The 121,896-nt window shown below is 44.6% G+C and overlaps 6 protein-coding genes across 22 annotated transcripts; 4 read left to right on the top strand and 2 right to left on the bottom strand.

Annotated features, from left to right (window-relative positions):
• Window positions 1-2,025: 2,025 nt before the first annotated feature.
• Window positions 2,026-25,968, top strand: ZDHHC5 (zinc finger DHHC-type palmitoyltransferase 5). The gene is made up of 12 exons (XM_027045019.2): window positions 2,026-2,322; window positions 5,615-6,831; window positions 14,574-14,695; window positions 18,091-18,248; window positions 19,259-19,431; window positions 19,587-19,689; window positions 20,290-20,381; window positions 20,822-20,954; window positions 21,564-21,687; window positions 22,138-22,250; window positions 22,934-23,793; window positions 24,623-25,968. Exons 2-12 carry the CDS (start codon window positions 6,728-6,730, stop codon window positions 24,786-24,788), a joined length of 2,148 nt encoding a protein of 715 aa, XP_026900820.1. The 5' UTR covers window positions 2,026-2,322; window positions 5,615-6,727; the 3' UTR covers window positions 24,789-25,968.
• Window positions 25,969-26,816: 848 nt separating this feature from the next.
• On the bottom strand, window positions 26,817-34,414 carry MED19 (mediator complex subunit 19). The gene is made up of 5 exons (XM_015077458.3): window positions 34,127-34,414; window positions 28,456-28,712; window positions 28,193-28,289; window positions 27,784-27,878; window positions 26,817-27,595 (listed from the first exon to the last, which is right to left on the bottom strand). The coding sequence occupies exons 1-5, from the start codon at window positions 34,392-34,394 to the stop codon at window positions 27,527-27,529; spliced, it is 786 nt and encodes a 261-aa protein (XP_014932944.1). The 5' UTR covers window positions 34,395-34,414; the 3' UTR covers window positions 26,817-27,526.
• Window positions 34,415-34,729: 315 nt separating this feature from the next.
• TMX2 (thioredoxin related transmembrane protein 2) lies at window positions 34,730-45,063 on the top strand. Of its 2 annotated transcripts, XM_015077464.3 has the most exons (8): window positions 34,733-34,977; window positions 41,904-41,964; window positions 42,208-42,321; window positions 42,585-42,661; window positions 42,882-42,988; window positions 43,412-43,477; window positions 43,570-43,699; window positions 44,200-45,063. In XM_015077464.3, exons 1-8 carry the CDS (start codon window positions 34,789-34,791, stop codon window positions 44,344-44,346), a joined length of 891 nt encoding a protein of 296 aa, XP_014932950.1. In that variant the 5' UTR covers window positions 34,733-34,788; the 3' UTR covers window positions 44,347-45,063. The 2 variants fall into 2 exon arrangements, with proteins under 2 accessions (XP_026900821.1, XP_014932950.1); XM_027045020.2 differs by lacking the exon at window positions 44,200-45,063 and having other exon boundaries at window positions 34,730-34,977; window positions 43,412-43,466; window positions 43,570-43,662.
• Window positions 45,064-45,338: 275 nt separating this feature from the next.
• On the top strand, window positions 45,339-47,086 carry SELENOH (selenoprotein H). The gene is made up of 4 exons (XM_027045021.2): window positions 45,339-45,893; window positions 45,975-46,120; window positions 46,242-46,372; window positions 46,910-47,086. Exons 1-3 carry the CDS (start codon window positions 45,484-45,486, stop codon window positions 46,340-46,342), a joined length of 657 nt encoding a protein of 218 aa, XP_026900822.2. The 5' UTR covers window positions 45,339-45,483; the 3' UTR covers window positions 46,343-46,372; window positions 46,910-47,086.
• Window positions 47,087-47,256: 170 nt separating this feature from the next.
• BTBD18 (BTB domain containing 18) lies at window positions 47,257-55,995 on the bottom strand. 2 transcript variants are annotated; one of them, XM_053203148.1, is made up of 4 exons: window positions 54,486-55,995; window positions 53,943-54,313; window positions 52,951-53,111; window positions 47,257-49,904 (listed from the first exon to the last, which is right to left on the bottom strand). In XM_053203148.1, the coding sequence occupies exons 3-4, from the start codon at window positions 53,072-53,074 to the stop codon at window positions 47,839-47,841; spliced, it is 2,190 nt and encodes a 729-aa protein (XP_053059123.1). In that variant the 5' UTR covers window positions 53,075-53,111; window positions 53,943-54,313; window positions 54,486-55,995; the 3' UTR covers window positions 47,257-47,838. The 2 variants fall into 2 exon arrangements, with proteins under 2 accessions (XP_053059123.1, XP_026900818.1); XM_027045017.2 differs by having other exon boundaries at window positions 54,237-54,313.
• On the top strand, window positions 55,856-107,747 carry CTNND1 (catenin delta 1). Of its 15 annotated transcripts, XM_027045011.2 has the most exons (22): window positions 60,946-61,146; window positions 61,704-61,772; window positions 83,707-83,825; window positions 85,066-85,357; window positions 87,563-87,634; window positions 88,605-88,757; window positions 89,421-89,956; window positions 93,288-93,751; window positions 94,853-95,036; window positions 95,969-96,086; window positions 96,549-96,702; window positions 97,099-97,116; window positions 97,560-97,628; window positions 98,457-98,584; window positions 98,687-98,837; window positions 99,323-99,515; window positions 99,860-99,974; window positions 100,522-100,609; window positions 103,854-103,916; window positions 104,724-104,827; window positions 105,241-105,312; window positions 105,599-107,747. In XM_027045011.2, the coding sequence occupies exons 4-22, from the start codon at window positions 85,163-85,165 to the stop codon at window positions 105,608-105,610; spliced, it is 2,889 nt and encodes a 962-aa protein (XP_026900812.1). In that variant the 5' UTR covers window positions 60,946-61,146; window positions 61,704-61,772; window positions 83,707-83,825; window positions 85,066-85,162; the 3' UTR covers window positions 105,611-107,747. The 15 variants fall into 15 exon arrangements, with proteins under 15 accessions (XP_053059118.1, XP_053059119.1, XP_026900814.1 ...); XM_053203143.1 differs by lacking the exons at window positions 60,946-61,146; window positions 61,704-61,772 and adding an exon at window positions 55,856-55,876; XM_027045013.2 differs by lacking the exon at window positions 61,704-61,772 and having other exon boundaries at window positions 60,945-61,146; window positions 105,602-107,747.
• Window positions 107,748-121,896: the final 14,149 nt, after the last annotated feature.

Here is a 121,896-nt window from a genome sequence, read left to right as displayed (position 1 = left end):
ATGGAATCTCATCTAAATCTTGGGATAATGATTATGCCACCATTATTGCTCCTCCGGCTAAGAGGCTGGCATCTAGTAGTCAAGTGTCCTAGGGGAGTTTTAGCTGTGTGGTTGGTTGGTGGAAGATGAAATTTTTATTTTCATTTGGTAGTGTCTGTAGCTAAAAGACAAGACAACTGACAGGTTATTAGACTGTTGAAAGTAGGAAAAGAAAGACGCCCGATTTGTGAATTTGGGGAAATGAAGTCTTAAAATCAAAAATATGCAGTCGAAAAGTGAAATATGATTTCCTAAAGAAACAAATTAACCTGATTTACAGATAGAAAAGCCTCTATAAATAAAAGAAATACTGTGTCTCCAATAATACCTTAGCTTTGCCTTTTATATGGTCTAAAATGTTATCAAGATTTCATTTTTTATCAAAAAAGGGGGGGGGGGGCTTTCATTTTCTAGTACACACTGCCAGTAAAAGAATTCTATAGTGTGTTGCAGTAAATGGACTGAAATCCTGAATTGGGATGAATTGGGGCGCCTGGGTGGCTCAGTCCGCTAAGCATCTGACCTCTGCTCAGGTCATGATCTCCGGGCTCATGAGTTCCAGCCCTGCATGGGGCTCTGTTCTGACAGCTCAGAGCCTGGAGCCTGCTTCAGATTTTGTGTCTCCCTCTCTCTCTGCCCCTTCCCCGCTCGTACTCTGTCTCTCTCCCCTTCAAAAATAAATGAACGTTAATTTTTTTGTTTTAAAGAATGAACTAGAACCTGATTATATACGCCATGTCAGAGGAGCTAGACTAGATCCCAGAAAACCTTTGTCCTTTGTCTTGCTGCCTAGTACTAAAGTATCAGACCACAGTTAAACCAGAAACATTTGACACCAAACCCGAGGACACACCGCAGGATTTAGAATCACACTTTACAGGTGAAGAACCTTGATTTCAGAGAAGTGGCTGCTGGAACACTTTGGTTATGTAATAGCCAGAGCTGCTTTCAAAAGAGAAATGGCCTTGAGCTAAATGAGGAGAGAACAACACCTGGCCTTCCTCTTGGGTTCACAGCTGTGTAGGGCTAATTAGGGCAAAGTGTGGCACTGTGATCCTCGCGGTCGGCCAGCAGCTCGCCAGGGCTGACAGCCGTCCTCCAGCCTGCATTCCCGGACTGGGCAAAGTTAGGGAAGCGGGCGCCCATCCCCTGTGCCGCAGTGAGAAACTAAGGAAATGAAGCCCAGAGCCCTCTGGCACTCAGGGGGGCTGCCACCGTCTCACAAGGCGCTCGCTCCCTGCGCCTCCTGCCACCGTCGGCACCACGGACGCTGCAAGACGCGCCCCTCTCCTTCCTCTTCCTCCGGGGCCTCGGGCAGGAGCTTCGCCCCACACGACTCTTCTAGTCCAGGAGCCCCCACCGTGCGCGAGCCCCATCCAGACCATTCCATTATCCCGGGATTCTGCTGGCACTAGGGAGCTCGCTCGACCGAGGACTCCTCCGTTAAGATTGCTTTAAATAAAGTTTTCGCCATCCAAAAAAAAAAAAAAAAAATGGAGGTGGTTGGCTGGGTGGGAGCTATTTCGTCTCCAAGGGGTTAGCCAATGCACGAAGGGGCTGAAAGGCGAGAACCGCGGGGCCGACTGGCGATTGGTTACACAGGAAGCCTGTCTGGGTCGTACCACACTTCCTTGGAGGGGTTCTAGAGAATGAGAGAGGCTAGGTCCTTGCTTTTGAGTATTTCCAGCACACACATGTAATTATTTTTACTTCCAAGGATTTCTTCCTGGATACTGTGGGGCTAGCCTATGGGAAGCAGGAAAAAGACTTTCCCGGACATTTCCCCATTTCCGACTCCGCAGTACGCCAATCCTTCTCTCCCAGTCGTCTGCGGAACCCGACGGCCCTGCGCGCGCGCGCTCGTTCTCTCGCGTGTGTACGGCGCCGTGCTCCTGCAGCCAATCAGGCCGCGAGGTCGCCGCGGTCGCCGGGTTCGCGCGCACGCCCTGGAGCGGAGTGGGGGTGGGGGCTATGGGTGAATGGGAGAGTGAGCGGGGGCGGGCGCGGCGGCGCGAGCCGCATGAATGAGAAAAACGTGCCCCGCGCGAGACGTCGCGCGCGCCCGGGACGGGGAGCCAATGGGAACGCTGGGAGGGCTCGAGACCCGGCACTGAGGGCAACGGCCGCGCGCCGGCTCGAAGAGGAGCGTCGCCGAGCGGGAGCGCGCGTAGCAGGGCGGGCGTGGAGCGTGCGGGGGCCGCGCGCGGCCTCTCAGAGGCCGGACGGCACTGCCGGGAGGCGGCGGCGACAACGACGGCGGCGGTGACGGGAACCGCGCCGGGGGTGAGTACCGGGGACACCGGCCCCTGCGGAACCGGAAGTGCCGGGCCAGGGAGGTGGGAGGGGAGAGTGACCTCTAGGGAAGGGGGACCGAGAAAGGGGGGAGGTGGTTTGAGGCCCCATTCCTGCTCCGGGCCGGGTCATCCAACTGCAGCGGGACCCGTGGGCCCCGGAAACGGACGACGAGTAGAGGCCGGGGATCCGCGGCCGCCGGGGCTCTGGACGGGTTAGTGCCCGGCCGCCCGGTCCTGGCCCGGGACCCTGGTCCCTGCGCGCCTGGCGCCCGGCCGCCGCCCCTTCCGCCCCCGGTCCTGCGCCCCCGGGCTCTGCCGTCTCCCGCAGCCTCGGTGGGCCCTGCGGCCGCGGATTCCGTCTTCTCGGTCTCAGCCAGCTCTGCCCCGTATGGTGATTCTCCGTCTCCAGCTCCAGGGTGGCGACTGGGTGCTGTTCCCCTTTTGCCTCCCTGCATTTCAGGTCCCTTGCCCTCCTCTGCTGATACTTATTTTGGCTCAAGCCTCATCCTGTTACCTGTTCTCTCGCATCCGTCCGCTTTCTCCCCCTACCCCCACCAGCTGGGTGCTCCGTGCTTTTAGTACTTTGTACTTTTTGCTAGTGGAGCTCGAATGTGTTGGCCAATATTTTACCTATAGGTCTCTCTTTGTGGGACAAAGGGGTGGAAAGTGTTTTACCCACTTGGCCAAATGAAAACACTTTAACGAGAAGTAAGAAAGTGATTTAAAAGTTATGGAAGGAGGTGTAGGATCAGATATGTGTTATATTCTGGTCCTTTTATTTGCGTTGGATTTTTCACTTCCTGGTTAGTACCATTTTGTCTAGGTTGATCTTATATTAGCATCCCTGTCCTTTTGTCCCAGTATCTCTCTGTACTCCATCAAATCTCTTCAGAATGCTCATAATCACCCATTTTTAAAAATCCGCCTGATGCTTACAGGAATTGTATTGCCATACATACGTACCTCCTATGTAGTAACACCAGTATTAAACTTAATGCTTGACTCCAGCCAATATCTTGACATGTGGATTATTCCATGATACCTTGGTTGCTTTGTGTTCAGATTTACTATATTGCCCTGTTAGCATTACTTTATTTCGACAAATAATACTTGTGTTATGGTAATACTGCCCATACCCATTCGCCCCCTTTAAGGAGGTACCGACTTGTGTTAAGCCTTTATAGCGAGCCCTCTGTAGTTTGTTTTACATATACATATTTCCATTCGGTAGATTACTCTGTGTCTGCATGTGTCATACACATTCTTGTACACCTTTCTCATGCTGGTGTGGATCCAGACTGCTGGCTGTGATGAACCACGCTCACCTTGCAGTCTCATCCCTACTGCCCGTAGCACATTCTTCTGTTAAGACTTGGTGTGTGTTTATTATGCCGAGTAAATTGTTCAGTTTTTGTCTTCTCCCTTTTCACATATGTGCCCTAAAGATTTCAGATGCTGATCTCTTTTGTTTCCCGTCACAGTTACTCCCCAAATTGCATGGCCTTTTATGACCCTGTGACCCTGTATTGCTGTGGCAATATGAGCCCATGTGACTTTTTTCTTGTCAGAAAATACAATCTGAAATAACGTAAGGTGTCTAAATGCTATTACTTCGGGTAAAATTTAAGCAATGCAGCTTTCTGCCTTCTGTACATCTTTGGGCTTTTGAGGGGTAAGTTTAATAGTACTACCCACAAACCAAGAATTTGCTTCTCAGTGTTTACAAAGTTACTCAGGCCTAAATTGAGACGGTTGGGCTTTCAGTCCTATAGAAACTCAGTGCTAAATAATCATAAAATCAAGAGCTAGAGGGGATTTATCTTTTTTAGGCCTTAAACAATTTCTTATAGTCTCTAAGTGTTCACTGTATTCTAATATTGCTGTTTGGCCCTGTAAAACTCTGTTTTTTTAAGGAAAGAGGCAGTGAATCTTGAAGGAAGGTGCCTTTGCCTTCCATACCACAGGTAAGAGAGGAAGCGGTAAATTCCAGGGCACATTTGTATCTTGCTGTCTGAATCTTCTGACATTTGAATCTCTGCCTTTGGTATTAAGGGAAATAGCAGACTGCTTCGGTCAAATAAACTTTTATTTTTTACCTATTTATTTATTTAGTTAGTTAGTTAGTTATTTTAAAGTAGGCTCCACACAGGGCTTGAACTCACTACCTTGAGATAAAGACCTGGGCTAAGATCACGAGTCAGATGCCTAACCAACTAAGCCATCCAGGCACTCCTGAACTTTTATTTTTAAATTCTAACTTAAGTAAAATTTTTGGTCTTCAGATTCCAAAATGTAGTCACTGGGCAAGTAGTGTAGTGGATGAGAAAGTGGTAGAAAGGCTTTGGTTTGGCAAAGGGGCATGTGAACTCTGGTTCTTAACCTGACTGTTCAAGCGATTAAGTAGAATGGCCTCAGGCATTCTCTAGCCTTCAATTTTATGGAGTGGGGTAAGGGACTGTGTCACCAGATAATGTGAGTTAAGTGCTTTGAGATCACTAGATGAAAAGCATCCTATAAAATCCAAAGTGCTGGTGTTATTTGGGTACTACCGTCAACAGAAATAATTGTTACTCTTAATCATATGGGGAATGTGGGGCACAGTTGAACTTCTGATAGGCCAGTGTAGGAATAAGGTGTTGAATTGGCAAGAACAGGACCAGCCCCTATGGTTGACTCGGAGTCTCATAGAGAGTGGCTCACCTCTCAGTTCAAGGACATTTCTCACCCAGGTCCTTTCATGGGTTATTCCAGCAGACCAAAAACTCAGCATCTGCCTCTTCAGGGTTATAACTAAAAAGCATAGAGAGATAAGAGACAGAGACCTACACAGAAAGGAAATGAGACATACTGTCCTAATTTTGAGGTTACTTTCTTCTTTTTTCATTGTTGCAATAAATACTCTCTTTTTCCAAAGAGAAGTCTCTTTTCTAGGACTGCCCTTCACCGCGGTGCCCTTGTATGTTTTTAGATTTTGATATTCTTGATATTTGTTACTGCCCGTTGGTGTCAGGTGAGACGCACCCCTTATAAGAGCTAGTTCTTTGATGACCTTAGGCCAGTGAAGCCATGTTCTTCTTTCCAATATGAACAGCACTGAGAAGAAGTAAAGATTGTGAATCCGTTGTTCTCTCAATTCAGAGTCCTTTCCCACCTGCACATAAGTGAAATCTATGCCATAAAAGGCACTTTTTAAACAGAGTAGCCTGTGGGGTTTAGTCATGATGTTTTCAAGAAATTCCCTGAAAGAATTTATCTGATAAAGGTATTTTTTTTTCCCCCAGGTGAATCACTGTAACCCAGTTGAATTCTGCATCTAGAAAGCCCAAGACTGAAGAAGAAAGATCAGAGACATTGACTAACCTGGAAACAGGGACTTCTTTGGAACTTTGGTTTCATCATCCACAGTACCCTTTTAAAACTATCGTTGAGTGGCATTGATTTCTTCATCTTTTTTGCTTGTTGGGAAGAACATGGCTTCAGGGATTTTACGTTTCTCCTTAGTTTTGCATGAACTTGATAGGAAACGGAGCCCTTAGGGGGCTTGGGAATGACAAGAAGAGATTGAAGACCGACAAGCTCGCTTGCATGCGCGTTCTCTCTCTCTCTCTCTGTTTTCCCTCCCCCTTCGAAGAAAAGGATTTGCAACTCAACCTTGTAACAGCTGCTGCCAAGCTTTAGCCATCAAGAGAAAATAAATAAAATTAAACCACCATTGCTGGACTACAGACCCTGAAGTCAAGGTGTGGGAGTGGTGGCATTGAGGAAACTGCCTAAAAGGGACGAGGACCGTAGTGAAAACCGCTTCTCCTCAGAACTGGAAGGGGCCTCAGGTTCCCTTTTGGATTAAAATAGAAACACAGGGCGCATCTCTCTGAGGGGCACCTCACATCTTGTGGAGTGTGGTAGTCCTGGAGGTGCTATAGTGTCTCCTCAGAAGACTTTTGCCTTGCCCGAGGTGTTCTGCCCTGCCTGACAGTCTCCCCTTCTTGCCCTTGGAAGACTTGCTCCATCCATGAGCTGTTCCTCGATCTGTCTGGTGGCCCATGTTCTCCACCCGCAACCATTTGCATGTGTACAGCCTGCTGTTTGTCCCCTCTTTGTAGACTGTACGAGTTGTGTTTCTTAATCTCTCCTTCTGCCTTGTTCTGGGGAGGTGGTTATTCATCATTTCGAATCACCTTTCCCCCTCCCATGTGCTTTCCTTCATTTGAGATCTTTTGACCTTTGGTTTTATTTGGGAGGGGGAAGGGTGATACTTTCACAATTTCGGTTTCCCCTGGTTTCCTTCTGTGCTCTCGTTGTCCGCTGCTTCCCTCATCCCATTTTCTTGTCTGTTCTGCCGCTGTGTGGGCCTGGGCTATGCGGCAGGGCAGACCTCCCATCAGAGCTCCAACATGCCCGCAGAGTCTGGAAAGAGATTCAAGCCCAGCAAGTATGTTCCAGTCTCCGCAGCCGCCATCTTCTTAGTGGGAGCTACGACCCTCTTCTTTGCCTTTACGTGAGTTCTCCCCCAGTGGTGGTATCTGGGGGGGGCATTCCGTGGGAGGTGGGGGGGGGGGTGCGGTTTCTCTGGAGTTTTGCCAGTTACTTGCTAGGCCTGGGTGGCTTGGTGTCCAATAGAGGTGAAAACAAACCTCAGAGACCTGGGGAGACGAGTGCGAAAAAGCCTGTCCTGTCAGCCTTGCTATGTATGAATTGTACTCTTCTGAATCCCCTACCTTTCATTGCTTCCCTTCCTTTGGAATCACAGATGTCTTTGTGTTTTCCTATCCAGCTCCATCACGAGATGATCGTGAACTAGGAAGGAAGTAGGAGGAAACCACCAGAGAGGCTTGAAGCAGCTCAGGCAATCAGTTCTGTGAGAGAAAGAACCAGACTAGATGAGAGGTTTTTCACAGAGTAATGGCTTTTCCCCGGGCTCTCTGGAGCTGAGCATACTGGAGAATTGCAGGATTGATTTAGAAGATATACCAATGAGACAGCTGGGCTTTTTGTGTTACTCAGATGGTTTTCTCTGTACTCTTAAGAGCCGACGCCTGGAGAAGTGAAGGCCACTGGGAAAGGGCAGGCTTTATTTAGGAAGAGCCCTGGCGGGCTGCCTTCACATCCCTCCCTGCTGAGGGGATGGCAGTAATTCTTGCATTCCCTGGTCCTATTAGGAAGAGCCGTTGGCATCGAAAGGTTTCCTGCTTAGGGTATTCAGACTTTGTTCATCTGCCGGTCGCTGGAGGAGACTGATTGATCTTCCCTCATCCTGTATTTTAGCTGTTACCCACCTGGCCAGCCTCTTTGCTGTTACCTGTTTATAAATTAACGTGTACCCGGCTTCCGAGCCTTAAACTGTTGAGTCACTGAGTTAGTGTTCTAGCTGTAGCTCTTGGAACAATCAGAGCATGCTAGATTTTCTGGGGAGTTCACTTTGCCGAGATTGAGGCTCAGACCTAATTGTGAGGTGTTGTTGAGAGCAGTGTGAGGTTGCTGGCAAGAGGAAGGAGATGGTTCGACGGGATAGGGAATAAAAGCAGTTTCGACTCATTAAATGAAAAATGAAGCAGGAATTGCTGGCGGTGGGGGGAGAGGGGAGCAGTTACTATTATGCGGAGAAACCTAGAACTGTTATTAAATTCGAGGAGGGGAGGAAGACCACCCCCCACCTCCTGCCCCAAGTTGAGCTTCAGATGCCAAAAGGAATTCTAAAAGATTTGTGTTGCTTGGCTAGTAGAGTCAGTAAAGCAATGATGTTTTTCTGTTGAGTCTTAAACAGGGAAAAAAAATGAATCTCTTATCTGAGGTATGAGCATCTTCCAACTTTCACCTGTTCCTCTGGAGGCTGGAGGATTCTTTGGCCCTCAGCTCTCCAGCCTGAGCATGCCTGTTGAGTCCCTCAAGGATCTAAAGCAGCCCTACTCTTCTCTGGCTTTACCTCTCATAGTTTGTCTCTCTTGCTTAAATTCAACATGTTCAGTATTGTCCTTTTTTATTTTATTTTATTTTTTTTTTAAGTTTATTCCTTTTGAGAGAGAGAATGTGTGTGAGCCAGGGAGGGGCAGAAAGAGAGGGAGAAAAATTCCCAAGCAGGCTCCATGCTGTCAGCACAGAGCCCGATGCGGGGCTTGATCTCCTGAGCAGCATCTCCTGACCAGGAGTCAGATGCTGAACCGACTGAGCCACCCAGGCACCCCCAGTGTTCTGTCCTTCGTGCATTGATTATCGAGAAGGAGGTGTGAGTCTTCAGTTAGACTTGTTTTGGTTTCTGCTATTACGGCCAGCAAGTAGAATCAGCATTTTTTTTTTTAAGATTTTAAAATTTTGACATAATCTCTACATCCAACATGGGGCTGGAACTCAGAACCTTAAGATCAAGAGTCTCCTGCTCTGCTGACTGAGCCAGCCGGGCTCCCCTTGAATCAGCATTTTAACCAAGGGATGTGTATATCCTTGTGGCAGTTGCGGTGCTGTGTCAGGAGGGATAGATTATAAAACCAGGTTGACACCTTTAGGCCTGCTTAATTCGGGAGGGTCTGTTTTCCTTCAAAAGGCACAGCCTTGGGGCAGCTAAGAAATTGAAGGGACTCACAGAGCGGTTTCTTTCTTCTAACCCACCTATTCCTGAGATAGGGCAGGCAGAAGCCCCATTCTTATTTTGTTAATCTGGAGCCATTAAAGTGCTTGGCTGGTTCTACCAGTTTCGCCACAAAGAGTTGTCCTGACATAGGCATTTTCTCAACTGATAGTTGAAGCTATTTAACCTACTTTCTCATTCCTTGGTGCCTGGAAGTAGGGGCCCTCCTAATTCCATGGTGTCTCAGCCCCAGGAAAAAGAATTTTGGACAGTATGGACTTTGGAATGACTGCCTCCAATCCAGAGTTCGAAGAAGAGCCTTGTCCTAGCTGGAGTCTCCCTTGGCAGTTTCCTCAGGACCAGTTTCTGGGCTTGTTTCTTCCCCATGGAGACAAACACCCTATTTCTCTTTATCACCTACCTCTTGGTACCTGTGAAATTATCATCTTTTCCTTTTCATCTGACCGTAGCGGTTCCTCTGTAGGTGTAGGTCTGGGCTGAGCTGCTGCTGTTCTCAAAAACTGTTCCCCCGTGGCTTCTATCTCTTTTAAGGTTCAATTCTTTGGAGAACCTCCCTGTTTGAAACTATTTACAACCTAAAAAAGAATTTCTGGTTTCAGATAGACCAGAGGAAGACTCGTTTTTGTTTTTAAAATTTTTATTTTTAAGTAGTCTCTACACCTAACGTGGGGCTTGAGCTCACAACCGCGAGATCAGGAGTCAAGCGCTCCTCCAACTGAGCCAACCAGGCGTCCCAGGGAAAGGCTCTCTTTGAACCAGCTCCTATTTGGGACCCTAAATCTGTAACTGCTCTGTCCTCCTCCTGTTCTCTTCACTAGCCTGTAACTGTCTGTTCTTACATCAGTCTGAGTCCCAAGAGAGGATGACTTTGGGGCCTAGAGAACCTGAAGTGGGAGGGAGAGTCCCTCTCAGTCGGCTGACATAATTAGTGCAGGCATGTAGCCTTAGGAACTCATTAGGAACAATTTACCCTCCGTCTTTCTCTGTCAGGTAGGGAAAGCTGTGAGCAGAAATTATTGGCTGGGCTTGGTCATCAAAGGGTGACCTTGTGCCCTGGAAAAGCTTGAGTAGAACAGTTGAGGCCTTCCCTTCAGAACTCTAACCCTTCCTTCCCATTCGCTCAGTTTGCCCTGTACCAAAACTGAGCGGGAGAGTTATTGAGGATTCTGTTGTCATTCTTTTCCTCTTTTGCTGTCTGGGAAGGAGAGTGTCTGATGAAGGAACCCTCTTCCTCCCAGTTAGGTCCTAAATGCTGTGTTTAAGGTAATGGGTCTGGATCCTCATCTATCTTAGTTTAAGTCCCCTTTCGTGATTTGCAAGGGTGGGGGGCAGTGCCAGGTAAGAGGAATCAGCACTGTTTTGGGGGTCAGGAGACTAATTTTGGTAAAGTCTGTTCACTGTTGTGGAGCTATTCTTTGTGTAATGAAGAAGTTGACCTTGAGGAGTTTATTTAAGCACCATGACCCTTTATCCAGTGAGATCTTCCGTGGAAGCCCAGTGCATAAGACACGAGAGGGGGGCTGCTCTGCTTCAAGTGAGGCTGGTGTGGAGAGGCCCAGCCGGTTGGTGTCTCCTCTTTGCCTCTTTCGGGGATCCCTGAGTCTTTCTTAGGACTCCTGGCAATAAGGTTTGAAATAAACCACTGAATTGCCTCTCCTAAAATCTCCTTGAGCTGTGAGTTAAGTCAGCTAGTGTCTCTTTGTGTGTCTACTTCTCAAGGTGGAGGGAGGGCGTAGGGGTAAGATCTCTGCTGCAGGGGGTCCTCTGCGGGAAGGAAAAAAAGTCAGGGTTGTCCGGAAATCCATGATGGTCTTTCCGGTGTGTCCCATCCATGAGAGTGCTTTCTGCTGTTCAGCTCCTGCCTCTAGCCCCTCCCAACTCTTTTACCCACGGCGTTGGGTAACCTCAGTGCCTCTCCCTCTGGTCCTTTTTTTCTTGACTGCAGAGGTGCTAGCACCTGATTTGAGTGGGAGTAGCCTCGTGATTTAGGGCATTAATTGAGCAGTGGATGTTCCTTTTACTTCCCACGTTGTTTTCACATCCAGGAATAAGTGCCCAAGTCCTACATCTTGCTCTCGGCTGCTTGAAAGTGTGCGTAAAGACACCGCAAATCATGTGTTTTAAGAGAAACTTACCTACCTAGAAGGGGAGAAATTGTTTTCTCCTGGAATCTTGAGGATCCCCAGCGGCGGGAAGTGGAATATTCGTTCCAGCCTTGCCTCATCAACAAGGAGCAGTAGCCATAGACTATGTGCCAGGCATCGGTGGAATGCATAGACCTATGCATACTTCAGGAGCTTAGCGCCTCTGTTTTAAGTGTTCTTGAATTTCTAGTACCTCACAGAGGGGAAGTGGAATTAAGGATGAAGGTGGGGCTGGAATGATAATTGATGATGAGGGTGTTTGTTAATCATGTGGGTTTTTTTTTGGTGTGGGGGGATGCCTTCTATCCAGTGAATGCTCAATATTAAGACAGCTGGTTTAGAAAAGAATTCCAGGATCTTTTCAGATATGTCTCCTTCATTCTCATATCTATTATGTAGCTGAAGTAACACGATTGGAGTTCGCAGATTACCTAAGGCTACATAGCAAAGCATTGATTGAGATGGGATTAGCAGCCAAAGCTCCTTGACTCCTACTTTTTTCTTACCAGCAGCTTAACCATTTTTTATAACAGGGAAGTGTTAGAGAGGGCTTGGAAACAGATTTTCAGAAGTGTGGGGTTTTTTGTTTTTTGTTTTTAATTTTATTTATTTTTTAAAGTAATCTCCATGCTCAGTGCGGGACTCGAACTCACGACCCTGAGATCAAGAGTCGCATGCTTTTCCATCTGAGCCAGCCAGGTGCCCTGGGGAGTGTAGGTAATGAAACCCACTCTCCCTGAAAACAGGAGTACTGAATGGGTGGGCAGAAGAACCTGTTCTTCCTGCGTTGGTATAGGTCTGGGAGTCTCATCAGTGAGTCAGCCAGCCTTCTGGGCTACGGCCACTCCCTAGGCTTTGGAGCCCTGTGATTATTGCCATAGGCTGAGGACCAGCCCCAACAGCTCCTCCTCAGCTCATTCCTCCCTTCCTTCCATCGAAGGCAACAGATTCAGACAGGCCATTTGGAGTGGTCACCTAGGAATCTGGCAAAGTACTATAGCAACTGCAAACCTCTCCACGAGCCAAGCAGAGTATGGGATGTGGCAGGAACGGACTCTGTTCTTCACGCCTCTCCTTGGTGGGGTGTTCCCTCAGCTAGAGTGTGAAGGTTGGAAGCAGTGGGTTGGATTTCGATCTAGGGGCAGGTGCTGCCTGTGAAGTTGACTTACTTGCATCATTTCTAGTTGCTGCTCCTGTGGGGGTGGGCTTTATTTTGGCAACAGATACCAGAACTGGATTCTGGGGTTACACACTTCAGCCGGGAAGAGTTGATACGAAGTTGCAGGAGTGGGGCGCCTGGCGTGCTCAGTCGGTACAGCAGGCGACTCTCGATCTTGGGGGTGTGCATTTGAGCCCCACGTTGGGTGTAGAGGTTACTCTTAAAGTCTTTGGAGGGGAAAAAGAAGGTCGTAGGGGTGACGTCAACTATCCAGGGGTGGTGGTTGGCAGCACACCCAAGAAAAACTGGGTGATTTTCTTCACTTGGAAATGGAGAAACTGAAGAAGGAATGGGGTCAGAAAGACGGCCATCTGGGCCTTGGAGGGGCTGACATCTCCTCCTCCTTCACCTTAGTTTCCCTCAGGGATTGAGGAACCTGTAGTTTGTCGGAAGCTCAAGAGGCCACAGTGGCTACAGTTGTCCATTCTAGGAATGAGACTTTTAAATCATGGGCACCTCTGTGTTCTAAGGATTCCATTTCTTTTTCCCCTTCTAATTATCTTCCCAGGCTGTAGGAGTCCAGTGAGTCACCCCTTCTCCTCTTCCCCTGGCGGAAATCGAAGCGACAGCTAAGTGCTAGGGAGGGGCTCTGACCTGGATGACTGGTTTTCAGTTTCTCTCCCTCCCTCCTAAGGAGCCTAGGAGGTCAGGCTTTGGGTGGGGCTGTGTAAGGCCTCTTCTTGCTTGTATTCACCCCAAACCCTGCCAGAGTACGGGGACATCTTTTCTGAGCCAGAGAACTGCCACGGGATGAGGCTTCCGTGGGAGACGTGGCTGGAGTAAGACGAGAGCTGTGACGGAGGGTCTGTTTTCCCTTGAAATCAGGGCCTGCGCCTTGCTTCGTTATTTTGTTTCCCAGTTATGTGCTGACCCGCCAAGAGAAGCAAAGAGTTAATTGATATTTACTATGTAAAAAGCCTAGCACGCAATAAACATTGACTTACATTTTTTGGTTTTAATGAATGGCTAAATGGAATTTGAATAAATAGTTGGAGGTGGTCAAGACTTGTGAGATGCTTTGTGACCATCAGTTTTGGCTCTTATTAGTTTATTTCTGATTGGAGAGCTCAATTCCTGAAAATTGTCCTGATTTGTTCAGGGCTGTGCATTTTGATTTGATGGAGATAGAGCTCCTCTGTCAGCAGAATCCAGGGCTGCTGTGGATTAATTCTCCCGACTCATTTGCTGTCTTGTTCTCCTGGCCCCTTCTTCCTTTCTTTCAGTGAATTCTCCCTTTTCCTTCTGGCTGGTCTAGATAAAGGGGACAAGGACAGATGCTGTCCTCATTCTGGAGATTAAGTTCTCAGCCACAAAGCAGATTAGGGTACTTAGCCACTGTCTTGTAAGGGGAAGTTCTTCCTGAGCTGAGATAGGAGAGAGGGCACTTGATAGTACTGACAAAACAACCAGCGCATCAGATGTTCTGAAACTTCCAGCTCCCAGAGAAAGGAAGAGGTCTTATGGCGTTCCTACTCAGACTCCTGTCCTCACAGAAACGGCGCGTAGCCCTGGACTAGGGCACCCTTTTCTTCTTGTCTTCTGTCAAAGAAAAGTTAACCTAAAGCATATCTTTTGGTTTGGACCCTTGGAATATTGGATATGTTTGGCTAGTTTCTTTTTCCTATAGAATTCAGGGCTGATTTGTTCTGATACCTGCTCTCCCCCACCCCCGGCCCTGCCACTCTTCTACTTCACTTATAGGCCTCAAGAGGTCTAGTTCTGTGTCTTGATGGCTAGTCTTTTCTGTGTGTGGTCCCCCTGCCTCCCTTGAGAACTAGCTTTTAGTTGAATAAAACTCTCTGATGCAGGGAAGAAACTTTAGGCAGTTGAGAGTGGTTCAAAGCCAGCTGGGAAGAGGGAAGGGGAGCCAGAGAGGCAGGTGGTATCCCATGCTTTGTGCCAATGTGCAGGTCAGTGGGGCATGGCTGAGATCCAGCAGCCTGAGGCTGCTCGAGAAGGGAATGTGGCTGGTGTCAGTTACATACTTGGTCCCAGCTCTTGTGCCTGGCTAAAAGGAGGTGAGGACAGGTTCTGAAACATGGAAAGATTCACCGGGGAGGAATGAATCTGAAGAACACAGGTCTCAGTACAAGGGATTACAGTAGGAGAGATTCTGAGTCTTGTACCTTGATCTACAATGAGTGTTTCTGTGGGAAACTAGACGTACTTGTTGAGAAGGATAAAGATAATTTGAGACCGTAGAGGTGGCACACGCAAGATTTCTAGCTGTGGGGCTGCATGATTGGTGTCCAGAGTGGTGGAGCATCCCCTCATTTTCTTTATTATCCGTACAGCTGTCCAGGACTCAGCCTCTACGTGTCACCTGCAGTGCCCATCTACAATGCCGTTGTTTTTCTCTTTGTGCTGGCCAACTTCAGCATGGCCACCTTCATGGACCCAGGGATTTTCCCTCGAGGTAAGATCTCTCTCTCCTCTTGGAACCTCCTCACTACCTTTGAAAATTAGTGATTTTTGACATACACGTTTGGTCCCGGGCCTTAGGACTCCTAGGGGTTTGGGATACTTCTGTAGTCTAAGGCGAAAAGCGGGTTGGGGTCTTCTGGAATAGATGTCCTAACTTCTAGTCATGTGATTCACTTTGGGTCACCTCTTTGATTTTCAGTTACTCATTCATCAGAAATTCATTTCAAGCACGTGGGCTGGGCATTAGCCGTAGGCACAATGATAATCTACAGTGGATTAGACGGTTATCACAGTATGGGGTAAACTGGTGGGGGCATAGGCAGGGTTCTGGGAGAGCACAGAAAAGGGAGCATTTAGAGCTGCCCAAATAAATTGGGGAAATGCTGCGAGGAGGAGGCAGGAAAGACTTCAAGCGGAGGATGGCAGGGAAGTGTGTTCTCGGCTGAGGAAGCAGCAGGAGCCACGAATGCCATGCTTAGTGGGGTAGCAGACAGAGTGCACAGTGGGGCCAGACGGTGTAGGAGGTAAACCAAGAGCCAAATGGTGAAAGACTTTGGTGTGCTAAATTAATGGATGCTGTTTCTTCCTTTGGACAGCAAGAGGTCTTTAACTGGAGGAATCATGGGATCAGATTTTGTTTTACAAAAATAAATCTTATAAAAATGTACAGATACCTTTTGGGAGGCAATTGCAATAATGTAAACTAGATGAGAACTTGAATTTGAGGCTGGATTTATAGACTTTTTTTCAGTAGACTCAACAGAGTTCTTCATGACCGTTTGCTTATTGGGGGAGAGTAGGAGAGTGAAGGAATTGTCTAGGGTCGTCCCAAGGTTCCTAATTTGGGAGATAGTTGGATGCTGATTTTTATAAAACAAGATATGAGTTACAGGAATGTTGAACAGGTTTGGAAGGAAGACAGCCCATTAGACATGTTGAACTTGAGATAGTTATGGGTCATTCAGGTATAGTCAGCCAGCTGGCAGTTTGGTCACAGACCTGGGTCTCATAGGCTTCAGCCATGTGGTGTTTGAAGCAACGGGAGTAAGGTTGTCTAGAGAAAGTACAAGGTAAGGAAAGACCCAAGGTCAGATCTGACCAGCATTGACATTTTAATGAGCAGAGGAGGAGGAGGGGCCACTGAAGAGGGACTGAGTAAGAAGGTTAGTAGGAGAAGAAACTGCACAGAGTGGGAACTAATAAGAAAGGTTCACGAAGTTCATGATGGTTCACAGTATCAGAAATTCGATCCAGTATGAAAAACTCAGAACTGCCCGTTGGAATTTGTGATCTTGACGAGAATACTTGTCATAGTGTGTTTAGGTATGTATGTGTGTGTGGGAAAAATACAGGTAAATAATAAACCAAACTGCCATGGTTTGGAAGGCAGTGAATGGGCAGTGAGGAAGCAGAGTCCATGAATGTTAGGATTACTCTTTCAAGAAGTTAGAGAAGGCAGAAGATGGATGTCTTACGAAAGAGGGAGAGGCTTTTGGCCTTTTTCTTTTTTGTGTGCTAGAGAAGATGGAAGCACTCTGGTCACGTGAGGAGGTGGAACCAGAGAGGCGAGGGAGATGGTGGAAGAGAGGCCTTCCAGAGTGAGGGTGTGCTTTCCTGCGCACGTTGGAAGGGTTGTGCTTACAGAAGAAGCAGGCTGTTCTGGGAGAGGAGGTGAGAGTCAGGAACCGTCATTAGAGTTAGAAGTCGATAAGGGTTGTTGCTGATAACCAGTTTTTCTGTCAAACGTGAAGTTAGCTTTTAAGAGTGAGAGATGAGGTTTTCCTGAGATCATTGCACTCACAAAGCCTGTGTCGCTGTGCTTTGTGACTCCTGTCTCAAAAGATTAGTTGAACCGAAGGAACTTGGAGTCCCTAAAGCCAAAGAGGACTGTTTTAATGAGCCTTTAATGTTCATATATTAAATATTTATTGATCTAATATGGAAGGCATTATCGTGGTCATTTGGGATGACTTTTTTTTTTTTTTTTAAAGGTTCTTGCTTTCAAATAGCTCAGTGTGGAAGGACAAATAGGGATGACGTTTATGTGAATAAATGTCCTGTACTGTGTGCTAAGGTCTAAGAGTAACTAAAGAACCGTGTGGTGTTTTAAGAAGAGAAAGCGCTTGTTTCTGATAGATGATGGGTGTGGAAAGATCAGAAATTTCAAAATAAGTAGCATTTTAATTTTTTTCCTTTAAAAGGAAGCTTGTTTTATTTTTTATCTGTTTTTTTAATGTTTGTTTATTTTTTAGAGAGAGGGAGGCAGCGAGCAGGGGAGGGGCAGAGAGAGGGAGACACTGGCTCCGAAGCAGGCTCCAGCCTCTGAGCTGTCAGCACAGAGCCAGATGCAGGGCTCGAACTCACGAACTGTGAGATCATGACCTGAGCCAAAGTCGGATGCTTAACCGACTGAGCCACCCAGGCACCCCAAGAGGAAACTTTTTCTAAAAGACCTTAATAAGTAGTGAGTATTTATTATGCAGGAAGCATAAAAAAGAAATATATGACCTGTAATTACACAGCCCAAAGATAACTACTATTTATATTTCCCTTCAGTGTTTTGAGGATTTATGTATATAACATTTATATGTACCACTTATCTGTAGCAAACGTGTATGTGTTTTTGTGTCTGTTTTCAAAACGATCTTTTTGTTTGTACAGTTCTTTACCTTGCATTTTTTTACCTATCTGTATTGTAAACACTTCCCCAGATCAGTAAAAGTTGGAAACTTAATTTTTAATCCCTGCTCCTTCGTTTATTTAATGTTTCCTTCCCACATGTATTTTTTCTAGATTCATAATAAAAAATAAAAATTGTACACAGCAGATGAGAAGGCAAATAATGTACTTTCAGTTTTGAAGTAGGATCGTGAGTTTCTGATAGTTGAAAATTGAAAGGGCATTCAGGTAAGGAGAGTGTCTTGAGCCAGCAAACAATACTGAAATATACAGGAGATTAATAGAATAGGGGAAACTCTTTTGGGGAAGGGGTTTGTGCGTGGAAAAAAAGCTTGCTGTTAGTTCCTCTCTTGGATTGCTGTAGTTTTCACGTATAGATGTTGAACTATTATGCCGACTCTTTGTGTATGTGCTTTGATATGTAAATTATTTCCTCAAAAATGTAATTCGTAATATGTAAACCAAGTGTCAGCATACCCATGTCAGAGCTACCTCTGAGTCATATTCTCCCGAACCTCATTTCCCACCATGTTCCCGTTGCATTGGGTACAGAGCTGATCTCACGGTTTTAGTTACTAGTTCCTGTTCTCTCTTACCCATTAGACCGAATTCCTTGAAGGCAGAGGCCATACTTACATATCACTGCATCCCTCGTGCCGAGTCCAGTCCTGGCACCGTTGTTTTTAATTGATTATTCCTCTCTTGCAGCTGAGGAGGATGAAGACAAGGAAGATGACTTCCGAGCTCCCCTTTACAAAACGGTGGAGATTAAGGGCATCCAAGTGCGCATGAAATGGTGCGCCACTTGCCGTTTCTACCGTCCTCCCCGCTGTTCCCACTGCAGTGTCTGTGACAATTGTGTGGAGGTAAGCACCCTGAGTGGGGTCGGCCTGGGTGCCTACTCTGAGTTCTCTTCTTCCCGCCCTTGGAAGAAGAATTGAATCCTCTGGATTCTGGGCCATGGATGAAATACAGCCCTGGCTAACGGTCTGGGCCGTATGGAAGCTCTGTCAAAAAGTGTTACCAGTGATGTACACGCGAGGGGCGCCTGGGTGGCTCAGTCGGTTAAGGGTCCGACTTTAGCTCAGGTCATGATCTTGTGGTTGGTGAGTTCCAGCCCTGTGTCAGGCTCTGTGCCGACAGCTCAGAGCCCAGAGCCTGCTTCGGGTTCTGTGTCTCCCTCACACTCTGCCCCTCCCCAATTTGTGTTCTGTTTTTCTCTCTCTTTCTCTCAAAAGATGAATTAACATTGAAAAAAAAAAAAAAGGCTGTCCGCCCGAGAGGTAGAAAGCATAACTATTTGTCTGTTATAGGAGGGACCCCAAATGGGAATGGGCTTTCCCGACACCAGGATTCATAGCCCTAGCCTTCTGTCCCTTGACTCATCTTTTTGGTTATTGGTCCTGGCTTTGTGTTACTTCTTGCATCTACTACATCATGCAGTCCGTTGCATTCAGACTTTACAGCTATATTTCTCTTCCTGCTTGAACTGCTGCAGCCCTCGTCTTTTATTTTTAAACCCTTTTTTTCCAATCAGTTTTTACTTAGCTGGAAGCAGTGGTCTGCCAGATTTTCCTTCCAGGCCTCTCTTCTCGTGAATCTTGATGTTTTTGCAAAGCCTCTGATATTCATCCCTTTTGGAGTTCTTTGGTCACATTGGATAAACTTTGATCAGCTTCTGGGAGGTCTTCCTTACAGCTTGATAGAACAAGATAAACTGCATGAGCCTGTTGTTAATTTTGCAGCTGAACGGTGAACTTGATCACGTATTACTGAAAGTAAAACTTCAGTTCTGACATTTGTTCCTGCTGTTGACAGAAGCGATTTAGGGCTATGGTCCAAGGACGCTTCTCAGTCTTTCTCTTTTTGCCCCTAGGAATTTGATCATCACTGCCCCTGGGTGAACAACTGTATTGGTCGCCGGAACTACCGTTATTTCTTCCTCTTCCTCCTTTCCCTGACAGCACACATTATGGGTGTGTTTGGCTTTGGCCTCCTTTACGTCCTCTACCACATGGAGGAACTCTCAGGGGTCCGCACGGCTGTCACGTATCCTTCAAGGCCTATGGGTTTCGGGCTGGGGAGGGGGGAGGAGGAGGAAAGCTGAGTGCTGTGGTGGCGCGGGTCAAAGGTCACATGGCTATTGCAGGGGCCGGGGATGGTGGGATCGAGCCGCTCTGTTCTCCTTGATTCTTTGGCTTTAGAATGGCAGTGATGTGTGTGGCTGGCTTATTCTTCATCCCTGTAGCTGGCCTCACGGGATTTCATGTGGTGCTGGTGGCCAGGGGACGCACAACCAATGAGCAGGTACGGGGAGAAGGGCTGGGAAACCTCTGTAGAGCTGGACGCGGGAGTCTTAGCCCTCCAGTAGGAGCGGAGTGGAGTGCTTCCGTAGATGGCTGCTTGATGGGTACTTTCTGTGATGCAGTGTCCACGCTCCTCATGCAGGCATGAGCACAGAGCCATTCTCAGTTAACAACCATTTGCAGAATGCTCACTCATATACTGGACAGTTTGAATTCTGAGCTGATGGAAACACTAATAGACCTAGGCCAGTGCTCAGAAAGCTTCTAGAGCTGCTTAAAGGAAAACACTTATTTCCATGCACGTAATAGCAGTGACCTTACTTGCTTACGTGTATATTATCTGCGTATCCCCATTTCACATGAGAACACTGGGCCTACGGTCAAGTAGCTACCACGAAGTAGATGTAGGATTTGAACTGAAGACCCTGATTCTGGAGTCCGCATTCTTAGCCATGACAAGTAGAAGCTTCTTGACGGCAGGACTGTGTTTTACTCATTTTTTATCTCCCAAATGGTGGGTGCACAATAATTGATTTGTTTTGGCCTTTGGGGATCAAGGTCCCATCGTCTGACTGATAGGGCCCTTTTTTGCTCCTTCTAGGTTACGGGTAAATTCCGAGGAGGTGTGAATCCCTTCACCAATGGCTGCTGTAACAATGTCAGCCGTGTGCTCTGCAGTTCCCCAGCACCCAGGTACACCCACCCCTCTGGTCTAGTGTTCATTCTTGGTCAAAGCTTTTGTCTTTGGGCTTGTTCTAGTCTGGGGGCGGGGGGTTGGGTGGGAGACTGCCAGTTAGGGAGGGTTCTCTTAGAATGGGAAGTGCCTACAAGGGAGAGAAATGGCATCCTTTAGTGGACCTTCTGAATTCAGTTGACATTCCTCAGGTATTATGGTTACTCTCCTTTGAGAGTTCAGGGTGAGATTTATTGCAGAGAGGCTTGATCTAGGTATCTGCCCAGAGGCCTAGTCGTGGTGCAGTTCTTCATGGCATCTAAGAAATCAGTTCAGTGCTAAGCTTTTTGCTGCCTTGGTGAGACCGTGCTTGTATTTGTAAAAATGCTTAATACAAGGTAGGCAACCAATAGATATTTTAGAATGAGTGAATGAAAGCCGTCTCGCTCTTGACACTCAGGTACTTGGGAAGACCAAAGAAAGAGAAGACGATTGTTATCAGACCTCCCTTCCTTCGACCAGAAGTGTCAGATGGGCAGATAACTGTGAAGATCATGGACAATGGTATCCAGGGAGAGCTGAGGAGAAGCAAGGTGAGGAATTTAGGGAAGTAAAGTAGGTAACTTGGGGACTTGCATGGCAAAGAGATGGAAACTTGATTTTGGTTGACATTACTCTTAACGGTATTTATCACTCTCTGACTTGTGCTAAAAATTACTTAAGTACAGGGGTGCCAGGCTGGCTCAGCTGGTAGAGCATGCAACTCTTGACCTTGGGGTGATGAGTTCGAGCCCCACACTGAGAGTAGAGAGTTTACTTAAAATAAATAAATGAAAGAAAATCTTTTAAAGAACTAGTTAAGTACATATCTTCTTTTTTCCATTAGATTGTGGGTTCACTGACGGTAGAATTTGAGTCCATTCATTTCCATGTCTTCATAGGACTTAATGTAGCAGCTTCCAGATGGTAGGAGCTCAACAAATATTTGGTGGAAATGAACAAATAAGTGACAGAATTAAACCTTGTTGAAGACTTTTCTTTATCCGTTGTCATCCCCCAAATGGCTCTTGTCCCTTGTCTTCTAGTCCCAGTTTAGAAATACATAATTGGCGCCCCGGCGCCCCTCTTGTACTGGTTTAATTAATCCTTGGAGCTGCCCTTACACCCAGTTCTCCAAATCTGATTTTCCCTCGTTTATCCAGTCTAAGGGAAGCTTGGAGATAACGGAGAGCCAGTCTGCAGATGCCGAACCCCCACCTCCTCCTAAGCCGGACCTGAGCCGTTACACGGGGCTACGAACACACCTCAGCCTGGCTACTAATGAGGGTAAGAGCAGTGGCAGACGTGAGAAGGTTACTGTATGCTGTGGAGAAGACGGGCAGCCAAGGGCGGGGAGCCAAGGTTGGGTGGCTGAGAACACCCAACAGGTGGGCCTCGGGCCGCTTCTTTGGACAGCCAGGACAGGAGAAAGGGGATGCCACTTAGCTGTTTGCAGTGAACTGAACTTTTGTTGTTGGGTGGGGGCGGGGGAGGTGGGGGTACTGTCGGCCTTCAGATAGACCAAAGAACCTCCTAGACCTCTTTGGTGCATTCTGTCTCTGGGTTCTGGGCCGGTATGAGTCTTTAGTCTCGGCTGCAGCAAAGTCACGTTCCTGGGACTTTTCTGTTGCCGGGTGTATCTGTTCGTACCTTGTTCTCCCTCCGTCCTTCAAGGAGCGCTGGCCACATTAAGAGAATGGCTTGTAAAGCGGTGTCCCCGGGCCTTTTTTCCCGCAGATAGCAGCCTCTTGGGCAAGGACAGCCCTCCCACACCCACCATGTACAAGTACCGGCCGGGCTACAGTAGCAGCAGTACGTCAGCCGCCATGCCTCATTCCTCCAGCGCCAAGGTACTCAGTACTCTGTGAGAAGTAAGGCTCTGATGTAGGTCAGCTGTTCTGGGAAAAAGAATATCGGAGAAGGGAAGGAAGAAACCGAAGACATTTTACCAATTGTTGGCATTAATGGGCTTGAGTCTCCTTGACAGCATGTCCTTCAAAGAGGGGGCAACGTAGCAGACTAGATAAAAGCACTGATGATAGCACCGCATCTGAGTTCAGCACCCATCGTGGGCAAGTTACCTGACCTCTCTGAGCCTCGTTTTCTGTATCTTATTTCATATATTTGTTGTTTTATTTTAGATAACTTATAAATGAAATAAAATTATTTATTTTAGAGAGTGCGCGTGAGCCAGGGAGAGGGAATTTTAGGCACGCTCCACCCTCAGTGCCGAGCCCGACCCCGGGCTCGATCCCATGACCCTGGGCTCACAACCTGAGCCAAAATTGAGTCGGAGGTTTAACCACCTGAGCCACCCAGGTGTCCCTCATTTTTTGCATCTTAAAATGAGATACTTGTTCCAACTCATAGGTGTGCTTTAGGCGTTGAACAAGATGATGCGTGTAAAAGTTCTGAGCATACTGGCGGCACATGACAAATACTGTTTCTGACTGACTCTTGGGCCTAGGCTCTTGGGCCTAGGATCTGTCACAAGAGGAGGAGCGCTAAGAGCACGCTTTATTTTCTCCCTCAGTTGAGCCGTGGGGACAGCTTGAAGGAGCCAACCTCGATTGCGGAGAGCAGCCGCCATCCCAGCTACCGCTCGGAGCCCAGCTTGGAGCCAGAGAGCTTCCGTTCTCCCACCTTCGGCAAAAGCTTTCACTTCGATCCACTGTCCAGTGGCTCACGCTCCTCCAGCCTCAAGTCGGCCCAGGGCACTGGCTTTGAGCTGGGCCAGTTGCAGTCCATTCGTTCAGAGGGCACAACCTCCACCTCCTATAAGAGCCTGGCCAACCAGACACGCAACGGAAGCCTGTCCTATGACAGCCTGCTCACTCCTTCTGACAGCCCTGATTTTGAGTCCGTGCAGGCAGGGCCTGAGCCAGACCCACCTTTAGGCTACACCTCTCCCTTCCTGTCAGCCCGGCTGGCCCAGCAGCGGGAAGCCGAGAGGCACCCACGTCTGGTGCCAACTGGTCCAACGCACCGAGAGCCCTCGCCAGTCCGGTACGACAATCTGTCGCGCCATATTGTGGCCTCCCTCCAGGAACGAGAGAAGCTGCTACGCCAGTCACCCCCACTCCCGGGCCGTGAGGAAGAACCAGGCTTGGGGGACTCAGGCATTCAGTCAACGCCGGGCTCAGGCCATGCCCCTCGTACTAGTTCCTCCTCAGATGATTCGAAGAGATCACCCTTGGTTAAGACTCCACTGGGACGCCCAGCTGCCCCCCGTTTTGGCAAGCCAGATGGGCTAAGGGGCCGGGGACTAGGGTCCCCTGAACCAGGCCCAACTGCCCCGTACCTGGGCCGATCTATGTCTTACAGCAGCCAAAAAGCCCCACCTGGTGTCTCCGAGGCAGAGGAAGTAGCCTTGCAGCCATTACTGACCCCCAAGTAAGTATGAGTCCTTCCTGACCCTCAGTGGATTTTAAAGTTCGCCTCGGGGCCTACATAAGGTGTCATGACTTCACTTGTGTGCAGGTGGACTCAGAGGCGCCTGCTTGTAGATCGCTCATTTTGCTCACTCTCTCCAGCTGCCTGCATGGGCTATTCCTGTTAAAAGCCTAAAGAGCAATACTTTTATCTTCATCCTGTCTTCCCCAAATGTATTTATTTGCCTGAGAGCAAGTATTTCAGGTAGCCGCTGTTGGAGAGAAGGAATAAATAGGGGAGATAGGGCATCAGGTTTGTGTTAAGCAGGGCAATAAAATAGGTGGGAATGTTTGGGTAAGAAAGTATGCATGTAGAAAAGCACATCAGTTCTCATAACTTTTTTTTTAAGCTTATTCATTTTGAGAGAGAGAGAGAGAGAGAGAGAGCTCGAGTGGGGAAGAAGAGGGAGAGAAAATCCTAAGCACGGACCTAGAGCCTGTGAACCGTGAGATCATGACCTGAGCCAAAATCAAGAGTCAGGGGGTGCCTAGGTGGCTCAGTGGGTTAAGCATCCAACTCTTGGTTACAGCTCAGGTCATGATCTCACGGTTCTTGGGTTCGAGCCCCACATCGGGCTCTGTGCTGACAGTGTGGAGCCTGCTTGGGAGTCTCTCTTTCCCTCTCTCCCTGCCCCCTGCCCCCATCAAAATAAATAAATAAATAAACTTAAAAAAAATCAAGGGTCGGGCCCTTAACCCAGGCTCCCCTGTTCTAGTAATTTTTAAAACAGTCTCCCTTTTCTGTGTTTCGTGTCCCAGTTCTGATGACACCTATCTTTTTTCCTTCCTAGAGATGAAGTACAGCTCAAGACCGCCTACAGCAAATCCAACGGGCAGCCCAAGAGTATAGGCTCTGCCTCCCCTGGCCCAGGCCAGCCTCCGCTCAGCAGCCCCACAAGGGGTGGAGTCAAGAAGGTGTCAGGGGTGGGTGGTACCACCTATGAGATTTCCGTGTGAGCCTTCAGCACCTCCCTTCCGCCCCACGCCTCTGCGCCTACACCAAAGGGCCCCAGGTGGCCACCTTCCTTTCCTCAAGGGGCTCCCCTCCCCTGCATGGACATTTTTTTGAACCACCGATTCCAAGAGGATGAGGAGCGTTTTATAAAATGCAGTGGGGTTGGGGAGTTGGGAGAGTTGGGGCCCTGAGACTGGGGTAGCAATCCCCTTCACCTTTTAAGACCTTCCCTTCCTTAACCCCTGGACCAGACTCAGTGGACATTTGTGCAATTGCTCGCCCTGGAGGGAACCAGATCATTTTTAAACCAGAAATAATTTTTTTTATTATTGTTACGGATTCTATTTTTTTCCTCTCTGCGTTACCAGGTGTGTGTGTACATATATATATATATATATACATATATATATATTATAAATATCAAAGAAATTCTATATCTATCCTGGGATGGGAAAATGAGGGAGGGATATGTAGGAGGGGTATCGTACTCTTCCCATTCCTCAGACCAGCAGGAAAGAAGTGGGGACATCCATCGAAGTCTTCCTTTTCCAGTGGTTCCCTCTCTTGTCCCAGTTACCCACTAAGGAAACAGCACCCCCTGTTGTTGGTGCATAGTGATCAGGAAAGACATCTGGGGGAGAGGCGAGTCTGGGGTCTTGGTCAGAGGAGGGAAGGACTTGGAGAGGAGAGTTAGTTTTCTAGGCTCACTGGCACTTAGTTTCCCCAGGAAAGGGGTCACAGCCCCATGACTTTGGTGGTGGTGGGGAGATCAGGAAACAAGCTTGGCTGAACTCCAGAAACAATATTGGATAATCCCCCCTGCTTCTTGGGGGAGAGGGATTAGGGTGGGCTCCTTTAGTCCCCTCAGAGCCTTCCCCCAACTCACACAGTTAACATTATTTTTAAATCCAAGGCCGGGAGAGATGAATCCAAAAAGCAATATTTTTCATCACATGCCAAAAATGGGATAGAGAGAAGGAGCGGCAGGCCTAGGCCCCTCCGATTGTCCCTTGGGGGTTACCCCTCCGCCCACCTCAGTATGGTGCTGGGTAGTGGGGGTATCTGGGTTCTAACCTCTAAATAGGGGAGACCCCAGCCTCTAGACAGAGGCCCTTTTATTTTTTATTCTGATTAGCCATTTTAAACCAACAAGGAATAAAAAGAAATCCTGATCTAACCAGCTCCCCCTGACTTGTGTTATTTTGTCTGGTTAAGGCAGGGTGAATGGTCTCTGGTGGGAAGTTACAAAGAAAACTTCATAAGCTTCTCTTGTCCTGGCTCACCTTTAGGCAGGATTATAGTGAAAATAACTACTTGAAACGTTACAGGACAGGTCCTGTTTTTATTTTGGTGATTTAATTTAAAAATTCCTGAAAAGTCTTTTGTGACCGTCAAAACTCGTGGTCATTTCAAAGCTTAGAGAATCTTGACTGCCACAGTTCTTTAATACAGAATTTTGTCTCTGGAAAGTAAAGCCCTTTTTGGATGTAGCCAAAGGTGAGACAGTGGATGATCGAGGGATGAAAAAGCCTGTTAGAGGCGGACTGACTGGATGGATATGGCTGGCACTTTAATTTGGTATCTCACTTTGTCTCTTCTGTTTGTCAGAAGCAAAAAGGCTGTGCCCTAGTTTTAAATAGGCCTCCTCAGATACTAAATCTCCAGCAATTGACCAGAACCCATTATTTTCGCTGTCCATGACTTAAGTATATACGCTCTTGCTCTGATATCCTAGATTAAAACTCGCTGAACGAGTGGTTTTCCACCTACTGATCTAAGTAACAACCTTGGCTCATGGCAACAGATTTTAACTCTTCTGTGTCAAGTTTATTTAAAGTCAGATTACATTAGCTTGGGTTTTCTATTGCATTTTGCTGGTTTAGGCTGCCTTTTTGTTGCTGTCTTAGCTTAGAAATGTTTTCGAATCAGCCAAATAATTAATTGTCTTAATTAAGGAATGTGAGGCAGTTCAAAGACTCCTATGAAGACGAGAAAAACATTTACCTTTGCTTGCCAGAGGTTTATTTAAAAAAAAAAAAAAAAAAAAAAATCATAGGCTTGACCAGGAATTAACCTTGTTGAACTACACTGGTGACTGTGGGTGCTTTTTCAGTTGGCAATTCTGTTTCAATGCAAGATTGACTCAGAAGACAGTTGAGACTTAACTGGATTGACTCTTCAGATGGAGCCTCATCCAGGTGCTTGGTTCTCAACACTATGGGCAGAGTGTTATGTGTCTGCTGTAGACAGGTATTAGCAAGCTCTGCCTCACTTGTGACCATGCTCCCAGATCTTACTCTGGTGGTTTCCCTGCCTGCTAATGAGATAACATAATGATAAGACCCAAATTCGCTCTGATCTTTGAATGCCTTGGCTTAAACCCTGACTCACACAGAAAGGCACTTACCTCTTAATAGGCAGCCACAGTTCACCCAGTTTGATAAATGTAAATTTTTTTTCAAAAAAAAGAAAAACCCTAACAAATGAGACAATGTCCTAAATCAGACCAATTGCACAAAAGAGATGAAAGCTTCCTGGGAGAGGAAGAGAGGTCCGTGAGAAAGCCAACCGGGCTGAGCCTTAACAAAAGCATGGCCCTTCTGTCATATAATGCGTTAATCTCAGTCAAGCACAGCAGGAGCTGGCTTCTGTCCCGGTTGCAGGGGATGCTCCCAAGGCAGTGTCCGAGCCTGGAAGGCAGCTTTTGTCAGGCAGGAAAAGCCATTCTGGTAGAGCCCTGTTAGCGGAGGCTGCTGCTGCTGCTGGCCTGAGAGCTGCCCACGCCTGGGTGGTCTGGACTGTGTCGGTTCTGGGGAAGACAAGGAAGGAAGGGTAAGAACAACTAGGAAGTAGCCTTGGCCTTGATCAGGGCTGTACAGGAAAAAACCGATGTGCCCTGGGTTTTCAATCCTGGGTCCAAGCTGAGGCAAAGGACTACTGGGGGCGGGGTGAAGTGGGGAGATTCCGGGGGGCTGCAGCAACAGGCCCCTACCCTACCTTCTTTTTCTTCTTCTCTTTCTTCTTCCTCTTCCGTTCAGGATCCTCCTCTTTTTTCTTTTTCTTCTTCTTGTGATCAGAATCAGATGGCGTTTCTGTAGGAGAGTATGTGCTTATCACCTGCAGAGCTCAAAATTCCTTACTGCTAGGAACTCAAAAGACCACAGGAAAACCTAGTCAAGGGCAACTGCTGTTCTTGTAGCGGCGAGAAAGCATAGGGAGGCACTGCTAAAGCACGGTTCCAGGTTTTTACTTGCCCAGGAGACCTACTTGCAAGGAACACTACCTTTAGATCAGTTTCAGGAAAATTTGGGAATCCAGGGCTGTGTAAGGAACCTCTCTGGCCTTTTAACTGAGGAAGGTCCAACCAGATCCAGGTTTTCTGGCTTTGAACAGAACTGCTTCTTACCTGGGGGGACAGGATCCTGGGTACGGCTCTGTTTGTGCTTGTGTTTATTCTTCTTCTTGGGAGGCTGAATATGCATCAGACGACACTGCTCTGGCAACTGAAGGAACCAAAGGAAGGTCCAGGTGAGAGGAGGGAGGAGATCCCCTGCTCCCATCATCTGTTCTGCTCAGTAAGTTATGAAGGAACAGACTTGGACAGAAAAACCACCTCCATGCCTTTCAGGCCTCCCCGTGTGCCTTCTTCCTCCCCAGGAGGGGACTCACCGGGCCAGTGTGGAGGCGAAAGCCAGCCAGCATGGTCCCTGTGATAGGATTAAAAGAGCCACCAAGAATAGGGGGCTTCTCAATGAGGGAGCGGAGGCTGCTGTTATCATGGGAACCGGGCAGATCAATCATCCCTGGCAGGTCAGGCAGGAAGTTACTTAGCTTCTCCTTCACCTTCTTCCCACAGAATTTATTATAGGAATGTTCCAGGTTGTAGTGTGTGATCAGATTGGTGCTGCCTGTCAGCTCAGTGCTACCTAGAGGACGCAGGGAGAAGAACAACAACAAAAAAATCAGTCCCAAGAGAAATTTTTTTTAATTTATTTGAGAGAGAGCACGCGAGCAGGGGAGGGGCAGAGAGGGAGGGGGAGAGAGAATCTCAAGCAAGTTCTGTGCACGGTCAGCGTGCAGAGCCCGATGTGGGGCTCGAACTCACGAAACCATGAGATCATGACCTGAACCGAAATCAAGAGTCGGTCGCTTAACCGACTGGGCCACCCAGGCGCCCTGAAGAATTTTTTTTAAGAACTCCACAGGGAAAGTGAAGGACTGTAAAGAATCTTTTAGGTGAGCATTACAAAGATTTAAATTTATTTTTAAAGTAAAAAACAGCAAAATGAAATAACATACAATAAACACTAAAAAATATACTACTGTAGAATGGTAGGGTAGGTTGGAATGGGAAGGAGAAAAGTCGGCAAAAATCCAAACAGGGCACATGGAAACTGCTCTTCCCCAATGAAGGAGACACACTCCCCTCCTTGGACTCACCGCAGTAGTCACTTACATGATCCTTACTCCAGGCTAAACACAGTTCCGAGTGCTTTTCACAGCGAGAAATTATACTCTCTGACACCAGCAGGATGTTACCTCAGAGCTCAACTAGAAGCAAGGTAAGGGCCAAATATGACCCAATGGCTTGAATGTCTCTGGTCAAGGACCCCTTTTTTTTTCTTTCTTTTTTTTTTAATAGCAAGAACCACTAATTACATAGGGAATAAACGGGTTTTTTTTTAAGCTACTGCTGCCTAACTTGTTACCACCGTCTCTATTCTTCCTAATTAAAGTATAATGCTTTGCCTAGAAAAAAGAAATGTTTGATTAGCAGCTGAGCAAACAGGATTCTCATCCTAGTCATACTCTATGCCTCAGTTTCCTCTTATCTCTGGAGTGGGGTAACAGCTCTCTTAAGCACACTTAATTTTTTTCAAGGTTTAAATGAAAACATTGAAAAGTATATTCTATAGATGCAAGGCACTATCAGTACAAATATTGCACGGCCGACCTTTTTCAAAGAATAGAAACTTATTCGTAATGTAGTAAGGATCTAGAGGCAAGGGTGGAGCTGTCTAGCCTGCCTACAGTTTCATCTACAGTTATGACGAACACGAAGAATACAAATGACAAGAGTGGCTTGTTCATAATCATTCACTTGGAAAAACTCCGGCTCTGAACCGGGAGTCCCTTGAGGGCCGAGACCAGGTCTTTCCTGTTCATACCTGTGTCGCTGGTGCCCAACACAGTACACACCTTCAGTGCTCAGTAACTATTAAGTGAGCAAGGTATCTTCCCCTCCATAGCCCTAGGCCCTACCTTCTTCCCTTTTTTCTTTTCCATGCCAAACATTTCAGCAGTCCCCTGTAACAGCAGGGGACTCAGTGCCACAGTACTGCTCCTCAAAACTAGGCACTGCCTCCTGCCATAAGAGTGCCCTGCTTTCCCCACCCGCCCCGTCGGCTCTCCTCCTCCAGGTGGTCATGCTCAAGGTTGAGGTGAGAAGGCACTCCTGCTTTTCTGTAACACTTTACGCATCCACCCAACTTCCCGTTTTGACTGTCAGTTCCACGAAGGTGATTTATAAATCTCTCCCTCCAGCCCTGACTCCCCTCCTAAAAACTAATCTTGCATTTCCAACTTCCTCTTAGTCAATTTCATGCAGATTCATTTTTTAATTTTGAATTAAAAACATTTTTTTTAAGATTTGAAAAATTTTAAGTAATCGCTATGCCCCACGTGGGCCTCGAACTCACAACCCCAACATCAAGAATTGGACGCTCTTCTCTTTTAATTTTTTTTTTAACATTTATTTATTTTTGAGAGAGAGAGACAGAGCGTTGAGTGGGGGAGGGGCAGAGAGAGAGGGAGACACAGAATTTGAAGGAGGATCCAGGCTCTGGGCCGTCAGCACAGAGCCTGGTGTGGGGCTTGAACTTGGGAATGGCGACATCATGACCTAGGTCAAAGTCTGACGCTTAACCAACTGAGCCACCCAGGCACCCCTGGATGCTCTTCTGACTGAGCCAGCAAGGCGCCCCCAGATTCATCTTTTTAAACTCTCAATACTCCCCACCTCACTCATGGTTTCTCTGTTTCAATACATGGCACCCATATTCTCCAGGTATTTTTAGAAGCAGTACTATGCAGCTCAAAAATCTCAATGATGTACTATTACCCTAAGGAAAAAGCTCAAATTCCTTTGGCACTCACGATAAAACATATCTTACTGTAAGCTTTGGGGTGTGATCAACCACTACTCCCCTGTGCCAAATTCTGATCCATCCAAATGAGTCTCTCATCATCTCCTGAAAAACACGCTCATTTTGTTTCCTTTTAGGAAATTTGTTTTTATACTGATGTAATTATAAGACCATCTTTTCTAGTTTTCTTCACCAATATGAATTTTCCAGGTCTGGCTCAAGTGACAACTCTTTCTGTCATTTTGGATAGTAAACATTTTTAAAACCATCATGTAGTTTCTGTTTTTTGTTTTTTTTTTTTTTAAAGCAAACTCTACCCCCCAACGTGGGGTTTGAACTCACAACCCCAAAATCAGGGGTTGCATGTTCTACCTACTGAGCCAACCAGGGCCCCCCATCGTGTAGTTGTTAGTTGTATGTGAGGCAGGACCACAAAGTAATGAGATTAGCCTTGACAAGTAATATAGACACTATCTTTATACCACATATTTTATATCCCTAAGTAAAATAAGCTCTCTAAAAGCAAGGACTAGGGGTGCCTGGGTGGCTCAGTCAGTTAAGCGCCAGACTTCAGCTCAGGTCATGATCTCATGTTTTCTGGGTTTGAGCCCCATGTCGGGCTCTGTGCTGACAGCTCAGAGCCTGGAGCCTGCTTCAGATTCTGTGTCTCCCTCTCTTTCTGCCCTTCCCCCATTCATTTTCTCTCTCTCTCTCTCTCTCAAAAATAAATAAACATCAAAAACATTTTTTAAAAAAAGCAAGGACTAGACATATTAGTTCTCTCCCCTTCTCACCACATACCCCACTTCCTACATACCCAGCATTTGCCCAAAACCTATTCAATATCTCTATCAACTGACTGATACAAACAGGTACCATCAGAATAGATAAGGTTGGAGAAACTTCTGGTAGACATCAACCACTAACCAAAGGAAAGTCAATCTCTCTATGCTTCAATTTTTTTTTCCAGCTATAAAATGCCTACCTCAAAGAGCTTTTTTTTTTTTTTTAAATGTTTATTTTTGACAGCACGAGCGGGGGAGGTGCAGAGAAGGGGACAGAGGATCCGAAGCAGGCTCTGTGCCGACAGCAGACAGCCTGATGCAGGGCTAGAACTCATGAACTGTGAGATCATGACCTGAGCCAAAACCAAGAGCTGGACGCTCAACCGACTGAGGCACCCAGGGAGCCCTGAAAGGGCTATTCTAAGTATTAAACTCTACTACATACGTATATAACTGCACTGTGAACTTCAAAGCACTGTACCAATATGCATTATTATTTCTCTCAACTCTTGATGTAGCAATAGGACTTGGGAGGAATTGAAAGGCAACTTGGGAGGGGCACCTGGGTGCCTCAGTCAGTTGAGCATCCGGCTTCGGCTCAGGTCATGATCTCACGGTGAATTCAGGCCCCACATCCGCTGGCTGCTGTCAACTTCAAGCCCGCTTTGGATCCTCTGACCCCCTCTCTCTCTGTTCCTCCCCCACTCACGCACATACATACTCTCTCTCAAAAATAAACATTAAAAAAAAAAGACACTTGGGAGATTGAACACGTCCAAAATGACTCTTGATTTCCACCTTCTCAAACTTGTTCCTTCTTGGTCTCAGCACTACCATCCACCCAATTATTCAAGCCAGAGATTTACAAGTATTCTCAATTCTTCTCTACTTTTATTAAAGACTTATTTTTTTTTTTTTACATTTTCTTATCATTAGTTTTAGTTTTTAGTTGAGAGAGAAAGAACGAGCGGAGTAGGGGCAGAAAGAGAGGGAGACAGAATCCCAAGCAGGCTCTGCACTGTCAGCATGGCGCCTGAAGGGGCTCGAACCCACAAACCGTGACATCAGGACCCGAGCCGAAACCAAAAGACAGAAGCTTAACCTACTGAGCCACCCAGGTGCCCCTCCTCTCTACTTTTATATTCAATCCTTCGTTCCTATAAGCTCCACCCCAAACATTTATCCTGTATCTATCTGTTCACTTCTCTCCTCCACTGCTACTGCCTAGTCCAAACCGTCGTCTCTTTCCTGGACTACTAAGCAGTAACTTCTGACTGACTTCCCCACTTTCCCCCACCTCCACTTTCCATTCTTAATGTAGCAGCTTGAGTGATTAAAACAATTAGATCATGTCACTTTCCTGTGTGAAAATGGCTCCCCCTGAGGGGCGCCTGGCTGGTTCAGTCAGTAGAGCATGCGACTCTTGATCTCAGGTCATGAGTTTGAGCCCCATGTTGGGTATAGAAAGTACTAAAAAACAAACAAATAAAATGGCTCCCCCTGAACTTCAGATCAAAGTCCTCTGCCTGCCCTTCTCACCTTCATCTCCTGTAACTCTTTCCCTTGAACCTTCACTGGACTCCAGCTGGTCTTCTGACTCTCAGATATTCCAAGCTTTTCCCTCACAGCAGGGCTTCTGACCTCGTTTCTTGAATCTTGATTTAGCTCTCCCCCTCACACATGGCTGACTCTTTACATTTAAGCTCAGAAATTATCTACTCAGAGAGGGCTTCTTTGATCACTCCAGCTAAAGTAGTTCGGCCTCCTCAATTCTTTACCAGTTTTTTTGCTGTTAGCACTAACCATTATCTGATGTTATCTAGGGTACTCTGTGCCTCCTCCTCTGAAATGTAAACTCCAGAAAAGGCAAAGATCTTGTCAACCCTATTCACAGCTGAACCTTAACGCATTTAGAACAGTGCTTGGTACATAATAGGTGCTCCAGCAAAGCAAATTTTTGGTTCAATTCGAATCGCTCCTTCGGACAGATAAGGAAATGTGGAGGCCCTGAGTAGGAGAGCAACATGCCTCACACCAACAGCAAGTTTGTGGCAGATTTGGAAAACCTTACGTCTGCAGGGATGTTAAATGAGGACTGTCGAGTTCCAAACTCAAATTCTGGATAATCTTTAGGCAACCATGAACCAGTATCAGGGACAGAGCCAGATATGGTGTGAAAGAAGGTCACGGAAATTTATTCTCTGCCACCTCCCAATCCCTGCCAAAAACTCACGTCACTCATCCAAAGGGGTGGGAATCCTCAGACCCCTTCCGACCTCACTTTGAGCTCCAAGGTCCTGGCACGCGTTGCCTAGGTTACCTAACACCTCCGCCAGCCGGCTGAGAGCCACGCCCATCATCTCCTCGCTATGATCTGATTGGCTGCTTTCGGCCGGGCCTAGTACTCACCTGGCAGCTCCCGCATTAGGTAGAAGGGACCACAACCAGCCGCTGACTTGTCGGCTCCGGGCGGGGCCGTGGCCGAGGTGGGCTGCGGGGCCGTGCCGGGGCCCCCGCCCGGAGGAGGGGGAGGCGGAGGTGGTGGCTTCCCTGGTCCGAAGCCGAGTGCGGTTGGGGGCGGTGGTGGGTCAGCCTGAGCTCCGAACAGCGCCGAGAAATTCTCCATCGTCTCCTCCACCCCGGCCCTGTCCCGGTGTCTGGCGTCGGTAGTTTTCATTGGACAATCCTTTCACGGTGTCCCGCCCCCTTCCTCAGGAGCCGCTTTTCATTGGGTGTTCCGCCTACCTTTTTCCGGCAACTACTTCCGTCGCTTTATGAGAACGTTCAGGAAGTGATATCTAACCTAATTAAATTCTTCTCTGTAGTTCTCCGTTCGGGACAGTCGCATATCCAATAAAATGACTTAAGTGGAAAAGGCGACAGCTAGATCGACCAATAAGATGTTAAATCCCTTTTAATTGCTTACCTACAGCAACGTCCAATGAGAGATCTACTTCCGGGCACAGAGGCGGTGCATCCGAGACTAGGCCCAATGGCAGTCTCAATGGTGAGAGAGGCGGGGCCAGACCTACAGACGCCGAAGAGCGGCGGGCGCCGCAAGGGCCGGGAAGATGGCGGTCCTCGCACCTTTAATTGCTCTGGTGTATTCGGTGCCACGACTTTCACGATGGCTGGCCCGACCTTACTATCTCCTGTCAGCCCTGCTTTCTGCTGCATTCCTACTCGTGAGGAAGCTACCTCCTCTCTGCAGCAGTCTCCCTACGCAACGCGAAGACGGCAACCCGTGTGACTTTGACTGGGTGAGCGGACCCCGCGACCTTGACTGTCCCTGTCCCCAGCGGTTGCATGCGGGAGCCTCGAGGTTCACCTTTTTGAGGATACCTGAGGTTCCCAGCCTGTAGCGGACCTACGGATTGTTAGAATGTAGGGCCTGGACCATCATCGAGCCTAAACCACTTCATGTTTAATTAAGACGGGAAAACAGGATATCCTGCACAGCAGGCTAGCTCTTAGTGTTCTTGAGTCCTGGTTCTGTCTCAGCATTCCTGCTGGCCAAGAGCCGTACTCAAACTCTACACATTTACAGTGTTTTACAGGGCTGCCCATTATGTAAAGTCTCTTGACGAGCCAGTGAAATAAACAAGGCGGGTAGTAGTATTCACGTTTTATTGATGAAGAAATTGATCTCGGCGTGGTTAGGCGAGTTGCCAAACTAATCACTAGTGAGTCAGCTAGTGAGTGATTGCGACTTGAAACCACTGTTTTGGCCATAGCACCTGCACACTCTTATCAGCCGTTTCTTAGTCCAATTAATATTTCCAGAGTGGGCACTACCTGCTAGGCACTGCCCTGCGTCCTCCGGACGTAAAAATGAACACAGTTGTTAGGTCTGTTAAAAAGGGATTGTAAAAAAAAAAAAAAAAAAAAAAAATTGTAAAGAAATCTATCTCAAGCCTCTTGCTGTACTTCCTGAGTAGGAGAGGAGAGACCGCTCAGAAAAATGACTTGAAGCTCTGTGCTCTCTCTGCTGTACAACAGCAGCTGTGTTCTGAGGGAGGAGGGTCAACCTCGGGTTTTGTCTTTTTCTCAGACCCCCAAAGGAGTCTTGACCTTTACCAGAACCCACTCCTTATTTTTGTCCTCCATTCCTTGTTTACTCATTCATGTTTCCTCTGTCCTTAGTGTTCCTAATTAGCTCAAGTGTACCCATGCTACTTTAGAAGATCCTATTTTTATCTAATACAGTAGTCCATCTGTCCCCCTCCCCTGTATATCTGAGGCGAGTGGGGAGTAAATATTCATTGCAAGACCCCCAGTGGTTCCCTGAAACTCTGGATAGCATGGAGCCCTATATATATGATGGATTGTCGTATACATACATACCTTTGGTAAAGTTTAATTTACAATTTAGGTACAGTAAGAGATTAACCACAATAATGATAAACTAGGACATGTATAACAATATAATGTAATAAAAGTTATGTCAGTGTGGTCTCTCTCTCTCTTTCCCTCCCCTAAAGTATCTTACCATACTATACTCATCCTTCTGATGATGATATCGGATGATAAAGGGAGGTGAAATGAAGTGAGGTGAATGTCATAGTCACTGTAACATAGCATTAGGCTACTATTGACCTTCTGTTGATAAGTCAGAAAGAGGATGATGTGTTTCCTGACCGAGGTTGACTGCAGGTAACTAAAACCACAGATAAGGGAGGACCACTGTATTCTATACTGATTTAACCAAAATGGGACTCAAAGATACAAGACATAAGTGGGTAGTAGTAAAGATTTTAATAAGTGTAGGGACCTTTTATAGAATTAATTTCTTTGTATACTCTCCTTTAATAATATGTAAAATACTGGAGTTTTTGTATTTTACTATTTCTCTAATAGATTTTTTTTTTTTTTAACTTAGAGTTTATAGCCAGTGTTTGTTTTCCTGGAAAACCCATGTTTTACTGATTTACCTTGGTGACTGAGAAGTTAGGGTATTAAGGTAAATAATGTTAGCAATAACAGCTAAATAAAAATAAATAAATAACAAGAGGCACCTGAGTGGCTCATCAGTTGAGTGTGGACTCCAGCTCAGGTAGTGATCTCACGGGTTGTGAGTTCGAGCCCCACATCCGGCTCGCTGTTGTCAGCCTGTCAGTGCAGAGCCGGCATCAGTTCCTCCCCACCTTGTTCTCCCAAAAATAAATAAAATATTTCCTAAAAAAGTAAACCTCAGATTTTCAGTGACTTAACAAAAGTTTATTTCTGTTTTATTAAATAAAAGGAAAGAATCAATCATTTTGCATTGTCTGTATATATTGTCTTCCAGAGTACCCAAATAATTGCTAAGGGAATGTTGACTTCTTAATAGACAAATTTGAGCTAATAAATACAGAAGGACTGATAGAATTTAAAAATCATTTAGCAAGGATGCCTGGCTGGCTCAGTCTGTGGAGCATACGACACCTGATCTCAGGGTTGTGAGTTCAAGCTGTATGTTGGGCATAGAGCTTACTAAAAAAACCAGTCAACCAACCAAAAAACAGGTAGCAACCCCTAATGGAATAATAAACCTAGGCAACGATCATCTGTGGATGCTAAAACCATCTCTAAAGGGATGCAGAAGGTGGTGCTAGATACTCCACCAATAACGTATTTCTTGCAAAAGATGTGGATTTCATTGTATGCAAGCCTCTAGGTTTCATTGCCACTTTATAAAAAATACAGTGGATAGAAAATCATCATCAGAAGAACACATAGCATCAGTTTGCAAACAGCCAAATCCAGAAAGCGGGAAAGTTGACAGTTCATATGACTGTCTTTTTTTTTTTTTTTTTAAATGTTTGTTTATTTTAGAGAGAGCTCTCAAGAGTGGAGGAGGGGCGCAGGGGAGGGGTGGGGGGAGCGGGGCAGAGGATCCGAAGCAGGCTTTTGCTTGTCTGCAGTGATGGCGGCAAGCCCAGTGAGCAGCTCAAACTCGCAAACCTCAAGATCATGACCTGAGCCGAAGTGGGATGCTCAGCCAATTGGCTGAGCCACGCAGGCGCCTGGATGCGTGTTTTCAACAGATACATAGCCTAGGGTAAAAAGAAAGAATAGATAGCCTTTAGAGATAAAGGAAGGCCAGAGAAGCACATCAGCTAAATGTACTGTGTAGACCTTCCTTGCTTGTTCCTTATTTGAACAAGCAACTGTACCAAGACAGTTTGAGATAACTGGGATCATTTGAATAAGGACCAAGTAGTAAATGACAGTAAGGAATTATTAATTGTGTTAGATATGACAATGCTATTTTGGTTTGTTTAAAAAAGAAAGAAAGAAAGAAAAGCAGGAGAAGTCCTGGGGAGCCTGGCAGGCTCAGTTGGAAGAGCATGCAACTCTTGCTTTTGGGGTTGTGAGTTTAAGCCCCATGTTGGGTGTAGAGATTACTTAAAAACAAACAAACAAAAAAAAAAACACTTAAAAAAAAAGGGTTCCTTAAAAAAAACAAAACAGAAGTCTTTATCTGTAAGAGATACACACTGAAGTATTTACAGATGAAATGATAATAGTTAGAATTTGCTTTAAGTTTCTCCAAAACAAGTGGGTAGCATAGGTGAAATGGAACCGTTTTGGCAAAACATTACTGTTAAATCTGAGTAGTAGGGATATATTAAAGTATTGTAGGGGTGGAAAATTAGTTTTCTTTACCTTTTTGAGGTCTTAGCTGAGACCCCTGTAATAAAAGACAGATTGAAAACAAGAGGGGGGCCCCTGGATGGCTCAAGCATCTGACTCTTGATCTCAGCTCAGGTCTTGATCTCAGGGTCATGAGTTCAAGCCTCATTTTGGGTTCTGTGCTGGGCATGCAGCCTACTTAAAAAAAAATAAAAGCAGTTAGCAGATAAAGTTTATTCATATGTATACCTCATGTGTACATGAAGATACCCAGGGAAAATGAATTAACTCAGAAGTGGATTGGAACTCTGGCTTATAGGGGTGCCTGGGTGGCTCGGTTGAGTGTCTAGCTTCAGCTCAGGTCATGATCTCAGTTTGTGGGTTCAAGCCCCGCATTGGGCTCTGTGCTGCTGGCTCAGAGCCTGGAGCCTGTTTCGAATTCTGTGTCTCCCTCTCTGCTCCTTCCCCGCTCATGCTCTGTCTCTTTCTCTCTCTCTCTTTCAAAAATAAATAAAAACATTAAAAAATTTTCAAAAAAAAAAAAAAAAAAAAAAAGAACTCTGGCTCAACAAAGAGCAATACATTTTTGGAGAAATGACCGGACAAAGGAAAGAACTTTTAGGCTTCAAAGGGCAGCAAACTGTGGGAAGGTAAACTAATGGCAGATAAAGTCCCATTAGTTATGTTAGGTTCCTCTGGTGCTGTCTCCAGGCTGATAGGGTCTAAAATTGTCTCCCTTGATTAACTTTTGTCCTTCCTGGTAGAGAGGGTTGGAGGAACACCTTTAAAAATTTATGTCCTGCTTTTAGACACAGAGAGGGAGGGCAAGGAGCTTTTCTTTTAATTTTTTCCTATCTCCTTTTTTTTTAATTAAAAAAATTTTTTTAATGTTTATTTATTTTTGAGAGAGACAGTGTGAGCAGAGAGAGAGAGAGAGACACAGACTCTGAAACAGGCTCCAGGCTCTGAGCTGTCAGCGCAGAGCCTGATGCGGGGCTCGAACTCATGAACCATGAGATCATGACCTGAGCTGAAGTTGGATGCTTAACCAACTGAGCCACCCAGGCCCCCCATTTTTTAAAAAATGTTTTTAGTGTTTAATTTTGAGAGAGAGGGAGAGACAGAGTGCGAGTGGGGGAGGGGCAGAGAGAGAGACAGGGAGATCCAGAATCTGAAGTAGGCTCCAGGCTCTAAGCTGTCAGCACAGAGCCTGATGGCGGGGCTCGAACTCATGAACTGTGAGATGATGACCTGAGCTGAAGTCGGACGCTTAACCTACTGAGCCACCCAGGCGTCCCAAGGAGCTTTTCTTACATCTATTCTTAATTGCTTTTAAGTCCAAAATTATTATGCAGAATAATCAAAAGTAGCATATTTTGGGGTGGCAAATTCCGCTACCTTTTAGTGTCCTCTCTACTTTTGTGTGTATTTGCAACTTTCCATAATAAAAGGTTTAAAACTAGGAACAAACAGGCAGAACAACTAAAGGGGCAGCCGCTTTGCATTGTTGGTCTGGAACCCCAGTCCACTCTGTTGCCTTATGGTCATCCTTGCATCATCCAACCAGCAGACAAGACAGAAGGCTGAATGCAAGGCCACATGCTTTCTTACTGCCTGGCACAGACATGGCACATCGCTTCTACTCACGCGCTACTCAGGAGTGCTGGTGCACAGTTCTACTTAGGTGCAGGTGGACAGAGAGCATCTCACTGCCAAGTACGCCCAGGAGGAAAGAGAAACTGGTTTGGAGTATACATAGCCAGTCTTTGCCATTGACCCACTCTGTTTTCAGAGAATATTCCTTACAGTCCTATCTTTGTTCTCCTGCTAGACCACAGTTCTTTTTTTTTTTTTTAAGTTCATTTTTCCATATTTGCTAAGTCCCAATTCTAACCCAATTCCATTTGTGAAAACTCTTGCTCCTTTCTGCTCAGGATGATTTAGTAGGGTCTCTTGTATTCCCTGACCCCCACTTTACAGGTCTCTTTCTAAAGTCAATTACTTTTTGTTGGAGATTGATGTTAAAAATCCAGGACCTAAGAGGTCCCTGAATCCCAGCTGTAAATCACAGTTGATTAGCTCTGTCTGAAATAGTGATTTGGGCACCTGTGTTGTAAACAGAAAGGTCTGGAAGCCCTCTCAGACCATCTAAGCTCTAGTTGCCCCTCCTCCCATGCTTTCTCTCACATGGTCCTTGTTATTCTTCACTGTGGTCTTTACTCTTTGAAATTACCTTGTTTGTTTCTTTGTTGTGATGATTGTCTGTCTCACAGACCTTCCAGTTGAGAAAGTGAGAAAGAACTGGGAGCCCAGGATCCTGAAAAAGGGTTTCTGAAGCTCTGAGGTCTCTGCCAGCTTTCAAATTTGGTCAAAGGTGCTTGGATTATCACTATGATTGTTGAATGGGGAGGAATGATTTAACATAAGCAATCCCCCCCCCCCCCCGCCCAAATGAAATAGCCAAATACTGTATTAATGAAATATTACAGAGAAGGTTTCCCTGGAAAAGTTTTATTCTGCCAGGGTCACGCTGAGTTGGTTATATTTTCTTAACAGTTTTTATATTTTTATTTAATTTTTTTATTAAAAAAATTGTTTTTAATGTTTATTTATTTTTGAGATGGAGAGAGACAGCACAAACAGGGAAGGGGAAGAGAGAGAGGGAGACACAGAATCCAAAGCAGGCTCCAGGCTCTGAGCTGTCAGACCAGAGCCCGATGCAGGGGTCAGACTCATGAACCGCGAGATCATGACCTGTGAGCCGAGGTAAGCGAAGACGCTTAGCCGACTGAGCCACCAGGCACCCCCAGTTTTTTTTTTTTTATTATTGACTTATTTTTGAAAGAGAGGGAGAGAGAGAGAGAGACAAAGAATCCCAAACAGGCTCTGAGTTGTCAGCACAGAGCCCAGTGCGGGGCTCAAACTCACGAATGGTGAGATCATGACCTGAGCCAAAGTTGGATACCTAACTGACTGAGCCACCCAGGCGCCCCTGTCTTACAGTTTTATATGGTACCAGGCTTCATGCAACTCTTTCATACCCATTATCTCATTTAATCCTCACAGTAATAGATATTACTAGATATTGGAGCAAATAGATACAGTTCCATCAAGGAAACCAAAGCTCAGAAGTTAAGTGATCTGCTGAAAGACACCAGCCAGTTTGCGGCAGGGGTGGACCCTGACTGTGGTTTTCCCACTACATCTTAGCTGACTGCAGTTATTTCCTTTTTTTCCCCTTTTCTTTAATGTTTATTTATTTATTTATTTTGAGCGGTGGGGAGAGGCTGAGAGAGAGAATCCCAAGCAGGACCACTGCTTAGAGCAGAGACGCCTAAGGCGGGGCTTGAACCCACGAACATTGACATCGTGACCTGAGCTGAAATCAAGAATCTCAACCAACTGATGCTCAGCCAACTGAGCCTCCCAGGCGCCCCTCCGGTTCTTTTCTGTCTTTGCTGACACCATTCCCAGAGTGGAGCTCTGCTGGGTTTTCTTCCCTTTTTGGCTCCCTTCCCCACCCACATCATCTCTGTTTATGGCATTTCCTGTCACTTTGGTTCTCTTCCAGAGAGAAGTAGAGATCCTGATGTTCCTCAGTGCCATTGTGATGATGAAAAACCGCAGATCTAGTAAGTGTAGCCTGCACCTCAGCTTCTCGAGGTTGGGACTAATGCCCTCTGGTCGTGCTTTCATTCTTATTATGCGAGGGGCATGATTTGGTGAAGGAGTCCCACATTCCGCGCCAAGGCTGAATTTGATCTTGAACTTTTATCCTCTCCCCCCTCTCCCAATCCAAAGTACCACGGGAAGAGAGACAAACGGGATATAGGAGTATGCAGCCCAGCCTGACCTGTGACATCTTTGTGTTTCAGTCACTGTGGAGCAACATATAGGCAACATCTTCATGTTCAGTAAAGTGGCCAATGCAATTCTTTTCTTCCGTCTGGATATTCGCATGGGCCTGCTTTACATCACACTTTGCATAGGTAAGGAGATTGGTTGTGGGACCCGAGTTCCGACCCCAAACAGGCTTCTCCATACCCTTCTTCTGTATGTTGTACTTCATGAACTACGTGTGTGGCTCAGGTGAGAAGAATCTACGGAAACTTTAGGAAGAGAGAAACGTGTCCGTGGTCTGTGTGTGTCCACAAAGTGTATTCTTTGGTGCCTGAAATCTTCGAGTCGGTTTGCAAGTAAATCCCCTGCTGAAGGCCTTATATGTTTCCTCTGACATCTTTTTTCTGGTTAGTGTTCCTGATGACGTGCAAGCCCCCCCTGTATATGGGCCCTGAGTACATCAAGTACTTCAATGACAAAACCATTGATGTGAGTGCTCTTTCCTGTTTCTTGGGTCCCTCGTGGGTGACCTTGTATCTGTGCTTTTTCCTCGCTAGGAGGAGTAACGGTGCTTCAGAATGGAGGTCAAGGACCCTGTGGTTCATTACCAGAGCTAGGGAGCGGTGGGGGGAGAGGGAAAGCCAGGGGGAGGAATCAGACCCGGGAGCCCGTGTGGTCCAGCTCACTGTTTCTTCCCTGTGTGTGGCAGGAAGAGCTGGAGCGGGACAGGAGGGTCACCTGGATCGTGGAGTTCTTTGCCAATTGGTCTAATGACTGCCAGTCGTTTGCTCCTATCTATGCTGACCTCTCCCTCAAGTGAGTACCGCAGAGGGTGGGGGAGGAAGGGAACTGAGGTGCTGCACTCTCCCTCTCGTTGTTTTTGGCCTTGATTTTTGCACATTGCAACCAAAGCCTTTTTTTTTTTTTTTAAAGTTAACTCATTTATTTTGAGAGAGAAAGCATGCACACACGCAAGTAGGGGACGAGCAAGAGATGGGGGGGAGAGAGAGGGAATCCCATGCAGGCTCCGCACGGTGGCACAAAGCCCGATGGGGGGCTCGAACTCACGAACTGAGAGATCATGACCTGAGCAGAGACCAAGAGTCAGTTACTCAACCCACTGAGCGAGCCACCCAGGTGCCCCAGCTAACGGCGTTTCTCCCCCCTCCCCAAATATGTGGACTTCTTCCCTTGATCCATTCCCTTCTTTCACTATGTTAAATAATGTATTTTTCTCAGGTACAACTGTACAGGGCTAAATTTTGGGAAGGTGGACGTCGGACGCTACACTGATGTTAGTACACGGTATGTAAAGGCCTGGACAGAGGGTCTGAGCAATAAATCACTTTAAGTGACGTAGACAGATGCATTTACAGAGTACTTTCTGGGCCCTGTAGGTACAAAGTGAGCACGTCGCCCCTTACCAAGCAACTCCCTACTCTGATCCTATTCCAAGGTGGCAAGGAGGTCATGCGGCGGCCCCAGATTGACAAAAAAGGACGAGCTGTCTCTTGGACCTTCTCTGAGGTATCTGAAAGAGTGAGCAAACGGTTTGGAGAAGGGTGTGGAACAGTGGTAGGCTTTGGAGCTCCACTCTGATTCCTGGCTCTGCCACATGCCCCCTAGTTTTGAGAGAGGGCACTCGTTACCAGATTTAATTCATGAATTTATTCAGCAAATTTGTTGTGCTTCTCCCATGTGCCAGAATTGCTAGTACTGGGGAACGGTTATTAGTTACGATTCAGTCTCAAAGGCCCTCGTGCCCAGTCTGTAGGCCTGTGGATCACAGGGTTTTTTCGTAGAGTACAAGTGTAGCTGTAATTCTTGGTACAGTGATGGTCACATAACAGGTACTTAACTAACTGTACAGGGTTGACTTTTCCAGTACCCAGAAAGGGAGAGTTAGGTTAGAGTTGGTTCTGTCCTCTCCTTCCTTCTCTCCTACACTGTGTTTAAATATTTCTGACTTCCTAGTAAGAACTCTCCTTTCCAACTGGAACCCTAATGTGTGCACCTCTTTTGCGCAGGAGAATGTGATCCGAGAATTCAACCTGAATGAGCTGTATCAAAGGGCCAAGAAGCTATCAAAGGCTGGAGATCACATCCCTGAGGAGCAGCCTGTGGCCCCAACCACCATGGAAGTGCCAGAGGGAGAAAGCAAGAAGGACAAATAGAATCCCTGCCTTCTCAGTGCTTCCTCACCTTTGAGGCCCTGCCCCTCTGTAACCACAGGCCCTGCCTGAGGCCTGGGCCTCTTATTTATGTTTCCCCTTTGGCTCTGCCTCAGTCAGGCAGGGTGCTGCTTCTGATTTTAAAGAGGCTTTCAGGGAATTGACAGGCACCCTCCGGGAAGGCCTCCACTGCTGTGGCCAACTTTCACTGGAAGAAGGGAGAGATCTCTGATGATGGAGGAGGAAATGCTTGCCTTCCAAGCTTGGGTCCGAGTATCAGCTGCTGTCCACCACTCACATGTCTCCACCGTGCGGTGTTTTCATCCTCCCTCTTAGTGGACCTGCACAGTTTACCTAGATTATATTAAGCCTAACAAAATGCCTAGGTATGGAGTCTGCACTAGGATTTTTCCCTCAAGGACCCTTACTTCTTTAGGCATTTCTGGCTTGGTCTGTGGCCTTCATTAATAAGGCTAACTTTGTCATTGGTCCCCAGGAGAAACCTTTAACCACCGAGCTTACTCATTGGAGATAGTTTTGAATAATCCCCCTAATTTTTGGAGTTTGGGAGGAACGGGAATAGGTTTGAGACGTTCCTTTGTATGGTGGGGCTCAGGAGAAAGCCGCCCTTGGGCAGGTATGAGGTTTCACTTAGTCTCCTACCTACTCCCAACACCCAGTTGATGGTTTTCAATAATAAAGACTGGGATTTCCTTTTGATTGCGCCTTTGTGTGTTCCTAGCGTATTAGAAAGGCCTGGCAACTGCAGAGGATGTGTGTACCTCACCTGCCTGGCATTGGTTCCCAGGATCCGGGAGAGTTGGGGAAGACTAGTTTCCGTAATCTTAGAGTCCTGACCTCGCCAAGTTAGTTTGTGGGTTTTGTTTGGAATTGGTGCGCGGGTTCCCAAGGAGGAGGTGGGGCGTGGGGGGGGGTGGGGCGTGGGGCACGCTCTTTAGCCGGACGGATGGTTACAGAAAGGCCAGTGCGAAGCCCGACTTGTTTTCAGAGCTACCTAGTCGGCGATCCTCCCTAAGTGCGGTGCCTCCGTCGGGGGCTGCCTGTACCTTACCCCCCTCCGCGGGCAGTGGTTGTGCCCAGGGAACTTTTTCCCCTTCCCCACCCCCGACCGTGAGCAGAATGGTTGTGCCCAGGGAGCCCCCCCCCCCTCCGGGCTCCAGCTGGGTGGTTGCGCCCAGGGCCCCACCCCCACCCCCAGGCCGCGGGCTGAGTGGTTGTGCCCAGAGAACCCGCCTCCAGGCCACGTGTGCGCCCCGGCCACGCTTTCCGCAGCGAGGGAGGGGCTTGGTCCTGGCGGCGGGTTTTCTGGACTGGTTTGGGGCTGGAGCGGCTCCGGCCGGAGTCCTCGCCCCCTCGGTGCCCGAGTCTCCACCCTATTCCCCTCAGGTCGGCCCGGCTCCCGGCTCCATGGCTTCCCGCGGCAGGAAGCGGAAGGCCGAAGCGGACGTGGTCGCGGCGGCGGAGAAGCGGGAGAAGCCGGCGGGCGACCGGAAGAGAGTGGAGGAGGCGACCGTCGTGATCGAGCATTGGTGAGGGGCTTGGAGAGGCACGGGGAGGCGGGCCAGGGCACACCAAGGCCCCGGCCTCTGAGCTTCCCCGTCTCTCCCTAGCACGAGCTGACGCGTCTACGGGCGCAACGCCGCGGCCCTGAGCCAGGCGCTGCGCCTGGACACCCCGGAGCTTCCGGTGGAAGTGAATCCTGCCAGGCCTCGGAGGGGCAGCTTCGAGGTGACGCTGCTGCGCCCGGACGGCAGCAGTGAGTGGGCGCCCGGGACCAGGGGCAGGCGGGAAGCGCCGGTCTCAGACCGCCGGCACCTCGGGATGTGGGGGAGAGGCTGGTGCACGACGAAGTGACTTCGCTCTCGGTCTTTTCCCAGGTGTGGAGCTCTGGACTGGGATTAAGAAGGGGCCCCCACGCAAGCTCAAGTTCCCTGAGCCTGAAGAGGTGGTGAAGGAGCTGAAGAAGTACCTCTCGTAGGGTGTTTTGAGCAGAAGTCCTCACGCTGAGGTTTGAAGGGGGCGGGAAGGGTGGATTGTGGCTATTTGCGAAGCAGCCCTCCCTCTACCCCGTATCACACGGGATCTACCACTCGTAACTCTTCTTGCTCTCAGGATGTCCCCTTATTACTGGTAGGAAAGCTAGAAGTCGGCAATAAAATTGTTTCTTATCAGTGTGCTTTTGGCTAAACTGCACGTTTCACTGTCCTTGAGCTAAGTCGTAGGATGCTGATGGTAATGTAAATGACCCTATAGAAATGCAATTTGTGCCCTTGGAAGATGCGGTTGTCCTTCTCTTGATCCCGTGGGAGGACCACTGTACTGTCACTCCTGGCCCCAAGGATCTGACTGGTTTTTTATCCCTCATGCTCCTGCATGTTGTCAGGCACTGACAGCTGACTGATGAGCTGAGTGAAATGTGGCGGCAGGATGCAATCCTTGAACTCTCCTGGGTTTGTGGGCTCCAGGGTGGGGGACACATCTTTCTCAGGCTTTAGGATTGCCTGGGCCCCTTCTCTAACCCTTTTTTCCCTTCTCACGTTCACAGCCTTCGGTCCCTGGTGACGTTTGGAGCATTTATGACGGGACATGGCCAAATTTCAGTCATGTGCCTGAAGCCCTGGTTTCTTCCCCTCCAGAAATGATGGTTCAGTTGTGAGGCAGCCCTCTAGTAAGGCACTGAAAAGTTCTTGGATTTGGTTTGCCTAATAAAAATTGAAACAAAGTATTTGAGTAATAACTTGATGTTATGGTATTAGATGGACAGAGCTCAGCCTTTTGTGGGATTGGCTCCCTTTCTATTTTTCATATTCTAAGGTCACCAATTATCCTGGAGCTCCTAGGCTGTCTGGCATAGCGTGTGAAATACTTGCAAAAACTATGGGAAAAAGTAAATTTATTTTTTTTTAAAGCATGTATTTCTTTTTAACTCACTTCTTCAAAGTGATGATGGGAGTTCTATCTTTTTGGCCCCTGCAGAGGTTTGACTGGAACTTCAATAATGGATTGAATAAGCCCCACAGTAGGTACTGGAAAATGTCTTGTCACTCTTAACCCAGTTGTCCCACCCCAGCACTGTTTGGAACCTTCTGAAACGCTTTGTTTCAGAGGGTGTTTTTTCTCATTTATTATTAAATTAGCAGTGACTAGAGGTCTTATGACTTAGGATACCTGGCATTGGTTATTTATGACCTAGTAGATTTGGGGACCACACAGTTTATAGTTTGACTTGTTTATCACTAACTGGAAAATAGATTACAAAGAAATAAGATGGTTCAGGTTCATAATTCTGTACCCATGGTACTACTTCTGCTTGGCTCCCAAAGCCTGGGGAGGAGAGGAAGGGACCGACCAAGAGCTGGGAGTACACCCGCCTCTCCTGCTAAGGGGACAGGGCACGTGCTAGCCTCTACCAATACACCTTTTGCTAGTCAACATTTCCCACCCTCCCCCTGCCGCTAACCTGCACTACCTGTTCTACGTTAGTATGTCTACCTCTGTGTCTGACTCTGAGGAAGGGTCGGGCCACACAGAAGGAATACCCGTGGGCACCAGCCTCCCCTCTGACGTCCAGTCCACAACATCAATCTCTTCCTCTTCCGAGCTGGCAGGAAGTGGGTCCAACGATCCGGAGTTGCCAAGTTCCTCCTTGCCTGCCTCTGGAGCAGGGTATAATACCTCATCCATACTTAGGGACACTTCTGGCCTAGCGTCCATCCAGTTTGAACAGGGGGGTGAGAGATCCTCATAGGACCTTTGAGGAACGTCGAGAGAGTCAATGTGGAGAAGCTTCTCTCTCTGACCATCCAGTGGCTGGGAACTGATAATTTCCAGATCTGGAGTCCAAGGGCTTCCTACTGAAAGTACCCCCTCTTCACTCACCTCAGAGGGCATGACAAGGGGGCTGAGGGACTCATCTGGCTCTTTGTTCTCAGAGGGCACGACAAGGGGGCTAAAGGGCTCTGTTGGCTCTTTGTTCTCCCCAACAGGTTCCTTTTCCAATCCTGTGAGCTCTCTGGGCCAGAGTTCCATGTCTGGCAGACACCATTCCTCCCCTTCGATCCAGTTCTTTCCTGTATCTGCCAGGTGATAATTAGGGGTCCTGCAGCCCTCGGCTCCAGGACTCTCCAGAGACCCTGTGTGGGGCTCAATGTCTGAGCCACACAGCATGAAGTCCAGGATCTCCTCCAGCTCACTGGTGGCAGCAGCACTGGTGATGCGGTACTCCTCAGCCTCGCACGGCTGCCCCAGCAGGGCTGCGTCAAATGCGTAGTGTTCTCTGCAGTCCATATCCAACCCGGGCTCCTTCCCTACCGGCTCTGGACTGGACCCAAACTCAGACTTTGCCACTGGGCGGTCTGGGGAGTGGCTAGCAGAGAGCAGGAGATCTTGTAGCCTGGAGCACACGGGGGAGTCCTGACACAGATCTACTCTGGCAGATAACATTTCCTGCTGGTTCACGGAGGATGGATGCGTCCCTGCAGGCTCTTCCGAGCATTCAGGTTCTGGGATCTGAGGGCTCTCTTGAGAGTTTTTGAGGGGAGGCTCTTGTACCACCTCCCAGCATGTCCCGTTGACAATCTTCCGAAGTTTCACCCTTCCAACCTGCCCCTCCTCTGCAGAGTCTGAGTTTGGTGCCCTGACTTCAGGGCTCCGCTTCTTGTTCCCACCTGTGTTTCCAAGACCACATGGGCTTGGGATGCTTTGGAGAGGACTAGCTCTCCCTGGCTTCTCCTTGTCTTCTGGTCCTTTATTTATACTCTTCTGCCGCCAAAGACGCCGGCCAGGGGCTGTCGGTACTGAGCTGGGTCCACTCACAGTGCTGGAAGGCTTGGGTGTACAGACATCAGGAGATGGTTTTGAGCGACTGAGTCTGATCTTTCTGGGCAATAGTCGCTCATCCACAGAGGGGTACATACCAGGCGGGGAAACTGCTGTAGGAGCAAGGGCAGAGTCGCTCTTGTTCTCTTTAGGTCCCTGACTGTGGCTTGATGGTGAAGAGCTTTTTTCTTGTGGAGTTGGGCAAGCTCTGGCCTTCCTCTTGAGCAGAAGATTGCCAGACGAGTTCTCTGCGTTCTGTTGGTTGCTTTTCTCCAGGGGCCCCTCCTCCTTTCCCAAGGACTTCAGTCTCACTAGTCCAAGAGGACAAGGAGTCTGGGTCACAGGCAGTGGAGTCCGAGGGCGGCGGGTGGATGCCACCACCCTGGCAGAGATTGGTGCAGGACTTGGAGGTTGTAAGCACTCCCGGTTCAGTCTTCGGCCCGGGGGGGCCTTCACCAACTTCCCACCCTCTAGCTGAAGGGATTCTAGCTCAGAGACACGGAGCTGACGGGCAGCAGAAAGCACATCCTGGGCTTCTTCTCGAGATACTTCCATCTCTGAGGTATACAAGAAGTCCACCAGCTTCCTGAGTGTCCTGATCTTCAAGCCCCCCAACTCCAGGACCACCTTCCGACCCTGAGCTGGCCTCTCCCGCTGCAGGCGCTCTGTGAAGAAGGGGCTGCAGGCTGACAGGATGCAGCAATGGGCTGGAACTGCCTCACCTGGAAGGAAATCCAAACACTTGTTATTTCCTGCAAACTGGCATGTTCACAGGCTAAGCAGAGTCTTTACTACCCAAATGTGCTGCTCCTTTCAACTTCCTCCTGTGGAAGTTCAAATAGGAGAAGTCTGTTCCTTCTGTTTGTCTGGAACCTTCTGACATTACCTAGCTAACTCACTTTTTATCCTTCAAAATCTAGTTTAGACATCACTTCTTCCAGAAAGCCTTTCCCCACCCCACTTCCAGTCTAGGTTAGCTGCTCCCGGGCACAGAGAGGTACTCTAGCTATCAGAGCACTTAGGTATCAGTGTTAGAACCATCCATCTCCTTCACTAAAGTGAAACTCTGAGGACAGAGACCATATCTATCTTGTTCGCTAAGATATACCCACTGCTTCACACAAAGGAGGGCATCAAATTTTTGACTCACAAGAATTTAAATTTACAGAAGCTGCTTGTGGTCTAACAGAATATGAGCTTTGGATGCATATAACCAGGGTTCATTTCTCTCCCGACCTCTTAAGCACTGCCTACCAGGCAGTTGTCTATCGTGAGCCACCTTCTTTATGGGCACTTCCCTGTCAATCTTAGTTGGTATCTCTCATGACTTCAGTTTCCAAAGGCTTGATGCTGACTCCCAGGTCCTACCTCTGCCTACATACCTTTCCCAAGACACTGAACATGCCATAACCTGCATCAACCTTTCTAGAAGGTGAACTCCATTCCTCAACCCCAAAACCTCCCGTTTCTTACTTCAAAATAAGTATGCACTTTACTCCCAAGCCTGAAAACTAGAAGTCTTTGTTCTCCTTTACTCATTGTATTTAATCAAACATATTAAATTTATTTTTATTTATTTTAAATATATCTCTGTATAGAGAGATATACATAGATCTATAGATAAATACATATATTTTAGTAATCTCCCAACATGGGGCTTGAATTTACAACCCTGAGATCAAGAGTCACATGCCCTACTGACTGAGCCAGCCGGGCGCCCCCAAACATTAATTTTGTTTAAAAAGCAACTATTTCTTGAGTCCTTCTTGCATGCCATATAACGTACTAAGTAAGGGTTTTACCAGTATTCATTTATTCGATCTTCACTGAAATCCTGTGAAGCAGCTGTTCTTAACAGATGAGTAAACTGTGGCATAGCTAAGTAATATGCCCACCACAATTACATGGTTAGCAAGTCACAGGGAGAGGATTTGAATCCAGGGAATTTGTCTACAGAGCCTATGCCCTTAACTGCAGCAAGTTTTGTAAATTCTTTCTGATTATAAACCATACATTTCTATTCTCAATGCCTTAGTTTAGGCCACCATTCCTTCTCTTGGATTCCAAAATAGCCCTCTATCTGGGCTCAACAACAATCCAATAATTCTTCTCATGCAGCCCAAGTGTTATTTCTAAAGCTTGGGCCTTTTACATGATCATGACCTTCTTCTGAAAACCGATGAATACATTTCCCAATGTTCTGAGGACAAGACTTGCTTCCTTTGCATAACACTTCAGACCTTACATTGCTAATTCTCTAGCCATATCTCTGATCAATACGCTTGCAGTCTGCACTCTAGCCATAGTGAACCACTCGCAAATCCCTGGTCACATCTATGTACATGCTGTTCTCCATGCCTGGGGAAATCTTTTCTCACTTCCTTCTACTTGTTTGTCCTCCAGATCTCAGCTGAGGGGTTATTTTCTCCAAGAAAATCTCCCTAACCACTGTCCCCGAACCTCAAGTCTGGGAAGGTACCCCTCTCATGTGCTCCTCCATCATCCTTTACTTACTCCTATACTGCACAGTTACTTGGATGCACTGGTTATCCGAAGGTCTCCCCTTTACATGATTTTTGTACAAAGAGGGACTTTATCTTCATATATACTATATGCCCATGCTAGTACACTGTTCTAGTATACAACAGGCAATTGTGTTTTTTAGTATGAATTAAGGAATGAATCCCAATTCTGTGCTTACTAAGAGAACCAACAGGCAAGTCGCTTAACTCTCTAGGCCTTGATTCGCTCATCTTTAAGATTGGAACCACATAATATTTTACCTCATAAGGCTGTCTTAAGAATCAAATGAGACACTATACTGGATGTACTCTGCAAACTGTAGAGTGCTACACAATGTTGGCTGTCATAATTTTTTTTTTTAACGTTTATTTTTGAGACAGAGAGAGACAGAGTATGAACGGGGGAGGGTCAGAGAGAGAGGGAGACACAGAATCTGAAGCAGGCTTCAGGCTCTGAGCTGTCAGCACAGAGCCCGACACAGGGCTCGAACTCACGGACCTTTGAGATCATGACCTGAGCAGAAGTTGGACGCCCAACCGACTGAGCCACCCAGGCATCCCTCATAATCCTTTTTTATAAATGAAGAAACTGAGCTCCCGAGAGACGAGTGGGACTTACTTGCCCATTTGTCACTTTGTTACTGAGTAACAAAACTAAGACTTAAAAAAAAAAACCTAAAACTCTGATTCCTAGTGTTGGGCCTTTTACATGATTCCAGGCTCTACTTCATGCTGCTCGACCATTGTAAGTGTAAAGGGAAGGAGTGGAAATTAACTATTTTTAGGTCTAACAACAAACAACAAAACCCATCAATTTTCAGATGAGAAAAGTAAAGCAGCAGCTTGACGAGAAAATGGGAAAATAAGTAATAGTATTATTTAACACTTACATTGTGCTCAATTCATGAAGAACGCCGTTCTGAGCGCTGTATGTTAACTCCATCTTCACAATCATCCTCTTACAATATTATCCATCTTTTACAAAATTTCTAGGCTTACTAAACTTTACAATTAGTTTCACGATTTAAAAGAAAAAGAGCACAGTCTCCTATTCATTCTTGAAAACAGCCAACTGTCCTCGAAACAAACAGTTCTTTACCAAATAATGTACAATACTCAAAGGTGATGATAATACCTTTTCTTGGTTTTGTGCTCTACTCCCTGGCCCTGAACTCATTTTATCTTATTCCATCGTGAGTATCCTATAGTGAGTGGCTTTTCAAGCGGGTCCCCACCAGTCTCTTACCTTCTGCCTGCAGAAGGACATCGCAGAACACACCACTCTGTTGCTGGTGATGAAGCTGCACAAAAGCCAACCGCAGAAACCGGGGATTCCTATATAGGATTTTGGAACTGGCAGGAGAGCACATGTTGGTCTCTTAACCTACGTTTTCACAGATCAGATTCCTGTGGACGAGATAGTACATTTCAGAGGAATGGCTGCACCTAATTTGCTTTTTGTCTTTGAAATGACAAGGAAATTTTGAAAGTGAGAGAGAATAGCCGTGAGTCGAGTTACCATAAGCCCAGAAATTGTGCCAAGGGTATCTCAACAAAGAATTTCATAGTGGTTACATGTAGGAGCTCAGAAGCATGTGCACATTTGAATCTTAGTTCTGTTATGTATTAGCCTAGCTGTATAATCTCAGGCAACTGACCTAACTTTTCTGAGCCTCACTTTTCTCATCTATGAAATGGTAATGATAACAGTACTTACCTGGTAGGGCTGTTTTACAGGTTAAATGAGTCAATGCAGGTAAAATTGCTTAGTACTGTGAGGCACATAATAACTATCACTTCCAAAACGGTAGCTGTGGTTGGGGCACCTGGGTGGCTCAGTTGGTTAAGCATCTGACTCTTGATTTTGGCTCAGGTCATGATCTCATGGTTTGTGAGTTTGAGCTTCGTGTCGGGCTCTGTGCTGACAGTGCAGAGCCTGCTCGGGATTCTCTCTGCCCTGCCCCTGTTCTCTCTCTCTTTCAAAATAAACAGATAAACTTAAAAAAAAAAAAATAAAGGTAGCTATTACCATTATGCTTAAACCTTCTTCATTCACGTTACCACTGAGACTCAACACCAATAATGCTGACAACTCCTATTCTTCCCGAGCACCACACTTCTGAGTTCCATGGGTATAATCCCCAATTTAACACTTTTAAAGAAACAATATAGAACATAAAATTCTCTAGGAGGTTGTACACAACCTTCTTTTCTTTGAGCTCACTCTATCACACTAACCAGCAGAGGGTGCACAGTAAAGAAAAGCAGGTGCTGGACTCCGTGGGAAGGTCTCTCACAGAAAGAAAGAAGGACGTTGCCACCCTTGCTTCAGATGTTCTTGACCAAAGCGAGCCTCACGCGGCCTGGAAACTGGCAAAGGATTTGGCCGTTCGGTTTGTCAGTCTGGTTAATCACCTGGCTAACAACGGAGCAAGGATAATTAAGCATCCTTCCCTTCCCGAAACAAGCTGGCTATTCTGACTTCAGGCTCACTCCATTTCCAGCTTTTTGCACTGAAACCCCCACACTCACTGCACAGCTGGCGTTCCTTTCCTGGCATGCAGTTTTCTGTCAGGTGGCACCGACGGCTCTGAACGGTTCCCGTCAAACTATCAGGAAAGAAGGGGACGGAAAGGTGAATTCAGAAAGGGTAGGCTCCATGCCAATTTCAGCCAGAGAGCTGAAAGGGGCGGAGGATGGCAGCTCTTGCAAGGTCCCAAACATAGGCTCTGGGGAAGCTTCCCGATCCACCAAGCCCCCCGCCTGGCCCCCAGACCCGACCTGGAATAGCTCTGCAGAAGTTGCTCTTGGCGTCCTCTTGGTGCTCGGGTCTTCTGTCCAGCCTGCCTTGCTTCCTCCCAAAGTCGAGCCTTGCGCGGGGGAGGGTTAGCAGAGCGGCACAGGTGGGCCCACGGCCTGAGGGTTACGCTCCGCGTCCAGAAGCAAGGAATCGGGGTTGGCGGGAAAAGCAGGGCTTCACAGCAGGCCCTGCAAGGCTGGGCGCCCCTCACGCTCTGGGCGCCCCGGCCCAACTCCTTTGAAGACAGACCTCTAGGCGCAAAGGTTTCTGGGAATGGAGCGTGAGGCTCCCGGAGGCCCGCCCTCACCACCACCTCCGGCCACACAAGCTTTGCAGCCACACCCTGGTGCCCTCGTACCGCTGCGGGCCCGGCACCCTCATGCACCGGCAGGTGGTGACAGCCAGGGCCTGAGGCCACGCGGCCAGCGCCACACACCTCGCGCTGTGGCCCTCGCGCACGGCGCGTCGCGGGGCCCGACGTCCTTCCTCCTCCCCCAGCCCGCGGGCTGACGTCTGCCTGAATACGTCATCCCCATTGGCCGAAGGCTCCTCAGGCGGCCAATCACAGGGGGAGGAGCGCTTTGGGCGGGAGGCTACGTCTCGAGGGACTTGAGGGCTGAGCCAAGATGGTCGGGCTGCAAGAGGTAGGTGGGAAGGCCCGCCCGGGAGGGTTTCTTGTGGAGGCCGTCTTGTCCCACGGCACTCGACGAAATCACAGGGAGGACAGGGTCAGGATTCCCCACTAGGGCAGCCTCCAAGGCGGTTGAAGGACATCTCCGTCTTCCCTTTGAAGACGCTGAAGGGGCCCAGGCCCCGCTGAGGAAGGCGTCTCGGAGGAAAAAGCCTCTGGATGGCTCTCCTCGCACCTTGATCAGATCTTTCTAACCTTGATAGCTCCTTAGGCCAGGGATGTTCGGGAACAAGGCTGTTGGGCTAGTGTCTGGAATCCGGTTTTCACAGATCCCGCTCCACTATAAACTGGTGGGACCAAGGGGGTTACGGCACTTCGGGTGTGGCGAGGCCTGCAGTGGCCTTCCAGAGATGATTTAGTTAGCGCACCTCTTGACTGGCAGCAGCTGTTTTCAGGGGTGATGTAACAAATGATTTCAAGATTAAACATTTAGAGAGAATTGCCAGCCCACGTTATAAATCTGGACAGCGGTTCCTCCCCACGTGTGTGTGTTAGGACCTGGGGCCTGGCTTCACTTCCACGCCCCGCGATGTCCAGCTCTAGGTGAAGACAGCTGAATCCAAAGCCATTGGTGACAGAGTGCGGCGAATTAAAACGGAGCAGCCTTCACGGAGGCCACCTGGAGACAGGACACGAAGATGCCTAAGACACGGGGAACCTGCAAAGGATCAGTGTAGAGAGGTAAGTAAAGTACGGTGCGCTCAAATACGGCTGTGAGTTCGAGCCCTGCGTGGGGCTCTATGCGGACAGCTCGGAGCCTGGAGCCTGCTTGGGATTCTATATCTCCCTCTCTCCCTCTGCCCCTCCCCTGCTCACTCTGTCTTTCTTCGTCTCTGAAAAATAAATAAACGTTAAAAAAATTTTTTTTTAAGGATTTTGTTGTTTTTTTTTTTTTGGTTTTTGTATAGGATTTGAGAAGGTTGACAAATATGGGGGGATGGGGTGGATTTCCATGTCAGGTAATATTTTCCTAGTTTGAGACCTCTGCTCTCAAGACGGAAAAAAGATCAAGGAACAGAAGACATTTTAGGTTGCAGTTATATTTTGAAGAGGAAGCAGTTCGTGAAAGGACATAAAACTTAGCAGAAGGAGGACACACAAGCAAGCAAAAAGAAGAAAAAAGAGAAGGCAGAACAATGCTTGTTTATGATCTCTGTTACTGTGGAATCAAGACTTGAGTAGGTGGCTGGAGTACCAGTAGAGGTGATCCTGTGGGCTTGTAAGAAAAATATAAATATTATACCTCCTCATGAATTTATTGTTATTAGGATTAGATTAATTTTCAAGAGCTGGAGAGGACTCCCTTCTTGGTTTCTGCTTTTTTAATCCAACACTATTGTAGTTAAATCTAGTGATAGTAGAATTTCTAAAAGGAATGATAAATGGCCATCCTACTCAGGGCTTCAAAAATGACAAACTTTTGATGGTAATATGTAGCCACCAGAGGGTAGAAAGGAGTAAAAATATTTTGTCTTCTTTTGTATGGATAGCCAGGGGTTTTTTTTTGTTTTTTTTTGGAGTTGAATTTTTTTTCATTTCTTCTCCTTGGCATTTATAGTTTCAGTCTATTTTAGAAGTAGAATCAACACAGCACAGAACTCAGCCCTATATAATGACTTTAATATTTCTTATTTGTTTTTAATATTTCTTTTTTAAACACGGTATTATTTCCTAGCTCTTCCCTAATCTTTCAACGTTTTATGGTATCTTGTTTTTCTTTGTGTGTAAGTGCTGGTGGCTTGGGTGGGGGGAGTTAAACTTTGAGAGCTGTGAAACCGAGCACACTGAATGTAATATTCCATGCGGTAAAAACAAATAGAAAGAAAAAAAAAAGAAAGAGAAAGCTCTGCAATAAAAAACAACCTTGTATCTCTAAACATATCCTCAATCCATTAACTTCTCCCCGTTTTCACTGTTACTACTGTAGTCAGCTTTGTATTACTGCAACTTGACCTCCAAACTAATTTCCTTGCTTTCACCCGTACCCCCTCTCTAATCCATTTGACACATAAACAGCCAGATCTTTTCAAAATCTGAGTTAGATTATGTCATTCTGCTGTTGAAAACCCTCACAGGCTTTCCTCTACCTAGGAATAAAATCAAGGGGCACCTGGGTGGCTCAGTCAGTTAGACCTCTGAATCTTGATTTTGGCACAGGTCCTGATCTCCTGGCTCATGGGGTGGAGTCCCGCATTGGGCTCTGCACTGACAGTGTGGGGCCTGCTAGGGATTCTCTCCCTCCTTCCCTCTCTGCCCCTCCCCCACTTGTGTGCGTGAGCACTTTCTCTCTTTCTCAAAATAAATAAATAAACATTTTAAACAAAGAATGAAATCAAACTCCTTTCTCTAACCTGTAGAATCTTTCATATTCTTATCACTCCCTCCTCATTTTGACACACTGCTGGATTCAGCATGTTTCAGCCTCACACTTGAGGACTTTGGCATTAGTAGTTACCAATGCTCCTATGTTCTTATGATTAGCTGCTTCTTCAGATTTCAACTTAAAGATTTCAACTTAAACGTCAAACTCTCTGAAGAGTTTGTCCCTGACATCCAGGGTAGAATAAGCCACGAGTCATTATTATCAGTCTTTTTTTTTTTTTTTTTTTAATTTTAATGTTTATTCGTTTTTGAGAGAGAGAGACAGAACATGAGCAGGGGAGAGGCAGAGACAGAGGGAGACACAGAATCTGAAGCAGGCTCCAGGCTCTGAGGTGTCATCACAGAGCCCGATGCAGGTCTTGAACTCCTGGACTGCAAGATCATGATCTGAGCTAAAGTCAGACACTTAACCAACTGAGTCACCCAGGTGCCCCTATCAGTCTGTTTTAAATCTCTGCGTAGTGTTACATCCGACATTTATTAATCTTCTCTCTCCCTCCACTAGCATGTAAGCTTTCTGAGAGCAGGGAACTGGTCTACTCATTATGTTTGACATCTAGAAGGTACCTGGCTCACAGTAGGGACTAAGAATAATCCAAATGGAACTCATCTTTTTGCTTTCGGTCACCTGACTGTAAAGAGTTTATCCCTCTGTGAGTATTGATCCTTGTGATGCTTTATTTGGAGACAACTATTTCAGATAAATTTAAATTTTAACTTTTTCATCACTAAATTATCTTTTTTTTTTTTTTTTTAAGTGGGCTCTCTGCCCAACGTGGGCTTGAACTCATGATCCTGAGATCAAGAGTCCCATGCTTTACTGACTGAGCCTGTCTCATGCTTTACTGACTCAGGCATCCCCTGAGTTATCTTTTTTGGTTTGTATATAACTTTATTTCAAATGTTATCTACAAATTCGTTACTATAAAATGACTTGCCCAGGATTACATAACTAGTAAGCCAAGAGACTTCATTCACTCACTCATCTGTTGCTAAATACGAGACATTAGGCTGAGCTCTGGGGTACACCATGAGCTAGAAAGATGCCATTCATGTCTTCATGGAGCTCATCTTCTGGTGAAGGAGACAGGAAAATACACACACTAAAGGAAGGCAAAATACTTGCAAGTTTTTAGTGATGATGTGAAGGAAACAAGACCAATCCATCTCTAGAAAAACATAGAATATTCTAAAATGTGGCTCTGATCTAGGAATTAATCAACGAACATTTCTTGTGCTGGTTGTTTTCCTTTGGCAGTCATCTTTGGCTTTTGAACTTGCTATGGAGGACCAGGAGTACTAGATGGAAAGAGAAGTAGAAGATGTGATAAGATAGTAAGAGAAGGTTCCTAGATAATGAGGGTTAAAGTTCGTGCATGTCTCTGTTTAATGTATTAATTTCCCAATCTAGTTAGTTTGTTTAAAGCCCATCAAACAAGTGCTGTGATGCCTGTTTGGTCTTCTAGCCATTCTGAGAGAAATCCTTTTTTGGCCACTTTAGACCAGATATGAGGGGGTGGATAATGACTAGATTGCCTGATTAGAAGGGCACATTCATGCTGAGGAGTAGAATTCCAGTTTAAATAGATAAGGAAAGGTCAGATTATGGTTACTAAGGGTGACTTTAATGTATTGAGTGAGTAAACGTGGCACCTTGAAAGCAGATGAGGAACTTGGCTTTTATCCTGACCACGGTGTAGGGTGATGGAAAGAGCATGGGCTTTGGAGTCAGATCAATGAGGGGACCACTTCTTAGCCAGACGAACTCAGGCAAGTTTCTTCAGCTTGCTGAACCTTGATTTCCTCATTTGTGAAATGGTGGTAATACTATCTCCATGGTGGTGTTTTAGAAGTTAGAGATAATGAGTGCAAAGTGCCTTTCACATGATAGGTGCTCTGTCATTGTTTGCTATTATCGGGCAATGGTGAGCCACTGAAGGTTTTGGGAGAGGGTAGATACTGGTAATAATAACTCATTCTTAGTGAGTTTATATTATATACTGTATGTTGTTTTAAGAACTTTATATGTGTTTTGATTCTCACAACAGTACTGTGAGAGATATAGTTATTATCTCCTCTTTATAGTTAAGGAAACAGAGGCTCTGAGAGATTATATAATTTGTTCAAGGTCACGTAGGAATACATTTACTTATGTATGCTTGCAGGGAAGGAAGGTTTGAAGCCAGGCAGTCTGACTGCAGCACCTATGCTCTTAACTATTACTCTAGATTATGAAAACTTTATGAAGATTCATTTGGCAGCAGTCTACAGGCAGATTTTTCAGTAAGAGTAAAAAAGGAAATTTTCAATTCATCATTATCATTTTTCTTTAGTAACCACTGAATGACCATAAAATGCTAGTCTTTGTCAAACATGTAAAAAAAAAAAAGTCCAATGTCTGTCCTTCATGGCCTAACAGTGTAAGAGCATATTAAGGATCATTTGCAGCTCAGAAAAAGAATACCTGTATAATCCTTTATGTGGGTTAAATGTAAAAAGAGAATGTATGAACTAGATCATCGTAAGCTTGAAGTGTACAAAGAAACTGAATTTTCTTAAAGTGAGACTTTTTCTTACACATGCTGTTATCTCCTCTAAATATATTTCTTACTGAATTCCATTTATTCTCCCCCTCAAACCCACATTATTTTGATTCGGGGACAAATGGGAAGACAGTGATTTTCTTTAACAGCCCAGTGGGATACAGCCTCCTACCAGTTGAAAGTATAGACACGAAAAACTGTTAACAAGTCCAACATCTATTTTTTTTCTCCTTAGCTATAATGCAGTTAAACCAAAACACTGAAATTGAGAGTTTACCTCAGATATTCCCTACCATCCAATCAATACATAGCGGTCCTGTTTCTAGGATTTTTCTCTCCTTCCCTTCCTGTCTTCTTTTGGGAAAATGCTTTGGGGTTGAAAGCAACAAACCAAATAGCAGCAGGCAAATCAAATCAGCTCTTCTCTTATTTCCCTACCCGGAAAGGAAGGGAGAGGAAGCAAGAACCCCACCATCAAAGAGAACTGGAGCTTAGGCGTGCCATCCTAAGGAGCCCTTGTTCCTTCGGCCCCCCCTGGAGCTCTGCAGTAATTCCTCAGAGATTGTGTAGTCTCCACTTTAAATATAAATATATATATAAAACTTCCCCCTGTCTCTTTCTCTCCTCCCCTCTCTCTCCTTTTTTATTTTTTTAATTTCCTATAATAAAGTTTCCTATTGGATAAAATCAGCTCCCTGATTTATGCCTGGCTCCTATTGGAAGTTCTCAGGGGCTGACATCACTTAGGAAAGCGAGGGGGTAGGGCTGCCAGATCAGTTTGTCACCACCCAGGCTCCCTAGCCTTTGGCTGGGTGCAACTTCCATTTTAGGTGTTGGATCTGGGAGAAAAAAAAAAGGAGAGAGAGGGAGAGAGAGGGAGAAAGAAGAGCAGGAAAGATCCTGATCCTGAAAGGAGGAAGAAGTGGCGAAAAATCAAGTACCCTGCTGGATTTGTCTTTCTCAGCACATTGACGAAGCCTTGGGTTTCTTTCTTAAAGGACTGGTTTTTAGAAGTCCACATTTGAGGTGTGTGCCTTTTTAAAAAATGTGTGTACAGACGGGTGAAGGAGGATAAGCCAAGTCGAATTTTTGTCTTACGGTAACCAGAGGGAAGTTAAAAACGAGAGCTGCTGCTGTGCTGACGGGTGACTTTTAAGCAATTGTTATTTTGTCTTTCTACTTACTTTGGGGGAATTTTGGTATTTTATTAGATTAAAAAGTAAAATGTTCAAGACCCAGAAACAAACTTGTAAGCTCTCTCTAACATAGGGAGACGATTAGATCCAGAGGGGTGAGAGCAAATTTACATTTACGTGTAAATTTACATTTTTGTATGTTGTTTAATTTTATGTTTTCTTCTGGTGTTCAGCTAACAAACTTCTATTTTCAGAGCCCAAACCAAAAGTTCGGTTTTTTGGCATGTTGCGTGTGGGTTGGGAAAGGAATTTGTCCGGGTTGGAAGCTAGTTATACAGATGGTTCTTCATGTGTTTCAAAACTTTTCCCCTCCTTTATCATTAGATTTGTGGAAGTGGAAAGCTGTAGGGAGCTTTGCAGCTTAAATGGTGGTGTTTTTTCCCCCAGAGAGTTTGAACGGCCCAGCTCAGTTCCAGCCCTGCTGTTCCTGGGTGGATCCCTCTTTCACTTTTCCAGGTGCGGTGGGTGGGAGCCTCATTCTCCTGCGAGACGTAGCCTCCTTACTTTGCTTTATAAAAGAAAACAAATGGGTCCATGTTAACCAAATTGCCATTTCTTTCTCCCTAAGACTACATTTGATGACAAAGATTTGTAGAGGTGTTACATGTTCAGTTTGCAAGTACCATAACGTTTGGTGTATGTGCTTAAAGGGATAAGGAAATTCTAATCATGCTTTTTAACTTCACCTGAATAAAGTGGCAACACACCTGGAAATATTTGTGCCTTCTGAAAGGGCCTTGGATCAAATAAGGTGAGGTTAAGAGAAAACATTTAACGCAGACTTTAGTGTTGAGAATGCATTTGAGAAAGTACAACAGGAATAATTATTTTTTAACCCAACTGAAAGTCGTTTTTTGGAGGTCAGTTTTTGGTTTGGTTAATTTGCCATGAAATAAAAAATACGTAAGAGCCGAAGGCCCGTGACTGCTTTCATATACTTAATCGTAAGATTCGTCTTTTCTTTTTGCAAATACATTCTTCCAAAAATACTGTTTCTAGATAATTATATAGCCAACTCATCAGGAGCTGAAAACTGAGTATTCTCTTCTTTCTCTCTTTGAAAATGCGCATCGGTCTGAAAATTAGAGCTGGAATAGATACTGCCCTGATTGTAATAAGATAGGCCTTAATAGATAAGCTGCCCTTTAGCTTTAAACTGGTATGTATCTTTAATAGTCCCCTGATTTCGTGCCCCCCTCCCATTCTTTTTAGACTACAACACTTCCTTGAATTTCTTTTCCAGAATGAGAGTATTTCTTGAAGGATGATTTCATCCTGGTGAGGTTGTGGCTTCCGAAGAAACAACTTTGTTTCTTCTTTTAATCTAATCTATGCGAGGGCTACAGTCAAATTTTGATGTCTGGATCTCATAATTATAGCAAGTGCAGCAACAAAGAAAAAAGATAATGTGTACAGTCTGTTCGACTATACTTCTTGCTTGAAAGAAAATTTGGAAAATATTAAACGTTTTCTCTGCCTTGACTCCAGCCTAGGGGAGGTTTCTTGGTGGATCTTTGGAGGGTTGGTCATGTTGCTGCCAGAGTGTCGGTTTCCCACTCAACCTTTAGGGGGAGGGATGAGGGAATCTGAAGAAGGAGTACAAAGGCAGTTTGAAAATAGGTTCTGGATGACTGAGTGGTGGTGATTTGGGTCCAGCTTTAAATACTGGGCTTTGTGTAGCTGCAGTGAGCATCCTAGTAACTAGCGTCCAGGAATATTTATTTCCACGACTGAGGCTTTGTTTTGACTGGTGTGTACTATAGAGCCTTTTGGTTGATAAGATGGAAGATTTGTCTCTTACCTCACCCCTACTAGTTCTTTCAGGAAATATAAGGGGTGCAAATAAGTAAATCTTTAATTTTTTGTTTTGCTCCTCATTGTGGTTTTGGGATAAAAAATGACGAGTAAGTATGAGTGGTGCAGATTTTTCTTTTTTTGTTTGACTCCTATATACTGTTGGTTTCTTTGTTATATGACTAAGGTATGGTCTGTATGTGCCAGGTGGGTGTCTCTTTTGGGTGGTTAGAGTTCTACTGCCTTTCTTAGGGTTCCAAATTATGGAGAGTCGCAGGGGCTAGGATATGTTCTCTCAGTATAAAAATTGGGACTATTGTAGATTTTTTTTTTTAAAAGCCGGAGTAATTGCAATTCAGCCTTAGGTTTATGAGGTAGTTGCTCTCTAGGGATGGGTGAGACAGGACGGATGCAAATAAATTAAGCATAGATCACTATTCAATTGGAATAACAAAATGATTAGCTCTGTATAATTTATTGCTTTCTATTTTAGTACCCAGTGGTCCCCTGTTACTTCCAGCCCTTTCTCCCCACCCCCTTGTTGTTTTTTTACTGCATGCTAAGCATTTTGCATAAACTATTTACTTAATTTCCCACCACTGTTTTTGTTGTTGTTTTTTAAGGACTGTGAGCCTCAGAGAAGCTGAGGTTTGCTGAAAAATCTCACTGCCTGTAAGTGGCCAAGGCCAGGATTAAACCCTCCTCTGACTAACTACAAAGTCCATGGACTTAGCCACTAATATACTACCATTCTCTAGAGAGAATAGAAACAAGAGCCAGAACTAAAATGAGCCCTTGCTAGAGGCAGGAGTGTTTAATTTTGCAGAGTGCCAGTCCCCCACTTAGAACTCCAACCCCCTGCATGTTGGAATAATATATGTAAAAAATCCATTTTCCATAAGCCCCACAGGGACCTGAATATGCTAGAATGGATATTACCTCAGTCTTTAAAACTGGGATCTTCCCACATGCCTATTATTGCTGTCCTGACTTCTTAAACTTACCGGAAATGCCTCCAACTTTGATTATCAGTGAGATTTCTTCTTCTAGAGAATTTGCAGGCATGTGGTTTGGAATGATATTGGCAACTTGCAGGGAGAGGCTTGTAATGGTAGCTCAAATAATGTTTATCACACTGTGTTAAAGTTGTCTACTTCTTTTTGTCTTTCCTTCTAGACTGTGAGACTGTCTTCTATGTCCTCTTAGCACCTGCCTTAGTGTCAAGTATATATCGCAGTGTCAGGAAGCCTTGGTTAAATAAGGCATTTGATGGGAATCACTGAGGGATTTTGTGGGGAAGACTGAAAGGAAGTCAAGGTGGGGAGCAGAACAACTTCGATTAACAAAATCACAGTGTGATTTAGAAGCTTCTGCTGTAGTCAGTAGTTTCAACCTTTTACACATTTCCTACCTCCCATTTTTAAGTGAAGTTTCTGGAAATAATCAAAGATTTAACATTTTAATCAAAAAAATAAAACACCTCTTTTCTGGATGAGCTGTCAGGTTCCAGACAGTGTAGTGTAAAAAGTAGTGTAAAGGGTAGTGTAAAAAGTAAGGATCATAACATTTCATAATCTAGGTGGCTATTAACTTCAACCACTGAAACCTTAAATATAGCCACTATCTAGGGGAGAGGAACTTCTTACCTGGCACTTACTAGGGCAGCAGCAGGGAAGTATTGCTTTCTGACATGTTAGAATTGAGTGTTTTTTATACTAGTTAATGAAAACCTAAAAAGCTTGGGATGATAGTTTTGAACATCAGTGTTCCAAAGAAGTATGTTTGGATATCATTGTATTTTTTTGTCAGTGCTTCTGCTATGAAACTTCAGATTTTGTTCAAGTGTATTGGGAAGTATGATATTAAGAGAACCCAAATTAATTTTCATGGGTAATGTAGAACAATAGTAACAGGAAACTGCCTAAAGGAATGATTCCTAGGTTATCAGTATGTGATTTCATGTTCTCTTCCATTGCACAAGGATTAAAATGCCATGAAAAGCTAAAATAGGAATTGCTCTGCCTAAAATGCAGCTGACTGCAAGGTTTCCAATAGAGAGCATCGATACGGCCTGGCAGGGACATAGTAAGGAGAGAACTGATAATTCTGGTTAGAACTAACGAGGGGGAAATAAGGGTATGGATTGATTTGTATTTGGTTATATTATATAATATATTTTGGGGAGTAAATGTCCGCACTCCATTCTATTTGGAATTGAGTGTCATTGGTTATTAAATATTAAGCACTGAGAATGGAGCCCACAGTTACTGTTATGGTTCAGGGACAGTGTTCTCCATTTTTAGGGCCACTTCCTCTGCAGTGAGTCCTTCAGTCTGACTGGAGTGGCGTGGGCAATTTAGATCAGACATTTAGTGGGGACATTATAAGGATCCAGAGTTTTTTCTTAAAGCCTTCTTTGTTGGCCAGCAGGTAATTTGGTCATCACTTTGGCAAACTATGTCCCATTACATGATAAGAGCAACCTTGAACTTTTAATTTTTTTTAAGTTTATTTATTTTTGAGAGAGAGAGAGACAGAACAATTGGAGGAGGGGCAGAGAGAGGAAGAAAGAGAATCCTAAGCAGCATCTGCACTGTCAGCACAGAGCCTGATGCCAGGCTCGAACTCACGAACCGTGAGATTATGACCCAAGCTGAAACCAAGAGCCGGAAGTTTAATCGACTGAGCCACCCAGGCACCCCTCAACTTTTAATTTTGAAAAAATTTTGAACTTAGAGGAAAGTTGCAAGAATGGCACAAGAACTCCAGTATACCCTTTAGTCACCTAGACACCCACAGTTAACCTTTTGCCACGAATGTTTTATTTTTCTGTATTTTTTGATCGATATGCTGACTGAACAGGGAATTTCCAGTCTGAGAGTTCCACAGATATGGAGAGTCAAGGCAGTGTAGCATCGTGGCTAAGAGCATGGATCCCTGAACTGGACTACCCGAGTTCACTGTTGCTCTGCCATTTCAACTCTTGCAATAGTGGGTAGATTGTTTGGTCACTCTATGCCTTTGGCTCTGTCACTAAAATGAAAACAATAACATAATCCATCTCATAGAATTGTTGTGATGCCTAAGTGATTTAATATATCTAAAATTCATCGAATGGTGCTCAGCTCATGGTAATGCCTTGTAAGTTTTTGCTATTAGAATGGACTAGATACCCTTTAAGGTACTCTATGGTATGGATGTTTGTATTATGGAATAAATGGGCTTCCTGGATGAGTAAGCTAACTCTTTTTTTAAAAGATATTTTAAGTAATCTCTACCCCCAAGGTAGCGCTTGAACTTACAACCCTGATATCTTGCATGCTCTACTGACTGAGCCACCCAGGCACCCCAAGCTAACTTTTTTTAACGGGAAAAATGGTGTCTAATAATAGACAAGTTTGGGGAGTTATATGGGCAAGGTTGTCCAAAATTTAGGGATGGATAACTTTTAATAAAGTAAAGTGAGGCATTAGTGGGGGGAGAGAAACAGGTGGCAAAGCTTGAATATCTTACAGTAATTTCTTCAGAGACTTGGAAACATTAGGGGAAAAGAAGGTTTCTCCCATCTTTTCTACCTACAAGAGATAGAATTCTAGCATTCAAGGGTAAACTTTCTTTAATTTTGCAGAGACTGGACTGGAAAAGCTTTGGTTAGTTTATTATTTTTGACTTTGGACCAGATTGTTTACCGTGAAGTTTTGTCCAACCAGGATTTTGTAGGACAATATTCAGCTATGAATGGTTGTATAGGAAACTCCATAGAAATAAAGGCAGGCTTTTACTATCTTTTTTCTTCAAATAAATTCCCCTCTTTTATGTTCAGGAAAATTCATTCTCTATTTTCAACCCCTGTTTATGGACATTTGTAAAACTGGGGTGTGTAGAAATTGTGAGTTCATTAATGCATCCTGTGAGAAGTGTGCTTAAGAAAGAGGTCTGCTTTTGTAAGTGGAAAAGCCAAACTGTGGCCTGTGGGAAATGTATATTTGTCAGAGGCAGGCTTGCCTGGAAACTTCTAGGTTTCTTCTGGCTGAAGGTTTTCCTTCCCCTCATAGTAACTAACCCATGAAACTAATGTTCTGCATAGTATTTTAACTAATTTCTGTTGGCACTTCATAGCTTCCCATCATAGCTCCCCACCCAACTCTTTGCATTTTTTTAAACCCACATTTCCCTCCACTGATTGCTCTACACTTTCTCCTTTTTATTTGCTTTCCTGACCTCTGGTGTTCCCTATCTTTTCTCCTGAGGTTGGTAGTCTTCTTGGTCATTGCTTTGCCTCACTAACACTTAATATGGAAGAGGTTTCTGATTCTTATCATAGAATAAACTACACTCATGCTAAAGGTACAAGTATTAGGATACTGCTTCTGGTTTCTTTCAGTTAGATCTAGATTAGGGTAAATTGTGATTCAAGAAGATCTCTTATAATAATGCAGATTAGTTTTGGGGCGCCTGGGTGGCTCAGTCAGTTAAGCATCTGACATTGGCTCAGGTCATGGTCTCGCAGTTCACGGGCACAGATTCAAGCCCCACGTCGGGCTCTGTGCTGACAGCTCACAGCCTGGAGCCTGCCTCAGATTCTGTCTCCCTCTCTCTCTGCCCCTCCCCTGCTCGAGCTCTATCTCTCTCTGTCTCTCTCAAAAATAAATAACCCTTAAACAGGTTAGTTTTTATCTTTTTGATTTTCAGATTCCATCCACATTTACCAATTGATTACTCTCTTTCATTCTATTGGCAGTAGAGCGAAAAAAATACATACTTTTCTAAGAGTAAATTAATAGTTTTGTGTGTAGCTTCCCATGTTGTTCTGCATTGGAATGCAGTAGCACATTGAGAGATTGCTTTGCGGAGTGAAAAGATTTTTGTTTTAGGGAGCTTATATTTTAAGAAACCAAAATATATTCTGATGGTTGAGGACATAAGGCCTTGTTATAGAAACTAGGTCAACTTTTCAATACTTTTATCAAAGCACCTACAGTTTCCATTTCTTTGCAAGTGAAGTGAATCTCATTGAAACAAAGTAGCTTGTGTATATTCAGCACACTTTTAAAATAGAGTAGTCTGTTTTAAAGGAAAAATTGGTGCCAATCTGATTTGTTTTCACGGTTTCTTTGCTGGAGTAAGGGAGGTTCTGTAACCTCTCTGTTCTGCTCTCCATTGACTACGTTGTATACCAGGGCAGAGTTGGCCATTTGAATGTCTATCCTGCTGAAGGTCAGCCAAATCTGCAGGTTAGGCTACAGGAGACCCCAGTTGATGGGCCTAAGATCACAATTAGGACATAGTTACATTAAATGGAAATCAAAGATGTCATTAAGTGTGTTTCCTGAATTAAGCAGCATCACAGGTCTTTGAAAAAGAGAGCTCCCAACAGTAAGCATGAATCTTTTTACTCTTTCCTATTTTTCTTTTTAAAAATTGCCTTCTTAGGCAATTCCATTTTAAGAAAACATGACAGCATTCTTTCTTTGTCCCATCCTATCTTACTACCTTACATGAGCTCTTACATGAGCATGTAAAAATATCTATTTTGCACCCATTCATAAGACTCAGAAGACAATAGATAGCCCAACATATTAATTGAAAGAGTAAAATGTTGGGGTGCCTGGCTGTCTCAGTTGGTGGGCTGCATGACTCGATCTCGGGGTTGTAGGTTTGAGCCTTACGTTGGGTGTGAAGATTACCTTAAAAAAATCTAAAAAAAAATATTTTTAAAAAAAATGAGTGAATTGCTTTGCACATGTATATGTCACTCTCTTGGTATAGAACTTTATTGCTAAAAACTTTTTTGGCAGCAGAAGGGCAGGATTTCTTTACTCCAAATATTTAGTTGTAACAATACAAGAGTATCTTTTTAAATCTCCTAACAAGATATGAATAAACCTCTGTGTGCCTATACACTCTTAAAAAATATGGAAAGAAAAATGAACAAAGTTGGTTTATTTTTCTAAAATTTAACTTTTTGTTTTCATTGGAAGAGTGAAACATCTTCATTCATTTAAAAGAAATTTGAGGGGAGCCTGGGTGGCTCAGTTGGTTAAGTATCCAACTTCAACTCAGGTCATGATGTCACAGTTTGTGAGTTCAAGCTCCACATTGGGCTCTGTTGTCAGCATGGAGCCTGCTTCAGATTCTCTGTCTCCCTGTCTCTCTGTCCCTCCTCTGCTCATGTGCTCTCGAAAATAAACATTAAAAAAATTTTTTTTTAAATAAAAGAAATTTGAGAACCTGCTGTATGCCATGCACTGGCATATAACAGTACATCAGACCTCACAGAGTTTACTTTCTAGTTGGAAGAGTCGGATAATAAATAAGTAAATGTATAGTATGCTAGAGTGTGTTGATACTATTGAGGAAAAAATAAAGCAGAATACAGAGTGGTGAATAAGAAGTACAAGGGTAAAGTGAGGTTTTTATTTATTTTTGGGACAGAGAGAGACAGAGCATGAACGGGGGAGGGGCAGAGAGAGAGGGAGACACAGAATCGGAAACAGGCTCCAGGCTCTGAGCCATCAGCCCAGAGCCTGACGCGGGGCTCGAACTCATGTACGGTGAGATCGTGACCTGGCTGAAGTCGGACGCTTAACCGACTGCGCCACCCAGGCGCCCCAAGTGAGGTTTTTAAATGTATACTGAGAGTGGTCAAGGAAGTCTTCACTTAATAAGGTATGTTTGAGAGAGACCTAAAACATATTAGGGTGAAGTCATGTAGATATGAGTAGAATGTGTAAAGGTCCTGAGGTTGGTTGTTACCAGTGAGCAAGAAAGATGAGAGGAATAGTAGGTCTGTTCAGAGAGGTTCAATGGGTATGTGTTGTGGGGAAGAGGGGACAATTTAATTTAGGACCTTGTCGTGCACTGTACAATACAAAAAAAGTCTTCTTCAGACCACAGGGACAACAAATGGTAACATTTTTTTGTGTGTTCTTTGTAAAGAGTTGAGGCAATACCTGACCCAACTTCTATCTTTGTCCCATTGCAGAAGTTCCATGTGAGTATAGTCAGCACATAATTTGCAGAGTAGCAGATTTTGCATAGATTGATGACCCTTGTCTTGGAGAATATAATAGTAGGGAAGCTACTTAGAATAAGCTTGTATGCGTTTGGGAAGTGAGATAAAAATTTCCTCCCTAGAGATGTATTTCTCCACCTTCTTATCTACATAGTCGATTTTCTATGAACAGGAGAAGTGACAGCCTACATCTGGTACAGTTTCTTTTTGAGTACATTTGTGCTTTGGTTTATGACCAAATATGCCTGCCCCACTTATCTGTTGCTTTTCTGTTTGTTCATTTGATCAAAAAGCCCCTGCTTCCCCAAAGCCCTAATCATTGGGATTTAATGGCTTCAGGGACCATGTTGTAGGTCACCATTTTCATATTTCTGTTTTGCTCATGGGAGGAGATATTCATCCCTGATAACTGTTTTCCCTTTTTCCATATGTACGTTTAAGCATTAAGGGTTATTAAAGCATATACTGAGCTGGTTGGCCTGGTTGACTTTGGTGGGATTGAGGAATAAGCACCAACTATTTAGTGATCGATGTTCTGTGGCAACCACACATGGGAAAGTAAAAGGATATTTGATTACCAAGAGTACTTGTGTCTTGAATCACCATTCTTACTTTCCCTCTCACGATAATCTTGTTTAGTTAGTCTGTCCTTCAGTGAAAGAATCTCTGTTTCCCTCTCTCTCAGTTTGGAGTTTAGCTCTGCAACTTGACCTGGTTACCCTCTGTCCTTCTTTTTAATTATACCTAGTTGTCATCCTGTTACTTAATATCATCCTTGGGAGATGACCTCAATCAGGAAACATTTATTTCCCTTCCATCCCCTTCTCTGGTCAAGTAACTGTATCCTCTTGCATAGGAAATACTCTAGGCAATCACAGATCCCCCAAATTTTGAAGTCGCTTTAAATAACTGCTTGATATGTATTACTTCAGCATTCAAAGATGTTTGTAGTTGTCTTGAAAGTATGCTTTTTAGTGGCATTCTTTTTTCCTAAATCTTTAGTGACACATGCTTCCTGTGGAAATATTTCTCTTTATGGTTCTTCTAAAAACATTTTGCTACTCATTTGCTCTTACTCAAACCAGAAGTTAAAGTCACTTGCTTGAATAAATGTCATAGATAACATTTGAATCCAGAGTTTCTGATTATTTCTGTTATATTGTCAACTGGGCTAGAATTATCTGGGGTCATGAATGCTAGATATGCGACTTTAGACTTCTTTTGGGATATATGGAACCAATCTTTGAAAATGTTGGCACAGTTCTTTGTTTCTTGGAGGAAAATTAAACCAAATCAGTTTTTAAAAGTACATTTAGTTATTTTGAGTGAGAGAGAAGGGGGCGGAGAGAGAATCCCAAGCAGGCTCCATGCTGTCAGTGCTGAGCCCAATGTGTACTCCATCTCACTAACAGTGAGATCCTGACCTGAGCTGAAGTCAAGAGTCAGAAGCGCAACTGACTGAGCCACCCAGGCGCCTCTAAACTAAGTTGTTTTAAAAATAATCAGGGTTGTCCAGTCTGCAATGTAAACAGGGATATCCTCCAATGTAGGAGCTCAGGATTCTAAAAAATGAGATAATTCTTTCTAGGTTCTGAGTCTAGAATATAGGATTTAGGACGGTGTCATTCTAGTCATTCTTATATTTAAAGCCAGGCTTTCAAAGAGTCACTAATCCGGCTTGGAATAATGATCTGAGCTGTCTGGTGAACAGCAGAGCAGGCCCAAATCCTATATTTAATAACCAGTGCCCTTTCTGCTGGAGAAGTGTGGTGGCCAGAGGGTTGTCAGTGATAGGCTAGTACAGTGGTCCCAGCAGCTATCAATCACTTTGAGAGCTTTTTAAAAGCATAAATTCCTAGGCATTCTCTCTAGAAATTGAAGTATAAGGGATGAGGAGGTAGATTTGGGCGATAATATTTTTTTTTGTATTTTGAATTTAAAAACTTTTAATTTTTAAAAATGTTTATTATTTATTTTAGAGAGAGAGAGAGAGACAGAGCACGAACAGGGGAGGGACAGAGAGGGAGACACAGAATCCAAAGCAGCTACAGGCTCCCAGCTGTCAGCACAGAGCCCGATGCATCGAAGTCAGACCCTTAACCGACTAAGTCACCCAGGCACTCCAATTTTTTTAAGCTTATTCATTTAAGTAATCTCTACACCCAACATGGGCCTTGAACTCCTAACCCTGAGTTCAAGTCTCACGCTCCTCTCACTGAGCCAGCTACGTGCCCCAGAAATTATATTTAAAATAACTTTTTTAAATGTTTATTTCTTTTCGAGAGAGATAGTATGAGCAGGGGAGGGGCAGAGAGAGGGGAACAGAGGATCCAAAGTGTGCTCCGTGCTGACAGCAGGGAGCCCTACGTGGGGCTTGAACTCATGAACTGTGAGACCTGAGCTGAAGTCCCAACACTTAACTGACCAAGCCACACAGGTACTAACCTCCAGCACGCCCCCCCCCCCCCCCCCCCCCCCCCCCGCCGCGGCCGAGATTGTATTTTTTTAAAAAAAAACTTCCCAGGTGATTCTGATCACTCAGGTTTGAGGACCATAAAACCTGAACGTTTTGAGTTAAGCTACATATCTATGTGATTTCTCAGATGGGTGGTTATTTAATTAGAATGAGAAGTAGAGAAGAATAGTTTGTGGTAGTGAGAAGGTGGCTAATTTGAAGTTTTCTACCTCTGTATCTATCCTGTATTGTTTTGTAATTACAGATGTCACCGCCTGATTTGGGGGTTATGCCAGCACTCAGCATGGTATGGAGGACTTGCCTGTTGTGAGGGAAGGGAAACTTTTAGGCCATATCTCCATTTTCCCCTCTCCATTTTGAAATTGTGGAACAAATTCAGGAGAGGATGTTCTCGTTGAAACTCAGCTGGACAATTTGTTTAAATCTCCACAGGAAGGGCCATTGTTACTTCCTGTCTGAAAAGGAAGTGCTGGCTTCCTTCCCTTCCTCCTTGGCTAACTCAGGCCAACTTCAAATATGGGTGGGGGAGGGGCTGATCACGTTAATAGTCTTGACCAGCTACCCATGCCTCGGGAAATCATTGTTCAGCTGTGGAAACCTAATGTTCCTTCCCTTCTTTCCAAATTTGAAATGTGGAGACGGGTGCAGTGTGGGCTCTTGTCTCCTTGCCCTTGTGTGAGAGCCCTGGGCTGGGTTTGGCTGTTGCAGTCCAGGAAGCCTCCCAATCTCCCAGGCATTACTTTACATTCAACCTTCTACCTCCCCTGTATTCCCTGACATTTGAAAATAGATCAAGGAGTTGTAGGGAAGAAACTGAAATCCATTTGACACTGAGGAGTAGGTTGCAGAAAGGAGAACATAATTGGGCAGAAGGGAGTGGGTGACAAAGGTTTCTTATTTTTAAATTGAGCCAAGAAAACATTCCTTCTAAGTGGGGCCAGTTGGCACTCTTCCTGCTATTTTAGTCCAGGCTTCTCCTTCCTACTGGCTAGTCAATTGTATTAAGTGTTTGATGTGAGTTTGAACTGTGGTCTCTGGGGTTGAGGGGAGGGAGAGTGGTGGAAACAGCTGGTGCCTTCATCAAGCTATCTCAATTACGCTTCTTTTCAGAGTGTTTGGGGGTAGGAGGGGTGGAGGAATTGGATGTATGTTAGCAGAGCCCCAGCAACTCCCATGTAGTGGGATTGGATTGTCAGGCACTCTTAATACCATGTGGGATGTTGGCTAGTTGGAATGTAACTAAACCTTTCTCAGTCACATTCTTTTCTCTGCCTCCCCTCCCTCTAATTCTTTCAGCTTTGGGCCTGATTTGGAAAGGGGTATGTGGGAAGTTAGATAGCAAAACAGATTCATGCTTTTCCAACCATTGAGTATTCAGCTAAGTCTTGGGCCCCTCCATTGACTTTCTTCTTACCCATTCATTATTCCTTTGGTTGGGTTTTTGAAATATGTCTGCAAACAGCCAGAGATACAATTAGAACCAGGACCTTTGGTGAAGTCATGATGAATTGTAATCGGTTGGCTACATTGGTCTCCTTCCCTCCCTCACACCCTGGGGTGACTGTATTTCTGAGTCAGCACGGCTTTTCTGTCTCACCTGCTCAATTTGAGGCAGACAACCTGCCAAGCATCCTTTTGGAGCATTAGCAGGAGTACTGATAATGGGTGTATCCAGTTCTCTGTCTGGGATGAGTCTTTGACAACCCTGTTTTTTTTTTTTTTTTTTTTTTGTTTTTTATTTATTTATAGGTATCCCAGAAAACTCCCCCACTAGATTATTTTTTATCTCTTTTTTTGTATAGCTACCTCACACGATATTGCTTAACTGAGTGATGTATTTGGCCTGGGCTGTGATGAGGGAGAATGGGACAAGAATACATTAACAGTTGTTACTACTTTTTCAGTTATTCTTGAGAGAAAAAGGGAGTTCATCTGATTCAGTGCTAGGTGAGAGATCTTAAACTTTTTTTGTGTATGCTTCAGTGATAGAATAGAGTTTGCAATGGCTAGGCTCTACTGTTGAAGTTCTGTTCTAAAACACAGTGTTAAGTGCCCACTTTGCTACCCAGCTCTAGAATGGCTGACTCTTGTGTATATTCCTCCCCACCTGGTTATGTCAGATTCAGATATTGGCTAATTCCTTCTAAGTTGTGTTGTTTCAGACTTAGGCTCCTTTTGTATCATATACTAATCGAAATCAGGGTTCAGCCCAGAGTACTTCTAGCAGATCCAAGAAGAAGGATAAAGGAGTCTGTAGGAGAAAGCAAAGGAGGAGAAAAGCTGAGAAATGATAACATATTACTAGTTCATTGACTGGAATGTCACCTGGTTGAAGGACTCTGGGCTGAGCCTGTGCTTTGCTTTATTCAAAGGGAATTGAGCCCTGTGGGCAAAGGGTGTTACTTCTTTGGATTTCAAGACTCTCTGGCTAATAGATTAGCTTGACTTCTATCTGCATCTTTGCTTCTGGGGTTTTGGGCTAACCTCCATGGGGTTTGTACAAGATAATAGAAGAATGTATCATTTATCCCATTCTTGGAATTAGCTGAGGACCCTTATTAGAAAGGGAGGCTTTTTTTTTTTTTTCTTTTTCTGAAGAGGTTCCAAATCTACAGGCCCTGACCCACTCCGGGGGAGCAGTGAACAGGAAAAGGTTGCGGTCTTGACCGCTTTGCCACCAGAACTACTGTGCAATACTTGGCTACATCTCATTCCCTGGGGAAGTGGAGAACTTTGCTCCCAGCACCTGCTGGTGCTTATCCTGCCCCTTTGTAGGGTGGAGTCTGCTGCCTTTGTTTGTTCTCTTTGGGGCCTCTAGGAATCAACTTTATGCTTGTGGGGAAAAGGGCTCGAAAGACTTTGAAAACTGGAAATGGGTGATAGAGAAGGTGACAGAAGATGTGTTTTTATGTAGTTCTCCAGGTGGGAATGTTCTATTGACTGAATCCAGAGCAGCAATCCGATTGCCATAGTGAAGTTCTCTTTGGGATGTATCACATGTAGCTGAACTGAATATAACAGCAGCAGTAGCTCTAACATCCCCAATGCAGTGCCTCCAAAGTGAAGAAGGCTTGCCAAGTAGGAATCTTAAGAATCCCCTCACCCCTTTCAAACCCTTAGATCCATGCACAGTATCTTTCTGCGGATTCTCAAAGGCCTGAGCTTTGTCCTATGTAGTGTTGGCTTGAGGCAGGGAGGAGGGTTGTTTTCCCGAACATGATAAGGAACTGAGCAGGGCAAAGTGGGAGCTCTGACTGGTGATTGGTAGACAGGATGCCCTGGAATGCGGTTGGCCTGCAGCCCAGAATCCAGCACTTTGTATTTGTTTGTTTCTGGGAGACTGTGGTCTGGTGCTACTGTGACAGGAAGTGAGAAAGCTGGGAGTGGGGAGCGGAGAGGGGCGATGCCTTTGTGGTTCTCCTGTGAAATCTCTTTGTCCCTGGAGAGCAGCTCTGCTCCAGGGCTCTACTGAGAAGAGAGCAGCCTTTGTGTGTCTAATGGGTCTCAGGGCATCTAAGCTACTCTGAGGGATGAGGGAGTGTGAATTCGGACCGTGGCCTTCTCAGCACTCGAATTCTGTAAAAGGCCTCCACGTCCTAGCATTGGGGAATCTCACTGAGTTTTATGTGTGTGACTGTTATTTATAGATTTCTAGGATTTAATTAAGAAAGGAATTCTAGAAAGAGATGTTTGTTTATATGATGTTTATTCACTCTGTATGTTGCAGGTACTTTGGTCTGAAAGGGACAGAGAGAAGTGGGTGTTGCTGGGGCCCAACACTTTAGGTTTCATCTCTCCAGTTGGCACCCTACTACATACAGAGCCAGAGAAACCCACCTATTCTTTGATTTCACTATTGAGAGGTACTGGCAATTCACTCTTGGCACATAACTAAGGAATGGTTGGTAGTTTCCTAGGATATGTTTCCCGCTCTGTCTAGACTGAAATAGCACCTGTAGCACTCTCTGTTCTCCTCCTCCCTCCTTTCCCCCTTGTTTTGTGTTTTCCCTGCCCTCCATTCCAGCTGTGAAACAGGCATCTCTTCTCACTTTGTGGATTGGGTGGCTGAGTCCTCAACTTCTTGCCAAGCTGGCTAGTCCCTGAGCACACATACAAATCGGCCTTTGATTGCTCAGGAGGACAGCTGCCCCAGAGGCAGATTGCTAACATACCGCTAGAACAATCCTTCCCCTCTGTTCTGATGCTGGCCAGCACAATCTTCCCCGATTCTAGTTCCTTCTGTTTCCCACCCCACTCTGTTCTCTGCTTTTGGTTTCGTGAGATGCCACATTAAAAATGAGAGTAGGGATATTTGTGATTAGGTTTTCTTTCTTGAGATCTGGATGATTTGAGAATGTGGCATGTAGCCAGATTTCTAGAGCAGGCTCTGCAGAGGAAAAGTAGGTGATTATGTAAAAAGTTGTATTACTTTTTGCCCCTAGCATTTTCCCTTCTGAGTTCTCGTTCCTTTATAAAATGGGATATAAATCTGAAGTAGACTGTAAGCTATTCTTCCTCAGAATCAAGTAAGTCTTACTCATTAAAGTGAAAGTAAGACCCAAAAGTCTATCTGCTTCCATGCCATCCTCCCCATGCCATTGCTTTTGGTCAGCTTCTCTGTTGGAATTAGAATGACTTTTAACCATAAGACCCATTGGAAGTTCAGACTTCTTTTACTCCATTGGGAAGAAGGAACACGAACTTGGAGCAGAACAGATGAGTTTCCACCACTCACTGGCTCTATGACCTTGGGCAAGATACTGAGTTCTTCTGATGTAGAGTTTACTCATTTATAAAAAGGGTCCAGTGTCACCCCAGAGGTCATTGAGAAGATTATTGTGATAACTTATGGGGGACATCAGTAATTAATTCATAACTTTTCTTCCCCTGTAAGGTCAGATTTTCTTCTTTAAAGTAGGGAAAAACCTTTCCTTCAGCTGTCTGTCCTATAGATGAAACAGGACCTTCACACTTCCTCTCATTTCCTCATAGACTCTGTTGCTTGTCTCAAAAGGGAGATATATTCTAAACCTGGGGGAAGGGGTGTCTTAGCTCTTTTCAGTGCTTTGAGGAAGCGGGACTGCAAACGTGACTCAATTGCATGCTTTCAGCTTGTCCAAGCCCCATCAGAGGACAGGCAAAGAAATGCTGAGAATACCATAGATAGAAAGTGAGGGGGTTTGGTGAGAAGGTGCCTCCTTAAAAAAGGAATGTGAGCTCAGACAGTTGGGTGACCTCTAGAAAACCCTAAGGTTAAGCTTTTTCCCCATGTTTTTTTTTTTTTTTTCCTCCCCTAGGCTAGGGAAGGGTATAAGGTGTCCTTGTTAATTTTAGGATTTCTGTTTTATGACACAGGAGTTACACAATACCTTTCCATTTTGATTAGACTTTTTCTCGTTTCCCATTGTGTGTACTTGACCTCCCTCTTTCTTTCTCCCTTCTCCTGTAGGAAGGAGAAAGGCATTTGGCCTCTCCCCTTCAGTCTGACACCTCCTTCTGGTTTTTTGCCCCTCCCTCTTATCTTTGTTTCCTTATCGGCCTCTCCCTAAAGCTCTGCTTTCTCCTTATAAGGCTAGGTGAGGCTCCTTTGGCAGGGTTGCATCAGGGATCCAGGTAGGTAACTCCCGTGTCTCAGACCTTCAGGATTGAGAGAAAATTCAGCGTTGGCTGGCCCAGTGGAGGGCCTTGGAGAGGCACGTGGGTAATGGGGGAGGAGAAGGAGGCGGCCTGGCCTGAGAGATCAGAAGGACTTGTTAGACCAGTCCTGTGTGTGTGTCATACGTGCCCCAGAGAGAAGCAGGTTTTGTCTCTTTCCATAGCCTTTCAGTCCTGGGCCCCTCACTAACTGAGAGCCACACCCTTCCTTTTTTTCAAAGCCAGTCTAGCATTCATCCATTTAGTATGTTATGGTTTGGGGGGTTCCCAGAATACTTGGTAGGGGAAAAGAACAAGGAGAATATTCCATCTGGTTTCCGAATTGAGGGTCAAGATGATGGAGGTGATTTTTTTTTTTTTTTTCTTTTAAAGTCACAGTAAAAGCTAAAACCTGATGAGTAACTTTGGGTCAGGATTATAAGACTGAAGTGAGTTTAATGTGTCCTGTTGACCTGTAGAGATTGCCAGCTCAACCTCCTTTTAACAAAGAGTATTTAAAGAAAAAACAACTTCAAACTATTGTGTATTTATTTTCCTTCTTTTCTGAACTCCAATCAGAAGTATCACTCGTTTCTAAGAGGACAGTGATTTGTTAGAGACTCCCTTATATCAGAGAGATTCATGGTGGACACAGTGAGACCCAGGCTTTCCCTGGGAAAGTGAAAGTCCCCAGTCTGCCTTTTGGGTGCTCTTAAGTGGAGAAGCTGGGCCCCACATCGGGCAGATCCACGGGGAGGCTCAGAAACCGCTAACACCTGAGACAAGGCCATTTCCAGAATATTGGATTTGTAACTCTGAGAAGTGGTCAGTTGAGATTGTGAAGTGAGCGGGGTCTTCTTTAGGTCTTAATGCAAATCATGTCCAGGGACTTGGCTTAGGGTGAGAGTGAGTCTTCCCAACAAAAGGAGGTATACTGGAATTGTTCTCACTGAGTTTGGGATGGTGGAACATCAGGTGGTGGGTGGGGTACTTAGATCTTGGACTCTGGTACAAGCGCTCTTTGTGAGAAGAAGCCAGAGAAAAACTACCGACAAAATATATTCCTTTACTTTAAAAATAAAATGGCAACCTTCTGTGTGTATGTTTGAACAGGAGTAATTGCTTTGAATTTTGGAGCAAGTGCTATTTAAGGCAAACAAATGCCTTTTAGGGGTCTAGAAGACCTACTTTTGTTGGCTTGAGTGTTATGTAGTACAGCTCTGTGGCGTTACAGGTGCTATGTTCTGTTGATTGGTATTCTTCAGTATGAGGCTCAGTGTGCTTTAAAAAAATTTTTTTTTAATGTTTTTATTTATTTTTGAGAGAGAGAAAGATAGAGCATGAGTGGGGGAGGGGCAGAGATAGAGGGAGACACAGAATCCAAAGCAGGCTTCAGGCTCTGAGCTGTCAGCACAGAGCCCTACATGGGGCTTGAACCCATGAAGCATGAGATCATGACCCCAGCTGAAGTCAGACATTCAACTGTCTGAGCCACCCAGGTGCCCCTCAGTGTGCTTTTTAGAACCACCATTTGAAATTCCTAGGATGACCTAGAAGAGGAGTTTTGCTTATTCTTGCTTTTGGAAGGAAGGCATAACTTTGTGACATTGGTTTTAATTTCATGATGAATAAAAAGGAAGGAAGGAGGAGAACTGGCTTTGGGATTGGCTACAGAAAATTTCTTTCCTAAGAACCCCAAAGACTATTTTGTGGGGCTTAGGACAAATACTTTTTCCTCTTTCCATAAGGGCTAGCTTGCCTAATTCTAGTCATATCTTTATTGGATATGTTTATCAGGATAGCATGGATGTCAGAGTCACCCAGCCTATAGGTTTACATATATGAGCCCATTAAAGTTAAGCCTTGACAAGTAATAAAAATGCAGATTGCTTGGGTTATAACTTCCCCTGTGAGCTAGTTCTCACAGCTAGTTTTTGGCAGACATAGGACTTGAACCCCAGGTCTTTTGACCCTAATCTGGAGTTTTATTTTGCTTTTCCCTTTGAGAGTGTTTACTGGTTTACTGGTCTGCTGTAAAGCAGAGAGGGGAGCATGTGGAAACGTGTGGTTTATTCAAAAGACCTATTAACACCACCAAACTCTAGTCCTTTGTGGTAGCTATTTGTAGCAGTGTTTGTATTAGTAACCATATTAATAGGTTTCTGTGTGTCAAGTCATTTTTCTAAGCATTTTATGTGGATTGTCTTATGTACTTCTTACAACTACCCTTACGTGTATTTTATTTCCCCATTTTACAGAAAAGGAACCTGAGGGTTAGAGATTAAGTGGTACTTTGCCCAAAGTCCTATAGCTAAGAAACAGTGGAGTTGGGATTTGAACCTAGTCTGATTGTAAAGTCTGTATTTTTAACTTCTAAAAATCATAATTCCAAATTACATTTCTTTGGCTGGGTTACAGTAGAATGGATCATTTTAGGGGACCATGCTATTGCTGATATTTTTTGCCCAGCTACCTGGTTGGCCTTGTCTGTTTGGTCCTGCTGGGTATTTGATCCAATTTAACTTCTGGTTTTGGATTCTTACAGAAGAGACTGAATTTGTACCATTGTTGAGGCTTTGCTGTAGACTCACAAGTCTGTAGGACCTGTGGCTTGTTAGAAGTAAAACCAATTGTAGTCCTGGGGCGCCTGGGTGGCTCAGTCGGTTGGGCATCTGACTTCAGCTCAGGTCACGATCTCGCGGTCCGTGGGTTCGAGCCCCGCGTCAGGCTCTGGGCTGATGGCTCGGAGCCTGGAGCCTGCTTCGGATGCTATGATTCCCTGTCTCTCTGCCCCTCCCCCGTTCATGCTCTGTCTCTCTCTGTCTCAAAAATAAATAAAACAAAAAAAATTAAAAAACAAACAAAAAAACCCCAATTGTAGTCTTAAGGAAAAGTACAGTCTTAAGGAAATAGCAGGGCTCACTTTATGTGTGGCCTTCTCCTGCTCCTTCTCACTTTGAGAATTCCTTGATTCTTTTTGTAGTGAGATCCAGTGTTAACTCACTTGAAAATATTAAGAAAGGTGTTGGCCTGGACTCCCGTGACTTTCTTGACTCTAATTGCCAAAGTCGGTTAATGGTTTGCAGATTCTGGTCTAAACCATAATTTTTGTGTGTGTATGGCATGGAGAAGACTTTGCTTCAGTCTGAGTTGTGAAGCAGTGTTCTATAGCTTGCCAGCAGCTTCATTCTCTCCCCCTACTTCTGCTTGCTTTTTCCTCCCATTTGGTTCTGTTCTTCCACTTATATCTTATATGCAGACATATAAATAGCCTTTAAGGAAAAATGGAAGCTTCCCCTTCCCCCTTTTCCTGTGATGTTTGGGCAGAAAGCTCAAGGACTATGGGGAAGAAGGACTGGACTGTCCACCTTCTACTGGGCTTGTATTTTTTGGGCTTGACAGCATGTAGTAGAAAGAGAACACAGGCTTTAGAATGGAATAGATCTGAGTTGATATTCGGAACTTGCTATTAACCTAGACCTTGGGTAATTTCTTCACCTAGAGCCTGTTTTCTCATTTGCAGTAGAACTTACTTCCTTGGGGTTATAAGTATTGCCAAGATAATAAATGTAAAACATTCAGTAATTGTTAGTTCTTTTCACCTTCCCTTTCTCCTTGGTAATAAACTACCAAGGCGTCAAATAAGGGGTCAAGAACTTATTATAGCAGAAATGTAATACTCTATGCCCTATGTCCCAGAAACACTGGTCTAGGTGGGACCTCCCTAGTAAATAGAGTTGGAGCAGGGGAACCAGCTCATCCACTCCTTAGAACCCAGTTACACTCTTGATCCAGTGAGTCTCATCTACTAGTTCACAGAATAGTTTTGGGCTGAGGCATTACCATTAAGTAATATAATTGGGAGATAGAAACTAACTCCTGAAACAACTTAATACCTCACATTTGTATGATGTACATTATCTCACCTGTTTCTCTTAGCAACCCTCAGTTAAACTGGGCTGGTGATGTTGGCATCTTACAGATGAGAACACAGCAGTGACTTTCTGCCATTGTTGGCTAGTGGCAGAGCCAGGACTGGGACCAGTCTTCTGAGTCCTATCCCACACAGCCTCTGCTTCTGCTCTCTTTCAGGCAGAAAATCTCCCCATGCTATTAGGCCCAGGAATCTGACCCTGTCTTTCTGCTTAACTGTGCTGTCCTCTTCTCCAAATTAGAGCCAGGTGGTTGGCCTTTAAAGCCATGAACGTGGGGAAGGATCGTGCTTCCTGGCCTAGAGCCCTGGGTAGTTTTCCTACAACCTTCCTTAACCCCATCTTTTAAACTAAAGCTGTAGGGGTAAAAAGTGGCCGTTTATGGGTGACATAAAAGTGGGTGACAAACAGTTTCTCTGCAGCAGGGAGTGTTTTCACTGTATGCCCCATAATAGTGGTGGTTTGGGCTTTTATTAGTAAAGGAGATTACAGGGCAGAGGCTGCCAGAGTGGTAACTGCAGTCTGAGCCCTGTTGAAGCCTAGAACTGGAAGAATCTCTCTTGGACTTAGAGTCCTCTGGGTATGGAAGGTTCATAGGTCATTGTACATGATGGATAAGGGCAATGGTTAAAATGAAGCAATGGAGAGGAAAAGGGAGCAGCTTTTTTTTTTTTTTTTTTTTTAAATGAGGTTACTTTTCATTAAAGACCCTTGAGTGGCCTGTTGGGATATAGGGTGGGAATAGAAGAACTTGGCAGTGGACCGGAAGGAAGAACAGGAGTTGATAAGTGTGACTGTGGGATTGCAGAGCCAGGGTAGAAGGAATTTAGACAGGGTTGCCACATTCTTGGATTTAGGTACTGGATCCGCTGGAAGGAGCTTAGTGGTGGCGGACTAATTAGGGAGTTTATTGGGCACCTGTCTATCTGCTCCTCTGGGTGCTCTTGCTTACAGAATGCTGCGTATACTTTAAAGCACACGGGCCCAAGGGCCCAAGCATTTGTGTTTGGTGGGGCTCTGCGGAGCGTGGGAAAGGGAACTGAAGCAAAAGGCTCAGCCTAGGCTAGTCCCCACATGTCTTCCCCACTACGACTGTTGCATTGGTTTCTCAATGTCTTTGTGGGCATGCTGGGACTGGGCTTTGAGGTTTCTGCCTTAGAGGTGGGAAGGAAGGGGGAGGGCATTCCAATGACATTCCCTGCCCCCCCCCCCCCAATTTGGTTGCTGGGAATAGGGGGTAAATGAATCTTTATCCATATTATAATCTACCCCTGGTTTTGTACAGAAGTAGTCTATGACAGTAGAATCCAGGTTTTAGTGAAAACTACATCCAACGTCCAAATACCTGAAGACAGAGCAAAGTCCAAAGGGCATTTGTCACATTAAGCAATTCCAAGTCGTATTTTATACATCACTCACTCCCTTCTATTCCCAGATTGTCCTTCTCCCAATACCTGCCCCTGTTCCTCTTATTTTTTAATATTTTGTGTATATATTATTTTCCTCTCATTCCCATTTTTCCTTCAAATATTTCTGCAGCTGTCTCCTTCCTGCTTCCTCCTTGCTGTGGTGGCTGGGATGCTTCTCCCATGATTTTTTGAATCTAGACTGGGCTGTTCTCTGTATTAAGCCAATCAGTTACGACCTTCTCTTAACAGGTGTGTATGGAATTATGTTTCTTAAGAATAAAATTTTTAAGTGTCTTTTTTCTTTAGGGGGTTGATGAGAGGGTGGTGAAGGAGGGGAAGAGAGTTTATTTTAAAACCTGCCTCTTGACATGGTATATTGTGAGCTGGCCATAAAATCTATAGCCAATTTGTAAGTGAGAAACCTTGTTCAGTCCAACAGTATGACTACAGTGCCCCTCCATTTACTGGCCAACTTGCAGTTAATGTAACAGGATAGGGGGAACTCTTCATTTTGTATAACTATCATTTATTGTATAACTAGCACACCAGCCCTCTAGATACTTGGATGTTACCCTGAGTTGGAGTAAGTAAAGATGAAAAATATAGTTGGTTTATTAGAGCTTTCTGTAGAATAACAGGGATGTAGGAAGTTCCAGCAATTGACTGTCTGGAAATTAGAATATGAACTACTTCAAGGGACAGTTTCAGAGTTTGAGCCTCATGCTCATTTTCCAACTCCCCAAGGGAGGCAAGTGTCGCTGCACGGGTGCATTTTTACATATGGAATTTTTGTGGGTTTTTTTGCTCCCTTGTCTTCTTTAGCCAAGGCACACGGTTTGCCTTCCAGTATCGTAGTACAGTTTTGAAACATAGAAAGGCCCCTTCATGAATGTATTAAATATGGGGGCCTTCATTTTGTTTCCTGCATTTGATAGCAAGTTTTTAATATTTCCATTTTTAATTGGCCTTCTAATTTAGCATCTTCATTTAGTGTATTTTGCCACCACTGCAGCAATTTCAGTGTTCAGATTTGGGGAGGTTGAGGAAGATCTGTGGACCTGTACTGCTCCCTTACCTCTAACAGTGGCTTGCTCTTGCAGGACAGCGAGTGCTGGTCTGTAATGTGGAGTTACAATTTTCATTGAGTTGATGCCAGCAAATTTTCCCAGGGAAAAATAATCTAGTTTTAATCTCCTGTCATGACTGCAGCCCTTAGCCGTATTCTCCCTCTTGTGCCAACAGTATAGACTTGGATCTAGTTGCACCTTTCCATTCAGTAATTATTTCTGGTGAGGTGTTTACCAAAGGGTAACGGGCAAAGGATCCTGCTTGAGCGGACACTGGTGATGGGCTCCCAGGCTTGATGGTGGCTGGCTTTCTGCATCGCAGTAAAACCACAAGAGGGCATCTTTGGCTCTGGGATTAATGATTCATCTGTCTTCTCTGACCTGTGACCTTTTCTCTCCTCTCTCTTACCTTCTCCCGGTAGTGTGAAGTGAGGGGGGCCTTCTCCCTCCTTGCTCCTCCCTCTGTGATCCACACCTTCCTTTTTACCCTGTTCTGCGGCGGCTCCGCCCTTTACCTTCATGGACGACTCAGAGGTGGAGTCGACCGCCAGCATCTTGGCCTCTGTGAAGGAGCAAGAGGCCCAGTTTGAGAAGCTGACCCGGGCGCTGGAGGAGGAGCGGCGCCACGTCTCGGCGCAACTGGAACGCGTCCGGGTCTCACCACAAGATGCCAACCCACTCATGGCCAACGGCACCCTCACCCGCCGGCATCAGGTAACCCATCAGACCTGCAGGTAGGACTCTCCATCAGACCTGCAGGTAGGACTTTGGCATGGTCATAGAGAGGCTATGATCCTACCTGGGAAACTACTTTTCCTCATGGTGCTGGGCTGTCCAGTGCCCATGCTTCATGGTGAACCTATCCAGGGTGTTAAATACTGATATAAGACACAGGGGATATTGCTGTTCTGCTGAGTTGAGTGGACTTATCTCGAGAAGCATCCGTCTGACTTCTGTTTTGCTGGAGTGGGGTTTCTGGGTTGGGATTCTAGATCATATAGTTTTGAGCTGTAATCAAGTTACTTCTGTTTTCTCTGATTTTTTTTCCCCAACTTGGTATCAAAAATTCAAGAAAGTAAATGTCTGCTTAGTGGTTGGTGCAGTTGGGCATCTTGTATTCTCGGCTCCAGTTCAGTCTCCCTCAGGGAACAGTCTGCTCAGAAGGTGTGGCAGTGTCCATAAATTGTGTATTCCCGCTCCATATTGTCCTTGCGTGCTTGTTTTGTTGGCTTTGCAAATCATGTCTTGGAGGGAAGGGATCATTGGTTAGAGCTGGAGAAGGAGCATCGTGCTGCTATTTAACCCAGATAACCACAGGAGCCAGTGGTCTCTGGGTTGGCTGACTTTGTGATGTGACTTGGGGGAGTTGGTGTTAGAAATGAGAAGTATCTTGTGTTTCCTATGGTTTCTCTGGTCTGACTTTGCTGTGATATAATCTGTCTGAGGTTATGCGTGCATTCGTGTGTGTGTGTGTGTTTGTGTGTGTGTGTGTGTGTGTGTAGAGTAGGCATTGCCCAGTAGACTCCATCTTAAGAGATCTCCTGTGGGAACTAACAACAGTGCTTATGCTCCAGCTTATGCTCCAGTTGCCTTTTTCATTGATTATTTATTTTTTAAGACAGAGAAGGTCCCTCGTGCTGAGGAGCATATTGAGTGAGAGGACAGAAGTCCATTTAGGGGATGATCAGGAACTTGGAGGCAGTGTGTTTGCAAGATTCCTAGGATTTTTATAGGAACCAGAATTGAGGGTCAGGAATGAAAGGTATATATGGAATGGGGAGAGCAGGACTGCTCAGGCTTGGAGGTGGTGGGGAATTCCAGGATTTAGTACAAGATTTCTCTTTCTGTCTCTTTTTTATTTTTAACTTCTGTTCAGCAGTGAAGCCACACCCTTCCTTCTTCCTGAAAATAATGTTTAACTTCCTCTCCCTGCAGCATTACACTCCCTAGGTAATGGGAGAAGGGTGGGGGAAGTCTCCCAAGGTGGCTGGATCTCACAGTTTTCTATTGGAAGAGGAGCAGTCAAATGTATTTTTACATAGTATAACGTTGTCAGATTATTTCCTGCTGCTTAAGACAGAGCAACTTGTGTTCCGTGGCTCTAAACATTGGTGAAGATGATGTTGAGACAACTGTCTGCTTGAGGGGAATTGGGGTACTCATTTTCTTCCTATTGGAAAGAGAGACTCCTATCTCTTGTGTCTCTCTGATATGGAAGTTTCCAGTGGTAGTAGAGCATGAATATGGACAGAGCAATAAAGAAGGCCTTTGGAGGGGCGCCTGGGTGGCTCAGTCGGTTGAGCGTCCGACTTCAGCTCAGGTCATGATCTCGCGGTCCGTGGGTTCAAGCCCCGCGTCGGGCTCTGTGCTGACCCCTCAGAGCCTGGAGCCTGTTTCGGATTCTGTGTCTCCCTCTCTCTCTGACCCTCCCCCATTCATGCTCTGTCTCAAAAATAAATAAACGTTAAAAAAAAAAAAATTTAAAAAAAAGAAGGCCTTTGGAAACTCCCCAACCTAGCCTTATATTTTTAAGGACTTACCTGAGTCTCTGCTATTTACTCAGCCAATAGTTTTTGAGTGCCTGTTATGTGCCAAGCATTGGTCAGGGCACTGGAAATACATCACTGAACAAAACTGACCAAAAAATGAAAAATAAAAATACAACAAACATCTGCCCTCATAGAGCTTACCTTCTTATCCTCCAAAGACCCAGTCTGCTAGTACCAGGCCCAATTCCAGTTTTGAGGAAAGTGCTAAAACTAAGGGGTGATGTTGTTCTTTTATAAGTACTTGACAGAAGGACTCCAGGCCACAAATATCATTTTGAAAGCCCTTTTCCTGTTTGGAAAAAATAATTTGTATTTGATAGAGCAAAGGAAGGCCACAAAATGAATTATCTCCTTGTGGGCTGTGTTTCAGAACGGCCGGTTTGTGGGCGATGCTGACCTTGAGCGACAGAAATTTTCAGATCTGAAACTCAACGGACCCCAGGTAACTTCTTTGGTTCACAGTCTCAGCTGTTTCATTTGTATCTTCTTCCTTCCCCAGCCTATAAAAGCTTATGGGTGTCTTGTAAAGTACATTGTAAGTACCCCCCCCCCCCCCCATTAATTAAGAAAATAAAACAGTGGAGCTTCAATGTATAGATGATTGTATTTTGGAATGAATCTTAATGGCTGTTGATCCGGTATTTGATCCCTCAATTACTGCATCCCTTTTCTGGAATGGGCGTGCTTCTATTTCTACCTGAAATCTGGTTGGTCTTGAGCCTTAGGCAGTTTCTGAAGGGTACAGAGCCAGTCAGAAGATGGCTCTTTTGGGGATTTTTCTGGTTCATCTTAAAAGTTCTTTATTGGTTGAACTTCTTTTTTGAAGGATCACTCATATGTAGATGTAGCCGCGGTCAACACAGATCATATTCACTTTGACGACCAGAACTGGGAAGTTAAATCTGCTGTCTGCTGTCTCTGTCACTTGGGTGTTGATGTGGCTGTAGTTAACTCAGTTTATATATGTGTGTGTGTGTGTGTGTGTGTGTGTGTGTGTGTGTAATATTTGAATGTTTATTTTTGAGAGGAGAGACAGCATCGGCAGGGGAGGGGCAGAGAGAGAGGGAGACATAGAATCTGAAGCAGACTCCAGACCCTGAGCTGTCAGCACAGAGTCTGACACGGGGCTTGAACCACAAGCCACAGGATCATGACCTGAGCCAAAGTCGGACACTCAACCAACTGAGCCACCCAGATACCCCTCAGTTCATATTTGTTAGATGACTAGAACTGGGAAATTATAGCTTCTGCTCTTTTGTAGAAGTTCAAAACGTGGGGAAAGCTACCCCTCTGAAAATCCTGGGGCCCATGGAAGATGCATGAGAAGTCTTTGTCTCTAGGGAGACTGCTTGTCATTGGGTTGGACTGTTGATCTTTATGGCTGTTTCTTGCTTTTCCTCTTTTCCATACAGGATCACAGTCACCTTGTGTATAGTACCATTCCCAGGATGCAGGAGCCAGGGCAGATTGTGGAGACCTACACGGAGGAGGACCCAGAGGGAGCCATGTCTGTTGTCTCCGTGGAGACCTCTGATGATGGAACTACTCGGCGCACAGAGACCACAGTAAGCTAAGACTTATACGAGGTCGGGGATGATGGAGGAGGTCTTCTTGTGGGCTTTACTGGGAGGGATTAAGAACTTAATTAGGGTGGGGGCACTGGGGTGGCTCAGTTAGTTAGGCACCTGACTTTAGCTCAGGTCATGATCTCACAGTTCATGAGTTCAAGCCCGATGTCGGGCTCTGTGCTGACAGCTCGGAGCCTGGAGCCTGCTTTGGATTCTGTCTCCCTCTATCTCTGAACCTCCCCTCCTTGTGCTCTCTTTCTCTCTAAAAAAAAAAAAATAAACATATAAAAAAATTTAACAATTTAAAAATTAAAAAAAAAAACTTAAGGTGGATGAAAGGTGTTGAATGTATGTAGTGGAGGCATAAAGAAAGTGGTCTCTGGCCAGACAGGGAATATAGAAGAGATCTGGGAAAATCTAATGGAATGGGGAAGAAAGAAAGACCTTATAAGGTCTATAGTAGCTTCCTTTATAGGCACAGTTACTGTCAGTGCAGCTGTCCTGCCTAGGGACTTCCTCTAAGATGGAGAGGAGGGTAGGTGGTAAAGCGTAAGGCATTTCTAGATAAAGTGATCTGGCAGTAGGGGTTTATTTCATTTCTTAGAGCAGTCTAGAATTTAAGCTTCTATTGTTCACTCTTTTCTCTTTCCTTACTTGAAGGTCAAGAAAGTGGTGAAGACTGTGACAACACGGACAGTACAGCCAGTCCCTATGGGACCAGATGGGCTGCCTGTGGATGCCTCGTCAGTTTCTAACAACTATATCCAGACTCTGGGTCGTGACTTCCGCAAGAATGGCAATGGGGGACCTGGTCCCTATGTGGGGCAAGCAGGCACTGCTACTCTTCCCAGGAACTTCCACTATCCTCCTGATGGATATAGCCGCCACTATGAAGATGGTTATCCAAGTAGCAGTGACAACTATGGCAGTCTGTCCCGGGTGACCCGCATTGAGGAGCGGTATCGGCCCAGCATGGAAGGTTATCGGGCACCTAGTAGACAGGATGTCTATGGGCCCCAGCCCCAGGTTCGGGTAGGTGGGAGCAGTGTGGATCTGCATCGTTTTCATCCAGAGCCTTATGGGCTAGAGGACGACCAACGTAGCATGGGCTATGATGACCTGGATTATGGCATGATGTCTGATTATGGCACTGCCCGTCGGACGGGGACGCCCTCTGACCCTCGCCGACGACTCAGGTAGGGAAGAAAAGGGGAAGGTAAGGGTCTTTTCAAAATAGTGAAAAGGGACAGCTCTTTTTTTTTTTTTTTAAATTTATTTTGTTCATTTTATTTGTTTTAGGGAGCAAGTGGGGGAGGGGGTAGTGGGAGAGAGAGAATCTCAAGCAGGCTCCACGCTCAGCAGAGTCCATCGCCAGACTTGATCCCACTATCCTGGGTTCATGACCTGAACTGAAATCAAGAGTCAGATGGATGAGCCACCCAGGCTCCCCTTTTCTTTCTCCCAAGTGTTTTTCAATAAGAGACACTTGTGTCTTCCCTTCTGTGATTTTACTAAATATTGACTTGCTTTTTTGTCTCTTTTTCATTATAGAAGTCGTATATCTAATTATACAAAATGACTTGTGATGGTTATTGGTCTATATCCTGAAGAATGGCCTTTGCTTCTATGCCAAGAGTTTCTGCTGTTTCTGCCTAACCCCCAGTTAGAGATAGGCAGCATCACAAAGGAGCTTGGTGCCTGGGGCTGTGGGACATTCCCTTGCTCTTGTGAATTTCTTCAGCATCTGATTTGGTATTCAGAGTTGAGGGTTTTAGGCTTTCTAGGCCAGAATAGACAGTGAAGGGAGAACCCTCCCCATGGTGATTTTAATCTCAAGTTAAAAACAAACCTTGATCTCACAAAATTGACACTGTGTTTTGGTTCTTACATTTGATTATAAAATGAAATGGGGGTGGCATCCTTTGAGGGTGGTACATTAGTGACATTCTGAAAGGTCACTAAGCAGCTGCCTCTTCTGACTTTACTACTCATCCCGGAGGATTCTTTGGTGATCTGAAAAAGGGCATGATTGATGTTTGGGCTGGTAGATGGTTTGCCTTGAGAGAATGCTTTGGAATGGGGGTTGGCAAACCTTTTCTGTGAAGGACTAGATAGAACCATTTTAGGCTTTGTGGGCCATGTATAATTTTTGTTGTGTGTTGTTGTTCTTTTTACAAACTTTTAAAAATATAGAAGCCCATTTTTAGCTCGGGCTGTGCAAAAACACGTTTGGCCCATAGGCTGCCAACTCTGCTTTAGATTAAATCAGAGACATAGTGTTTACTAGGCAAGGAAAAATAAGAAGTAAAGGGGAAGATGTATAGATGTCTTGATGGTAAGGCTATCCTAGCAGCTGTTGCTGAATTTCTCTATGGGATCATAACCTTCTAAAGCAAATGCCTTTGTGCTCATTTTCCTCATAGTAGGTAGCTTTGGTTAATAATGAACTGGGCTGGGCCCAGGGGTAGAGGCCCCATTATCTAAGCCTGAGTCACTCACCTTTTAGGTATTGTATCATTTGGACAGCTAGTCCAACTCCCATGTGACTCACCTTTCATTGGGGGGAGGGGGCAGTGGGGTGGGCATCAGACCTCAGCTGGTGCAACTTGGAGCACTGGTAGATAACAGCTATCACCAAAGAGTCTGCCCAGGGTGTTGGCCCTTCTGCTTGTTAACAAATCTGCCTTTCTGACTTCCTCATTAGTAGAGTGATTGGACCTAGGCAGGTGTGGGTGGCCAGCTCATTCTCTGCTGTCCCTTGCTGTGGCAATTGACATAGAGAGCGTCTGGGGCCTGGTTCTTGGGTCTGTTCCAGGGTGGCACTGGACTTGGAAACCTGCTTGACTAGCAAGAACATTTGCTGCTTCCTGCTCTAGGCCTAGGAGAGTAATACAAGGTCAAACGGAAACAGTAAGGCAGAATGATTAGTGGAAAAAGCACTGAACCAGAAGACTTCTAGTTGTGCCTTTGCCACTAGCTACATAGCCTCAAGCAGGTCATTTAATCTTTCTGGGTACAGCTTTGTTATTTGTAAAACAAGGGAAAGAATGTCATGATCCACTGCTTGTAAAAGAAGGAAATACAACTGAGTGACCAACATCTTGGTTATAGCAATTGTTTTTGTGATTGGTTATATTAAAATAATAATCAAAGTAAAATATGCTCACTAAAAACTAGAAAACCCAGAAAGGCACACCATCCATTGATAAAGACCTATGGTTAACATTTGGTGTGTTTCCTTTCCTTTGGTGCGAGTTCTTTTTTCCTATGCAGGTAAACATACCCTGACTTTGTTTTTCTTGGCTAAACTGGAATCTTACTTAAAATACTGTTCAGTAGCTTATTTTTAAAACTCAGCTCTATAACCTGTTCATTTTGTTTCAATGATATTAAAAAAATAGTGATTTTTACTAAATGCTTCGTCCATCTGAGTTGCTGTTGTGTGGTTGATGTTGACAGCTTTGAGGCAGGCCCTTGGCTCCTGGCTAACCTTGAGGGTTGGGCTGACAGTGGGAGGGGTTTTGTGGAACAAACAACAGACTCATTTGGAGAGTTCCACACAATAGATTCTCCTCTTTCCTATGGGAGCCAAAGAGTGAGATGAGCTCACAGATAATGGGTCTCTTCCTTCCTGGTGGTTATGAATAAATAATAGTGTGACAGATTCACCCTCTAGTGGTTGCTGGTAGTACTGAAATAGGAAGAATTCTGGTTAGACTTCTCTAAACCTTCAGTTGCTTTGTTTTTGTACTTTTCTTGGTGACTGGGTATCCCAAATGCTGTGGTGTTCTGTAGCCTCTGTTTTAACAGAATCTGAGGTATTTAGAAATTAGAGGCTAGAAATCCTATCTCAAACATATTTGTTGAATAGCAGAGATGATGTTGGGGTGGACTGTGAAAATTAATGTTCAGGCTCATACCAAAGCGAAGTCCTCATGTGATGTACCAAGAAGGCATGTACTGTTTTTACTCTTATCACCTCCTCTCTTATAATTTCCAAAATAAGATAAGGAGAGGCTTAAATAAGAAGTGTGTTTAAGGGTCTAATCCCAGCAGCTGTTTCCTGTGTGTAAATGCCTCATTTCCTGTTTAGCTAAAGGCTTGTAAGAACTGTTCTCAGACATTGTTTGCTGACTTCTTTGGTTTAACCCTGTCATCTGAGGGTTTATTTCAGTCTCTATCCAGAGAGGTTAGCTGTCAGGTATCATTTAAGTGCTAAGCAGTCAGGATTTGGTTCTTTTTTTGTGATTAATGTCTCTGAATATTTGTTACTCTCTTCCAAGCTAGTAAACTTGATAGGAAAAAAAGGTAGTTTTAATCTAAATGCAGATGCCTTTAAAATTGTTACCTTCTCTCCTTAAGAAAAATTGATCAACGCATCATGTATGCAAAGGAGAGGTAAGATCTAGCGTACTGGAGCTGAAGTTACTCTTGCCTTGGAGGTGAGGGGTAATGGGAGCTCACCGGGAAACCAGACTCAACAACTTGATGTATTCGTCTTTCCTCTTGGTTTTTCCAACACTGCAGGAGCTATGAAGACATGATTGGTGAGGAGGTGCCATCGGACCAGTACTATTGGGCTCCTCTGGCCCAGCATGAACGGGGAAGTTTAGCAAGCTTGGATAGCCTGCGCAAGGGAGGGCCACCACCTCCCAACTGGAGACAGCCAGAGCTGCCAGAGGTGATAGCCATGCTAGGGTTCCGCCTGGATGCTGTCAAGTCTAATGCAGCTGCGTACCTGCAACACTTGTGCTATCGCAATGACAAGGTGAAGACCGACGTTCGGAAGCTCAAGGGAATCCCAGTACTGGTGGGGCTGTTAGACCACCCCAAAAAGGAAGTGCATCTTGGAGCCTGTGGAGCTCTCAAGAATATCTCTTTTGGGCGTGACCAGGATAACAAGATCGCCATAAAAAACTGTGATGGTGTTCCTGCCCTTGTGCGATTGCTCCGAAAGGCTCGTGATATGGACCTCACTGAAGTCATTACTGGTGAGTTACAGGCACAAGAGGACTGCTCGGTTGGGGTTACTCTTACCCCTGGAGATGTTGAGAGCTAGAAGGATTTCCAGTCCTTTTATTTTTGAGTCAAGGTCGTGAACTTGTGGTCTTTGGGTCAAATCCATCTCACAGATTTGTTTGGATCACACAAGGTTTTCAAAATTTTAAAGAATTGGTTGCTGATGTTTAAAATTCAGAAGATTTCACTTAAAATTCCAGATTCTTGGCTTCTGGTAAAAACGTGCAAGGATTGGTAACAGTAGGTTTATTTTGCTCCCTGACAGTTGGTCTGAGCTGATTGGTACGTGTGCGCTCCGGTTTGCAATAATCCTGAACGTATTCTATTGCCTTTAGCCAACTACTGCCACGTAGGAAGTTGTCTCCCAAACACTGAAGCTGGGTGTCTGCCGTTTTTCTACTCTCTTGTAATTTCTTTTAAGTATCTGCTTCTGACATACCTGCCTGGCGTGTGTGGACAATCGAGCTTGTGGCCCTTGCTTTAGAAGAGTTGTTTTTCATGTTGTGGGTCGTGATCCATTAGTGCATATTAAATACAGTTTTGTGAATCCCAATCAGTATTTCAAGAGAAAGAAAGAACAAAAAATAGGGTAGATTATTAGTTCTCAGGACTGATCTTGCCCATCAGGGGATATTTGCAGTGTCTGGAGACAGACAACTTGGCTTGTGGGGAGTGCTACTGGCATCTAATGAGTAAAAGCCAGAGATGCTAAACATCTAACAGTGGACAGGTCAGCTTCCCACAACAAAGAATTATCTGGCCTAAAAGGTCAGTGGTGCTGAAGTTGAGAAACTCTGGTAGAGATAGCCCAGTGAGCATTGCTTATAAGTATTACTTTATGAAATTTTATTTCATGACATGTATGTATGTATGTGTATGTTGAGCCATAATGTATATTTCTTACCGTGAGTCACAAACAAAAGCTTAAATATCGGTATAATGTATCTGGTTATACCAAATTATAAAGTATTGGGGAAGACTGAGAAATGATGGAGTAGGGGATTCTCTTTGGCTTTCTTCAAACATCCTGTGTTGGGTGTTGGAGAGGTTATCTGATGAGTTGTCTCTGCCAGGAACCCTGTGGAATCTCTCATCCCATGACTCAATCAAAATGGAGATTGTGGACCATGCACTGCATGCCTTGACAGATGAGGTGATCATCCCACACTCTGGTTGGGAGCGGGAACCAAATGAAGATTGCAAACCGCGCCATATCGAGTGGGAGTCGGTGCTTACCAACACAGCTGGCTGTCTTAGGTAACGTAAGGGCTTCAAGAGCATGAAGATTGAAGTTTTGAGGACTAACATTTTTTTTTTTTTCTTTTTAAATTCTTCAGCCTGTCGCTCAGCCTCCATTCCTGTGACTGGAGGAATGACTCTGACTCCGGCCTGTCTTCTACCTTTGTCACTACTCCTTTGTATGCCACATACGTTCGCTACGCTGGTTTACTTGTTGTTCCCTGCACATCCTCACTTCTGTGCCTCTTTGACTTTGTTCATTTAATTTGTAAATGTTTGTTCAGTATCTACCACATGTAAAGCAGTTGTCAAGTCCTGAGCTTGGAGCTTTTGTGTGTGTGTCTGTGTCCCTGTCCTCAATGATATGTATTTCAAGTAAGGCTGCAATGAGTGAACAAAAGGAGTACAAAATGTACTAGAAGGTAGGGGAGGAACTGTTCTTCCTTCAGTCCACATCACCCCTGTCTCTTTTATCTTTTTTCTCCTACAGATTTTTTTTTTTTTTTTTTTTAAGTAATCTCCACACCCATCGTGGGGCTTGAACTTAAAGCCCCAGGATCAAGAGTCGCACGCTCTACCGGCTGAGCCAGCCAGGTGCCCCTCCTTATTTATCTTTTGAGGCTAAACTCAAAAATGCCTTTATTTCATGAAAATTTTCTTGATATCTTCTTTCTCTCTTTGGAGTATACCCCTGTGTTCTCTGCCCCATTCTTTATTCGTCCTTCCATGAAAGAAGTATCTATTCTATCTTAAAGCACTGTTAACAGTATAAATGTCCTGAAAGTAGGGATTGTCTTAACTTTCTCTAACCGCAGTGCCGTGCTTATAACAAGTACTCACTATTCGTTATAGTGAAAAGAAAAGATACAGAGGAGGCTTGTAAATGTTGAAGATATCAAGGGAGGATTTCTAGATTTGAGTCATCTTGAAGCCTCTCCCTTTCCCCTCAGGAATGTCAGCTCAGAGAGGAGTGAGGCTCGCCGGAAACTTCGGGAATGTGATGGTTTAGTGGATGCCCTCATTTTCATTGTGCAGGCTGAGATTGGGCAGAAGGATTCAGACAGCAAGGTAAGTTGACAGCTGAGTGAATTCCATTCACAGCAACCATGAGGCACCAGTAGTGCAGACCTACCATCTCAGGCTTTCAGATGACCTGAGGTATCTGTACCAGCTCCTGTTCCCTAAAGCAGATGTTCACCATGGTTTTCTTTAGAAATTCCTTCACCTGTATAATCTGTTTTAAAGCTGTTTAGCTATATTTCCAAGGTTCTATATTTTCCTAAGTAGGAAAAAGGGTGACCCTCGGTTTTGTGTCACACACCAAATGGTGGCAGAAACCTTCCAGTAGCCTGAGGCTGCAAGGATTTTGAGAGGCTTGGTGCTCTTAAGAGGCTTTGTGAGGGATGACGGTTTGGGCTATGCTTTTGGGGATCAGTATTTTAATACTTGGATCATGGAAACCTGTACTTGCTGGGAAATCACTATAGGCATTCTCCTCGCTCATCGAGCCCTTTATCTTGTGTCCCCAAGCTTGTGGAGAACTGCGTTTGCCTTCTTCGGAATTTGTCATACCAAGTTCACCGGGAGATCCCACAGGCAGAGCGTTACCAAGAGGCACCTCCCAACGTTGCCAACAATACTGGGCCACATGCTGCCAGTTGCTTTGGGGCCAAGAAGGGCAAAGGTGACTTTTGGTTCTTTGTTCCTTGCTCTTTAATGTAGAATGGGAAAGGGAAGGAACTCTTTTAGCTTTGGGCACAAAATACTTGCTGAGCGGTACACGAGTCTGCCTAGTCAAGGATATCTCCTCGCTCTGCAGCCGCTTCCCCAGTGTCGTGTTCTCCATTCATGGCGGTGATCATGGTGGTGGTGGTGGTCATTGGTATCAGTTTGGGGGCAGTGAAGGACGAGAACTCAACTAATCTGGGGCCTTCTCCCCCATTCCTCCTTTGTGTTTCCTGTGTTTTTCTTTTCCTCCTTGCTTCCCTGCTTATTTGCCCACGATCCTGTTGACATCTCTCTCCTGCATTTTTCTTCCTTCATTTCTCTCTGCTTTCCACCTTGGGTGACGCACTGGAAGATGAGTGGTTCTCCAGAGGTGAGTGGAATCTTTTAAGGCGCTTGTGGACTTCTAATTTGCATGCTTTGGTTTTAGCTTCCCTAGTATTTCCTAACCCTTCCCTGTGGATGCATGTAGGAAAATTCAGTTGAGGAGGACCATTGAAACAAGTTCAGCTCTTTGGAGCTAATGGCTCATGGCATGCTATTTCTGGATAGCAGACCCAGGTATCAGAACTCAGGACAACAGCAACAACGGTGCTTATCCTTATCTTACCTGTCTGCTGCCTGTTTTCTGTCCTTGTTGCTGCACAGCCCCCTGCTGGGACAGCTTGTGGGGGGGGGACCTTGTTTTTTGTTTTTTTCCCCCCTCTTGATGTATCTCTGATCCAAAGATTTTGACTGAAGAATAAAAAGTACACTATGTGGACTCTTTCCTTTCTTAAACTTTTTCCCCTCCCCTCCTTTTTTTAATTTCCAAAGGGAAAAAACCCACAGAGGATCCAGCGAACGATACAGTGGATTTCCCTAAAAGAACTAGTCCTGCCCGGGGTAAGTTATCTTTTTCTTTTTAGTCTCCAGGGATCTCGGTCTCATATATATGTAGTTCACAGACAAGCGTTTGGTAGCCTAACAGTAGACTCTGCAGTATGATCACTGTTCTCTGTCCTCCTACTACTCTGGGCATGGAATGATGGTGGAGTACTGGGAAACTGGTATTGTAGCAGTAACTTAGGAAAGATGGCTTGTTGTGGCAACTTTTCAGATTATTGGAGGATGGGTAGGGTCCTGAACCCATCTAGGCCAGAAACGGAGGTGCTCTAAGTAACCACTACTGTCCTTAGGACTGTAATTTTTCTAAGAAGCCTCTTTCTCACAGTTTGGGTGTTTATGTTTACCAGTACAGTGAGTTTAAAATTCACAGTTCTTCATGGATGTAAAAATTTTAGATGTTGTTAAATCTAGGATAGGCTTTGTACTTAGTCATAGTAAAGGTAGACAGAATGATTCAGTTAAGTTAGAAATAATTCACTTGAGATGAGGAATCTTTAACCCTGAGCGGTGTCAGTGGGCACCTGAATGCCCTGAGTGCCAAGGCCAAAGTAGACTGTGGAAGAGAGGAGACAAAGAGAAAAGAGAGAAAGGAGTTGTATATGAGTTGAGGTCTGTTCTGCTCTTCCCATGGATGAATTATTCTTAAGAAGGCATGGAATCAAGCCTCTGAGTTTGCTCTTGGGTGAGTGGGAGAGTATAGGGGGTCTAATGGTATAGGAGCATAAATCCATCAATACAGAGTACTGAGGCTGAACTTCAACCAGCCAGAGCCTGGTGTTTAGGTAATGACTAGCATCCCCTGCTTTCCTGCCCTTTCTTGTGCAGGCTATGAGCTTTTATTTCAGCCAGAGGTGGTTCGGATATACATCTCACTCCTCAAGGAGAGCAAGACTCCTGCCATCCTAGAAGCCTCAGCTGGAGCTATCCAGAACTTGTGTGCTGGGCGCTGGACGGTGAGTACCTTTCAGAAAATAGACTTAGAGATGGGAGAACTTACCTAACTAGTTTGCCACCGTGTGTAATCTGTTCCACCTCTTCTTGTGTGTTACTTCCAGTATGGTCGATACATCCGCTCTGCTCTGCGTCAAGAGAAGGCTCTTTCTGCCATTGCTGACCTCCTGACCAGTGAACACGAGCGTGTAGTGAAAGCTGCGTCCGGAGCACTGAGAAATCTGGCGGTAGACGCTCGCAACAAAGAACTGATTGGTAAGGAGTTGGATGCACACCGTTAATCTCAGTATCAGTACCAAGCCTTTAGTCTGGCAGATGCTAAAGAGTTATTATTGCAGTGACTGAGAGGAGGGGTCCTGGCTAGTCCTCCATAGTTTGTGGTTCTGAGGGTTCTAGTTTAATGGTTCCTAGAAAGACAAGAACTGGTAACTCTTCAAAACTAGAATAAAAACAGCTATTCTTCATTAAGCACTTGCTTTGTTAGTGGGCGTTGTAACATATTTGATATAAAGTATTCACATAGTTTCAATGTGACTAACGGGGAGAATAAATAAAGGAGTAAGAAGGACCATATGTTCATGGCTCTTCTGATACGATAACCCCATAGCAAAATGAAGTTGATTCATGTGGACAGTGAATTGCACTTAATATGATTGATGCAAGTAAGTACAGTGTTAGGCTCCATATACTGGACTTGCTTTGTTCTCCCTGCACACAGTCCTTCTGTCTTAACGCTGTAGGTAAACATGCTATTCCGAACTTGGTAAAGAACCTGCCAGGAGGGCAGCAGAGCTCTTCCCAGAATTTCTCTGAGGACACTGTGGTCTCTCTTTTGAACACCATCAATGAGGTTATTGCTGAGAACTTGGAGGCTGCCAAAAAGCTTCGAGAGACACAGGGTATTGAGAAGCTGGTGTTGATCAACAAATCAGGGTGAGTTTAACACTGAAAATGACAACTGGAAGAGTTTGTGTGTGAGAGGGGAGTTACTAGGAAGGAGCGTTCCATGTTTGCTTTCTTATTTACATATAAAGTGTGAAGAGATAATGCTGTCTTAATGTTTTGTCTTAATGTTGAGCTATAAATTGACAACAGACCTGTTGCATCAAACATTTTTTTGTGTCACTGTTTGGGACACAGTACAAAACTTGGTGAATACTTGATCTTGCCCATTTCGGCATTTCTTCTTATGTTACGTTATATTGGAGAGTACAGGCTCTCAGCTTCCTCCTTGGTCTTAACACCCAAATTCCATATCGTATTACTTTCCTCAAAAGGAACCGTTCAGAAAAAGAAGTCCGAGCAGCAGCACTTGTATTACAGACAATCTGGGGATATAAGGAGCTGCGGAAGCCACTGGAAAAAGAAGGATGGAAGAAATCAGACTTTCAGGTAGAGTAACTCTTGGGCCTGAGACTTGACCCTTTTTTCCCTTGGTTTCACGTAACACTTTTGTCTTTGGTTCCTTCCTCCTCACTATTGCCTTAAGTCCTGCTTTATCCCAAGTCTTTCTGAGTAAGGAGATCATTCAGTTTACTCCTTCCCGGAAAAGAACGATGCTGTGCTTCATTTGGTGCCAGAATAGCTGTGGTTCTCCTCGGTGCCACAGCATGCTGTCCACATTTGTGGGGACAAGGGAAGATGGCCTGTTTGACTTTTCCCCAGATGTGCCATAGCCCCTTGAAGGAATTTACTGGAAACTAGGTCACCTTCTGATAGTGCGAGTGTTTGGTACCTCTGTAATCTCCTGTTCAGGAACATAAATAGAAGCCACAAAACCCTCATTTGTTTCACTATGTAGATATTTAACCCATATGAGGTACCTTTTGGGAAGAGCTATATTTGGGAATAGGAACCTAAAGATCTGTGCCCGTTGGGAAATAAAATATGGGTGAGTTCAGTATTCTGTGACATTGTTGCATTTTATGTTTGCTTCCAGGTAAATCTAAACAATGCTTCTCGAAGCCAGAGCAGTCATTCATATGATGACAGCACTCTCCCTCTCATTGACCGGAACCCAAAATCAGGTACAGTGTCTGGGGGGCGTACCCCTCTGCTTTTACTCCACCACGGCTATTCTTCAGTGGGCTTACTTCCCGTGGAATAGAATATGTATTTGTTACTGCATGAGCTAGCCTTTTGGTAGACGGTAATAATACTTTACCTCAGGATTGTACCACACAGGCTGGTAGGCCTGAGCATTAGAAGAGAAAACAGGCAGTAGCCTGGAAGTGATCCTGTCTTTGCTTGCGGACTTACAACTGTTTTCTCTGTTTGAGAGATAATTGACATATATCATTGTGTAAATTTAAGGTGTACAACATAGTGCTTTGATGTATGTATATATTGCATAATGATTATTTTTTGGTTTTTAAATTTCCACATAATACCATGTAATATGTGGACTGTTGAAAAATTAGAAAATTCAGGTAACCAGAAAAATAACAACAAAAATCACTTATTTCTGTTACCCAGAGATCACTGCTGCTATTTGTGGTTTTATCTTTTAAACACTTTTGCCGTGTGAGCAAATAAATTTTGCGCCCCAAAGATGAATTAGCGTATTTTATGAAACATTTTCTTTTTCATGAAAGTGTGCTGTAACCCTTATTATCTTGCTGACACTTGACTTTTGCCTCCATTAGGGTTCTCTCTCTCTCTCTTTTTTTAAGGTTTTTATTTTGAGAGAGAGAGAGATTGAGAGAGACAGAGTGTGAGCAGGAGAGGGGCAGAGAGAGAGGGAGACAGAATCTGAAGCAGGCTCCAGGCTCTGAGCTGTCAGCACAGAGCCCGACACGGGGCTCGAACTCACAAACTCTGAGATCATGACCTGAGCCAAAGTCAGACGCTTAACCGACTGAGCCACCCAGGTGTTCCAACATCAGGGTTCTTGAGATGTGGTGTGAGGATCCCCATGTCTGTTGACATCTGTGCTGACTATGCAGAAGCAGTGGGAGTGTTTGCAGCAGCAGCTATGGCACCAACCCCATACCACTAGCCGTCCTAGGCTTCATGGCCATGCGCTCACAATGTAAAAAAGAGCCAGTTTCACTTGTTAACGTACTTGATGGAGCTGTAAGAATTACTAATTTTATTGTTTGTGACCTTGAGCACACGTCTTTTTGAAATCTCCCTTGCTGATGAAAAAAGAAGTACTTGGTGAGCCCTGTGCTGCATCAGAGTGTGGTAGTGGACCTGGAGGAAAGCACAGGTGCTCTAGTTGGAGTTTCTGAGTGGACCAGCCACTCTTTTTACGGAATGCCATTTTTACTTGGGAAAAAATGGCAAGCTATGGTTTTAGACTTGAGTATTTGCTAGACATTTTCTTAAAAATGAATGCAATGAGCTTGTCACTTTCAGGAAAAATAACTAACAGTACTTGTTGCCTGAATTTTCAAGTGAAAAACTTGTACCTGCCATTATGAGCCTGATAACACACCCATACTTAAGACTATTTATTTATTTATTTATTTATTTATTTATTTATGGTTTATTTTATTTATGGGGTGGGGACACGCACAGAGAGAGGGAGAGAGAGAATCCCAATCAGGCTCTACACTGCCAACACAGAGCCCGACATGGGGCTTGAACTCCTGAAACTGAGATCATGACCTGAGCAAAAATCAAGAGTCGGATGCTTAATCAACTGAGTCACATGGGCACCCCAAAAGACATTTTAATCAAACCAGTGGTGATAGTAATGAATGTGATTTTTTTTTTGATGTTGTATAATGAAATGTGTTAACATGTAGAAGATCTGCATTACTCTATGAACCAGTATTTTCCAAATGACTAGTGTGTGGTGTTTCAGAATCATGAATGGGTAACTGACCCATTCAAAGTGCAAGACAGACCAATGCATTTTAATTTAACAAAGTGTGAAGAAGAGGTCATTCATTTGGATTCAGATTCTACATTACTGCTAACTTTAGAGAAACTCAACTTGCTCTTTAGAGAAATTCTACTTGTTGTGTATTAGTGTACTATCAAAGAATATACATAATTATCTGAAAAATTGTTGAAAATTCTTTTTCCAACTTTTTGTCTGTGGGAGGCTGGATTTTCTTCATATACTTCAACTAAAATAACATCATGACAGATTGAACACAGAAGTAGATAGGAAAATCCAGCTGTCTTCTATTAAGCCAAACTTTAAAGACATGCAAAAATGTAAAAAAAAAAAAAAACAAAACCAAAAACAAAAACCCACAAACCTGCTTTTAAAAAACATTAAAATGTTAACATGGAATAAGTTTTTTTAACTTAAATGTTTATTTTGAGAGAGAGAGAGAGCACGGGGGAGGGGCAGAGGGAGAGGGAGAATCCCAAGCAGGCTCCGCACTGTCAGCATAGAGCCTGAGGTGGGGCTTGATCTCATGAATCATGACCTGGGCTGAAATCAGGACTTAGAAGCTTAACCGACTGAGCCACCCAGGCACCCCTATTTTTACTGTTAAAAAAATATTTATTGGGGCGCCTGGGTGGTGCAGTCGGTTAAGCGTCCGACTTCAGCCAGGTCACGATCTCGCGGTCCGTGAGTTCGAGCCCCGTGTCAGGCTCTGGGCTGATGGCTCAGAGCCTGGAGCCTGTTTCCGATTCTGTGTCTCCCTCTCTCTCTGCCCCTCCCCCGTTCATGCTCTGTCTTTCTCTGTCCCAAAAATAAATAAACGTTGAAAAAAAAATTAAAAAAAAAATATTTATTTAATTATTTATTTATTTATTTTCGAGAGAGGCAGACCGAGTCCAAGTGGGGTAGGGGCAGAGAGAGAGGGAGAGAGAAAACCCCAAGCAGGCTCTACACTGTCAGTGCAGAACCCAACATGGGGCTCGAACAGTGAGATCATGACCTGAGCTGAAATCAAGAGTCAGGTGCTGAACCACCTGAGCCACCCAGATGCCACCCTATTTTTTCTTTTAAGTGAAATACTTAAAATTTCTCAATACAGGAAGATAGTAATATATATATAACTGACACCAGTGAATACTTTTTGGATCTTCATAATTTTTAAGACTGTGTAAAGGGGTCTGGAGACCAAATAATTTAACAAGTACTTGTTAAGAGTGAATGGTTGTTAAGAGTGAACGTTAGGGTTCCATTGGAAAGGGATCTCTTAAGTCCCCTGAGGGCTTTGTCTAGTGCCTGGCACATAGTGGGTGCTCAGTAAAAATTTGATGGGAGGGAGGGAGGACCAACCAGAGAGCAATTTTTTTGATGAGTATAGATTTTGAAGAGTTGGTTTTTGACCTGGATAACTTTCTGACTCCGTATAGATAAGAAACCTGATCGGGAAGAAATTCAGATGAGCAGTATGGGATCAAACACAAAATCATTAGGTAGGTGATTAATTCCTGCCTAAGGACACGGAGTTATATTTGATTGGGATGAGAACTGTCTGGCTCTGCAGTTTCTTTTCTAGCACCTTCATGATCCTGGGAGAGCATTCATTGGCTGGACATTTCTATTTGGAAGGATGTGAGGAGATTTAGTGAAACTTGATATATCTACTTTCTTCCACATTCCCACATATTCAAAGGTTCAAAAAAAAAAACCCCAAATCTTAATTCACCCTTGTGCCCACCCCCACGTACTACAGAATTATGTTTGGGTCCTTAAACTGTTACCGAGTTTCACAGGCTGACCCCCAGGCTCCCTTTCCATCTTCTTTCCATGTACTCTGTTTCAGCCCACCTGGTCTAATTTGCTATTTTGTCTCTTTACTCTACTTTTTAAATTTTTCTCAGAGCATACTTCCTGCTGGAATGCCCTTCTTCCCCTTTGCTTTGCTAAATTTTCTTTATCCCCAGAGGCTTAACCAAGTCCTGTCTCCTTTGTTAGGTGCTTCCTGACTGTTGCAGCACCCCTACGCTCTCTTCTTAATTCCAATACCGTTTATAGACAGATCTCTTCTGTTTTGCTTTATTATCATGTGTCATACTCTGTGTGTTTCATTTAATTGTCTTCCCAACTAGATTCAAATTATTTTTAAGTCAGGGACCTTAAGTCAAGGACTAGAACTTAATGACTTTCTGGAGCATTTGACAAAGTTTACTTCCCAACAGGGGTGCCTAATTCACACTTATCTGTTTAATATGTATGGTACACCAGAGGGAATATCGTATTTCTTGTACTTTTTTCATTAGATAACAACTATTCCACACTGAATGAGAGAGGGGACCACAACAGAACACTGGATCGATCCGGGGATCTAGGTGAAATGGAGCCATTGAAGGGAACACCCCTGATGGTAAATTCTCTTTTATATACTCTTGTCCTTCTAAGGCTAGTTCTGTTTTGAAACCTTCATGTTTTGTGAAATAGGAAGAAAGTACCTAGTGAAAGACAGTATCCTTTTCTGATAGGGATTTTCAGGAAAAGTAGGAGTTTTGACTCCTGTTGAGATTTCTTGGGTCATAATTCTGCAACGGTCAGGTTAGGAGAAGGAAGACCATAAATGTATTGCTGATGTGACTAATGCCAATAGATTCTCATACATTACTCTCTTCCTGTCCCTGCCTTTTCTTGAATATCTTGCCCTTTTCTTACTATCCTCTTGTTTTGTTTGAGTTGACCAGTTTCGGGATTTTCCTTAGGTTTGGCACATACTCATGAGGTTTCTATTTCCTTACTCTCATACTAACAAATTGCATGTGTTCACAGCAGGACAAGGGGCAGGAATCTCTGGAGGAAGAGTTGGATGATGAGGGGGACCAAGTGTCTAACCCCTCCATGGTATGTCCTCCAGCCACCCCCAAGATCGTCCTTGAGGAAGGAGGTCCCTATGTGCCAGCAGTTTGCCAATCAAGCTGATCCAATCGGGCCAGAGACCCTAGTCTCAGCCGCTTGGCGCTTGGGGGTGCTGCTTCTGTGATTATTGCCTCTTAAGAGGCTGGGACGTGCCTCTGGTGATCTGATTCTCCATTCCGTGCTGCTTTCCTCCCTCTGGATTTGCTCAACTGTCTTTTGGTTCTCCTCATTCCCAACCCTATTAACGTTTCTTTCTCTTTTTTCCCTGCAGCAGAAGATTTAGCACCACTGTCTGCGCTACATCTGGGCTTATAATATATGTACTTTTATTTTTTGGTGGTGAAATGGACTGATGATTTTTCCCTTTCTTCGCTGGACTGTTGTGCCAACTGCCAGGCTGCCTCCTGCCCTTATAGCCCTAAGTGGCCACCTTCTTTCTACCAACTCCTACCTTCTTCCAGTGAAGCTTAATTGTCCCTCCTCCCCCCTCCAGATCCCCTCCAGTTGCTCCCAAGAAGCCTGACTCAGTTATATGCATATCTTGAGAAACTGCTGCAAATTAGCTCTTTTTGCCAGTTCTCCCTGGAACTCTTGGCCTTGTGTGGAGGGAGGGAGAGAGTGGGAATCCTCACTGGAAGCCATGGGAAGAATTGGAAGTTACATGCTGTCTATGCAGTGTCCAGCACTCTGATAAACTGATGATTCTTAATCAAGATTTTTTTTTTCTTGGTGGGGAAGGGACTTTTATTTTTTTGGAGAATCGGAAGTGTGAGCTCTTCCCGTATTCCTGATGACTATTTTTGAATCAAAGAAGGCTGGCAACATTGGCACATTCCACCTGGCAAGGGCCCTTGAGTAAGTGAAGGTCTCCTAGAACTGAGATTAAGAAACCTTGGTCTCATCTCCAGGCCAGGGACCACTGTGGACCTACAGACTCCATCTCTTCTCCAAGCCTCATGCCAACCCTCAGCTGCTGCCACTGCCCTTTACTAAGGCTGTCCTTAATCTTCCTCTCCCATCCTGTGAAATGTCTGCTGACTTGGCCTGGCCATTTGCAAGAGGCTGTAGAAAGAGGAGAATGTGTCAAGGAAGACTTTTTGGGTGAGAAGGATCAAAAAGATGTCTTCTGGGGAGGAGAAGAACCTCTAGCAGGAGCTAGTAGGAATGTACATGAATCAGTTAGTCTGAAACTGGCAGGAAGCTTTGAAGCTGGCTTCCCCCCTGCCCTTCTTTCTCCTTTTCTTACCCTTCTAGCTCTGTCCTCCCCTGCCTTTTCCCTGGATTGGTTGGCTGACAAAAGGACTTGATGTACATACTCCTGCCCCCTTTACCCTTAAAAGGTGGGGGATCGCCCCTGGATTTGCCTCTTCTTTGTGCCTTTGGCCTGGGGTGCATCTCCTCCTTCCCTTCCATGTGCCTTTCTTTGCCTCTGCAGTCTCATTTTCATGATTTTGCAAATTATATTTTGTTGCTTTCTTACCCACTATTGGCCCTAACTAGCAGAAAGGAGGGATGACCTAGAGAACCTCAGATTCTCCACTGGGAATTGGTAGAACCTCTGATTTCAGCCATTCAGCTTTGCTCAATAGTATATGGTTGGGGTTTTGCAAACATCCTGTTCTGATGAATCTCAAAATGTGGGAGGAGTGAGTGGTGCGACTCTTACTCCTTAGTTGCCCAGAATTTATCGTCATCTCCCAAGGGACCGGAGGGAAGTCACATCTGTGCCCTCCCTGCCCCACCCCACCCCCAGCATCTCCTCCTTTCTGTTTAGTGTTTATTAGTGGGTTGGGCTAGAGGAATCAGCTGCTATGCTGGTTGATTTTTTTTAACCCTTTTCCTTATTTGCCTTTTACTCCTCCCCTTAATCTAAAAGCTCTGTTCAATGCAACTGGAAATCTTTATCCTTCTCTCTCCCCCTTCCCTTATATATTGAGGCTATGGGGTAGGAGACAAGTGCACAACCCACCACCCCCCTTCCCTTTCCCCTATGCATTAAAATCCCTTATTTACCGCCCCCTCCCCCCATTTCTTCCCACTCCTTTTCTGGCAAAAAGGAGCCTTTTCCTCTCTGTGACCCTAAGAACATACTGCACAGGGGAAATTGCCCCCATCTGGACCTGGCTCCACTCTTGGTTTCTCTTGTCCTCTTCTGCTCTTTTCCTGGTGCTCTTTTTCTCGGTGGGGTGTGGGTAATAGAACAGCCATGGGCTTTTGGGGACCTTTAACTATTTTTTTTCTTTTTTGTTTATAAAAACACTAAACATTCAATTCCAGAGAACCAAAAATCCCACCTCCCCACCGAACAGTACTAAGGGGCGTGTCTTCTGCTCCATACCTTTTCTGTTTTCCTTTCTCTCTTGTTAATGCTTTTAAAAACAAATGAGTTTTTTATATAAATAAAGTTTTTAAAGTGTGTATGTGGGGGGTCTGTGTCATTTCTTCACTTTAAGCTGTATCTCTTCCTTCCTTTTCATCTCGGTTATTTCCTTATGTGTATCAGTGTCCTTCTTCTCTCCAGAGCAGCCAGAAGGGGCTTTACCAGGAGCGGATTACTTTGAGCTCAGTCCTAAGTCTTACCAAGCAACATTGTTGGTAATTACATATGCAACATTTTTCCCCTCAAGATTCTTAAAAATTAAATGTGGGGCGCGGGAAGCTTATTGCTAACTTAGAGATAGGAAACTGAAGTATAGGAATTAATGACTTTCTTAGTCACTGGATTTGTTTTGCAACATTTGGCAAAACTAACATTGAACAAAAGCCCATTGCGATACGTGGCCCTCTTGAACATTTAACTTTATGGGTAGAAGATTAGAAGCTAACAACTCCAGTTGCCTTCCTCCAATATTCCCTCATTTCATAAATATGAAAATGTAGAATTAAAAGGCTCATGTGTATAAGTACTGAATACTGGGCCAGAATGTTGCTTTTCAGGCTATCGGTAATCCTTTAGTAAGAAGACAAGGGGACAGACCTATAGCTGCTTTTGTGTCCTACCAAGTAATATGTGGGTGAGTCACAAACACTTGCTGGGTTGACAGGGATTGTCTTTACTGCAGAGGCCAAGGATTAAGACCTATGGAAAGAGACTTATTTTTCTGGGGCCCCTATTTCCTGTTACATAATTTAAAAAAAAAAAAGTGAGAATTTATGTAAAATGCTTTGCTGTATGCCCAATCTTTAGATTAAAAATCTATAGCTTCTGATGATGGTCATGTCTCAATTTTGTTGAACTAGGTCTTGGGTATGAAAACTTTGTTGGGCCAGTGAGACCAGGAAATCTAAGCATTGTAGCTGATCCCTTTTAAAGCTTAGTTTGTGTCTGACAGTTGTAGTTTTAGACCAGCAGGATGAATCACGGAGCCAAAAAGCTATCTAAGTTTGCTTTCCAAAGTGGTTTGGTAGTTTCACTTGAGATGCTTTTCTGTTTCTATAGAAAAACCTGGCTACTGGTGAATAGCCTTTATTTCCATTATATTCTTTATTATCCACTGACATTGAGCTAGAAACAAATCTTACACTTCCCTCTCCCTGGCTTGGTTCATTTGTTTTGTCTCATAAAGTAAATATTTACTGAACATCTTCTATGTGCTAGGTGTTGTGGATGTTAGGTTTAAAGGATGAAACAGATGGACACTTTCTCTTTACAATCCTTGAGAGTCCTAAGATCTGTCGTTTTGTTTTGTTTTTTTAGAGTAAGCTCTACCCCCAATTGTGGGGCTTGAACTCATGACCCTGAGATCAAGAGTCACATGCCTTACCAACTGAGCCAGCTAGGTGCCCTCATCTGTGGTCTTTTAAAAACATTTCTCCCCTGTGCCCCTACCTAAAGTAAGGTGTTCAACAAAATGATCTGTAAAGCCCCTGTATCTTAAGCACCCTGCACTGATGAAGCAATGCTTTTGAATCCTCTTGGTGTCTCTGACACCAAATTTAGGAAGCCTGTGGATTTTGCCAAGATTTGCCCATGTCCTCCTCGATCCTTTAGAGCCTGAGTTGTTTTCTGGAAGTGGTAATAGTGGATGCTCCCCCACTCTTCTGTCTTAGCGAGGCTGTTTTTGTGAACGTGTTTGTGAAATGGCCATAAGGAGTATACTTTCTGACAGCTCAAAGCTATGACTTCACTTGGCCACTTGTTCTTCCTTGCTGAACTAATGTGCTTTGTTACAAACTGGAAGCCTCTCCCCCAGGAAGAATTGAGGACCGACTGGCCTTTCTAGATCCTAGTGTTTCAATTTTGTCTGTTTCTATCTGAAGTATAGGATAATAAAGGTTCATCCTGGTATTTTTATGGATAGACTTAATAGACCAACTAGACCTGGCCTTATAGACTTGAAAAAGTGCACCAGAATTACCTGAGAAGCTTGTTAAAAATGCAGATCCCTATGTTCCATTTCCAAAAACTGATTCGATAGAAGTGACTCAGGAATCTGAAATCTTGATAAGTCACCTAGGTTATATTTTGATGCCTTTGGTCAGTTAATTGTAACTTGAGACCGTGATCTAGTGACTTGCTTAAGGTTTTGGCCTCAAACTTGAATCTCGGATGACTGGCTTCAACTCCATTGGCACTATTACTAGTTTCGTGGTGGGTGTAATGATAATCACAGTAAGGGAGAATTCATAGAGGAAGGAATGAATTGCTTACTGTTGAATGTGAGAGAATAGTGATAGGCCAGTGTATAGGCAGAAGAACTTAAAAAAATTTTTTTTTTAAATATTTTTGAGAGAGAGAGACGGAGACACAATCTGAAGCAGGCTTCAGGCTCTGAGCTGTCAGCACAGAGCCCGATGCAGGTCTTGAACTCACAAACCGTGAGATCATGACCTGAGGCCAAGGTTGGACACTTAGACTGAGCCACCCAGGCACCCAAGAAACTTCTCTTCAAATCAAGTCCTGTAGATAAGGTCCAGACTGCTGAGGGCTGAAGCTAGTCCTTGATACGGGGCCCTGTAACGCAGAGAGAATTTCTGGAGTTGCTGACTTTAATGTGTCACTTCTGGCTACAAAGGTACCTTGACTGGGGAGATAGTGACCCCATTGACCAAAGCCAGGTGGGTGTGTTTAGAAGCTTAAATTACTCCTGAGAGACAGCCTACCTCAAGAAAACACAAAAAAAGTTAAGATATTGTAGGAAGGAATTTCTTTTTCTCATACCCTGTGACCTCCTGACTTTCATGTTGTCTGACAGTGTCCCTTAAAGCATTACTTCTTCAGCTGATCCAGAATTTAGGGGCAAACATAGATGCAGAGAAAGCTGGAGGAAGTGAGGTAGGGAAAGCATGAAAATCATCATTTTGGTCTGTCTGCATTATCATAACCTGACTGTTTTTCTCCTCTTTAGGGTGGTATGAAATAACCAGGACCAGCTTTCACAAGTGGATTGAGTCAAGAGACTTATGCTTGTTTGTATAATTGTAAGAGCCATAAGCATTATTGTAAGCAAGGTGTTTTATTTTTAGCTGAGGAAAAAGTGCTACATTTCTCTCCATATACATTTCTATTGTTGAAAAGGACAGGTTCTCCCACTTCCAGTGTAGGTGCAGAAGGGAATACTATCTTGCTGTCTTTCCTCAGATATCTCTAGTGCTAATGGGGGCACAGTCTGAATGGCCTAAGGTGATTGTGCCTGAGGAAAAGAAAATGTGGGTTATGTGGTGAAGTTGTGCTAGGCACTTACTCTGCTCTTGTCTTCACTTCAGGCCTTTTTTCCTCTGCGTTTAAGGCAAGGTTAGCACTGGTCTTTTGCAAACTTTGGGCTCTGAGTCTTTTTACAACCTGCTCTTGTCAGAATCAAGAGTGGGCGGAGTATAGTGTGTATAGTTGGGACTAGTTAAGGCTTCTATTGTTGGCATTCTGGTGGATTAGATAATCTGAAATGTCATTTCAGCAGAAATAAGATGCTGGGTAAATGTATTTATAAATAATACTTATGAACACATTGATGAACAAGCATAAAAGTAAGGAATCTACAGATCTTCAAAATGAAGTGAAAACTGGAATCCTAAGAAGTAAGCAAATGCTAAAGCTAGCTTTTACCCAGAGTTTTCACCAAACTCAGCAGACTTGAAGCATCTATTTTAGTGACTACACAGGGTATGGGAAACAGGAAATAAGGAATTTTGCAGGTGACTCCAGGTAAAGCTGGAGTACCCCCAGTGTCAAGGTGAACAAGAAACTGTATAGAAGGGGCAGCAAGGAGCTTCTTTGTCCCCATCATGGTGCTCGATGGAAGGAAAAATAAGTCCAGTATCTTCTCTGAGGAGTTGTAACCACAAGATGGCCCTCTGTGGGTTTTTAGTCCCAACAAATTTTTGCACTACCTGTGTGGTCCCCCAAAATTGTACCATTAAAGTGGTGTCTAGTTGCTCATGCCTCCAGATGATTTCCAGAAGCAAATGAAGTCCCTGAAATGCTTCAGTCCCCATTGAGAAACTCCTCAGACAAATGAGCAGTCCTGCTCAAAAAGTACGATACACAAATAAGGCACCATGAGTGAAGAGGGAGACAAAAAAGACACGGAAGCGGATCCTTAAATACTAAAGATGTTGGCATTGACCCACAGATTGTAATGAAATAACGTTTTGATCATTAAAATAAGTTTGACAATAAAACATCCAGATTTGAAAAAAAACATTTTCAATTAGGAAAAATACAAATTTGCAATAAAAACTCAGATTAAATAGGTTGGAAAAGTTGAAGGGTACTACTGAAATGGAATATAGTTCTCAAATTATTCAGAATGAATTCCACAGAAGAAGAGAAGAAGGAAGAATGGAAAATAGCGAAGATGGTGAGATTCGGACAAGAGGAGATTTGATGCACGTTATCTGAGGCTCCAGGAGGAAATAATACGAAGCAAGAGACACTATCCAAAGAGAGGATGGCTGATAAATTTTCAGATTTGGTGAAAGTCACCAGACCTTGGATTTAGGAATCCCAATGAATTCCAAGCAAGTTGAAAAGGAACTCATTTCTAGAGACAAAGTGAAATGCAGGAAACTGAAAATGTTGAACAGTTAGATAGAAAACCCAAACTACATGCAGAAAACAGCTGGATGGCTAACTTCTCAGCATCAGCAGTGAAAGCCAGAACACTGGAATCTTACCATTCATCCTGGTGAAAAGAAAAGAACTGTTATATGGAAATTGGCACTTAGTGCACATTAAAAATTCTTTAAGTTTATTAATTTTGAGAGAGGAGATAGAGAATCCCAAGCAGGATCCACACTGTTAACATGGAGCCCAATGCAGGGCTCCAGCCCATGAGCCATGAGATCATTACCGGAGCTGAAGTCAGCTGCTTAACCAACTGAGCCACCCAGGCACCTCCAGTGCACCTTATTAGGACTAGCTAAGACCGTTTTTGGACAAAGGCCGGGATTACCACTCAGGAGAGGTAAAAATCTATAGGATGTTCTTGAGGCAGAAGGAAAATGATCTCAAATGGCAAGTCAGATTCAAGAAAGAACACTGAACAAAGATTTGTACATATTGGTAAAAGTAAGAAAACATTAACTTAGAGCAGTATGTAATTTCTGAGAGGAAGATATGGACAAATCAAAATACTAGATGACAATAGCACATCAGTTGGGGGTGATTACAGCATTAGTTTCATGTTCTTACATTCAAGAGGAAAGATACTAACTTAAGACTTGTGTGAAGCTATGCATATTAGCTAAATAACTAAAGAATAGACGGCGCCTATAAGTTCCAAACCGTTTCTAGGAGGTGAAGAGCCTACCTGTATTTCACAGCACTGGGGCATACATACTATGTGGCCAACAAAGTAGATGTGTGCAGGGAAAGAGCAGTGAGTGACATGTAAGAAGGGGAAAAGAACAGATTCAACCAATTTCCATTAAAGGGAAGTTAAATTTAAATGAAAATTGCTGGCTGGTACGTGAGTTGGGCTGACTTAGAAGGTCAAGACACTATTTTCATATTTTGTTGACTTAGTCGCTGATCTCCTGTGTTCAAAGTCTTATTTGCCTGAATCCTCACCATATCCTAATAGGGCTTGACTCAGAGTGGGGCTGGGCTGTCTCTTTGACATGAGGGAGATGTTCCTTTTGCGGAGCACTACTGATTCTAGCATAGAAGAGATCAAGGGGGAGCACTGGGCACTTCCAGCTCATCTATGGGTCTCCAGTCCTTTCCTGGGTTCTAAGAGGGGCTGAGGGCTCAGGGATGTTGGTTCAAATTTTTGATTGTTGATACATCTTTGATACATCTCTGTGACACACATTTGTAATATACATTTTTTTTTAATGTTCATTTTATTTTTGAGAAATAGCACAAGCAGGGGAGGGGCAGAGATAGAAGGGTACAGAGGATCCAAAGCAGGCTCCATGCCGACAGCAGAGGGACTCAATGTGGGGCTCAAACTTGTGAACTGTGAGATGGTGATCTGAGCCCAAGTCAGGTGCTTAACTGACTGAGCCACCCAGGTGCCCTGTAATATACATTTCTTTCTCTTTTACGAGCCACTTAAAGCATGTGCATCTGCAATGGGTTGCATCGATTTTATATGAGACCAAGATGTGCTAATGTCTTACTCAAGTGCCTCTTTCTTTAATCCGTTATTTATTTTCTCTTTGTTGGTGTTAATGCCTCTGAAACCTAGCTCATAGGTTTTTGAGATGATTCAGAATGATAATACACATAAAAGAACTTAGCACTAAACTGGGGCTCTGGAAGCAGACTGCCTGAGTTCAAGTCCTTATTCTGCTACTTAGCTGTGAGACCTTGGGCAAATTTCTTTAAAAAAAAAGATTTTTTTTTACATTTATTTATTTATGAGAAACAGAGTGAGACAAAGCATGAGCGGGGAGGGGCCAAGAGAGAAGGAGACACAGAATCTGAAGCAGGCTCCAGGCTCTGAGCAAGTGGTCAGCACAGCCTGTTGTGGGGCTCGAACCCACGAACTGTGAGATCATGACCTGAGCCAAAGTCGGACGCTCAACTGACTGAGCCACCCAGGCGCCCCAACCTTGGGCAAATTCCTTAAGCTTTTTGGTGGCTTTCATCATCTGTAACATGGGAGTAATAATACCTACCAGTAGGGTCATTAGGCAGGTTAAATGAGACAATGTAATTGCACTTAGAACAGTGTGGGCACATAGAATATTACTGTATTATTGTATCAATCACCAGGCACCTCTCGTTTACATATGTGTATATATAATCTATGTTCAGTTATATGAGTACTCTGCTCAGTTATTGTACCCAACTACTTCGGGGATGATTTCAAGGGCAAAATCCAAAATAACAAGCAATCGGTGCACATGTTCAGCCTCTGGTTTAGGAAAAGCTAGGAATGGTCACTCGGTGGGTACTCATGCCTCTTCGGTCCAGGCCCCATTCTAGATGTGGGACCTTTAGGAATGAGCCTTGCAGAATTAACATTAAGTGCTTAGATACTACTTCATCACAGGCCCAGGTGGACGTGTCCCTTAAGGCTGGTAGTGCTTGTGACGCATAGACTTCTCTGAACCAGAGATACCACAGTTTTTCTGTATGTCTGTAGCCTTGAGAGATCAAAGACATACTCTTCATGCAGAACCTGTGAGATATTTGAAGGGATTCAGTGGAAAGAATGAGAAAAAAGCTACACATATGGGATGATGGCTTACACAAGTGACAGGGATTAAGAAGGGCACTTGTCAGCGATGAGCAGAGGGTGAATGTATATGGAAGTGTTGAATCGCTATATTGTACAACTGAAACTAATATAACACTATGGTAACTAACTGGAATTAAAATAAGAACTTAAAATTCAAGCAGTGTAGGAATTCAACAGAAAAGAATGAATGCAGTAGCGAGATGGAAATGAGTGCTCTTATATCTAGGTGTCTTGATATAATTTTACTGTTAACTTTTCAAGGCAAAGATTTTATGAAATTAAAATGAATAAAAGACTTAAAAAAAATCTACATGTATTTGCTGTATACTAGGTCCTAGGTCGTTGATGGAGATGTGGCAGTGACCACACACCCTTGTCCTCAAGGCACTTGTAAACTACCCTGAGGGCAGAGTTTTAAGCAGTGAAGTGACCAGGTCACTAGCTGTAGAGATAGAATGGAAGGGAAGAGACCAGATGACCGGTTAGAAGGAGCTGCAAGATTCTAGGCAAGAGATGGTAGGCTTAGACTAGACCATAGTGCAGAGACAAAATTTTATCAATTTCATGTATGTTGAGTAATGATGGTAATAATAGTTAATGTTTAGTGCTTACTGTTTCTGGGACATGAAGCACTTTGAATACATTGGCATGTAATCTTCATATCAACCCTATACAGAGGGGAATGACATGAGCATATATAGTAATAGCAAATATTTGGGGACCAACCTTTGTTCTAAGAAAGGTTTTTTTAATCATATTATTATCCCTGCAGAGTGACATAATATATGTGACTCATATAATATGACATAATCATATTATTATGCATTCTTTTTTTTTTTAATGTTTATTTTTGAGAGAGTGCAGGCAGGGGAGGGGCAGAGAGTGAGGGAGACACAGAATCTGAAGCAGGCTCCAGTGTGCTGACAGCTCAGGGCCTGAGGCAGAGCTTGAACTCACAGACCATGAGATCATGACCTGAGCTGAAGTTGGACGCTTAACTGACCGAGCCACCCAGGCACCCCGCATTATTCTTTTTTTAATTTCTAAATTTATTTTAGAGCAAGCTGGACACAGGGACAGAGAGAGAGAGAGAGAGAGAGAGAAAGAGAGAGAGAGAGAGAATCCTAAGGAGGCTCTATGTCTGGCATGGAGCTTGATCTCATGACCATCGAGATCATGACCTGAGCCAAAATCAAGAGTCAGACACTTAACCAACTGAGTCACCCAGGCGCCCCCACATGCATTATTCTTGTTTAATACTTACAGCTCTTGTTTGTCCCAGCTTACAGAGGAAGGAATAAAATCTTAGAGCAGTTAGGTAATTGCCTTTAGTTACACTCAGTGGCATAAGTCAGACTTTGACCAGATTTGTTGGAATCTAAATCCCATGGTTTTTGTTTGTTGGTCTATTTAAAAAAATTTTAATGTTTTTTTATTTTTAAGAGGGAAAGCGTGAGTGAGGGAGGGGCAGAGAGAGGGGACAGAGGATCCAAAGTGGGGTCTGACCTGACAGCAGGCTCCAGGCTCCGGGCTGTCAGCACAGAGCCCGATGTGGGGCTGGGCATCAGGAACTGCGAGATCATGAACTGAGCTGAAACTGGACGTTCAACCAACTGAACCACCCAGGTGCTCCAGGCTATTTTTTTTAAATTGAGGTATTGTTGACATATAACATTAGTTTCAGGTGTACAACATAATGATTCAATATTTGTATACACTGTGAAATGATCATCACAATAAGTCTAGTTAATATCCATCACCATGCATAGGTAACAATTTTTAACCCTTGTAATGAGGACTTTTAAGATCTATCTTCTTAGCAACTTTCAACTATGCAATACAAAATTATTAACTATTAGCGTATAGGTTAACCTGTAGGTCATATTTCAAGCTGCGGGAGCATTTAAGCTATGGGCCAAGGAGCGTTAACGTGAGAAGAGCAGAGGGTTTAGATTCCAGCTCCAGTGGCACAATGACGTTTAAGAAGGGAAGGGAGATCCTGAAAAACACTAAAAGGACTGGAGAGTCTTTCCTAGAATGGTTGATATCACTAGGGTCTTGAAACTAGAGAACTGCTTGGCTTAGGAACACTTTTCTCTTTTAAAAGAAGCCTGCATGGCTCCCCATTGTGAAGAGAAGTAATTAGTAGCAGACAGTTGGGTTTGCTTTGATCTGTTTCATCTTCGGATGATATGTTTGCTTTTCTTCTGATCTTCCTCTAGTGTTTGTTTAGCTCTTGGTCGAAGGTTTGAGGTCTAGGGTCTTAGAACCATGGGTTCAATCTTTTAACTCTTCCCTCTGGTGTAAAACTAAGGTTCTGTATCCTGAAGAACCACTTTATCGATTGGAGAAAATGGGCAATAACTCAGATTCTTCCCACTCTCACCCTTGCCTGACCATCGTGTCTCATCTCCCTGCTCCTCTCTTGCTTGCTCTTTGATCCCTCTCTTTCTTTGCTTTCCTCTTCATCTCTCTCCCACTACATGTCTAGTTGCTGCTACTCAAGACCTGTACTACCTGGTAGCCTATCAAGAATCACAAATCTCTGCTTCCATGTCTTGCTCCTCAGAATTTTGTCCCTTTAAGAGCAGTGAGCATAGCCAGTAGAGAAGAGAGGGAAGATGGCTTCCATCCTGTGACTCCTAGAAGGAAGCCACTTCAAGGGAGGTTGCCTTTGTAGCAAATCTTCCCTGCAGAGCAGAGATACCTAGCTCACTTGGGATAGGGATCCTGGAGGACTGGCAGGACTGACCTGGGAACACAAAGCCTCTCCTTTATTCTTTCCCTTACCTGTGACTCACTGTGACTGCAAAAGACTTCCTGCCACATCACCCCATGCTTTCAAGGGTCAAGTGGGAACAGTGCAGGCTGGAGACTTGTCCTTTTAGGGCAGTTCTCCACCTGTGAGATAGCACAAGTGAAACACCAAGCACAGAGCATAAAAACAGGTGCCAAATACGTGAGTACCCACCTGTGATAGAAGAGATGATGAATGGGTGCCCTCTGCTGGCACAGTCCATCACCACCAGGCACCTCCCCCTCTGCAAAAGGGTGTGTGCATTCAGCAGCATATACCTTAACCCCATCCTGCCACATACATTGATTTTTTTTAAATCTTGGTTTCAATGATAAAAGCTTATTGTTTTGTTTTTTTTTTTTTTCAAAATCTAACAGCAGGTTGTTTAACTAAAACTCTTCACTCCCTTTTATGTCACTCTGCAGGGATAACTACTGACATTTTGTTGCATATTCTTCCAAATGTCTTTCTATGTGTACTCATACAACATATACTCCCGGGATTAATGGAATTACTCTATGCAGGCTATACATATTGCTCTGCAATTTGTGTTTTCCTCTAAAAATATGCCATGGACATCTTTATACTACATCTAGGTCCTTCTTGTTTTCCTCATGATTGGCTAGTTTACTACTGTAAGTCTGACATTCTGTTATTTAGACCCTGGCACACTCCAGCTTCTGTGCTAACATGGAACCCAACAGCCCAATTCCTTAGGAGACTAGGTGCCCATGATCCTATGGTTGGGTTGAGCAGACCTCCCTTCTGTCATCCCTCTCTCTGACAGATGGTTGATGGTTAAACCTATCAACCTCCTCACCCCACTTCCCCAGAGGATTTGGAAATAAGCTTCCTGCTGCTCTGTGCCCCCGGGCACAGATGCTAAGCATCACACCCTCTCCATCCCTCAGAACACAAGGAGCTGGGGCAGGAGGGAGGGGTGGCTTTTTTATTTAGGTTTCATTTGAAAATAGGAGTTGCTGTGCCTGCCATCTCCAGGCATGATTTGAGTGCAAAAACAAGTGGGATGCAGCTGACTTTGAGTCCTGGCCAGCCACTTGAAGGCTGCAACCTGCTTCTGACTTGCTACTGATAGAATTCCTAGGACCTTGGTCCAACTTGATTCTTAGTATGTCTTCGCTGTACTTTTGGGAGGACAGGCTTCAAGCTCTCCTCTCTTGGTCTGGTTAATGTCTGACTGAACATTTGGTAACTCAGCTCTGACTTCATCTTCTTGTAGAGTGTCTTAAATTCTGGTAACTCTCATTCCAGTGATGGTTACCTCATTGCCAGTTAGTTGCTTTGCAACTTGCAGTTCTGTATAATGTCACTTAAATAATACTTTTCTTTTTAAAAAATTTTTAATGTTTTTATTCACTTTTGAGACAGAGAGAGACAGAGCATGAGCAGGGGAGGGGCAGAGAGAGAGGGAGACACAGAATCTGAAGGAGGCTCCAGGCTCCAAGCTGTCAGCACAGAGCCTGACGCGGGGCTCGAGCTCACGGACGGTGAGATCATCACCTGAGCCGAAGTCAGACGCTCAACTGACTGAGCCACCCAGGCACCCCTAAATAATACTTTTCTAAACTGAAATCTTGACTCCATTCCTATTTCATTCATCCTGCAAATATTTGTTCAATAACCACTTTATAACCAAAGGACATTTCTGTCTTTGAGGAGTTTTGGTCCCAGGGATGGAGGCATTAAATTTGAATTAATGAGATAAGCATTACTATAATGATGACTTTCTAGCATTGTAAGAGGGGTAAACTGCTGGGAGGGTGGGCAAGGCTTCACTGAGGTGATAATTTAGGTTGTTTTCAAAGGATAACTAGGATTCTACCAATTGATGCAAAATCATGCAGGTCAGATGGAATAATGTGCAGAAGTACAGAGGTATAAAAGTAATATGGTTCACTGGGTATCTAGTAGGTGAGGGGAAATTTCTCTTTATAGAAACATTTCATTTAAAAATGAGAGTGATCAAAGTAAAATATCGCTTTGCAGTCGTTGATAACTAGATCTTAGGCATCAACAGCTGGTAATATCAAGAAAAGAGCCAATCAGACACCATCTACAAAGTGGTTTTGGAAAAAAAAAATCCTGGGGTGCCTGGGTGGCTCAGCTGGTTAAGTGTCCCACTCTTGATTCCAGCTCAGGTCATGATCTCGCAGTAGTGAGAGCCATGCTGGGCTCTCACTGCATCGGGCTCTGTGCTGGGCATGAAGCCTGCTTAAGATTTTCTCTTCCTCTCCTTTTGCCCCTCTTCCCTGCTCCCATTCTCTCTCTCTCTCTCTGTCCCCCTCAAAAAAGTACTGAATGTGATCAAATCTCTAGGTCCAATTATTATTTTATAAGAAATACAGAAGATGGAGGAAATGTTAAAATATACCATGGGGATGCAATTAGCAAAATGGGGGGATTGCAGGAAATGTAGGTGACCCAATTTATTTAATAAAGAAGAAAAAGGATGAAAGGATATTACAGATGAAAAGAAAGGCATTAGTTAATCTCAATACACAAGTCTTATTTGGATCCTGATATAAACATGATATTTTATGAGATACTTAGAAATCTGAACACAGGATACTTGATATTACTAAGGAATTATTTTTATTTTATTTTATTTAAGATAAATTTTTAATGTTTATATCTGAGAGAGAGAGAGAGAGAGAGAGAGAGAGAGAGAGCGAGCATGCAAGCTGGGGAGGGGCAGAGAAGAAAGGGAGACACAGAATCTGAAGCAGGCTCCAGGCTCTGAGCTGTCAGCACAGAGCCTGATGTGGGGCTTGAACTCACCAGCTGTGAGATCATGACCTAAGCCCAAGTTGGATGCTTAGCCAACTGAGCCACCCAGGTGCCCCGAGATTATTGTTTTTCAGATGTGACAGTGGTATTGTCAATTTCTTGTCAATTTGAGCAATATGATGAAATTTTAGTGGATGAAATCTTATGAGGAGTTTGCTACAAGTAGTATGGGACAAGCGTGAAGGGGGAAGTATAAATGAAATAAGACGGGCTGTGAGCTGATAGCTACTGAAGCTGGGTTATGGGCATATGGAGGTTTATTATAATATTTGACTTTTATGTTTATTTGTAACTCCCCATAATAAAAAAGTTTTTTGGTTTTCTGTTTTTTTGTTTTGTTTTGTTTTGTTTTTAATGGTGATAACCAATTTGGGAGCTAATTGTTCGGAGCAGCCTAGGCCCAGGGACACATAGACAGGAGCAAGAAATGGGACTAGGAAGGGGGTGGTGATGGCCGCAGTGGTGGTTGGGTTATGAAGTTCTTTTCCTGTCACAAGCAGGCAAATGGATTTGAAACCACCGTGGGGACCTAGGGTTCTGTGGTGGTACCTCCTGAGCAGCCACAGGGTTGGGGAGAGTGGGGCTGAACAGAAGATACGCCAGTTCACCTACACATTTTAACAGCTTTGCTTCTAGCTGCTTTGTTAAAATTGGGCTTCTGGGTAACATTTAAAAACAAGATTCTGAGGCTTTAAAATTTTTCTCTAACCATTGGGGGAACGATTGGATATTTGAAAGGTTATTGCTTGAGCTGTAGTGCAGAAGATCAGAGGTGGGGAAATTAGCTACGGGACTATTGTGATATCACAAGTGAATGAGAAATTTGTTTCGAGAGGAATTTAGCTAATGAAGATTTGGTCCAGGAGGTGAAAACATTCTGTGAGAGTATTTTGTAGTCATCAGAAGGGCAACAAAGAGGGTCAGGAAATACGCTGACTCTTCTGACAACAAAGTCTCTCTGAGCGCCTACTGGACGACGGGCTGCAGCCCAGCTCGCTGTGCTACCCCGTTCTCAGAGGTTCTGGCCTGGTCCTCCTGTGCGCCATGACTGATAGTGTGGGCAGGTAGGGAATGACACCACCTGTTTGGGCTCATGGTGACCACTTCTGTCATCGAGGCCTTTGTCTCAACTACAACTGCTTCAGCTGTGTCCCCACCACATCTGCTTGACCACTACTCTAACTTCGTATCGCCGTTTTAACTCCAGACTGGAAGACCCAACAATGAACTCACTTTTCTTCCCTTATCTCCACAACCTTGGGGCCTGCCTTCCTAGGAAAATCCACTAAACTTCCCGCTAATTATTCTCCTCTGGAGCTAATGTCTCCCTGATCT

The sequence above is a fragment of the Acinonyx jubatus genome, chromosome D1 (genome assembly GCF_027475565.1).
Source record: "Acinonyx jubatus isolate Ajub_Pintada_27869175 chromosome D1, VMU_Ajub_asm_v1.0, whole genome shotgun sequence".
Lineage (NCBI taxonomy): Eukaryota > Metazoa > Chordata > Mammalia > Carnivora > Felidae > Acinonyx > Acinonyx jubatus.
Note: the sequence above shows the minus strand (reverse complement) of the source record. Positions and strands in the feature narration are given on the sequence as shown.

Excerpts from the sequence above, each read along its gene's own strand:
- ZDHHC5 (XM_027045019.2), top strand. The coding sequence starts at position 6,728 with ATGCCCGCAGAGTCTGGAAAGAGATTCAAGCCCAGCAAGTATGTTCCA. Across the intron at positions 14,696-18,090 it reads CCCAGGGATTTTCCCTCGAG|CTGAGGAGGATGAAGACAAG; the intron begins GTAAGATCTCTC and ends CCTCTCTTGCAG. Across the intron at positions 19,690-20,289 it reads GACGCACAACCAATGAGCAG|GTTACGGGTAAATTCCGAGG; the intron begins GTACGGGGAGAA and ends TGCTCCTTCTAG.
- MED19 (XM_015077458.3), bottom strand. The coding sequence starts at position 34,394 with ATGAAAACTACCGACGCCAGACACCGGGACAGGGCCGGGGTGGAGGAG. Across the intron at positions 28,713-34,126 it reads CCTAATGCGGGAGCTGCCAG|GTAGCACTGAGCTGACAGGC; the intron begins GTGAGTACTAGG and ends TGCGTCCTCTAG. Across the intron at positions 27,879-28,192 it reads CCAGGATCCTGTCCCCCCAG|AAACGCCATCTGATTCTGAT; the intron begins GTAAGAAGCAGT and ends ACTCTCCTACAG.
- TMX2 (XM_015077464.3), top strand. The coding sequence starts at position 34,789 with ATGGCGGTCCTCGCACCTTTAATTGCTCTGGTGTATTCGGTGCCACGA. Across the intron at positions 34,978-41,903 it reads ACCCGTGTGACTTTGACTGG|AGAGAAGTAGAGATCCTGAT; the intron begins GTGAGCGGACCC and ends GTTCTCTTCCAG. Across the intron at positions 42,662-42,881 it reads TCAATGACAAAACCATTGAT|GAAGAGCTGGAGCGGGACAG; the intron begins GTGAGTGCTCTT and ends TGTGTGTGGCAG.
- BTBD18 (XM_053203148.1), bottom strand. The coding sequence starts at position 53,074 with ATGTGCTCTCCTGCCAGTTCCAAAATCCTATATAGGAATCCCCGGTTT. Across the intron at positions 49,905-52,950 it reads TGTCCTTCTGCAGGCAGAAG|GTGAGGCAGTTCCAGCCCAT; the intron begins GTAAGAGACTGG and ends ATTTCCTTCCAG.
- CTNND1 (XM_053203143.1), top strand. The coding sequence starts at position 85,163 with ATGGACGACTCAGAGGTGGAGTCGACCGCCAGCATCTTGGCCTCTGTG. Across the intron at positions 88,758-89,420 it reads CTCGGCGCACAGAGACCACA|GTCAAGAAAGTGGTGAAGAC; the intron begins GTAAGCTAAGAC and ends CCTTACTTGAAG. Across the intron at positions 89,957-93,287 it reads GACCCTCGCCGACGACTCAG|GAGCTATGAAGACATGATTG; the intron begins GTAGGGAAGAAA and ends CCAACACTGCAG.